This window comes from Macaca mulatta, chromosome 5 (assembly GCF_049350105.2).
Source record: "Macaca mulatta isolate MMU2019108-1 chromosome 5, T2T-MMU8v2.0, whole genome shotgun sequence".
NCBI classification, from domain to species: domain Eukaryota; kingdom Metazoa; phylum Chordata; class Mammalia; order Primates; family Cercopithecidae; genus Macaca; species Macaca mulatta.
In genome coordinates, this window is record NC_133410.1 from 58983402 (window position 1) to 59127580 (window position 144179).

General features: G+C 37.7%; 1 protein-coding gene across 2 annotated transcripts; it reads left to right on the plus strand.

Annotated features, from left to right (window-relative positions):
- The first annotated feature begins 12764 nt into the window (after window positions 1–12764).
- BTC (betacellulin) lies at window positions 12765–63166 on the plus strand. 2 transcript variants are annotated; one of them, XM_001101880.5, is made up of 6 exons: window positions 12765–13188; window positions 36906–37004; window positions 51675–51792; window positions 57512–57658; window positions 59797–59906; window positions 61257–63166. In XM_001101880.5, the coding sequence occupies exons 1-5, from the start codon at window positions 13125–13127 to the stop codon at window positions 59903–59905; spliced, it is 537 nt and encodes a 178-aa protein (XP_001101880.3). In that variant the 5' UTR covers window positions 12765–13124; the 3' UTR covers window position 59906; window positions 61257–63166. The 2 variants fall into 2 exon arrangements, with proteins under 2 accessions (XP_001101880.3, XP_077859605.1); XM_078003479.1 differs by lacking the exon at window positions 36906–37004 and having other exon boundaries at window positions 12767–13188.
- Window positions 63167–144179: the final 81013 nt, after the last annotated feature.

Below are 144179 nucleotides of genomic sequence, written 5' to 3' on the forward strand. Positions count from 1 at the left end.
ATGTAGCACATATAGCAAAGCTCTACCACATTTTACCCACGTAATCTTGGGCGAGTTTTTCGACTTCTGTTTTAGTTTTCTCAATGGTGAAATGAGGATAACAATAGTATATAATTCACAATATACGTGGTGAACATTTAAAAAAGTTAATGTACATAATGTGCTTAGAACAGTGCCTGGTACACAGTAAGTGTTCATTGTTGTTATTATTCTAGCAGAGGAATAAGGCACTCACATACTCTTAACTGAAAGAATTCCTCCCCTACCTGTTAAAGTGACATTCTATGGAATAGCTAGGTGGGCAGGAGCATCCCGTTTGTTCAGAATAAGTGTGTCTACAGTCTAGTGAAAGATGCTACAGGCAGAGGGCCCTCATATATGATGTTTTCATTTGAGTAATAACAGAACTTCCTAACATAAAGCCTAGTACAAGGTAGGTACTCAGTATATATTTGATGAGCTGGAATAGGGGAAAAGTAGAAAAGTTTCCTTCTAACAACTTTGCCATTATATAGGTTAGGAAACTATTTTTTTTCTGGCCAATAATTTGCAAGATATTTTCACAACAGTGTTACTTCTGATTTCTATCCCCCACCACCTCTCCCAGCCCAGCTTTTTTTTTTTTTGTCTTCACACTGATGCTTTCCACTAGCCTTCATAAGGTCTGCTTTCAGGACCTGAGAGTCTCATACAGCTGTAAATCTCTACAGCTTCTAACAAGACTGCTTCTTTCTAATATACTATTCCAGTGATTGCTATAATTGCTCCAAATCTTGGGATAACTTTGAGGCTATCTTGAGCATCATTATAATAATGAATAGTGAACGTTTGTTATGTAACAGGCACCATGCTACAAGCCTTTAATTTCCCATTTGAATCTTACAAGAACCCTATGAGTAGTTCTGCTATAATTTTCAATTTAGAGCTGTGAAAATTTGGGTTTGAAAAACCTAAGTAACTTGCTTAAGGTCACATAGCTGGCAAAGAACAATGCTGAGTTTTGAACCAAGGTTGTGTCCTTACTTAAGATTTAAATTTTAAGACTATACTGTCCTCCTTGTTTAACTTGTTAGCTTACTTTTCTTATGATATTAGCACATATAAAGTAGTATTTTCTATAAACTCCTCCCAATTATTTTTTTCCTCATGGAATTTATTATAATGCTTATGAATCAATTGTTGGTCACTTACATTACTCTCTAGGGGGTGCCCTGTGCATTCTTTCTTACATCATTCCAAAGGAGGAATGCTAACATGAGTCAAGGTTGTAATGGAATCCTCAGAGATCCACAGTTGGGCCATTGTGCTAAGGAGAGGAGCGAATAGGGCAATGTTCAGAGGAGCAAATAGGGAAATATTTTCTTCATAGTACTGTGTATTTGCTTGGAGAAGGCTCTGAGGCATTACAGAACCAGAATATGATCTGGGATAAATGAGGCAGACAGGATAGACTAGCTTTGCCCTATGTCTAGAGAATGTGGCTCTCTTGTCCCTGGGCTTTGTCTTCTTACCTCCTCTCAAAACCTGATAAAATCCAGAGAACAGGATCAGGATGTGACCTGGAGGAAAGGCACCAGGGGCAGGTATGCCATTTTTTAGTGTCACTCTGCTTGGCTCATTGTAGGTTCTCCAGGAAAATTTGCCAAATAGAATAATGAAATGATGAACTAATTGTTCTGACAGTTCAGGTGAACAGGAGTTTAGTGATACTCAGTGTTTTACTTCTGTGTCTATGTGTTCAAAGTACTCTTCTTTTTCTTGATAATGAATCTAGAAGCTGGGATGGGTAATAAACTTTCTATTTTTTTATAGGTTTTTCAGAAATTTTGGTTCTTAATGGAAGAAGAATCAGTCATTGAGATTATTCTTGGTAGGTTCTCTAGATTTCAGTTGTCTTGATTTAGAATATCCCAAGCACAGACGCCTCTAGTTTTGTAGAGTCCTACCCTTTTTGTTGTAGTCTGTAAAGTTGGTCTAAGATTTCCAAGAAGGTTAAATATTTTTCTATCATGATTGCAGTGGTAGGATGCCATATCACCAATGTAGACCTCCTGCACTCAGGCTCAGGTGAGCAAGCAAAACATATCATGGGCCTGGAGGATTCCATTGTCACAATGTTTGTCACCCCCTTCCAGAATGCAGAACTGGTTATTGCACGTATGTGGTTACCTATAATACCTCCCCTACAATTTTATTTGACCTGCGCAGCTTAACATCTCAAAAGAGAAACCTGGCATTGTGTTAGAAAATTCTACAGTTCTAAATCACAGGATTTGAGAGTGAGACCAAGTTATATCATGTACTCTCTATCTGTCCTTAAGCAAGTAATTTAACTTACTTTAGCCTTAGTTTTTTATCTTTAAGATGGGAGAAATAACATTTCACAGGGTTATGATGAAAATTAGATAAGAAAATACAGAAATAGACGTTTTGTATATTATTTCCACAGAGGTGCTTTGTGAAATTGTTTAGTAGAAGATATAAGCAGGCCGGGCGCGGTGGCTCAAGCCTGTAATCCCAGCACTTTGGGAGGCCGAGATGGGTGGATCACGAGGTCAGGAAATCGAGACCATCCTGGCTAACACGTTGAAACCCCGTCTCTACTCAAAAAAATACAAAAAACTAGCCGGGCGATGTGGCGGGCGCCTGTAGTACCAGCTACTCGGGAGGCTGAGGCAGGAGAATGGCGTAAACCCGGGAGGTGGAGCTTGCAGTGAGCCGAGATCCGGCCACTGCACTCCAGCCTGGGTGACAGAGCCAGACTCCGTCTCAAAAAAAAAAAAAAAAAAAAAAAGAAGATATAAGCACAATTGCAATGCTAATCAGATTTTGCCTTCACAAATATGAGGCAGAGAAGAAAGGCAGGGTTTGCTTTCTTGAGGTTCGCTTCTACCCAGGTCCTCAGACCAGTGTTATATCATCGAGATTTGTATTTCTAATGAAATTCTACAGATCTTTCTGCAAGAATAGAGGACCAGAAAGAAATACTATAATGAAGGCCAAAGTAGACTATAAACACAATGGAGGGTAAGCAAAAGTTGTCTCACTTTTCCCTCCTTTGCCTTTTGCTGTGATTTTTTTCCCCCTTCTTCCTACTCAGTACATTTGCCTATAGTAAGCAGACCCAGCTTTGAGTTTGATATCCCAGCCTGTAGTCTTTAATGATACTTTATGCAGCAGTCAGAAATTTCCTGTCATGTCTCACTAAGTGACTGCCTATCTCTTACACTAAATTAGTTCATCTACTATTTAAAGGATGTTAATGTCTTAATGAGTTAGCTCTCTTGGATAACAACTTTACATTTTTTATGAGCTTCTCTAGGAAATGTACTCAAGGGAGAAAAGAATTTTAGTGAGAATTTTAGCAAACCAAAGAAGGGGATTTAAGCATATATTTTGGGCCACAGCTTGTGTTGCTCTTGAAATAACATAACTGAGGCATCAGCCAGCAATACCAAGAGTGCCAGCCCAGACTAGAGCATGTCAAGGAGTTTATAATTTTGAGTGCCAAATGCCATACTTTGTCTAATATAAAATACTATTTTTTATGATGTATCATTACATTATGAATGCTAAGGAAACAATTTTTTAATGAAAAAATTAAACAATGACCAATACTTTCTTATTACTTGGAATTTTAATTTTATCCTAATTGAAAGAAATGTTTTAGATTAATACATAGATTATTATATATTGGTATTATGTGTGCATAAAAGGAAATAAATAGGCAAATATTAAATACCAAGTCTTACTTTTCCTAACCACTTTTAACTTTGAATTATTGCTATTTTTGTTATTTCACACAATTTTTTTTATGCTTTTAAAGGCAATGGTGATATACCATTACTTAAAAGGATGTTCCATTTTGGTCTGCAGGATTGTCTTCTAAGCCTTTGAGAGTATGCTCAAGCAATAACAACTTTATTGTAACTGCTGCCTGACAACATGGAGAGATGCATACTGATGTCAATGATGGTAAAGCATCAAAAAGTGTGCATCTTAGAATGAATAAATTCTAAGTTAGTTATGATTGTTGGGGCTAACACATTTTCAATATGTATTTTTTTCAATGCATGAAGCTAAAATGAAAAATAATTATAACACTTCACACTTGTTTACAACTTTACAGCCTCCAAAGCCTTTCCCTACACATTATCTGATTAAAATTTCAGCCTAGAACCAACACGAGCAGCAGCATCATTATCTCTGGTAGTAGATGACATTTTTAAAGCCATGTCAATGATATTATTTTGCAAATATGTTTTCACACACTTCTTTTCATTTCATTTACTAGTTGTGGCAGATTGCGGTGTCCACCAAAATCCATTCTCCCTTTTTTCCTGGTACAACTAGACTGTATTTTCCAGCTTCCCTGAAAAGTGGTGGCTGTGTGACTGCGTTCTAGTCAATGGAATGTGAACATACAAGGTATGCACTACTTTAAGGCCTGGCCCATACAATTATTCAGTACATGCTGTCTCCTCCATTTAAACAATGGAGACATTTTACTGGGAGACAAATGTGAAGATGGTATAGCTCCATCACTCTAGGTCTTTAAATGACTCTGTAGTTCCTGTTATCCCCACCCTAAGCAGATACGTAAAAAAGTAATAAACATTGTTCTTTAAACCACTGAATTCTGAAATTTATATGTAATCATATCTTAGATTACTTTTTTTAACTAAATTTTTTACAACTTTTATTTTAGGTTCAGGAGTACATATGCAGGTTTGTCATAGAGGTAAATTGCATGTCATGGGGGTTTAGAGTACAGATTATTTATCACCCAGGTAGTAAGCATAATTCCCAATATGTAGTTTTTTGATCCTCACCCTCCTCCCACCTTCCACCCTCAATTAGGCCCTGGTGTCTATTGTTCTCTTCTTTGTGTCCATGTGTACTCAATGTTTAGCTCCCACTTATAAGTGACAACATGCAGGATTTGGTTTTCTGTTTCTGTGTTAGTTTGCTTAGGTTAATGACTTCCAGCTCCATCATGTTGCTGCAAAGGACATAATCTCATTCTTTATTATGGCTGTGTGGTATTCGATGCTGTATATGTACCACATTTTCTTTATCCAGTCTACCATTGATGGGCATTTTCTTTATCCAGTCTACCATTGATGGGCATACCACTGATAGGCATTGATGTCTTTGCTATAGTGAGTAGTGCTGCAATGAACATACATGTGCATGTGTCTTTATGGTAGAATGATTTATATTCTTCTGGGTATACACCCGGTAATGGGATTGCTGGGTCGAGTGGTAGTTCTCTTTTAAGTTCTTTGAGAAACCTCCAAGCTGCTTTCCACAATGACTGAACTAATTTACATTCCCACCAGCAGAATATGTGTTCCCTTTTCTCCACAACCTTGCCAGCATCTGTTATTTTTTGACCTTTTAATAATAGCAATTATGACTGGTATAAGATGGTATCTCATTGTGGTTTTGATTTGCATTTCTCTAATTACTAGTGACATTGAGCATCTTTTTATATGCTTGTTGGCTGCTTGTAAGTCTTCTCTTGAAAAGTGTCTGTTCATGTCCTTTGCCCACTTTTTAATGGGTTGTTGGTTTTTTGCTTGTTAATTTGTTTAAGCTCCTTATAGATTCTATACATTAGACATTTGTCGAATGCATAGTTTGCAAATATTTTCTCCCATTCGGTAGATTGTCTATTTACTCTGTTGGTAGTTTCTTTTGTTGTGCAGAAGCTCTTTAGTTTAATTAGGTCCAATTTGTCAATTTGTGTTTTTGTTGTCATAAAATCTTTACCAGAGCCTATGTCCTGTCTTATCATAGATCCAGTTGCATGTTTTCCTCCAATGTAACCTGTATTCCATACACGATGCAATGAAGAGCAAAGGAAAAATAACTTGTGCTCTATTAAAATGTGCATTCAGCAGGTGGTAACAGAGATACAAGTTGTTTTGTATTATAGAGCAAATATAAAATAATTCAATTAATTCACAACAATATAAATGAATGATTGAATAAATAAATATAAGAGAAGAGAAAAATCTGCAAAAAATGCCAAATAATTTATGTTGATACTCCTCCCTCAGAAAGGTAGAGCATAACTCTCCATCAGTAAGTATGGGCTGGACTTAGTGATTTCCCTCCAGAATACGGTATGGCGAGTGGGAGGAGGTAAAGAATAACCTGCTATGGAGAAACTTGACAAAGTGAACTTGACCAGGTGGCCAAGGTTAATATCAAGAATAGTTATCATGTTGACATTATTCACCCTTCATAAAATCAGTAGAAATGATACTTTATAATTGTGGTCTCCTTCCCCCAAAACCGGAAAAACCTAACCATGAGAAAAACATCAGAAAAGACATAATTGTAGAACATACCATAACATACCTGATGACTACTCTTCAGAACTTTCAAAGCCAGCAAAAACAAAGTCTGAAAAACTGTCACAGCCAGACGGATCCTTAGGACAAATGACGACTAAAGGTAATGTAGTATCCAAGATGGGACACTGGAATAGAAAAAAAAAATTAGACAAAAACTAAGAAAATGTAAGTAAAATATGGACTTTAGTTAATAGCAATGCACTAATGTTTGTTCCTTAGTTTCAACAAATGAACCATACTAAGGTAAGCTATTAACAATAGGAGAAACTACATGCAAGATGTACAGAAACTCTCTGTAATATTTTTGAATTTTTCTTTAAATCTAAATGTTTTAAACATAAAAAGCTTTATTAAAAAGAAAAAGTGGCAGAGCTAAACCTGTCTAATTCCCAAACCCAAACTCTATGTTTTGAACTGAATGTTTGTATTCCCTCAAAATTCATACATCGAAGCCCTAACCCCCAGGGTGACTTGGGGATAGGGTTTTTAGGAGGTAATTAAAGTTAAATGAGATTATAATAATGGAGTCCTAACCTTATAGGATTGGTGACCTCATAAGAAGAGAAAGAGCGAGATCTTCCTATCTCTTTTCATGTGCACATGATGAAAAAAGGCCATGTGAGCTCACAGTGAGAAGGTGGCCATCTGCAAGCCAGGAAAAGAGCCCTCACCAGGACTGAATCACCTGATCTCATACTTCCCAGCTTCCAGAACTGTGAGAAAATAAATTTTTGTTGTTTATGCCACCCAGTCTATGGCATTTCGTTATGATAGCTTGAGCCTTACTGCCTTTAGACCTTGATTCTAGGAGTTACTTTGAAAGTTGGACCAATCACTTGACTATACAGATGTCTATTTCCTCTCATTTTAAGATGAGAATTATAATACAGCCTGCCTATCTCAGCAGCTACTTTAAATTCATATGGTTAATATATGGGAAAGTATTGTACAAATGTAGATAATTAATTCTTATTAAATTAAATAGATACTAGTTTTTCTTACCTCCCAAAAGCCTAAACATAGTACATTTAGAGAGTAATGCTGGTTTTATTTTCTATGGTTTAAACTTCTTTACATTTGTGGATCATACTCCTTTGATCTCAAAACTAACTAGTTATTAGGTGGTAATCCTGGGGACAAAATTATTAAAAGTATCTTATAGAGATTAATAGGGACAATAATAAGAACTTTCAATATACCTTAAAGACAAAGGACAGTAACTTCAGGATATTTTGTAAACATGATATTATATTTTCTGCTAAGTCATTTCTGAAGCATTTACATTAGCTGTAGCATTTTAAAAATACTGTATTTATGGACAAATGGCAGGTATATATTATAGGGCTAAAGAAATACTTCTGAAAAATTTACACTATGAGAAATATAAAAGTAATTTAAATGTATCATTAAAGGAAGACATGTAGTTATCTCTGAAAAAATCTTAAATTCCGAGGATTGTTAGATTAAAGATATAACTGAATTGTTTGGGGGAGTCATAAGGACGACTAAATTATTCTGAGGTTAATAATATGTATATTGATGTCACCTTAAAACAAAGGAAGGGTGAGAAATGAAGATGACACAAAGGTAGATTTCAGCTTTTTTTTTTAAGTCCTTTAAGATATCATTCTGCATCTATGAAAGATTTTTTGAAGAATTATTTTAAACTCAACCTCCCTCTGTTCTCCAGGTTTGCTGCTTCTCATTTCTTACTCTTTGCTGTCACCATTTCCCCTTACCAAGAAGTTGGTGGAAAGAGGGAGAATGACCACGTAAAGCCTTGTTAGTTTGCTGTAAACTCATTAAACATTCATTATTTAGCTGGGCACGGTGGCTCATGCCTGTAATCCCAGCACTTTGGGAGGCCCAGGTGGGTAGATCACCAGAGGTTGGGAGTTCGAGACCAGCATGGCAAACATGGGAAAACCGTGTATCTACTAAAAATACAAAAATTAGCTTGGCGTAGTGATGAATGTCTGCAATCCCACTTACTTGGGAGACTGAGGCAGGAGGATCACTTGAACCCGGGAGGCAGAGTTTGCAGTGAGCCAAGTTGCACCATTGCACTCCAGCCTGGGCGACAGAGTGAGACTCTGTCTCAACAACAACAACAACAACAACAACAACAAACATTCATTTTTTGACTTAGTTGTTGAACTTATTTCTTTGCATTCTGGGAAACTAGGTAACTCATTTATTTAGGCCTTCAAATCACAGTACTTTGTTTATATGCAACACGTTTTTGTATCCTGGATTACATGCTATCTTGGTCTCTAAAGAGAGTTGAAGGAGGAAGGAGAAATAAAAAGGATGGAGAATGTGGTCAGAGAGGTTTAAGGGCATATGAAGAGGCAAAATTGTACAGAAATCCATGGAATTTTAGCTCAGTGTTACTTTCCCAGCAGAGCCTTGCTCTGTGCTTTTCCTTCTCTCTACCTCAACTATTAGTAAGAGAGGGTTAGTAAGGGTGCCTGTTCCTACTGGTTCTATGTACCATGTAAAATTTTATAATGACATAACAACTATTAGTGGAACATGGTGGCTCACGCTTGTAATACTAGCATTTTGGGAGGCTGAGGAGGAAAGATTACTTGAGGCCAGGAGTTCGAGACTAGCCACATAGTGAGACACCCGTCTCTACCAATACTACTACTACTATGACTCCTACTCCTGCTACTATCAACTATAATTCACTGAACAGTTTCTAATGTATCAGATTTTTTTCCTTGAAGATATGTATTGTTGGGGATCATAAAAACTGTGTAAGTCATTACCATCACATTTTATCAATGAGGAAATTGAGGTTCAGAGAGTTAAGTAGTTTGTCATTCAGTCACTGGGTGACACAGATCCAAATTGAACAGACTGAACAGATTCCAAAACCAACTGTACATAATATTCCAGCTCTGTTGTCCCACCTAGAGGAGTGTCTACCTTGAAGGGAGTCTGGGACCAAGTAGGAAGAGATGAAGCCACTGTGGCAAGTACATTAGGAAGAGATGTCTAGGGCCACATAGGTGTTTTCTCACTTAGCCTACAACTAGGGTCAGCACAAAAGCCCAGATTTTTTTAAATCAGAAATTACTTTTTGAAGTATGTTTCAATATGGCCAAAAAAAAGGATCATCATGGTGAACTGAAACTAACAGGTATAATGTCACGGAGACAATTATTTTTGAGGTTTATCAACACATGTTAAGCTGCCATTTAAAAGAGATAGCAAGTTGACTGGGTGCGGTGGCCATTGCCTGTAATCCCAGCATTTTGCGAGGCCGAGGTGGATCACCTGAGGTCAGGAGTTTGTGACCAGTCTAGTCAATGTGGCGAAACTCCGTCTCTACTAAAAAAAACACAAAAAATTAGCCAGGTGTGGTGGCAGGTGCCTGTAATCCCCAGCTACTTGGGAGGCTGAGGCAGGAGAATCGCTTGAACCTGGAGGTGGAGGTTGTAGTGAGCCAAGATCGTGCCAATGCACTCCAACCTGGGGGAAAAGAGCGAGACTTTGTCTCAAAAAAAAAAAAAAAAAAAAAAAAGAGAGAGAGAGAGAGATACAGTCAAACACATTGAGAAATACATATAAAAATGGATCCCCTAGACTGAAGAGGAAGACACAAGAAAGTAGGCAAGAAAAACAAAACAAAACAAAACAAAACAAAACAAAAAAACCTCCCTCAGAACAACTAGATTACAAAATAAAATTACCTGAATACAACATTTGAGCAGTGATTTTTCATTGATATTTTCCTAGAGACCAATTTAGTAGTTTTAAATAAAATATTTGAAAGTTCTCTCTATATAACTGTATCACTAATAATCTACAATGCATGATGCTTATCATTACTATAAAAATTACAATTTTAAAAATGTCTTTCTTCATTTTCATTCGCCCACTCTTATTAAATTAAATAAAGTTAATGGTCATCAGGAAATCTTCCTATACTACTGAATGCCTTAAAGTCTTAATTTGGAGAATACATGTTGACCTAGAAGGAATGCATTCCAAAATTTTCCTTTCCATCACAGCGTGTGTCTTTTTATGTGTTGTGCCAGATAAGTAACTACAAGTTTAATTTGTCCTGTACAGAAGACAGGGAGGACTGTCCCAGCTGCAGGCTGTTCTGTGTGGGAAGAGAAAAGGCTGATGCTTAAAGGCCCTCCAAAGGAATCTACTTAAGCCTCATACCAGATTTGGGAGGACTGGTTATACCTGCCTAAACCCGGCACAGGAAAAACAGCACTCAAGCAATTCCTAGCTTGGGGTTACTAGGAATACAAGTTTTACCTTGTGACTCTGGTGTAACTTTGGTCTATTTTTCTCTTAGCAACAGCTCAGCTTGCAAACTAAAACATTGAGACACAACTCAGTTACATCATTGAGGCCCCAGGAAAATCGATTGTTACCTTCCACTCTTCCAAACTTAATGGTTGTATTCCGGATGCCTCATAAGCAAATGACTTGAGAGAGACAGGTGGTTGGAGGGCGGGGGGGGGGGGGGGGGGGGGAGGGGGGGAGAAAAAGAAGGAGGAGAAGGAGAGGGAAGAAGGGGAGGAAGAACAGAGAGAAAGAGAGAGAGAAAAAAAGAAACAAGCAAGCAAAAAAGACAGGAAAAGTCTCCTAACCTTGAAGAGATTGGATATCCAGTGTCAGAAAATTTGGAAGGCATAGTCTTGGGAGTACTTATTTTATTTATGGTGGTAAATAAAGCCCTCAGGGAAGGTTATTAATTTATCTGTCCTATTTAGTATATTAAATTATACTACTTCACATTCTAGTGGCCTGAAAAAGTTAATTTACCACTTGAATGGCATGAATGATGAATACTTACACCAAGTCCTGGAATTTTCCAATGCTCAACAAACATTTAGTAGTTTTTGTTTAGGTCTCACTTTTTTGTTTTTATTGGTGTCTATGAAAAAGGAAAATAAAGTTGTAACATTCTGTTGGGGCTAACAGGGCAGCTGTTGGCTAGGCTAAATGTCATCTTGGAGTAAGAAATACTTTAACTTAGGGCACTGATGCTGGGAGATGGAGAGAATATCAGAAAGGATAAAGGCAGGGTGGAAGTGTTGGGAGGGAGGGAGATGATGTCAAAATCCGTTGGCTTCCAGTGTTTCTGCTCTTTTTAGCTGGGGTGCAGTAACCTTCCATCTTACAACTTTGGGTTTCTCTAAACTTCATGTCTGCCTTCTCTACCAATGTTTTATGAGCTGTCACGTGGGACTAGAATAGGATTCTGAAAATTAAGAGCTGCTTTTTATTCCACTGGATATATCAGTTGCCTGGGGCAGTAAAATGATTTGAATTAGTTTTGAAATGAAATGTCATTCGTGGGAGAAAAATACACAACAATTTATTTAATTTAAACAACAGGATGGCGAGGAAGAAGCAGACACCCAAGCTACATTTCATATGTAAAATAAGACTTATGTGACTTTTGGATGCTATAGAAATAAAATTTCTGTACTGAGGGGCATAATTATCCACAAAAATCTTATATGAGGAACACAGATCAGTACAAAAACAGCTGTACCTTTTGGTTTTCTTGGAGGCATAATCTAACCACATAAGGTAAAATTGGATGCTGTTTGCTTTCTCTAAAAGCTGTGAGGATGTCTTTCTGTTCTAGAAAGTGCTTAGTGCAATTAAATGAAAATATACTGAATACATGAGTAAATTCATAAATAGAAATACAAATGAAATTTCTAAAGTAGGTCCTGGTGAGACCAAATTTTACAAATTATTAGAAGACAATGCACCTAGAAACTAAGACACTAGCTTGAAGACTTTTTTCATTTCTTTTCTTTTCTTTCTATGTTGTTCCTTTTTTTTTTTTTTTTTTCTTTTTTCTTTTTTTGGTTGTCATTGTTTTGAGACAGTGTCTCACCCTTGCGCCTAGGCTGGAGTGAAGTGGCTCGATCTCCGCTCATTGCAGTCTCCATCTCCCAGGCTTAAGCGATCCTCCCGCCTCAGCCTCAGGGAATAGATGGGACTGCGAGTGCACATCACCATGCCCGGCTATTAAATTTACCTTTGTATTTTTTGTAGAGACGAGGTTTCGCTATGGCTTCAAGACTTTAAAAGGCAACAATGACTCTTTTGAAATTGCCTGCATTATCAAATGCCTGAAGTCAACCACAATGAATGGTGACTATGGTTTCTCCATGACACTAGCAATCCTCTGAAATAAAGGAAGTTAGAATTCCAGAACACCTTTGGGTCTCTGACTCTTCCTCAGTGGCTTCCAGGAGTTTAGGTCAGCCTGCAGGCCCGACGGGCACCCCCGACACCCCTCCACACGGATTCTTTACATCTCCCTCCCTACCTTGTTTACGCTCTAAGGGGGAGGGAAATGAACAGTCAGTCAGGTGAGACCCAGCAGGGGGAGTGGTGAGCTGGTCCGAGGGCAGCCCGAATATGTCCCTGGGTGTGGGTGTGGGTATGGGTGTGGGGCAATTTGGGTGGGAGCAGCGTGGAGGCTCCCAGGACCAAGTCCTGCGCCTCTTTGGCGGGGTGTGTGCAGGAGGAGCGGGGATAAATAGGAGGCTCCCTCCTCCCGACGACATTCACGGAGCCGGCCGGCCGCCCGCCCTGGGTGTTTCCCTGCCCTGTAGCCAGGGTGCCAGCCTGGGAAGTAGTTTCGTTTCCTTCTGGCTCCGGGATTAGTTTCCAGGCACCCTCTCAGGCGCCCGAGGCCCGGGAAGGGGGCGAAGAAGGAGGGAGACTTGTCTAGGGACTGCCCGGCCCCGCAGAGCGGGTTTGATGGACCGGGCCGCCCCGGGCAGCGGCGCCAGCTCCCTGCCACTGCTCCTGGCCCTTGCCCTGGGTAAGTGGCCGTGCTGGGCACTGGAAACCATCAGGAAAGTCTGGGGCTGGAGTCGCGGGGAGGGTGAACCCTGAACCGAGCTGGCATCTGGACAAGAGGGCGCGCTCGGGCTGGCAGGCGCGGGTTGGAGAACTTTGAAGGCTGGGAGAGAGCGAGGTTAAAGATCTGGCAATTGGGCACCTGGGGCTGCACCTGTTGGAGGCAGTCCCTAGACGCGTGAGGAGGCCCGAGGGCGGAAGCGATTCCGAGGTCCTCGCTGCCAGTGCTGCAAGTAGGCCGCCAGCTGTTGCCTTGTGCACACAGCAGAGGGCCTGGCGGCGCCGGCGGGGTATTCACCGCGGTGAGGCGCTGTGCCCGCGAGTGAGGGCGGGGTGGGGGCGAGCAGGGAAACCCACTAAAGAAGCTCACGTGGGAGTATAGACCAAGAAGCATATCCTGCAGGAGGCAGAAGAACGGAAACTCTTTGACTGGAGGTGTGATCACCTGGCGTTAGGGAACAGTGCCAGCAGGAGGAGAAGTAGCAGGATGCCTAGAGCCCTCCAGAGGGTCTGTCCTGCCTCCTTAGGAGTCAGAACTCACAAAGCACAGCTAGAACTTCAGATGCCGCTGGAAGCAGGCCTCCCCTTCCCCTCCCCCGAGGAAAGGTAATGAGAAGGCTTCTAGGTAGGAAAAATCCCAACTCCTCAAAGTATGCTCTCTGCATCATGGTCATTTTGCGGGGCAGGGAAGGGAACTCAGTGACATTTTCTAATCTTAGCTGGGCTGTAGACATATCTGGGTTTGGAGCATTTATGTGGTAGGAGGAGAGTCTCCACAGCTGAAGTGTCACCATGATATCACTCCTACCCTCAAGCCTGGGAAGGGGACACCACAAATGAAAAAGAACGGGAATTCCTCTTATGGAGGAAAAAGAGAGGAAGCCTAAATGAAAACTTTCATTTGACTGTGTCCTTAGAGTAAGAGAGGTGGCTAAAAAGGTACAGTGAACTTGGTTGGAGGTGGATCAGACTTAGGACCAAGGTTAGAGAAAATAAACTTATTTAACAAACCCTGAAAGGGAAGGAGTCAGTAGCAATTTAGTGGTAGAGTGAATGTGTACATTCATGAAGAAGCGCAATGGGGCTGAAACTTAACCGCAGAAATCGTCCTGATGCTTTTGCCAGCATTGCTTGCATGTAGCTGACATTCTCTTCCTCCACCATGTCTAAACTGTACAACAATCAAAGTATTCCCTGAGAATCTGTCATAGTCAGCAAGGTGCTGAGGTATGTAGGAATGGAGGTGGGGAAAGGGCTCATGAGATTCCTAAAATAAAACATGATTCCTGCCCTAGAACTTACACTGAATTTGGAAATGCAAGCCCAGCAGTGTAACCTGTGGAAAAATTCATGAAATCAGAAAAGGGAGAGAGAGGTCAGCAGTGGGGCCTGAAATAGTGGGGAAAGGCTGAATGGAGGGCACCAATGCGTGCCTTGAGGCTTGGGTAGAGTTTGCAATAGTAGAGAGGAAAGAGGGAACAGAGACCAGACCATTAGTGAAGGGTTGGTGATGTGAATGAGCGTGCTTTACTGGAAAGAGCAGAATTTCTGAGAGGCAGACACATTATGAAGAACTGAAAAAGCCAGATTAGAATATTTGGAAAAGAATCAATAAGCTATTACACACACACACCATCACAGGGCTTGACTAGGGAGTGATATGATGCAAACAATGATTTAAAGGTGATAAATCTGGCAGTGAGGTGCAGTATAGGAAGGGGATGGTGCCTGGGGGCCAGAGGACCTGATTGTCTCATAGGTGTAATACGGGTATGAGCTAATTGGGGCCTAAATTAGGGTGATGTTTTAGCAGAAGTGTCATAGTAGAAACGACTATTTAAAGTCGATGGACATTCTTTCCCCTTTACTATCACACAATATTTTCTTCTCAAAACTTGTCAAAAGACAGAAATGAAAAACAAAAAGCAAAACTCTAATTTAGTGCTATTGTACGCTCAGGGTAACCTAAATGTACAACCCTCCTGTTAAATGATTGGCTTGGGAAATTGAATTTGGTCTCTAGATCCCCTTAAAGCTCTACTTCTTGCAGAATGCCAAAGGATGTAATTTGTTGGCATCACTGTTTCCATTAAGTGGTCCTATTTCTGTCACACATACTTTACTTTGAAGTCTCTTTCCTAAATTATGTCACGTGTTGTTCCATTGACTTTTTGAAAACAATGTGAGCAATAAGATGCATGAGGCACTGGTGTGTATGTGTGTGTGTATGTGTGTGTGAGAGAGAGATGGTGGAAATGCGATGAGAGTGGGCATTGAGCAGACATGAGTACTGGTTCCAGTTCTGCCATTTCATGACTCTAAGATGTCTGTAAGTTACAACTTTCTGGGCATTGTTTTTCTCATTTGTAAAATGAAGAGGTTTCATTAGATGGTGTTGCCCTTTCCATGTTACATTCTTTTCAAAAAGTAAACAAAACAACATGTGATGTAAATTAGAAATGGCTTATGTTTATTATAAATGTAGATGCTCCTTAAATACATCTGGCATTTAGTAGATGGATCTTTACAGGATAACTTCCATTCTAACATATGCAAATTGTGTACTACTTTCTTTGGGAAATTTTATAAAGACAGAAGTGGGTTTGGAGATATAAAAAGAAGGTATACCATAAGCAGATTATATGGTACAAATACATTTAATATAAATATAAATTATATGTTTATGTGTTATTGATATTCTTTATATGCATTAATTTGGTTTTATTTTCTAAAACCATTTAAAGGTGTTTTCTAAGTCAGTAGAAATCCTGAGCCATTTAATCTTACTTTCTCAAAAAATGAGATTTTCCAAAAGGGGCTCATATTTCTCTACTGTATTTTCTTTCTCTTTCTTTCTTTCTTTCTTTCTTTCTTTCTTTCTTTCTTTCTTTCTTTCTTTCTTTCTTTCTTTCTTTTTCTTTCTTTCTTTCTTTTTTATTCTTTTAGTTTTTTGAGACAGAGTCTCACTCTTTTGCTCAGGTTCGGGTACAGTGGCATGATCTCTCAGCTCACTGCAACCTCTGCCTCCAGGGCTCAAGTGGCCCCCCTGTCTCAGTCTCTCCAGTAGCTGGGACAACAGGCACTCGCCACCACACCCGGCTAATTTTTGTATTTTTTTGAAGAGATGGGATTTTGCCATGTTGGCCAGGCTGGTCTTAAACTCCTGGTCTCAAGAGATCTTAGCAGATAAATATTTGTTGCTGAATTAGGTAGGGAGAGATAGGACATTCAAGTACAGAATGTCCTATCTAAGGAGACATAGGACACTCAAGTGCAGAGATGTCACATTGCGTATAACAGGAAAAACCAATACTGGAAACCAGTTCTTTTGACTTATTTAAAAAGCATGTAAGCTCATCCTAGCTGTCTCCTACACCTTTGCTTCCCCAACTGCCTACCCACACATCTGTGCCATCCCTGGCTCTGGCTATTCTCTGGCAGATTCTTGGACTCCTGGCTCTTCCTTGCTTCCAGGAAACCCTGCTTCTCCTAGCCCAGGGCCAGGCTAGCCTGGCTGATAATGTTCAGTTGGTATTGGTCAGACCAGGTGCTTTATTTTGGACTGTGTCTGGCCTGTGTCAGTCTGGATATCCTAGTCTGATTCTATCCTTGAACATGTGGGTGACTCCTGTTATTTTTTAGTCTGCTTAGAGCACCAACACCTAGGGGATGCTCCTTTGGGCAGATGGAGAAGGGGTGACATTGCTTCATAGTCTCCCTGATAGAACCCACATGGTAATTACTGAAAATTGGTAAAAAGAGCATATCTTGAGGCAGGGTCATGTAGTGGTCAAGCCTGTAGACTTTCAACCCTGGGGCATGGCCCCCTGGTGCTGTGACTTGCTGGCTCTGAAACTTCGGGCAAGTCTCTTGAACCTACTTGGACCAGTTTCCTCACCTGTAAAACGTAATAGTAATAGGACCAATGCAATTATGTGAATTAAATGCATTACTATGTAAAGCACTTAAAATGTGCCCAAAACATAGAATAAGCATGAGTTATTATAATAGACAGTAGGAAAGCACAGGACAAATCATTAATTGTTATCAATACCTCTTAAAATTTTTTGACATTTTGATTCTGGATACTTCCTGAATGTCATCTGGTTCTACTAATTAATGGGAAGACTTTTTGTTGCCTTCATTTCTCAAATTCCTGCTCCCACTAGTTATGAAATAGGTAATAGATAAAAATCCTCAAAAACAGTTTTATTTTGACTGGTTTCATTAAAAAGGAACAAATGTAAAAAATAAAGCTGCAAAAGTAAAATGCATATCTACTCTTGAAAAAATAAATGCCTCTACAGATTCTTCTTTCCCTGCCAATTTTGATCCTAATTTTATGCAATGAAGAGCTTTACCGCACTTGCCTAGCATTGATATCAGACAAAAAAGTTAGACTGCACTAGCAGAGTAAAATAAAATATTTAGAAGGTAATTTTAATATTTTAGGAAATCTCATCAAAATCGGGTTGTCAGATTTATTTGAATTATATAAGGAATTGCCTTAATTAAAAAGAAATAAAACTGTCATTTTAGAAGAATGGATGATGATGCAATGCCAAAAGTTGTTTCCATATGTAAGAAAAATACATTAATTTAGGAAAGTTTGGACAAAATAATTTCTTCAGATGCTTAAGAACAGATAGCCGTGAATAAGTGTTGTTATTCTATAATGGTTGCCTTGTAACATTGAGAACGTTGCTTAAACTCCTTTTGTGTAATTCTCTCACCTATAGAATTTTAATAAAGGTAACTATCATTTAGAGACACAGAATTATTTTGAGGATAAAATGAGAAAATGCAGGAAAAGATTTTAGAAGAATAATTGGCAGGCAATATTCAATGTATTATTACTATTTTACCTTTGTGAATATTCAGATAACTTTTCAATTATTTCATGGGTGTTTGTCTAAAAAGAACTAGAATCGGTGTTTATTAAGCCAATTGGAGTGTTAGAGTTTGTACTTTGATCAAAGGAAACTGCCATAATAGTCAGCAGTGGAGGCAGGCAAAGGAAAATAGGGCAGGAATTTGCCCACCATGGCCACGCTTTCAAAAGTGCTTTGAATTGTTTCCTTAGAATGTAAGCTCCATGACAGCAGGGGTTGTTTACAGTTAGAGCCCAGTCACTATGTATATAGTAGGTGCTCAATAAATACTGGTTGAATGAATGAATCGCAGTGGGGATAGTCCAGGAAGTTCTTCTAGGTCAGTGGCTTCTCAGAGCATTATCACAAAGATGTTGATGTGAACTCTTCTGTTTCCTCACATACACAGTCACATCCACTCCCTCTCTCCCTGACACACACTTTCCTAGTTTTGATAATCAAAATGTAAGAAACTCGCTTTCTCCCAGCACTCTTTGTATCCTATCTTTAATGTCTTCAGATTTGCTAACGATGACTTACTTTTGATACACAGCTCCTTGCTGAGATGGCAGCTGACTGTGGTTTTGCCAAATAGGCTGACCTGGTATGCGTTTTGTTCATGAAAGGTGGTTACTGACTATCGCCATTAGCAAAACATTAACCTAACTAAATGTATAACTCTTTTGCTCATGGCACAGTACTTGGCAGGTTGATGAAAAGTACTATCATTATTTCTAAACATGTGATACTGAGGAAGACAGACCTAAAAGTTTTTACTATTTTAATTTTACTATTTTAAAGTATGTCTAATATTGTTTACAGTGTGTCTAAACTGTATTAAACATTAATGAGAAAAGCCTAAATGTAAGCTATTGTCTTTCTAGAAAGACTTACATAGGATAGAAATGTTCATTCCAAATGAAACATTGTATAATAGTTCAATCCTTAAGGAAGTTTAAATTACATAGTACGGATTAAATATGATCACAGAAAAGGAGAATTTATTACGGGCTGCAGAAATTAGGGGGAAATTCACTAATAGTGACAATCCTTTCTTGGTAGTGGTGAAGGAAAAAATGGGAGAAAAATTAAAAGGTGGACAAATTAACAAATTAATAGTTATCAGTTTTTATGTGTGTAGCAGTAAGTAGACCCAAATATCTCAAACCAAAAGTTAACTTTGTGCAGTTTTGAAGGAAATAATGTCTGGTTAAGAAAACACGATTTCCAAAATGAGGGCATTAGTCAGAATCCTGAATTCTTGATACAGTTTTATCTCTGTAGGATATCCTGGGAACTGGAGGCAGGGGATTTTATAATTTAGACAAATTCATGCTTTTTGTTACAAGTTAGACTTAAAATATTACGTGGTCTCTTATCTGGGGAATTTGTTAAAATACTCTGGAAATATTTAGACTTCCTTTTACCTTATTCCCTACAGCTTGAGGACAAGCTGGCCCCACCTTTTGTGTAAGGTCCAGATGAGTGGTTTACTGGTTTGCTGGTTTGTTTCATGTTTCTTTTTCCGTGTTCCCTAATTATGTATTGCCAGGCTTTCTTAGGTTGGAGATGGCTCATAATCAGGAGGTCCTCCAGGTTCATCTTAGGGTAACAACAGCACCTGGGAAAAAAAGACTTTATAAATGTGGGAACTAACACTGTGAAAGAATAAGTAGCTTCCCTAAAACATAGCATATGCTTAGAACTCAAATTCTGATCTTCATGACTCCGCATGTGCTTTCAACCCTACCATGTCCTGCTTTTATGCTTATTGATCTTAGGCTGTGCCAGACCCCAGCTGGTACTGGATCTGCAAAGAATTATACAAAAGTTGGTCAAGAATGCTCTCAAGTCAAATTTAAGAGGGAAGCAATTTGATTAAAATTCTTATGTTTTATATTGCTGAAGATGGCTAGCCTTTCCAGGCATATTTATATCTTAAAAAAAGAAATCTTAGTATTTCAACGGTATATCTAATTGTTATAATTTAAAGAAACAATGAAATACTTTTTTAGATGGTTGGAGGGAGATGCAATATTTAATCTTAATTCACATCAATTAAACAAGGTCAAATAACCATGAAATACTTTCATTTATTCTCTACATTTTCTTTCCTGAGGATATGTAGTATATTACTTACCTGACTCATAGACTAGAGGTATTAATTACAAAATGGGTATGGGAAGTTTAACAGTATTCGTATTCAGTTGCCTTGTTTTAAAGTGATGAGCTAGTTGCATAACAGGATGAATTACTAATATAACATTTTCCTCTTTGCAAGACTGTGGATTTATTCACTTGTTTAACTATTTAGTTTTGAAGAGTTACATAAGGAGTGCCTGACCCATAGTAGGACCTCAAAACGTATTAATTAAATGAATGAATGAATGTAAGTGGCTATTGGTAGAAGATGCCCAGTCAGTAAAATGACAACAGGTTAAGTAAAAAAAAAATTGTATTTCTTGTTGGCAAAACACTGACCCCAGATTCAGAGATGTGGTAGAAGGACAGGTTTATCTACCCCTTGTTATATGGGACTTGCTGCTAGCAGTGCTAGAGATTCTTTCACAAAAGGACTTTTCTTTTTCATGTAGCATTTCTTCTAGTTCTTATGTTTTGTATTGAGGATTCAGACTGCTACATGTTTGGTTCAGGGCAGATTTTACTGGTCAAAATGTAAACTTTAAAAATAAGTGTCTAAGTTGGGGAGGGAAGGGCAATGGACTCAGGACACTCTCCAGTGGTTTATTTAAAAATACCCTTGAATTCTGTAAGATGTCAGATGATATTTCTCTCTTGTGTGATTACAATTGTTTTTAACAGAAATGGTTTTCATGAATGGTGAATAATCAAGTTGTTGTATTCATGGGTTTATGTTTAACTTTAAACAGAAAAACAAACTTTTGGTGGCTCCTATAGAAATGGAAATAGCTTTGCTTTGGAGGCTGACTGCAGCCTGAGTTGTTAGTGTTGAGAATCTCTAACTTATTTAGTATTATATACAAAGATTTCATAACAATCAAGTGTCTGAATTTTTTAGTAGTTAAATTTAGGCACATTACACACGGATCTTTGTTCTCTACTCTTTGGAGTGAGCTGCAAAGTCCAGGCCATCCTAGAATAGGTGAGAACCACTTCCCTCTGTCTTCTAGTGCAGAAAGCCTGTAGCACCACCAGAAAATTGTCATCAGAGCTGAATTAAGCACTTTCAGGACACTTACACTTGACTTGTTCACGATCACTTTCCTACTGAAATGCCATCTGGGTTTCTGACACTCAACTGGTCTCATCTCTTAGGGTGACAGACACAGGATGTAACTACATATTCAGGTATCTCCTTGACCTTCTCTATAGAGTATCAATGTAGTTACTTACATTTTGGGGAAGTTTATAATTGCAAAAGCATTTTGCTACCCATTATCTCATTTGATCTTCACAATAAAAATAATAGCAGAACAGTTGTGTATTATGTGAGAGGCACTGTTCTAAGAGCATAATAATTCATTTCATCCACATAACATTTATCTAACACAGGAGCTAGGTTGATATCATTATTATTCCCATTTATAGAGTAGGATATGAAACACAAAGGGATTAAGCAACTTGCCCAAGGTTCTGGCTCTAGGAGAACTATGTATGTGAGGTGATAGTTTTTTCTTAGTCCTGATAAATTTACCACAGTGATATGAGATGATAACATTAGAGGAAGCTGAAAGTGGGTAAAGGGTGTGTGAGAATTCCCTGCACTTTTCAACTTTTCTGTAAGTATAAAATTGTTCCAAAATAAAAAGTTTATTCCAAAAAAAAGATACTGCAGGAAATTCCAATTACTAGCCAGTTTTTAGCTATTCACCTGCTTAGAAAATAGGACTTGACACATCAAAAAATCTAGAAAGATCTCAAGTTAACACCCTAACATTACAACTAAAAAAACTAGAGAACCAAGAGCAAACAAACCCCAAAGCTAGCAGAAGACAAAAAATACTCAAGATCAGAGCTGAGCTGAAGGAGATAGAGACATGCAAAACCCTTCAAGAAATCAATACATCCAGAAACTGTTTTTTGAAAAAATTAATAAAATAGCTAGCTAGACTAATAAAGAAGAAAAGAGAGAAGAATCAAATAAACACAATCAGAAATGATAAGGGGGATATCATCACTGACCTACAGAAATACACACAAACATCGGAGAATACTATAAACACCTCTATGAACATAAACTAGAAAATCTAAGATAAATGGATAAATTCCTGGAAACATACACCTTCCCAAGACTAACTCAGGAAGAAATTGAATCCCTGAACAGACCAATAATGAATTCTGAAACTGAAGCAGTAATAAATAGCCTACCAACCAAAAAAAGCCCAGGACCTGACAGATTCATGGCTGAATTCTACCAGAGGTACAAAGACGACTTGGTACCATTTCAACTGAAACTATTCCAAAAAATTAAAAAGGAGGGATTACTTCCTAACTCATTCTATGAAGCCAGTATCATCCTGATACCAAAATGTGGCAGAGATACAAAAACAAAAAAAGAAAACTTCAGGCCAATATCTTTGATGAACATCTATGCAAAAATCAACAAAAAACTGGCAAACCAAATCCAGCAGCACATCAAAGAGCTTATCCACGACAACCAAGTTGCCTTCAACTCTGGGTTGCAAGGTTGGTTCAACATGTGCAAATCAATAAACGTGATTCATCATATAAACAGAACTAAAGACAAAAATCACATGCTTATCTCAATAGATGCAGAAAAGGCCTTTGATAAAATTCAACATCCCTTCATGTTAAAAACTCAATAAACTACATATTGAAAGAACATACGTCAAAATAGTAAGAGCCATATATGACAAACCCACAGCCAGTATCATATTGAATGGGCAAAAGCTGCAAGCGTTCCCCTCAGAAAGCAGCACAAGATAAGGATGCCATCTCTCACCACTCCTACTCAACATAGTATTGGATATTCTGGCCAGAGAAAGAAATAAAGCATATGCAAGTAGGAAGAGAGAAAGTTGAATTATCTTTGTTTGCAGATGACAAGATCCTATATGTAGAAAACCCCATCATCTCAGACCAAAAGCTTATTAAGCTGATAAGCAAATTCAGCAGGCTCAGGTTACAAAATCAATGTGCAAAAATTCCTAGCATTCTTTTTTTTTTTTTTTTTCTGAGAGGGAATCTCACTGTGTCAACCAGGCTGGAGTGCAGTCGCACTATCTCGGCTCACTACAACCTCTACCTCCCAGGTTCAAGCAATTCTCCTGCCTCAGCCTCCAGAGTAGCTGGGATTGTAGGTGCCCACCACCATACCCAGCTAATTTTTGTATTTTAGTAGAGACAGGTTTTCATCATGTTGGCCAGGCTGGTCTTGAACTCCTGACCTCAAGTGATCCATGTGCCTTGGCCTCCCAAAGTGCAGGGATTACAGGAGTGAGCCACCACGCCAGCCTAATCCCTAGCATTCATCATATACACCAACAAGAGTGAAGCCAAGAGCCAAATCAGGAATGAACTCCCATTCACAATTGCTACACAAAGAATAAAATACCTGGAAATATAACTAACAAGGGAAGTGAAGGACCTCTTTAGGTGGAACTGCAAATCACTGCTCAAAGAAGTCAGAGAGGACACAAATGGGAAAAAATTGCATGCTCATGGACAGGAGGAATCAGTATCATGACAATGGTCATACTGCCCAATGTAATTTATAGATTAAATGCTATTCCCATTAAACTACCATTGACATTCTTCACAGAATTAGAAAAAACTATTTTAAAATTCATATGGTACCAAAAAAAAAAAAAAAAAAAAAAAAGAGAGAGAGAGAGAGAGAGCCAAATAGCCCCAAGATATTCCTAAACAAAAAGTACAAAGCTGGAGGCATCATTCTACCCAACTTCAAACTATACTGCAAGGCTACAGTAACCAAAACAGTATGGTACTGGTACAAGAACAGACACAGAGACCAATGGAAGAGAATAGGGAGCTCAGAGATAAAACTGCACAGATACAACCATCTGATCCTCAACAAACCTGACAAAAACAAGCAATGGAGAATGGATTTCTTATTTAATAAATGGTGCTGGGAGAACTGGCTAGTCATATGTAGAAAATTGAAACTGGACCCCTTCTTTACACTATATACAAAAAATAACTCAAGATGGATTAAATACTTAAATGTGAAACCCAAAACTATAAAAACCCTAGAAGAAAATCTAGGCAATACCATTCAGGACATTGGCATGGACAAAGATTTCGTGACAAAAACACCAAAAGCAATTGCAACGAAAGCAAAAATTGACAAATGGGATCTAATTAAACTAAAGAACTTCTGCACAGCAATAGAAACTATTATCAGACTGAACAGACAACCTGCAGAATGGGAGAAAAATTTTGCAATCTATGAATCTGACAAAGGTCCAATATCCAGAATCTACAAAGAACTTAAGCAAATTTACAAGAAGAAAACAAACAACTCTATTAAAAATGGGAAAAGGACATGAACAGGCCCTTCTCAAAAGACATACACGTGGCCAAGAAACACATGAAAAAAAGCTCAACATCACCGATCATTAGAGAAATGCGAATCAAAACCATGATGAGATACCATTTTCACACTAGTCAGATTGGCTATTATTAAGAAGTCAAAAAACTACAGATGTTGGTGGAGTTTCAGAGAAAAAGGAATGCTTTCACACTGTTGTTGGGAGTGTAAACTAGTTTAACCATTGTGGAAGAAAGTCTGGCTCTCCCTCAAAGACCTAGAGGCAGAACTACCATTTAACCCAGCAATCCCATTCCTGGTTATACACCCGAAGGAATATAAATTATTCTACTATAAAGATACATGCGTGCATATGTTCAGTGCAGCAGTATTCACAATAGCAAAGATATGGAATCAGCCTAAATGCCCATCAATGATAGACTGGATAAATAAAATGTGGTACATATACACCATGGAATACTATGCAGCCATAAAAAGGAATGAGATCATGTCCTTCGCATGGACATGAAAAAGTTGGAAGCCATTATCTTCAGCAAACTAATGCAGGAAAAGACCAAACACCATCGTTCCCACTTATAAGCGGGGGCTGAATGATGTGAACACAAGGACACATGGTGAGTAACAACGCACACCGGGGTCTGTTGGGAGATAGGGAGAGCATCAGGAAGAATAGATAATGGATGTTGAGCTTAATATCTAGGTGATGGGATGATGTGTGTAGCAAACCACTGTGGTACATGTTTACCTATGTAACAAACCTGCATATCCTGCACATGTACTCGTGAATCTAAAATGAAAAAAAGAAAATAGGGCTGGAAATATACCTGAATCATTTTACTGATTATAATTTCAGGGTCTAGCACAGTGCATGCATGCAATAAATCTTCAGTAAATGTTTGATCAAATATTGATTCCATGGATGTTTTGTGAGACTATGTGACATTACAAAAATGAAAATGACTTTGACTTTTTTGGTCATGTCTGTGACGGAGACAAAGTCATAAAGACGGAAAGCAGAATGGGAGCTGGGAGGAGGGGCAAGTAGGGAGTTATTATTTAATGGGTATAGAGTTTTAGTTTTACAAGATGAAAAGAATTCTGGAGCTACATGGTGGTGATGGTTGCACAGTGTGGATGTATTTAATGATAACTTAAAAAAGGTTAGGATAATAAATTTTTTGTTATATGTATTTTACCATGACAAAAAAGTGGAAAAAAAAAAGACAGAGGTAGATTATTTGTGGCACACATATTTATGGTGTGGGAGTCAGCAAAAGAGCTGGCGAAGTTGAGTAAAAAGGAGAGGATAAGTAGGAAGCCAAGAATGGGGGTGGATTTTAGATGGAAGATTTGGGAAAGTCAACCATATCAAATACTCTAATGTGGATGTGAAGGAGGATGAGGCTAAAGAAGAGGCCACTCTTGAGTGAGCTATGAGGAAATGATTGGTGCTCTTGAAAGACAAGGGACAAGAGATTATTGGTAACTGAAGCCACACACACACACACACACACACACACACACACATACACATACACGTGACTGAGAGAATAGAAATTGGGGTTGTGGATGGAAAGGAGCCAAGATTTGGCTTATAAGAATCAACTTCAAATATGCGAAAAGTCATTTCAACCAAGGGTTTCCCCTGTATAGTTCAGAGAATACAGCTTACATTAGTGAACTAAAATTCCAGGAAGGCAGCACTTACCTTCATTTGGAAGAAATTTTTTCCCAAATGGAGCTTTGAAAAAAGTGGAGCCAACTGCCTTGGGATGTGGTGAGCTTCCCCTGCCTGTACACATGTGTGGTCTGGATGGTACATAAATAGAGTTGTGTAAAGGTGATTCTTAAGGTGGGTAGGGAGTGGGCTATGACCATCAAGTTTTCTTAGGTTCTTATGAGTACAGGATGATATTACTGCACTTTGGCAATGTTTTTGAGGTTGAAAGATAAAATTTCAGAATAAGAAACTCTCAGTAGATTTCCCTGGGAAGGATAGAAGACACAGGCCACTTGGAACCTGGGAAACCAATAATGAAGAATTTTTAAAAAGACAATTGAGTTTTCCCCCCAAAATTGAATTCAGTAACTGTGTTCTCTTATGGTCCTCATCTTGGAATACAGCACCAATTCTATGCCCCAGGCTTAGTTTTTGCGTTAAAGACATTGCATATTTCAGATCTTACCATCTATTAAAATAAGAATGACAGACCGATAGCTTACTATGAAGGGGAAAAATAAAGCACAACTACAATAGGTAAATGACATTGACAAAAATTTCAAATACTGTTACATCAGGAGATAGTTATCTGTAACACTGCCATCCTGTGATGGAAGACTTCTGTGAGGAAAATCCCTGCTCATTTTTAGGTAAAAGACAATCATCATGTAATGGAGGGTCAGAAGAGTGATTGGAAGTTTGGTTGAGATATGAAATGAGACTACACACAAAATAATAAACTTCACTTCCATTTGCCTTTGCAGAAACATAACAAAGAATACACATGTCACTCTTAGTGATTTCCACACAGCAGTTGTCTTCACTATCAAATACTTAGTGAGTGGTTTTCTATACTAGTCAGATTCTTAATTGGGAATCTGTCTTTCAGGATGTGGTGGGCAGGCCTTGAGAAGCTTCAACTGGCAATATGTGTTGTGACTATTTCTTAATGAGTCTTCTTTTCATAGGCCACACAACAAAATCAATTGAATTATTTCATAGTCACACCAAACACACCAAGAAGGCCATTGTTTCTTAATACTTTTTTGTATAATTTGTCACTCCAGCTGAACAGCTTTACTCATTGTCTCCCAAAGACACCAAGCTCATTTCAATGTCATTTCCTTTGGTCCTCAGTTTTTAAGTTCTTCTGTGAAACTTTTCTTTCTGATTTCTCCAACTTAACACATTGCCACTTTTTGGAATTCCAATATAATTTATGTTCTAAATACCTGATGCCTAAAATATTCTGCCTAATCTTTGTTTCTTTATATTCCTAGTCTCTGCAAATGGTTTTATTGATAAAGATGATAACAGATTCAATGCTAAGTTGTGTTGGCTTACTTTAACTCGTTCAAAGGGTTTAAGTACTGGGGCTTTTTCAGGTTGGGTGAACATCTACTCTGAAATCTTGTGTTCTTTTCTTTACCATTATTAAAGTTTGATGACTGTTTCCTCATGGATCAGAGACCGTGTTATCACTAGATCCAGAAACCAATGCCACAGTTTCACCTCCCTTTGCACTTGGATAATCCTCCTTGAAAACAAATTGTCCTTTTTCCTTGGTTCTTTCACCTCCTCTCTTTGAATTACTGTGGAAATTCGGTGAGCCCAAAACTTTTCATTCAAATTGTCACAATGTCTAACTGCCTGGTTTGGCCTTACTATAAAGGAATGGGAATCAAAAAGTCAAATTTTGACAACTGATGATTTCTGAGAAACTAGCTTCAGGTTATTTTGGAGTTCCTATTAAATGGAGTCGTTCAATCAATTTGTCACAAATTTAATAATGGTAATAGTAAAAAAAAGTGGTGATTTACCGGCAAAGGCATTGTCATGTTGACAGTTTTCAGATACCTGAATTAGTTTGTGTATGACAGGTTGTTAAATTACTTTCCCTTCTGGGTTGTAAAAATATACGATTGTGAAGTACTTTTATGAGTTAAAAACCATATTATCAATCACTTTTAGCCTTTCCTAAACACCAAGATATTATTTCTACCAATTCAGAATAGAGTTTTACGTTGGAGGAAGAAGGAGTTCATATTTTATTTTTCTGAATTTGAATGCACATACACTATTTGTAAAGACCCTCTTCTTTTTTTTTTTCTTTGCTCCTGTCTCTGCTTCCCATGTTGGCCCTGGAAACCCCGAAGCCTGTCTTTCAGTTTTAGAGAATAGGCAGTTCTCCAGAAGATATGATTTAAGAGAACTTGGAAAATCCCTCTTTGTCCTGGAAAACTGTTTCCCAGGAGATATACTGATACCCAAAATGCTCACTGTGTTGGGACACAAATATTGTGCACTTCCTAAGAGTCTTTCAACCATCTTCATTGCCTCTTTGTCAGCTCCTCCCCATGCTAGGTTGCTCCACTTTGAAACTTGGATAAAACACCATGTCCCAGGGCATGAGTTCTGGCCTCTCAGCCACTAAGGGGTCAGAATTGAGAGAGTTAATACTCAGTGGGGTGTATTTTGTCCAGTAGGAAATTGGTGATGAAAGTGATTGGGTCTGATACATTCTTCCTTCTTTCACTTTTTTTTCCCCAGTGGACTGCTTCAAGGTGTGAGTCTTTTTCTTGAACCATTCATGTGACCTACATACTAGTGAACAATGGTTTATAGTTGGGCAAAAGAAAAGAAGAAGAAAAAGTAGAAAAGGAGTTAACAAAAAAGGAGAACACTGTCACGTTTCGCCCATTTCACAGTTTTCATCTCAGCTAACCACAAACCCAGTGTTAAACAATATTTTCACTCCCTATTTTTTTTTTCCAAACTCCACATTAGATAGGGTCTCTTTTTGGACTTGGAAATTACTCCGTGTATAGTATGCTTATTTAAAATTCTGTTTTCTTCCTAACAGTGAAGATGTAATAAGAAAGTTCCCCAAATGCTTATTGCTTTTACTCCTAGTGTTGATTTAAACTTAAAAACTTTATTTTTTACAAATTAGAGATATGATTTATAATTCACTTGATTTTTAGTTATTACTCTCTATGATCTGACTTTATCAGCTATATTTGTATTATTGAATCATTTAACCAACCAACTGAATCAGTAATCCCAACTGACATAAATGGTATGCTGAGTCACTGGCCGAACTATTCTGAAAACACAAAGAACTATGCATATAGAAGATGTCATATTTCTATTAATTAGCTGAGGCATATTAACTTCAAATTTTTTTCACAAATTAGAAAGGACATGCAGATAGACCAAGATATAGTTTTGTCTCATTAAGTACATAGGAAAAAGCATACTGTTGAATGTGTGCATATATATGTGTATTCATCTTTCATAGTGTATATCAGAAACATATTTTATACACAGTGAAATCACACTATAAGTGTAGAAATTTGTCAATATCCACTTATGAGGCTGCGAATCTGGTTTCTTACCAGGGTAATTTAAATTTTTGTTCTTTTACTTCTGGTCACTTACAGCTACTATTTTTTGAGTGCTTACCCTGTGCAAGGCATTTCCTAGGTTCAAAATTCATAATTTCTACCCTCCACCTTGTTTTAAGCACACAGCTAAATTTTTACCAGGCCATGTAAGTTAGGTATTATGGGCCTCAGTTTACAGAAGAAGACCCTGAAGCTCAGTGGTTGAGAAACTCAATCCTAATTATAAATGTGATGCTTAAAAGGTCCTAGGATTCAAAAACAGCTCCATTGGACCCTAAAGTTGCCTTTTCTCCATTACTCTGCACTGCTTCTCTTTAATATAAATAAAATTATAGTGGCGTGCTATGAAATATTCTTCTAATTTCTGTTTATGTTCATAGGTTGATATATTCTTCTTTGACTTAAAGCTAGATTTTCTAATGAGACATGGAATGTGATTCTAATATTAAATGATACGATATGACAAGGAATCATTGGATTTAGTATACATAAGTAGAAGTTTGGAGTGTATCTAGGAAGATGTCCTAAATCATGAGAATATAAATGAATGGACATTTTGTGATATTATATTTATTTTTAAAATACAAAATGCACTTGGCTCTAAAAATGGAAAATTTGGCTCAGAGATGAGGCAAATACAACATACATGACTGTTTAAGTTGGTCATATATGATCTTTTTAAATAGTTGACCCAGCTGGTGTACTACTTACCTCAGCATTAGCAGTGACTTTTGAGACAGCGTGTCATGCTCCTTGTCAGGCTGCCTCTTTTTGAATGCTCGTATTGTTTACGCTGACTTCATTCCTCATGCTGACTGATGGGGATAATACTTTTAATACATTCTGTAATATTTAACTTGAGAATCTCAAAATGCATAAAAGTAAATACAGCCATGATTCACTGAAGTAGAATTGGGATTATTTTCCTTTTGTCTTTAATTTTACGAGTGGAGTTGATGTTTTAAAACTATCCCCAGAAATAGGGACTAATTTCTAGTCACTTAGCAAATGCAGTTAACATTATTTTATTTTGTTTTTATTGCTTTAATGCACTTGAGAAATTCTTCAGGTCATGCAAAGCAGGGAGGTATGGACAATAGGTTGAATGAAAGAATCAGACAACAAAAAGACTGAAATATTTGAATGATAGGTGAAATCCGACCAAAAAAAATTTAAAAGGAAAAAGTGTAAAAACCATTTTCTTAAGGTAAAAAAAAATGCAACAAAACAGAACTACAGCAATGAAAAAAGAAAACCATAAATACATTGCTTTCCAGCATTATAAAAGATAGAGGAGCTTCATTTTATGGTAAGGAGAATAAAACCCCGGTATTAATGTGACAGGCAAAAAGGGCTGCTATGTTATGGGGAGTTCCCAGTGTGGGGTCTGAAAGCCCCCACTTTATTCTATCTTTACCAGACCATGTGGGATGGCACTTTATTTTGACTTTGCATTTAGAACAGGATGATAAGGCTTGTGAGGGGTCTTGATGATACTATAAAATATGATTGAAGGAACCAGGATGTTTAGCCTGAAGAAGTGAAATTCTTTCAGGAAGACTTGATAGCTGGCTTCAAGTATATGAGAATCTGTCAAGGAAAAGAAAGCTTAGACTTATTTTAGGTGACTCCAAGGAGCAGAATAAAATAACAGGAAGGCAAAAAACCAGCTCAATATAAAGAAACATTTAGAGCTTTAGAAGTAGGTGGTTAATTTTTTTGAATGAATGAATGATCATGATTGAAAGAATTGATGAATTGTCTCCTTGAAATGGCATATTTTGGAAGAGATTGTAATTTCTGTGCTGAAATTTTAAATACAGGCTTGATGAACTTTCCCAGAGGATGATTTCTGGGGAGTTGAGAGTTAATTGGTGGGAAATTTTAAACTTTTAGTTTTTACTAATTCTAAATTTTAACATAACCTGTGATGTTTTTGAGTGGAAATCTTACTATGTTTTCTACAGCTGAGTATCATATTTTCCTTCATTTTCTTTAAAATACAATTCATACTTTCCCTGATAAAGATGATTATTTTAATAATGTACGTTCCTTTAAACGTTCTTATTTCACTGGATTTTCAGAATTCTGCTCTTAATCAGCCTTTTCTTTTCACATTGCCTTTTTTTTTGAGAAGTCTATTCTCATGGAATTAAATTCCAGTTTATTTTCCATGATTCCCTAAAACAGAACCTGTAGCTTGGCTTTGCTCCAAAGTTCCGGATGTACACCTCATCTACTGTCTTCTAGATGAGCCACAGTCATCTCAAAGTCAGTGACCCAAACTGAATTCCTCTCTATACCCAACCTGTTTCCCTTCTGTGTACCTTGTATCTTTGTGATTGGTACCACAATCCAGACAGTTATTCAAGCAGCAGACTCTGGGGTCATCCCAGACTCCTTTTTTCCACTTCCAGTCACCAGGTCTTTCATATTTCATTTATGGCTATCCCCTATAGGCCTTTCTTCTTTTCTGCATACCCGGAGCTACAATCTTGGTTTAGGTGTGTCTGAATCACCCATGCTGATATTAAAGTAGCCTTTTCAAAATGGAAAAAATAAAAAGATGATTCTGTCGCTTCTAACTTAAAACTTTTCAGTGGTCTCAACTTAACTGCATAACAGAATCCCAACTAATCCACATGGCATTTAGGCCTCTTGTTGCCTACTTGCTTGCCAGCCTCCTCTTCTATCACAATCCCTACCCACCCACCAAACAAGCAGGAAAAGTTGTGTTGTTTCATGCCATGTCTTTTAACAAGTTATTCCTTTTGCTTACTACAAGTTCTTCCTCTTTTTTTATTTTTAAGAATGCCCTGGTTAACTATGACTTTATTTATCCTTTTCTTAAAAATTAATTATATTTTTAATAAAATGATAAATATACATTTTTTAATTTAAAAAATCAGTACTAAGAGGCTTATAACAATAAATAGCAGATCTTTGCACCACACTTTTCTGCCTCTCTACTAACCACTTTTGACTCTTTTTGATGTTTCTTCTGGTATTCAACTGTTTACTGCAAATCATTTCCTTATAATGCTACTTCTTGACTTGTCAGGTTTAGACTTTATCTGCTGACCTTATCTTCTCTCATAATTCCAGGACCGATACTCAAAACATTCAAGAACTGGCACAGCACACACTGATTAGTCACAACCAGTTATCCCATATGGTATATGTGGGCTAATTACTGGCCCTGAATTTATGAACATATTTTGTTAAATTATCAATATTGACATTATTATAACCACATAAATATTATCCACTGTTGAAACAATTAACATATTATGATTATTATCTTGTTTACACTTTTTTTGTTTTTTATAAAAGTTATTAACTGATGCTTTTAAAAATCATTTATTCCTCATTAAGAACTCATGGCAAATCTCAATTTCTCCATGAAGTCTTTGCCACTAGGCAGAGTTGATTCTCTATCCTATTACTTCTGCATTATCATTGTTGTTGTACATATTATGCTGTACCTTAAAGATTTGTGTGTCAGGCCAGGCTTGGTGGCACATGCCTGTAATCCTGGCAGTTGGGGAGGCTGAGACGGGTGTATCACTTGAGGTCAGGAGTTCAAGACCACCCTGGTCAACACAGTGAAACCCCATCTCTACTAAAAATGCAAAAATTAGCCAGGCATGGTGGCAGGCACCTATAATCCCAGCTACTCGGGAGGCTGAGGCATGAGAATCGCTTGAACCTGGGGGGTGGAGGCTGCAGTGAGCCTAGATTCCGTCGCTGCCCTCTAGCCTGGGAAATAGAATGAGGCTCTGTCTCAAAAAAAAAAAAAAAAAGAAAAGAAAAAAGCAAAAGAAAATAAAAGTGTGTGTCTATCTTCCCAGAATGTGATCTCCTTGAGGTTAATGATAATACCTGTGTCTGTTATCTTAGAGCCTTCAGTGTCTTGAGTCTTGCACCTGTGTCAAATACATAGTCTTAATAAATATTCATTGTGTTATGAATGAACAGGAGTGTCCTTTTTCTTTATAGCAGCCTTTATTGTTTAGTAGATAGTTTTGTGAGCATTTATCTGGTTTCTGAGTCTCTTTTTACAGATCACAAACTCAAATACCTGTTAGGGCCTGAGTAGTTAAAATAGATAAGTGCAGGAAGCCTCATGGGTTCTGGGGCACTTAAAGGGGTCACCTGCTTCTTAGTTTCAGCCAGTTGTTGCTAGGAAAGTATTTTAGGTCTGTCTTGCCAGATCTTCCACTCTTTCAATGGAAGAAGAAAATTCAGGTTTAATATGAACTGCCTTGATTCAATTATTAAAAGCTGTGAAGGTCAGGCAAATGCTTCTTCAGGCTCGCTTTGGTTCACACCCACCAACCTGTGACCTGTAGGTTGCTGGGGTGGGCAGGAAGAGGAGCAGTGTATGCTCTGCTTGGTTTGGGAGCTGGCTTGGCTGAGGATTCCTCCTCTCCATGCTTTGCCTCCACCTGTGAGGACAGTAACCTCCTTTTGCCAACTGACACCAGCATGTGAAATGAGGCTTAGCAGAAGGAGCCTGGGCTGTAGCCCCCAGCCTATGGGGATGTTTGAAGGCCTCAGCAGGGTTTCAAAGGAATTGGAACTCCCTCTGTGAGTGGAATTGGAGAATAATGGGTTAAATTATAAGTGATAGTGAGAAGGCGTGCAATTGGACTGCACATTGTATAGCATGTGCCAAGTCATGTGCTCTTTTTAAAAATAAACTTAAGTTTTACAATAACCCCGAGAAGGACATACTACCATCCTCAGATTACAGATGCAGAATCTCTATGAGATTTAGAGATTTTTTATTTTTATTTTTATTTTTTTAGTTCCCATCATTAGAAGAGATTAAGGCCTATTACTGCCCATGAAGAAAACCCATGGATAGGGTTTTAGAAATGAATTAAACATATTTTATTATTTTCCACTAGAAATTGCTCCTGAGATTTTTGAATATAAAGAGTTTTTTTCTTGTTCATTTATGGATTGATTCATTCAGTCTTTTAACATTTGTTGAATATTCGTTAAATTCTGTATTAGGCACCAGGATTACAAAGATGAATGATATAAAATGACTGTGCTTCAGAAGCCCTAAATGATTGTTTGTTTCTATTTGTTCCAAGTGTGAAGGAAAGGGCAGGTGCTGGGAGAAAACGTGTAAATAATCTAGAAATTTGGTAGCCAAATTACAATTTACAAAAGAAATACATGAGTCACCTCTTTTTTCTTGTTGCAACAGATAAAATGTGCTTTTAGAAAGCTTCGAAAATACAAATAAGCAAAAATTAAGAAAAGTGTTGCCTTAAAGAAATTGTGAGCAACTCTCTATTTACTCATTCACCTTTTGACTATATGGATAGATTTTTACATATGTTTGAATATCATCTTTTAATGGCTGGATAGTATTGTGTTGCATGAAGATAGTTCAATATACTTAATCTATTGTCAGTTATTTAGGTAATCTATATATATTTTTTAAGCTCATCCCATTTTGTAGCTAAATATCTTTATTTAACGTGAATTATTTCCTTAAGAAAAACCATTAGCAATGTAATTACTGAATTTAAGACTTACACATTGTGTTTTCATTTGCTTTTGTGTTTTGTGTAGTGCTAAATTGTCCTCAAGGAAAGCAATACTAATTTACCCATCACCAATGGATTTGAGTTTCCGTTTCTCTTTACTGTTACCCATGCTAGGTACAATTTCTTTCTTTAAAAAAATGTTCCAATTAGATAGGTAAAAAAGAGTCTCTCTTTTAAAAGACCCTGTTGAAAACTCTTGACCTTTGAATTTGCTAGCCACTGTTGCATTCTGGTACAGTAGTAGCACTTTCTGTTATGGTTAATTGGCTCCACAGCTTGGGGGCAACTTGAGGATTTTGCGATCTAGCACATCCTATTCACCTGTGTGTTCCTGTATGTCCATGAATGTTTGTTGAATGAAATTGAATTGGAGAACATCCATATGTTTAGAAATCATTAGACGTATACATTTCAATACAACTGGTGGACAGGCTATTTTATTCTTGTCAGTTGCATCATAATCAGTAATTTTTATTGCACATTGCTTACATACCAGCACCATGTTAAGTGCTTTTCATAGTTATCTGGCCAAAACAGCTCTTAAACTCAAGACCAGCTAATTTCTAAGCCATCTTTCTCTTTCTTGACTTTCCTCCCTCCTCTCTTCTTTCTTTTTCTATTCTTTCCTCCTATTATTATGGACATGTTTAAACATATACGAACTAGAGAGGACAACATAATGAACCTTGATATACCCACCATCAGCTTCAGCAATTATCAATATGTAGCCAACCTTACTTCATCCATGCCTTTTCATCACTTCTTTGTATCCTCCTTCTCATGTTGGATTATTTCAAAGCAAACATCAGATACATCAATTTTATCCATAATTACACACACACACACACGATATAGACCCTGTTTTTTAACCTAAACCACAATATCATTATCATACTTTAAAATATCTATAACATTTTTAAATATTATCTAGTGTCCAGTCAGTGTCAAATTTCCCTGATTATTTCATAAGTGACCTTTTCTGCTTGGTTTGTTTGAATCAGTATCTACACAAGTACTGCACATTGTATTCTGAACCATTCTAACCACAGCATGGCATTCTTCTCTACCTTGTAAAACATGTGGCCTGTCCTTCTCAGAAACAGAGATTCTTAGCTGAAGGGATCTAAAATTTTTAAAGAATTCCCATGGATCAAATATCTCCCCAGAAAGAAGCGCACTCAGTTGTTAACACCTGAGAAACGCTGGGTCTGTGTGGAATGGAGAAGGCACTTTGCTTGCCGTGGAGGTTCACCATCCACTTTCCCTGGAAATTCATCAGTATATCCACTCAGGGACTGGGAATTCAGCTGCTCTTACTTCTGCTTTTGTTATAAGGCTCTTTCACAAGCTATGGCCAAGTTTCCTCCTTAAGATCCATAGTTAGATGTAAGTGATGGTGACTTGAAAATTCATTCTTTAGCAATGAGCTGAAAATGTGCAGCATGTTGGCCTCTGTATCCCTTCTGGGAGTGAATGACTTGGAAATGGAAGCCGTAGGTTGTTATTTTCATAAATGGGTGAAATGGGTGATGACTTTGATAGACTGTTTTACAATAAGCAAATTTTCATGTCTGGTTTTGGTTGTGTTTTGAACTTGAAGGTCTAGTGATCCTCCAATGTGTGGTGGCAGATGGGAATTCCACCAGAAGTCCTGAAACTAATGGCCTTCTCTGTGGAGACCCTGATGAAAACTGTGCAGGTAATGTTTCACAAACTTTATATTCAAATCTGAGTTTTAGTTTTCTGATAATAATAGTACTCATAATACTAGGTAATTGAGTACATATTGAAGTACCAGCCACTGTGCTAAAGTGCTTTATATACAGTAATTCATCACTACTCACAAGAGCCCTCTGAGCTAGATAATATTTTTTATTTTATTTCAAGGAAAAACCTACAAAGATTAAGTAATTTGCCAAAGGTCATACAGCTGGAAAATAGCAAATCTGGAATTCAAACACGGGTCTTTCTGATTCTAGTGCCTCTAGTCAGCCACTGTATTTTGGGTCACAGATGCATGTTCCAGACTCTAGCATGTGATATCTTAGTCTGGATTCATGAAAAGCTGACATATTCTACTCAAAGTTAAATTCCTTTTTTCTTTTCTATTTCTTAGTTAAAAGAAGGGAAGAAGGCAAGGATTTTACATATTTTACCTTGGAGATGCTTGAATTAGTGTTCTGAAACTTATCAGTCTAAGGCAGGAGTTGGCCTTAGTAAAGGGTTAGGTAATAAGAGTTTTAGGCTTTGTGGGTCGTGATGTCTTTGTCACAACTACTCAACACTGCCATTGTACTGTGAAAGCAGTCATAGACACTATGCAAATGAATAGGTTGGGCTCTGTTCCAATAAAACTTTAGTTAGAGAAATAGGCTGTGGGCCAGATCTGATGCTTGGACTACACTTTGCTGACCCCTGTTCTAAGGTTACGTTTGTTCTGTATAGATTGTATGGTCTGGTCTTCTACAGGGGTTATTTCTGACTTAAAAAAACTTCTATGAACTGGGAGTATGGTGACTTGATGTAAACTTCTCCTTTCCTAGCACTCTTGGGAAGTTGTAACAGAGCCAGGAACACACTGAGCAAGTCTTCCTGATGTGAGTCATCAGTTCCAGCCCAATTTTCCCCTTTCATCCCTCACAGTAGTGGGTGGTCAGAGGGTGCTCATCGGCTGTAGAATCTAATGGTGTCTTAGGTCATGTTTGGGTCTTGTCATCCTTGTAGGCAGAAGAACAAGGCCAACTTTATGTGTTCATGTGTTTTTCTTCAGTCTGGTTTCAAATGTCTTCAATGATGGCATTTTTTCACATTTCCCTTGGGAAATCATTCCATAATTTGATGACAGACAATGTTCCAAAATCTTCCTCATCATCATCCTAAATGTGTTTTCTAGTTTTATTTTTATTGTAGTAAGAACATTTAACATGAAACCTACCCTTTTAACAAACTTAAAGTGGGCAATACAATATTGTTAACTACAGATTAGCAGATCTCTTCAAATTTATTAATTTTGCACTAACTGAAACTTTGTACCCATTGAATAGCAACTCCCCAAGCCTCCAGCAACCACCATACTACTATCTGCTTCCATAAATTTGGCTATTTTAGATGCCTCATATAAGTAGAGGCATTCATATTATATTTGTCTTTCTGTGACTGTCTTATGTCACTTAGCAAAATTTCTTTCAGGTTCATCCATGTTGTCACGATGGCACTATTTTTCTCTTTTGTAAGGCTGAATAATATTCTATGTATGTACTGTATTTTCTTTATCCATTAATCTATCAGTAGACTCTTAGGTTGCTTCCACCTTTTGACTTTTATGAAATAATGCCACAATAAACATGGGAATACAAGTATCTCATTGAGATCCTGATTTTTATTAGGTTATTTGTTTTCTTGTTATTGAGTTGTAAGAATTCTTTATGTATTTTGGATATGTGTAATCAATATGTTTTGTATAGTGCTAAATTTTCCTCAAGAAAAACAGTACTAATTTACCCATCACAATGGATTTGAGTTCCCATTTCTCTTAACTGTTATAACTTCTAACCCTGTCTCTGCACAGCCCAAACTCTGTTGTTTCTTTTTCTGTGAAGAAGCTTTTTCATTTGACATAGTCCCACTTGTTTATTTCACTTTTGTCACCTGTGCTTTTGGTGTCACATCTAAGAAATCATTGCCAAGACCAATGTCAAGAAGTGTTATCGTATGTTTCCTTGAAGGAATTGTACTGTTTCAGGTCTTAATATAAGTCTTCAGTCCATTCTGAGTTGATTTTTGTGTAATGTAACAAGCGAGTCCAATTTCATTCTTTTGCATGTGTATATCTAGTTTTCAAACATCATTTATTTAAGAGACCACCCTTTCCTCTTTGTGTATTCTTAGTACCCTTTCTGAAGATCAGTTGTTCATATATTCATGGGTTTATTGTTTGGCTGTCTACTCTGTTCTATTGGTCTTTATGTATGTCTTTATACCAGTACCATGCTGTTTTAATTATTGTAGCTTTGTAATATGCTTTAAAACCAGGAAAAATGATACCTCCAACTTTGTTCTTGCTCAAGATTGTTTTGGCTATCCAGGGTCCTTTGCAGTTTCCTTTGAAATTTAAATTTGATTTTCCATTTCTGTAAAAAAAAAAGTCATTGGTATTTTGATAGTCAATCTATAGATCACTTTGGGTAGTATGGACATTTTAACAATATTAAATCTTTTAGGCCACAAAAACAGGATGTCTTTTTATATACTTTTGTCTTTCTAAAATTCTTTAATTAATATTTTATAGTTTTCAGTGTACAAGTCTTTCATTTATTTAGTTAAGTTTATTCCTAGGTGTTTTATTCTTTTAGATGCTATCATAAGTTAGTTTATTTTTTACTTTGCTTTTTGAACAGTTTGTGATTAGTGTATACAAATACAACTGTTTTTTCATGTTTATTTTGTATCCTACAACTTTGTGAATTTGTAAATTAGTTCTTACAGTTTGTGTGTATTTGTATATGTGTGTGTATCTGTGTGTAGTCTTTAGAATTTTATATGTTTAAGATCATGTCATCTTCAAGTAGAGATAAAATTCTTTTTTTCCAATTTAGATTCCTTTTATTTTATTTTTTCCTAATTTCTCTGACTAGGACTTCCTGAACTATGTTGAATGGAAGCAGTTAGACTGGACATTCTTGTCTTGCTCCTGATCTTAGAGGAAAAGCTTTGTAATATTTTACCATTAAGTACCATGCTAGTTGGGGGTTTACATATAAGGCCTTTCTTATGTTGTGGTAATTTCCTTCTATTACTAGTTTGTTAAAAGTTATTATGAAAGGGTGTTGAATTTTGTCAAAATGAATTATGAATGAGTCTATATTCATTACGGACATTGCCCTGTAGTTTTCTTTTCTTATAATGTCTTTGTTTAACTTTGGTATCAGGGCAATCCTGGCTTCGTAAAATGTTTTTGGAAGTGTTTCTTCCTCTTCAATTTTTTGAAAGAGTTTAAGGATTGGAATTATATATTTAAATGTTTGATAGAATTCACTAGTGGAGGCATCTGGACCCGGGCCTTTATTTGTGGAGGCTTTGGATTATGACCAATTTCCTTATTAGTCATAGGTCTGTTCATATTTTCTGTTTCTTTATGATTCAATCATGGTTGGTTGTTTGATTCTAGGTATTTATCTCCTTCTTCTTGGTTATTCAATTTTCATAGTAGTCTAATATAATCCTTTTTATTTCTGTGACATCAGTTCAAAAAGCACAAAATAATAGAAAAAGCTTATAGAATAAGATATAAAGAAAATATTTTTGTAGAGCTGTACAGTGTGTTTGTGTTTTCAGCTGTTATTACAAGAGTCAAAGGAGAAATTAATAAAAAAGTTTATGCAATAAAAAGTTATAGTAAATTAAAGTTAATTATTGAAGAAAGAATTTTTTTATAATGCAAATGTATTGTAGCCTAAGAGTACAATGTTTATAAAGTCTACGGTGGTTTATGATAATGTCCTAGGCCATCATGTTCACTCACCATTTACTCACTGACTTACCTAGAGCAGCTTCTAGCCTCTCAAGCTCCTTTCATAGTAAGTGCCTTATATAGATATACTATTTGCAAACTTTTATATCATATTTTTACTGTACCTTTTCTGTGTTTAGATACAAAAATACTCACCATTATGTTATGATAGTCTACAGTATTCAGTACAGTAACATGCTATATAGGTTTGTAGCCTCAGAGCAATAAACTATACCATATAACTAAGGTGTGTATAGGCTACACCATCTAGGTTTGTGTAAGTACACTCTATGATGTTTGCTCAATGAAAAAACTGCCTAATAACGCATTTCTCCAAGCATATTCCTGTCATTAACTGATGGATAACTATATATCATCCTAGTCCTTTCTGGCCTACAAGGTTTCTGCTGAGAAATCCACTGAGTGTGATGGAGGTTCCTTTGTGCATGAAAAGTAATTTTCATCTGACTCCTCTCAAAATTGTCTGTTTATTTTGAACTTTTGACAATTTGATTGTGAGGTGTCTTGGTGTGGATTTCTTTGGGTTTATGTTTTTGAAATTTGTTGGTCTTCTGATTATGTATGTATATTTCTTTCCTTAGATTTGGTAAGTTTGGGGCATTATTTCTTTGAATAAGCTTTCTGCCCCTTTCTATTTTTCCTCTTAGACTACTATCAGATATATATTGGTCTGCCTGTAGTTATGGTGTTTCGTAAGTCCTTTAAGCTTTTTCACTTTTTAAAATTCTTTTTTAATTTTTGCTCCTATGATTGTATAATTTCCAATTATCTGTCTTGAAGTTTGCTAATCCTGTCTTTTGCTTGACACTGTCTGCTGTTGAACCCATCTATTGAATTTTCCAGCTTAGTTACTGAATTACCCAGCTTGAAAATTTATGTTTGATTAAAAAAATATTTTCTACCTCTTTCTTGAAAATTTCACTTTGTTCATGTATTGTTCTCCTGTCTTCATTGAGCATCTTTATGATAGTTATTTTAAATTCTCTGTCAAATAAATTATACATCTTCATTTCATTAGTGTTTTTTTTTTTTTTTTTTCTTTAGGATATATTTACCCGTTCCTTCATTTTTCTTAACTTGCTGTGTTGGTGTCTGTGCATTAGAGAAAACAGCTACCTCTCCTCTCTTCATGGACTGGCCTTATGAAGGAGACTCTCATTAATCAGTCTGGTTGAAGACTTGGGGGCCCTTCAAGGCTTTGTGCTAGTCCAACTCTCTTTGTTCTGAGATCTAGGAACTTTTCTTCTGATCATGCGGTGCTGTGTTAGGGGTAGGGATTATGATGAGAGACTGTCTCAGATTTTTTTACTTTCTTCAATGTGGCTACTTTTGCATTCGCTTAGAGGACAGGAGCTTCTCAACTATTTTCTGAATTTCTTACAAAAGAATTTGTCTTTATTTTGTAATGTTGACTCAGTGTGTTTGTGGAGGGTAGGATAGTTGGAGGCTTTCTATTCTGCCATCTTGATGATGTTACTCTTCTTTTTTCTTTTCTTTAAAACAGTTTTTATTTCAATAGTTTTGGAGGAATGCCCATCAATGATAGACTAGATAAAGAAAATGTGGCACATATACACCATGGAATACTATGCAGCCTTAAAATGAATGAGTTCATGTCCTTTGCAGGGACATGGATGAGGCTGGAAACCATCTTTCTTAGAAAACTAACACAGTAACAGAAAACCAAACACCACATGTTCTCACTCATAAGTGGGAATGGACACAGGGAGGGAAACATCACACATCAGGGCCTGTTGGGGGACGGGTGGCAAGGGGAGGGAGAGCATTAGGACAAATACCTAATGCATGGGGGGCTTAAAACCTAGATGACTGGTTGATAGATGTAGGAAACCACCGTGGCATGTGTATACCTATGTAACAAACCTGCACATTCTGCACATGTATCCCAGAACTTAAAGTAAAATTAAAAAAATGGTTTTGGAGGTACAGGTGGTTTTGGTTGCATGGATAAGTTCTTCAGTGGTGATTTCTAAGATTTTAGTTCACCCATCACCCAAGCAGTGTACACTATATCCACTATGCAGTCTTTTATCCCTCACCCTGCTCCCAATCTTCCCCTCTCAGTCCCCAAAGTTTATTATAGCTTTCTTGTGCCTTTGCATCTGATATTGTTTGACTGTGTCCCCACCCAAATCTCACATTGAATTGTAATAATCCCCAGGTGTCAAAGGCAGCAGAGCCAGGTGGAAATAATTGATTCATGGGGGCGATTTCCCCCATACTGTTCTCATAGTATTGAATAAGTCTCATGAGTCCTGATGTTTTTATAAATGGGAGTTCCCCTGCACAAGCTCTCTTGCCTGCTGCCGTGTAAGACATGACTTTGCTCCTCAATCACTGTCTACCATGATTGTGAGGCCTCCCCAACCGTGTGGAACTGTAAGTCAATTAAACTTCTTTCCTTTATAAGTTACCCAGTGTTGGGTATGTCTTTATTAGCAGCATGAGGACAGATTAATAGAGCATCTTCATAGCTTATCTCCCACTTATAAGTGAGAACATACACTATTTGGTTTCCCATTCCTGCATTACTTCTCTTAAAATAATGTCCTCCAGCTCCATCGAAGTTGCTACAAAAGACATTATTTTGTTCCTTTTTATGGTCAGGTAGTATTTCATGGTGTATATAAATCACATTTTCTTTATCCATTCATTGGTTGATGGGCGCTGTTTTCTAATTCTTTATGTACTACAAATGGATGTAGTTTTTATATGTCTCTCTAATACCCTTTAACAAAAAGAGGGGTCTAAGAAAATCCTTGAACAGAATAATCCCCAATCTCTCACTCTAAGCCATTTTGTTGTCTTAGGCAGCTTTCTGCTTCCAGCACCAAAATTTTCATTTTTGAAGTCTATGCCCATCAGTGCAGACCTTCCCATCACACGTCTTCCATAGTAACTCAGTGACAAGTTGCAGCCTGCATGGTCTTAGCGTGCCACAGGTCTAATCATTCACTGTGTAAAAGCCGGTTTCCCACAGTGTAGAGGCTACAGTATAAGATCTTTATTTTTAATTTTTTAAAATTTAATTACTTGTTTTTGCATTATTTGCATAGTTTTAGCTTTTAAATTTATCTCTAATTTTTTCTCTGGAGGATCACTGAGGAAGTAGTTATTTTTGTTCACCCACTCAAATCCATAATTTTCTCTGAATTAGTTGTAATTTATTTTCTGAGACATAGTCTGGGGACATGTCCAAATAATTATTTTTTGGTATATTTTCTGTTTTCTTTAAAATTTATTATGATTATTTTTAATTGACACAGTAATTATACATATTTATAGGATACAGTGGGCTATTTCAACACATGTATACAATGTGCAATGATCAAATCAGGGTAATTAGCACGTATCTATCACCTCAAGCATTTATCATTTATATGTGTTGAAAATATTCAAAATCTTCTCTTTCAGTTATTTCAAAATATGCAGTAAATTATTGTTAATTATAGTTATCCCACAGTGTTAGAGAACATTAGAACTTTATTCCTCCTATCTAACTATAATTTTGTATCCTGCAACCAATCTCTGGCTATCTCCCCATCCCCTCAGCATCCATGAAAAGCGAAATTTATTAATCTCTGATTCTTTTTTATCACTATTGCTTGTATGTTCCCTTTCCTTCCCATTCAGGAGGTTAAGCCTGCATTTATAGATCTTATAAATATTTTAGTAAAATTATTGTAAATTTTGTAAACTATTTTACAAATATTAAATATAAACGTATTATTTACAAATAAATGTAAAAGCTGAAAACTATGCAAATAAGGCAAAAATGAGTTTTTGACTTAAAAAAATTTAAAATAGAGACCATATACTGTAATCTCTACATGGGGAAACTTTCTTTTACACCATGAGTGATTAGGCCTGTGGCATGCTAAGACCATGCAGGATGCAACTTACTGACTTACAATAATTTTAAGAAAATATTATTTGTAAATTATTTTAGTAAAGTTATTGGCATAATTAAGATACAATTACAGTAGTGATTTGGTGGAAGATCACTTTGCTTAAATATCACAATAATAATATAATGTCAGAAAAATTATTTTGTATTTTCCTATATAGGATATAGAATTTTTTCTTGCAAATGGGCTTAAAAACATAGTTACACATTTTACTATTTGGGGAATATTATCTAGAGATGGAGAGAAGACAGACTTCAACATGGCTGTATGTTGAGAAATCAATGAGAAACCAGAAATACAGAGCAAAAATGCTTAATTATTTCTTTGGTTTACTCTTCTTCTCCTAGTAGTCTATTAGAAAACAGAAGACAAACAAAAAACACCTCAAGAACACAATTCTAGAGGTGTTGAAAATCAATTGATTTGATTTTGAAAATTTTAATCAAGGATGGAGCTTCTTGAAATTTTTGTGGCATTGAGTAGCGTTATTTATGTTACTACTCTCCTTTCACATTGTCAGGCTAAAATAACTGCATTACCTTAAAATATCAGGTAAAATTAATAGGTAGACTATGCTCAATATATTTGAGCTTGATCTCTCAAGTTCTAAGGTAGATGGGCCTACTCTTATATGATGGTCACAATAGCATTAATTAACTTATTTAAATCAATTTTCTTCCCCTTTCCACCGTCCTTCTCATTCTCCTTCCCTCTTTACTTTTTTGTTTCCTTCCTTCCTTCAGCCCTCCTTTCCTTCCTTTATTTGGTATACTTTATTCCTTTGGGGTATAGCATCATCATCAACAATTACACTTTTAATAAAAAGATAGCATCCATCATCTATTTATCTCCTACTATGTGCCAAGGATTGTTCTGAGTGTTTTGTGTATATAAATTCATTTAATCCTATGGAGTACCTACATTACTCCCTTTTTCAAATGAAGACACTGTGGCACAGAGAGATAAAGTAATTTGTTCAAGATCACACAGTAAACAAAGTAGCCTGACGTGAATTCAGAGACATCATCTCTCTAGAAAGTGTGTTGTTAATCACCATGCTAAACTGCTTAGAATCATGTGGGAAGATCAAAATGTGGAACGTGTGAGAAAAATGCTAAAAATAATAAGAATACCAATCATTTCCTGAAGTTAAAGTGCAAATGAGAACAGTAGGTTCTTGAAAAATAAATTAATAGAGTGCCCGAACAGATCTTCTGTACTGACTGTATCATTTTCTAACTTGGGTGATGCATTCATTCATCTTACTAATATTTATGAGTACCTACTATGCAGCAGGCTGTCGTTCAGGTGTCAGGGATGCAAAAATGAACAGTGGTCAAATATGAAGTCAGAAAGGTAACGGAGAAAGAGAGGTAATGAGTACTGTATAACAGAGCCTTCCCAAGGAGTATAAGGCCTTCAGCTTTTTCTCTGAGTGAGTTTTAATGGCATTACTCTGGTTTTTGTATGCAGATTTGATAGTCAAGTGGGCAAAGGCAGAAGGAAAGAGACTAGCTAAAGGTGTTGTCATAGAAGCGATTTCCAGCCTGAGACGCTACTGGGCTCAGACCAGGGTAGTGGAGATCACGGGATTATTCTGCGTATATTTTGAATGCAGCCAATAGGGTCTGTTGATGCATTGGATGTAGGGTAAGAGAGAAATAAGTCAAGATAATTCCAAGATTTTTAGCTGAAATAATGTAAGAATGGATATTATTTACTGAGGTAAGGAAAGACCAAGTTTCAACGGGAAAATCAAATATTCTATTTTGAAAGTGTTAAGTTGAAATGTCAGTTAGATATCCAAGTGAAGATGTTAGTTGGACAGTTGGGATTGAAGGATGATATCTAAGATGTAAACTAAATTTAGAAATTGTTATCATAAAGATGTGTTTAGGACAGGAGACTTCATGAGCTTACCCAGGAAGGAGAAGAGATGAAAGAGTATCCAGCCCTGCTGTATCTGCAAAATGTTAGACGTTGAGGGAGGCGAAGAGGAACCTGTAAAGAAGAATGAGCAAAGGATTCATCATGCACACAAGAATTCTATAGCATGCATTCTTGAAAAACAAGGGAAAGATAAGTTTTCTTCCTGTCCCTTCATCTTTATTTGCCTCTAGCCATGAATATTTTTAAACATATGCAAAGATACCCATGCTTCAACATTGATTCTTTTTTTTGCCACCAAAGGGATTAAATGAAAAAGGGCAGCTCTGGGTGAAGGCCCATTCCTATAAGCTCAGAAATGGTTGCCAGGGCCTTCTTAGTTAAAAGACATGCTATTCTGTCCATATCGCACCACTGAACTCCTATATAAGCAAATTCTAGTAGCTCAAAAAAAGTTAACGTGTACCTCTGTGAGATGTAACGTCCCCTTTCACTTTTCTGGAGGAAATGTCATTGGATGTAAGACAAATGGGAATCCTCAATTAAAATAAAATTTCAAAGTTTGTATTTCTTCAAGGACACTGTGAATTTACATTTCCCTGACCAGAGATAGCTGGCAAGACAAAAAAGAAAATTAACTTTAAATATATAAAACTTTCTTCTTCACATTTTGGCCTAAGAGGTTTGTAAAAGGAGGAAATCCCTATTGGGAAGATGCCTGGAAGCCAAGGAGTAAAATAATAAAGCCCTAGGCTCTACTTCCTATCTGTGTGGGAGTATGAATTTATAGTTGTTTTTCTTCCTTAGTCTCCTTGTTAACACCTGTGAGACATCTATTTCAAAGTTTAGCCTTTCCCTTTACATTTGTACATGCAGATTTAACTATGCATCTAACAACGGAGCTAGAGACACTATAAGGCTATAACCATTATAATAGGTATTACGAAAAAGCACTGTAATAACAGTTGTAGTATTGATTGACCTTTGAGTTGACTTCAGAATACAGTTGCTGATATTAATGTCATCTACAAAATTATTAAATACTTTTGAATGAACACTGTTAGAATAAATAAGCAAAGGCTTTATGAAAGATACACCTAATGGATCTACTCCTCAGAGTTTTAGTCACAAAGGCATCACAAAGCCTCTTTTGTCTTGAGAACTAGAATCATATAGAGACTAAGGAACTATCCTATGTTTAATCAAAATGTCATCAAATTGAGGAAAATTCCATATGGAAACTAAGTCATTTAGGTGTCTACTGCATTCCTCCACTTTGGCTTAGCCCAAGGGAATCTAGTACATCTCATCTAACTACCCATATGACCCAAGGAGGATGACTACTTCTTGTTTAATTGCTGTGTGATCTAAGAAAGATGTCCCTGCTTCCGATTCCTTTTGCAAACCTTAGAGTTAGGTTTTTACATCCACTGACCTGCAGTAATCCTAATCGTTTCTTATTTAATTGGTGTTTAGCATCTTTGGAATATAGAGTCTTATGAAGAGATCGATATATATTACTTGTGGTGCCCATCCACTTATGAGATTGTGTTGCAGCCTGACCCACTAGTGGATGTACTTTTCCAGTGAAATTCTCTGGGACAGGGGTATGTTTTGTTTTTGGAATTTGAGTTGCAAAAGCGTAATGTGGGAGGAAAAAAGATCAATTGCGTTCCACCACCTCTAGGATCAGAAGGATATTTCTGGTTGCTACCTTGCTACATTTTCAAGACTATGTCATTCACTTTACAACTGAGAAACACAACACTTAGGACATATCCCTCTTTTGTCATAGGATTAACTTTTCCTTCTTCTTGATAAATATCTCTGGAATGGAAGGGTATATTCACCCTCCTGTGCCCTATATCATCAGGTCTCATGACAGGCAGAAAACACTGGGTTCCATAGTTCAATTTTTAGATAACATGAACTTGATGAATACTGGATTATAAGGAACTGAAATTTTAGGTGGCGTTCAAAAAAAAAAAAAAAGAATGCTGATAAGCTTTCTCATTTTGACAAGGACAGGATGATCCCATCTGGGTTTGTATGTGTATGTGTGTGTGTATGTGTATTTATGTGTATGTGTGGCAGTATGTGTGATTTATTTTGCTTTCAGGTTTTAAAGTTCCATAAAGAAATCACTGGACATTTTCTGCCTGGTGGCATGGAAATGTTTGAAAATCTAAATAATGTTGGGAATATTTAAGAGCATGCTTACTTGGCAAAGGAGAGAGCTCTGTGAGCGATCAAAACAAGACCTGGCAAACATTTCCTTGGCATAGATTTGTGCTGCTTGGATGAACGAAGGCTGATCAAATCACTGCATTCAGCAGCTGCTGGTTAATTTGCTTTTTGGTATCATACTCTGCATGGTGTTTATCAAAAGCCTGGGTGCATTTAAAGGGGCACAGCAACTAGAGAAATAAGTAAAGATTAGGATATATAGCCAAATGACTTTGATATTTAAAGATAGGTATGCTTTGCAAATCTGGAAAGGTCTTTCTGGTTCATACAAGATCTGTCATTAAGTCTGCTGCCTCTTGAGTTAATCTCCTTCCCCTCCATCTCCCTAGCCCAGACTCTTATCGCATGTGTCTCTTTGCCCCCACTAAGAGCCCAGTCTATACTCTCCTATATAATATGATGACAAAATGCTCCACAGTTTAAAGTATTTTTATATATACCATTTAATTTTATCCATAGGAATCATCTTCAGCTCTCTCTTGCTTTGTGTTTCAAGTGTAAACACTTCAGCCTACTGACATCTGAGGTTTCTAACTTTCATTCACAGCCATTCTTTGCTATTCTCCTTCAGGATCCTCCCATTTCAGTGAAATGTGCCTCCCACTACCTGCACTAGACCTGCATATTCTTGACTCTGTGCCTTTGCTATTGACATTCTCCATAAATCAATTGCTTGTTCACCTCCTCTAAAAAATCTACATTTTCCATTCATTTCTCTTTGATTAGGTCAACATTCTTCACACTCATACGAGATTGCTGTTAGAATTGCCAAGATTTTAAGATTCTTGGATTAACTCGTTTGCTGAGGGGATTGCTGTCCCAGGAATTCTGCTATGAACTTCTACATATCTTTTTTTATTGCATCTCTCAACAGCCCTTCAATGTAGATGTTATCATGTCTATCTTACAGATGAGGAAACAAAGGTTCAGACAGCCTAATTAGCTTGCCCAGACTCATACAGCTAATGAAAGGCGGAGTTGAAAATTAAACACAAATTTTCTTTCTCTGAATCCAGTGTTCTTTCCACTGTTTCCAGTGTACTAAAACTATTATCTGGTTATGATGGTTGTTTTTGCCAGTTAATTGCTTATTCTTGTTTTTTGTTTGTTCTAATCTACCAATTTAAATAATAAGATAGGGTATCCTTTATGTCTTTGATGTTTTCTACTGCCTATTACAGAGCTCTGGAAATGGAAACACTCAACAAATGGAAGCTGACATCAATTTATTTGTCAAAATACACAGGTCTTTGTCTTTGATACATTTTGTAGTTATTTCTGGAAGAAATTTCAGTCCTTCTGATGAGTCTCATTGGTTGACATGTATCAAGCAAATACCTGGCATGTAGTTCAAGCAGCCAGCATAGGTGTTTATCAAGTCACCAATCAAACCAGGTTAGCCAGTTCCTCAGTGAGATTCTGCCATCCCCTGAAACTCTGCACTGTGACCTGGAATCACAGGAATTTGCAGTGTATAGATCATCCTAAGTCCTTTGAGATTCCTCTCTCTGGTGGCCTGGGGCAATTATATGTACCCTTTTCATAATATTAATTAAGATGTTTAGTAGTCATTGCTATTCATAAAATGATTATTCAGTGTCATTGGATGACAGGTGCCATACCAAACCTAGCGTGACATGCCCTTCTGACATGAATACACTATGGTCCTCCTGGCTCCACAGGCGCCTGGATCCTGCAAGCTGTTGGTTATACCATGAACATGGAAAGTTTGACCCTGGGCTGGAGCTGGCTCGTTAGTTGTTTTCTGTGGGTGTGGGCATACGTCCCTTGTAAATTAACAGACGAAACAGTTAGGCAGTATTTCTGTTCTGTTTCTCTTGATGATTGTTATTTACTGAAATTTTACATGTCAGTGATGGGGAAATGCTACATGTTACTACCCTCAGTTGAAAAATTAGGCAATCAAACCCCTAAAAGGGTAAGGCAAGGAAGTCAGTTCAGGAGTGAAATCCAGAGCATGAAGCTTTCAGTATTTTCCTTCTCCTTCAGAACAGCAGAAAGAATTCATGGGCCAAATGAGAGACACAATTGCCCACGGAGGCAGGTGTGACTTCTGCATGCATCAGGCTGAGAGTCAGTGACAGACACCTGGTGAGCGGCTGGCTCAACAAAATGCCAGAGTGTATGTGGCAGTCAAGATCGTGGACTCAGTGGCACACTCCCTGGGTTTGAGTCCCAGTTCTGCCACTTTCTATCTGTGTGATCTTGGAAGGTGACTTAACCTCCATGTGTTGTGCTTTGTACATCCGTAAATTGGAGATTAAAATGGTGCTTACCTCACAAGGCTATTATGAACATTAAATGAACAATATACAAAAAGCAAACAGACCAGCATCTAGCACCCAGGAAATACTATGGAAGTGTTTAAGTTAAACAACCACAACCAAACCCCAAAACCAACCAAACAAAAAACCTCTCTTCTCTAGCATGGCTCTGATAGCGTTCATGGAATGAAAGCCTTCTTCTTCTTATACTTGTGTTTTACCCTTTAAATGACACTAAAGTTTCTGAAAGGTAGGTTGAAGTCAATTCTTAATTAAAGTAGGTAACATTCTCACCATGATCTCCATTGTCCAATCTCCAGAGCTATTTTGGAGTCACAAAAGTCTGAATTCTATCCCAATGCAGAGAGAAAGAAAAATGAGAGATTCAAATATATTCTACAGAGAAACTGGCAGCAAGATAGGAATATGATTCTATTTACAAGCGAATATTTAAAAATAGTTGATTTATTGAACTTTTTCTCATTTTCCAGCTACCACCACACAATCAAAGCGGAAAGGCCACTTCTCTAGGTGCCCCAAGCAATACAAGCATTACTGCATCAAAGGGAGATGCCGCTTCGTGGTGACCGAGCAGACGCCCTCCTGTGTGTAAGTGGAGTGTCCTCAGCCAGCAAGCAAAAGGGTGCAGAATGGTGCCCGCCTGGGGCTTGCCAGGACTGGAAAGTGTGAGCTAACCATGCCATCTGTCCGAACACAGTTCTGCCTGGTTCTGCCCCCAGCCACTTGTTTAGGGGCCCACTCAGCAACTACTTATGGAGAAACTGACGCACACTTTCCTCCTGAAATATGAGTATGTGAGAGTTCAGCTTCACTTCCGGGCTGGGCAGTGTCCTCTGATTTCTTGCACCAGCAGAACTGATTCTTTTCAGCTCAAATAATCTCCTGGGTGGTTCAAATGGAAATGAATTATTCTGGCAAGTGTTAGGTGGTTTATAGTTAGTGTAAATACGAGGAAATTCCTGCCAAATTAAGAGCTACTTTTGTAGGTGTCAGTTAAGTGCAAGGAATTAGTCTTATTTATAAATAAGAGATTAGCGAAGCCTGTTTAGTACAGTGGGGAATTGGGAGAAGAGTTTTCTTTTCAACTCTTTGTATTTGAGCCTCGTTCAGTTTTACTCAGGCATACACAACTTTCTTTTTGCATCTTTTAAATATGTGTTTTCTTCTAAAAGGATGTCCCACTAATGTGCTTCCTGGGACCTTTCCTTAGAGAAGTGGAAGGTGATTCTCCAAGTGCAATTTTGACTTAAAGTTCATAGAACGTTTATGTTCTTCTGCATAGTTGCCCCAGTATATAAGTGTTCTTCTCATAAGTTTCTCAGAAAAATGATTCCAAATCCTAATTTTTTGGAAACTTTAAGGCTCATAAACTTTTTAAAAACTTAAATATATTTAATTTAAAAAAGAAATATGCGTGGATAATACTTGGAGACAGATAACAATTGCTAATGTAAGAAAATAAGGAAGTGTGTGTGTGTGCATGTGTGTGTGTGTGTGTGTGTGTGTGTGTGTTGAGAGGGATAGATCTAATTTTTTTAAAAATTCATTTAATTGCTCCCTGGTTTGGAAGCATATATTGAATTTTAAAAATATTAATGATCTTTAACTTAATACATTTTCGTGATTGGTTCCTATGTCTGCAGATTTATTGTTCTTTGATATTGCTGCCGTCTAAAATGAAAATCACAATGTGTAATCTACCTGCCTAGGATCAACACACAGATTGTTCCCTTCAATGTAAAGTTTACACTCGATTTCTTAGCCTTCCTAGATCACCTGATCCTGGCTTAATTTTTTAGCTATATCTCACCATATTCCTAAATGCTCTTCTAAAATTCTACATTTCATTTCATGATTTATTATATGCTCTTCTCGTAGCCTAGAAAGCTTATTCTTGCTATGGTTTAAGATGCACTGCACTCATCATCTCCTTGTGCACCCCTTCACTGACTTCCTCCTTCTCAGGCATACACCCAGGTCTGACTTAGATGGCCTTCCCCTGTGATCTAGCCACACCTCTATGAAAGCTCTTATCCACTGGAGCATAACTGGTGGTTTCTTTCAATGTGCCTTCTGTGACTGTGAGCTCCTATAGGGCAGGGCTCATGGCTTATTCATTTTTGTATTTCAGTGTCAAACACAGCCCTCAGAATTTACTAGGTGCACAAGAAATGACTGATGCATGAACAAATAGTGCCTCTATTACAGTCCATCTAATACTACACTAAATTTCCAGACCAAGGCATTAATCTGAACGGAACATCTTCTTAGTAGAGGAATAATACACAGTCAATGGGAAGCAGAAGATCATAACAGACGGGGCACAGATTTTGGAGTCAGATATACCTAAAGTAAGATTTTGTTTTCCCCAATTATAAGCAGTGTTAACAGTGGGTCAGTTACCTTTTCTGAGCCTCAGTTTTATCATCTACAAGGAGTAATAATACTGTCCTGTCAAGTGGTGAAGATAGCAAAATAATAAATGCAAAAAACACTAATTGTGGTACCCAGCACAGAGCAAGAGTTTAATAATTTTTAAAGTTCCAACTTTTTAAGAACATATTTAAGTATGCCATTAATAAAAAGTTCCACTTTTTTTTTTTTTTTTTTTTTTTTGACAGAGTCTCACACTGTCGCCCAGGCTGCAGTGCAGTGGGGTGATCTCGGCTCAGTGCAAGCTCCACCTCCCAGGTTCACGCCATTCTCCTGCCTCAGGCTCCAGACTAGCTGGGACTACAGGAGCCCGCCACCACGCCCAGCTAATTTTTTGTAATTTTAGTAGAGACGGGGTTTCATCGTGTTAGCCAGGATGGTCTCAATCTCCTGACTTCGTGATCCGCAAGTGCTGGGATTACAGGCATGAGCCACCGCGCCCGGCCCCAACTTTTTAAAAACAATTTTTTTTTTTTTTTGAGAGAGAGTCTCGCTATATTGCCCAAGCTAGACTCAAACTCCTAGGCTAATGTGCTTCTCCTGCCTCATCCTCCCAAGATAGCTATGAGATGGGTAGTAGAAAATCAACCTAGGACTGATGTTTCAGGTGATATAGCACAGATTCAGGCAAAACTCTCTTGCCATTGGTGATAACGCTGTCTTGAGAAACCAGAAATATCTCCTTTTCTTGGGATCATGGGATCCCACAAACATGGGAGTTTGTGGACTCTTGTTTTTACATGAAAAACCAAAGTGTGTTTCAAATAATGCACATCTTCTCCTAGTAATCTTCTCAGTACTTCCTTTGAAAAGGAACAATTTGTTTCCAGATACATAATTTTTATTTATACATGCAGCACAGCACATCTACTATGCAGTTAAGAGCATGAACTTGGGAGCCAGACTGCTTTTTTGAATCCCCATTACCTTATCTTCTCTGTGCATCAGTTTCTTCATCTATAAAATGGTGTTAATGATAGCACATACCTCAAAGGTGGTAATAAGGATCAGGTTAATGTTTATAGATCTTTTACAACAGTTTCTGGTGGTTATTTCAGAATAGTGATCCCAACGCCCAATTTTGCAGTACCCTTAAGGATCATGAACATCTTTTAAAATTATTTCTGATTTTAAATAGTATAAGATGCTTATTAAATAAAAACCCACTTAATCACTGTTTAATAAAAAAAAAGTTAGAATCTGCTCTCTTTGCCTCTTCTCTTACATAAGAGATACACTCACTGAAAATAAACATCAGCTGATATGTTATTGGTTTGCTGAAGAGCATAAATATCATAAGAACCACTATAACCAGCTATGTTAAGGTTTGACCTTTTAGCATGGATTCATTGGGGTACAACTTACAGGAAGTACTGCTTAATGAGGAATTCAGTTAAAGCATTGTTAAGCCACCAATCCCACAGCATATAATTAGGAAAACATTCTAGAAGAGTAGAAAGTAATTGCCGTGCATTTTATGGGCAAAGCTATTGTTTACAAATATCACATTTAGTAAATTTGTTAGAGGAATGTTTAAGCTAGTTGGGAAAGATGATATTTGTAAGATTTAATTCCAACCTTATAAAAACTCTGACAAATCTTTCTCCTATACATACAATTAAAAGTGATTCCCGGCCAGTTGGGTTGGCTCACACCTGTAATCCCAGCACTTTGGGAGGCCGACAGGGGCGGACCATGAGGTCAAGCAAACTATTGCAAGAACAGAAAACCAAACACCGCATGTTCTCACTCATAGGTGGGAACTGAACAATGAGATCACTTGGTCTCGGGAAGGGGAACATCACACACCAGGGCCTATTATGGGGAGGGGGGAGGGGGGAGGGATTGCATTGGGAGTTATACCTGATGTAAATGACGAGTTGATGGGTGCTGACGAGTTGATGGGTGCAGCACACCAACATGGCACAAGTATACATATGTAACAAACCTGCATGTTATGCACATGTACCCTAGAACTTAAAGTATGATAATAAAAAAAAAAAGAAGAAGAACTAGAAAAAAAAAAAGAGAGAGAGAGAGAGAGATTGAGACCATCCTGGCTAACATGGTGAAACTTTGTCTCTACTAAAAATACAAGAATTAGCTGGGCACAGTGGCACATGCGGTTTCATCCCAGTTACTCTGGAGGCTGAGGCAGGAGAATCGCTTGAACCCATGAGGCGGAGGTTGCAGTGAACCGAAATCATGCCACTGCACTCCAGCCTGGTGACAGAGCGAGATACCATCTCAAAAAAAAAAAAAAAAAAAAAAAGATTCTCCCCCTCCCTAGTTTTAGTCTTATGTATGACAGATTTTTGATATCTCATGCAGGAAACAATTTTCTTTCATTCATCCTTGCGTCCTTTTATAGATGCCTTTAGGTGTCTTTTCTCCTTTGCTTGCATTATGCCTCACCTTTCGACTGATGGCTGTTACTGAGCTTGTTTTTTGCTTATTTGTTTTGAAGCACTGTCTCAGCTACAATATTGGCATTAAGGGATCTCTTCACTTGAGAAATACAGGCTTTGTGAGGATTGACTGCGTTGGCTTTTGTCGAGCATAAAGTATAGAACAGCCCAGCAGTAAATCCTTTCTTAAAGGAAAATGGGGGTGCACAGAAGTTTTCTAAGGAGAAGAATTTAATCTTTTTGACATTTAAATAATTATGTATAGGACCAAGTATCACTTTGTGTTTTGACTTCATTTGAAATATTCTTTTAAGGAAAATATTTATTAATATTTTCTATTACTATTTCCCTAATATTAATAAAGGAAAATGTTTATTAATACTAAGATACTGAGGTTACAACACATAATTTTGGTTAAAATGTCCCCAAACTTTTAATGTACATTAATTCTCTGATGCAGTTCAGATAATTCTATGAGGAGTACTCAAATCACTGAGTTGTTAGCCCTGGGCGTTACTCAGACAAGCCCCAGCTTGGTCAAGTGGATACATAACTGTAATCTCAGATTTAGGACATCTGTTTATGTTAGATATATCCTAAGGCAGATTGATAGAAAGCTGAGAGAATGAGGGAAATGAAGAGAGATTGTTGATTTCTGGTCATTCCCTTGAAGAGGGCCATGGAAAAAAGGGAAGCCATTTAGAGGAGAGTGAAGAGAATGGTGAACAGATCTGCAAATGTGGTTTTAGGAATCAGATAAAAGAGCTAAAGGGAAAAGAACTATGTGTTTGCGGGGATGTAATGAAGGAGGCAGTGAATAGAAGAGTAATAGAAGGCATGACCTAATCTGTGATGCCTTCAAGCAGTAGAACTAGAATCAATGGATAGCACTTACAGTGGAGGAAGGAGGAAAGAAATTCTGTAGAAACAACATTTATAGAACATTCTCTCTATCTAACGTTTATGGAACATTGTGTTATGAACTTTCACCTGCGTTAGCACGTTTGATCATATAAAACCATACAATTTTTATATAATTTATAAGACAGCGTGAACACATCAAAACTATTTGCGTTATCCTGTGATGAAATGGGAAGTCCTGGGGATTTTTGAGTTCCTTGTCATGGAGGTATTTAAGCACTGGGAATGCTGTGGAGGAAATTTTATCTTCCTTTCCTTTTTGAATTCAGAGACTAAAATTTTAAAATACATTTTAGTTAATTGTCATCATCCTTGTGTATTTATATCAGACATATTAATAATGTCTAATGATCAAGTGGTGACAGGTTTTCAGCAAAGCAAAAAAATTGAAGTCACTAGTCGACAAAGTAGTGTACCTTTTTTTAAAAAAGGAACTGTGTTCTTTATTAATTTCAAGTAATGAAAACTGTTAATCTCTTCAGAAAAGAAGTAGAGATTCTTAAGTCTTGCATCTTTTACTTCCTTGCCCTCTTCTTGTTTTATAGCTGTGATGAAGGCTACATTGGAGCAAGGTGTGAGAGAGTTGACTTGTTTTACCTAAAAGGAGACAGAGGACAGATTCTGGTGATTTGTTTGATAGCAGTTATGGTAGTTTTTATTATTTTGGTCATCGGCGTCTGCACATGCTGTCAGTAAGTATTTTTAAACTTAATTTTAAGTAAATCTGAGAAATAGTATTGCTCATAGTTTTTCTTCTTTTCTTCCTTCCTACATTCTCTTTTGCTTTTTCTTTGATTCAAATAAATCTACTTTTTGAGCTTTGCCATTGTTGATATAGAAGTACTCATAATAAAACACATAATACATGATTTTTATCATTTACTGAATAAAATTGTTATAGTTTAAAATAAAATCTGTATAAATTTTCTAGTTAAAAAAGACAATCATTTAGTCTTAAAGCCTATATTTTATGTTTGTTAGTAGATTACATAAGACTTTTATTTTCTAAAACTGTACCATAACACAATAACATTGAAAGATAAAAACAAATTTTTTTTTTGCTTTGCCACATTAAAATAATAAACTTTATGTGCAAACCACATTACTTTGTTTTTCCTTTTGCTTTCTATTATATATCAGAACTTTGAAAATCAGGAAACATCTTGTTTTTTCTCTGAGACAGAGCGGCTTTGCACAACTTTTATTTGTATTTATTTATTTATTTTGTGACAGAGTCTCACTCTTTTGCCCAGGCTGGAGGGCAGTGGTGCGAACATAGCTCACTGCAGCCTCAAACTGCTGGGCTTAAGCGATCCTCACACCTCAGCTTCCTGAGTAGTAGGGAATACAAGTGTGTGCCACCACGCCAGGCTTTTTTTTTTTTTTTTTTTTTTTAAGAGACTGGCTCTCACTATGTTGTCCAGGCTCGTCTTGAACTCCTAGCCACAAGTGATCCTCCTGCCTCAGCCTCTTGAGTAGCAGGATTACAGGTGTGAGCCATGGTACCTGGTTCTGGGACAATTCTTAATTAAATTAGTTTCTTTTTGTAAACTTTATTTTTTATTTTTATTATTTTTTTGCAGAACAGGACTACCACCAAGTATCCTACCAAAACAACAAAAAAAGTATCTTATTAAAGTGGTATCTTTTTGTCTTAAGAAGCTTGCCCAGATTCCTAAACTCTTGGATCTACCCTTCACTGTGGACCATACATAAAGAGGGTGCTCTTTATGATTCCTTTCTTTGCAATGTGCTAGGGAAAAAAACACTACCGTAGAGGGAGTCTTTGATTATTTATTTATTTATTTATTTATTTATTTGGAGACAGAGTCTTGCTCTGTTGCCCAGGCTGGAGTGCAGTGGCTTGCTCTTGGCTCACTGCAACCTCTGCCTCCTGGGTTCAAGCAATTCTCCTACCTCAGCTTCCGGAGTAGCAATTACAGGTGTCCGCCACCACACCCAGCTAATTTATGTATTTTTAGTAGAGATGGGATTTCACCATGTACACCAGGCTGGTAACTCCTGACCTCAAGCTGATCTACCTACCTTGGCCTCCCAAAGTGCTGGGATTACAAGCATGAGCCACTGTCCCCAGCCAGAGTATTTAATTTTTGTCTCAGCTCCTCCATTATGTATCTTTGAGACTTTGGGCAAATTTCTCAACATCTTTGAACTTTTATTTTCTGTAAAACAAGAGTGTTAAACCAAATAATCTGTAAGATACTTTCTAACTATAAAATTGAAAGATATATTTTTATTTTACCTACTTAAGGTAGGAAGAAATACTATGCCAGGTTTGGGGCAGAGAATCAGTTGGGCAAAGCTGGGAAACAGCCTATTTCGTTATATCAACTTGGTGCTGTACTTTAGGAAAACAGGAATGCAGTCTGGAATATCTAACACATTTTTTAATGTATCTAGAAGCCTAGTTAATATATCCAAAGGCTACGTCACTCTTGTTTTCCTTATGCCTGTTTCCAATTTGTACTGTTTCTTGTACACCACATGTACACTATGTAATACTCATTAGTCTATTTTGTAAAATAACTTGGCCTGAAAAATTCTCTTCTGCTAACTAAACTCCATCAATGTAAGTGACATATTCTTTCTGTTTTGATAACTATTTTCTACCCACACTGCTGCCTATTATACCTATCATCTGAACCTAGAGAAGGAGATGGGTTAAGAGAGAACCCTAAATATATATTTTTAAAAGAAACCTATGCATTTTTAACAGTCTGTAAATAAGATCATAGGATCTTTTGATGGATAATTTTGTGTTCACATGAACTACTAGGCCCATACTAATTTCTAACATGTATTTTCTAAGTCCTCTTCGGAAACGTCGTAAAAGAAAGAAGAAAGAAGAAGAAATGCAAACTCTGGGTAAAGATATAACTCCTATCAATGAAGATATTGAAGAGACAAATATTTCTTAATGTAAGTGATATAAACTTGCTGATAGAAAACTATTCAGGTGACATTTAACTGGTGAGACTGGGCTTACTTGCATCTAATAAATCATTCACTAGAGTTTGCTTTTATTTAAAAACATCTAAAAATAAATTTTTTTTTTCATAGAATCTGAAACCAAATAAAATACTTTCTCGTATCTTTTTCTGCATGTTACCACAGAGATAGGCATTCTAATACTGCATGGTTGTGGGGATATTTATATAATTTTTCTTTCTAAGTTTTGGGCATAGGAAAGAGGTATTTTAATATAGACACCTCACATTGAAAGGAAATAACAATAGCAATAATAACTACATATATTGAGCATTTACCACAATGCCAAGCACTGTTATAAGCTCTTTAAATGTAACATCTGTAAGGATTGTGCAGGAATCACAAATATTCTCAGATGATCCAATAGAGAGATTTTAATGAAAGAACCATGGATCAAGGTTAAGGAAAAGTACATTGAGGCTCCCTGAGCTTGGGAATGGTTGGGAGCTGTTGCCCTTCCTATAGGAAGGGCCAAGGTAAATATTATCTTAGCATTCACAGGCATGTTGCAGGAGGGTCCCCTAGGCAGGAACTGTGGTTGTGGAGGGAATAGCCACTGTCAGATATAAACAAGGACAGAGGGAGGAAATAGGGAAAGAAGTATTCCAAAGTTTCTCTCCTTTTGCCTTCGGATCTTCAGCAGGTGCCTCCTACTAGTCAAACCCACCAGAAACCAGAGGGCAATGGAGCCCTGGTGATGGAATCTGAAGTGGTCAGTCTCCTGGAGACAGAGCAGGGCAGAGAAAGGCTCCAAGAAGGCACATGATGCATAACTAGCACAACAGAGCAGGATAGTTTGTAATAACATAAAATCCAACTCAAACTGGCATAAAGTGAAGGCAACGTATTGGCTCACATGAATGGCAGTCCAGAGGTAAGGTGGGCTTCACACTTGTCAAACCAGAGGCTCACACATAAGGAAACACATTATTTCTTTCTTTCTGCTCACTGTTCTGAGTTGGCTTTCATCCTTGGTCAGTTTCTTTTAGGTTATAAGGAAGGTCAGTAGCAATTAGACCTACAAGCTTCCTTGTTGACATCCAGTATGAGAGAGTAGTGTCTTTCCACAGCTCAGTTGTACAAAGCATCACTCCCAGACAATCCTAGCAGCTTAATGGGGTTGGTAAATGCTTGATGAAAATTATATGTGCTCCTAACTTATTCCAAAAACAACATTACTGAATTGAAAACAAAATCACTGGCTCTGGATTTTTAAATTATTATTATTATTGCATAGTCCATTTTTTTAAAGTGACGTGTTGTTATTTTCTTCATTCTCAGAGGCTATGAAGTTACCTTCAGGCTGGTGGCAAGCTGCAAAATGCCTTGCTCATTTGAAAATGGACAGAATGTGTCTCAGGAAAACAGCTAGTAGACATGAATTTTAAATAATGTATTTACTTTTTATTTGAAACTTTAGTTTGTGTTATTTTTTTAATAATAAGAACATTAATTATATGATTATTGTCTAGTAATTCGAAAAACAGCAACTGGTTACGTAGCAACAACAGAAGGGAAATTTCAATAAACTTTCATTTAAGTATTGTCACCAGGATTACTAGTCAAACAAAAAAGAAAAGTAGAAAGGAGGTTAGGTCTTAGGAATTGAATTAATAATAAAGCTACCATTTATCAAGCATTTACCATGTGCTAATAAGTTTGAAATATATTATTTCATTTAATCCTTTCAGCAATCCATGAGATAGATATTATAATCCTCGTTTCCTACATATGGAAACAGGGCCAAAGAACTCAAGTCAAATAATCTAATCCAGATTTAGACAGTTGGAGATTGTTGGAGACAGAATAGAAATCAAGGTTTATCTAAATCAAAATCTGTGCTTTTAACCATCATTTTTGTTCATCTGAATCGGTGCAACCTAACTCAATAACATAACCCAAGGTTTTATACTGCATTGTGTTTTGGTATGATTGTGAGATGTCAAGGCCATCTTCCTACAGGCACACAGACTGAGAAATCCTGGCCTAGATTGCTGTTACCATCATGCTTTCTATAGAATTGACTTTTATTACATTTCTTTGCTCCTTTATAAGTTCTCAATGACGTGACTACATTTTTACATTATTAAAGCAAACAGATTGGCCCCATAACTAAGGAAATGAATAGAGATGGAAAAGTAAATGCTTGGCATTCCTTAAGCCCTGGGTAAGTGTTTATGCTCAATAAAACATAAATAATGTTACTGAAAGAGGCTGTTTATACGGGAGTAATGGTCAGGGACAACACTGGAGAGACCAGGTAGGGACTGGTTGTGACCATATCCTCATTTGCGTTCTTCTTGATGACAGCATATATGATTGCCCTCAGGTAAATTTTGATGCAGTAAATTCATGACCATAACATCTATTACTTGAGACCATCTTGCCAAGTGCTCCTTTACTCCATGGTATATTTAATAAACACTGCTTTAAACCTGGAAAAGCACAATCTACATTTAGTCAATAGTTCGTGGAATATTTAACTTTTTACATTGATTAGGTGGTTCACTTACAAAAATCAATGGAAGATGCCCCCCAAATTGTGTGTGTCAGCCAAGCAGCTTCTTTTTTAGAATCTTTGCAAATTTTACTTTGCAATGTAGATTCCATAGTGAAGTGGAGAATTCAGACAAATGCTGAAATCATATATCACCTTCTAGCATCCGTGGTGTTTTGAGTGAAGCTGGAGATGTACTTATATGTAATACGGAAATAGCTTCCCTATCAGTAAGAGCTAAGTCAAGCAACTGATAATTTTCAAAATCTATTTTTTCTCCTGATTTAATGATCATACTTGAAACACAATTATATCCAACTGATCCATGTTGTATATGCTTTATTTTCAAAAGCTCATTCATGCCCTCTCTCTTATGTAGTCTTCTTTGATACAAAAGGAGCTTGGAATAAATATCCATTAGAGTTTTTAAAAACACAAAACAATGCTCTAAATGTTTCTTTTTTCCTGGACTGAGTTTGGCTGACCAATAAAATCTCTCAAGCCATTTTGTTTTGATCCTAAAATGTCAATGGTGGCTCTCAAAATTTGGTAGATCTGGTATCAAGAAAGAATTTCAAAGATTTTTATATCTTTTCAAAATGTGTTTTATAGTTGCTTTGCATACACTAAATAACTTTGTTATGTAAACTGTCAATATTATCATGTAATAAAATAAATTTATTTTTAAAACAAAGTAAACGTGGTTACTTGGGAATTTTTTATTTTACCATGAATTACTAATGAAAATAAATTTGAACACTATTGCTTTTAACCACCTTATGCTTTGTAAACCCTATCCATTAATGTTCTTGAAATAATCCATCCTGACCATGTGTTTTCTTTAGGAACTAAAACATTTGGGAGTGTGTTTGACATCTATGGGACTGTCTTCCCAATACCCTGGCCATATTTTTGAACTCCACCTCCAGCTGCATTTGATTGGTCTGAGGTGGGCACTTAATGAACTTGGGCCAATTAGAGTCATTCCCAGAGAAATTGGAAACTTGAACTGAAGTCAGTCTTCTTAAGGTTCTTGGGGTATAAAAATGTGCATTTTGAAGCTATTGGCAGTTACCTTTTGCTTCATGTGGAACAGAAGAACAAAGGAATCTGGTCAGCCTACAGCAAGTGAAGCTTTAAGCAAACGCTGAGTGAAAAACAGAGACAAGGCACAAATTTCCCGACAGAACGTGAGTCCTGGTTACAGGCATTCTAGAAGTTTAGCACAGTTGCTGTCTATGGGCGCCATGAGACATGTTAGTATCTTCATAATAAATTCTTCATTTGTCTTAAGCTAGTTCCGTTTGGGTTTCTGTAACCTGGAACCAAGATCCTGACCAACTCAGGTGCATCCTGAGATTGTGGACAATGGTTTCTTAAAGAGGAAATGACATCTTCTGTAAAACAAAATATCAAATTATTATTTTCAAATAGTTCCTTTTATCATATTAAACGAACATTTCCAGCAACAGCATTGTGTTTGCACCACACAGACATTCATGGGAGCGTGGAGAGGGAGCAGGGATTTCAGCAAGCATTGATTGGGCACCACTGTGTTTCAGGTACTGTTTCACCCACTGTGACAAATGCTAAGGAGGAAAGACTCTTAGAAGTTTAGAGTTTCTAAGTAGGGGAAACAGCTACTCACTGAACATTTCAATGCAATTTGTTGCTCTGAGAGAAGCTCAAGGTATTAAGGAACAGAGAGGAATGTCACTTAGCCTTGCTTAGTAAGAATCAGGGAAAGCTCCTGTAGGAAATTACACCTGAACTGATGATTGGCTCTGAGAAATAAAGGCCTCAGTCCCAAATCTTTGGTAAGCTCAAATATTTCTTTTCTTTTTATTTTTCTTTTCTCTCTCTTTCTTTCTCTCTTTCTTTCTCTTTCTTTCTTTCTTTCTTTCTTTCTTTCTTTCTTTCTTTCTTTCTTTCTTTCTTTCTCTCTCTCTCTCTCTCTCTCTCTCTCTCTCTCTCTCTCTCTCTCTCGTCTGTCTTCCTTTCTTTTTCTTTCAAGACAGAGTCTGGCTGTCACCCATGCTGGAGTGCAGTGGCACCATCATAGCCTCAACCTCCCAGGCCCGAGCAATCCTTCCACTCAGCCTCCCGAGAAGCTGGGACCACAGGCATGTACCACTATGCCTGGCTTTTTTTTTTTTTTTTTTCCTTGAGACGGGGTCTTCCTATGTTGCATAGGCTGGTCTTGAACTCCTGGGCTTATCAAATATTTCTTAAGTCTTTGTCAAATTCTACCAAGTTCCTCTGAAAGCACCAGAAGTGGAGGGACCAGGAGGTGGTGCTTCAAGGGAACAAGTGAAGAGAAAGAATCAAGGCTTCATCCCTTGTTCCAGGCTGTCCTGGGTATAGCAGGGTAGAGCATGTGGGCGTGTGAGCTGTGAGAATAGATGTTTCTGGTCCCAATAATGCTATCTGATTAAGTGATTTCCTGACGTGGCAGGGAGAGATTTTTATAGTTTCCTACAGTTTGTCATTTAGGGCTTTCCCATTTTCCACTTTATTTTATTGCCCATGGTTTAAGCAAGTCACATTGAGAGTGGAGTAAAATGTTCCAGGTAACCTTATTTAGATAAGATCTTGTTTGTGCAATATTTTGTAAATGAAGTCCAGAACGTATTTCAAAGCCCATGGCTTTAAGACCCAGCTATAGCTTTAACGAAATCTTCATTTGAGTATATTGTGGATGTACTTCGTTATGCCTAAACATATTGGGGCACTGCTATCGTTAATTAATTCACACAAAAATAATTATTAGGTTTCTACTAAATGCCAAGTACCTCAGGTGCTAGGGGGTATACCACTTGCATAAAACAATTTAAAAAACCCTCTGACCTCATGAAGCTTATCTTCTAGTGGATTTAATCTTTCATAGCATGGAATTTAAACAAAACTTATGCAAGAAGTTATCTTATACTGAGGACATTGACTCTAGACTTTAACTTAAACAAGTGTCTTAGAGCATAAAACTCAAGATGAACTCATGAAAGATCTCAGTACATCATAGGTTTGACAGGTTTTCCTTGACTGAATAATTTTCATATTTTAATAATGATTATGTAGAACAAAAAAAGTATAACTATGTTTTTGCTGTCAAATGTTTATTTTTGCTATGCTTGATTAATATTGGTGCTACATTTGGGCATCTGCTCTTCTGCAAAAGATCTTCTATGCTTCAAAGCATTTTTCTCCAAAGGAACCTGTTCCCATGTGATCATCTTTGTTAACTAAATGTTAATGCCAGAACATAATGTGCAAACAGTGTACTCTTGCCTGTTTGCTAATGTTGTCGGAGCCTAGGAATGTGTATCTTATTGGAACTTCTATAAGCTCCTATATAAGCTTCTGTATATCTAATTGGAACTTCTATAAGCTCCTTATTCTTCCCCAGGGTGTGTCAGCTATTAGCGTTTGAAGTAGTCTGAAATTTTATATGAGGAAACTGTATAAACTGTACAACTACAGAAACTGAGAAACTGTACTAGTGGTTATTTTCAAGAGCCGAATTATTGTTTTTGGAAATTTCAAAATGTGGACTTCAAGGTAGGTTTAATCAAAAATTATAGTCAGTAATTGTACTCAAATAGAAGTGTTAACAAAGCATGTTTTTAAAGAACTTTCCTTTTATATTTTATTATTTTTATTTAAGTTTAAATTACAAGAAAAAATATGCAACAGAGATACTCAAGGTTTGTTTTCTTTATTTTTTCTCACAAATTTATTAAAAACATGTCAAACGAAATTCTTCACAAACACAGAACTCTTTAGTGTTGCTTTCTCTAGCAAGTATAATTTTTCTTCCAAGATATACACAGAATAATAAAATATTCTGAAACTCTGTGAACCAAGCTAAATAATGATGTACAGTGTTTTGGGCTTTAGTAACAAGTGACAGAAAAACTTGTATCTCTGACTTGTTCTCTAATACCGTTTTTGAAATGCTACAGTATGTAAATTAATTAAAATAAACTTGTTGCTAGCACATTCTTTTTTAACACCCTAAGAACATTTCGTTTACTCAATGAACCAGAGCTAGCAATTCTAAAAAATCATTTACACAGGGTTTTGTGCTTGGTTGACTGCTGTTTTTTTTTTGTCTGTTTTACTTTTAAAGATAATCTGGTCTCAGGTATTGTATCACCATCCCTCTGCCTCCTAACTTTAACTGGACTTCAAAATATCTGAGCTCTTAGCTCAGCCAGTGCACCTGATAATTCTGTAACTGCAATAGGGATAGGAGAAATTTGCTACTGAACTATCATAATACAAAAGTTATGAACATAGGATCTTTATTCAGACAGATGTGGGCTTCAATTCTAGGTCTGCCATTTACTGTGAGACCCTGGGCAAGTTATTTAACCTTACTAATGTTTTTGTCAGCAAAGTCAAAATAAATAATAAATAAGGTGGGTTGAGAAACTTAAATGAGATAATGTCAGTAAAATGCTCAGCTCAGCACCTGGAATATTTTAAATATTCTCTAGATATGGGCTCACTGATGTTAATTATTATTACTGAGATTAATAATAATCACAGTGATAGTGATGATGATGATAATGATATTCTCTAATTACTCCTGTGGAAAACAAGAAATTATTTTCTGAAGTTGAGTCACTGCACTGATACATTGCAAAGTTTCTGTAGTTTTAAGAAATCACCATCCCTGTGGAAAAGAATGTCTTTCTATTCCTATTAGAACAAGTTATGTTTAGGTGAAGAATTCCAGCTCAGTGACTAGTCCTATGAAATTGCTTCATTTTTCTCTCTACATTCTTCCTTTCTTGCTTCCCAACTCCTTCCTTAAAAGCACCCAATGAGAAAAAATAAGGAATAATCACTCTAAGGCTATTGAAAATAACTGAAAGCCTAATAATTTTCAAAATTATGCTGAGACAGAGATATGATAGATATTTTTGAAGGTGGAGTTATACTCTGTACTACTTGTATGTTCAACATTAAGGGAGATTTTAAAAATAACTTGGGCAGGGACTGGGAATAACCTCTGCTATTTGTTACTCACAACTGACCTACACAGTAAGTATTACGATACCATCTTCTGGGTGATAAACCTTATGCTCAGGAAGCGTAAGTACCCTGCCAAGGATCATACTACTTGTAAATCATGCACATCTGCCTCTTAACTTTGGAATCTCCATCTTGAGATGAAAGTACACTGAAATTATCTATCTTCTAGATGGAAAGAAAAAGAAACTTATTGTTCTGGACCCTGCCAATCAGCTAAATAAATGATTACTGAAACTATGTATTTGACAAATCTTTAAAACATTTTAAATATTGAAAAACTGTACAAGAACAGAAGAATCTGAGAATTTTGTATCGGTCAGATGATTGTTTTTGTATGTAAAGAATTAAACCTTTCAATCAGATTTAGCAGGCTTAACAAATATGAGAAAAGAACATTCAGTACAGCATAGAGATTGAACAGTAGAGTTTGCACCCTCGCCAAGGGACGTCTTACTGAAGAGTAACACAACTTGATGGGATCAAAATATTTTTCTCAATCAACACATGATATGAAGAAGCTGACCTCTAGGAAAGTATCTGGATGTTCCTAAAGCTTTTGCAAATAGTAAAGTTTTATACAAATAGATGTAACTTAAAAAGTTTTATACAAATAGATGTAATTTTAAATATATGTCTCTTGATAATCAAAATTCACCCCATAGTGCTTGAGTCTCTTGAATTCAATGTCACTTCATTAATTTAGACCCCTCAGTCTGTAAGTTGTCACCACTAAGGCACTAACTAGGTAGGTGTTTACCTTCATGATAATTAAGATGTAGTAATCTTTAAAAACTCACGGGGGAGACATTATTGTTATAAACGTTTCCAATACATTGAAAGTTATACTTCAGCAGCAGCAGAGTCTTTTCAATTTTGGTGTGGTAATAAAATCACCTTACATGACATCTGTAACATGTTTAAAATCCAACTCATTATTTTTGTAAACTACCTTCAGGTTCTAATTTAATTATTTAAATATGACTGAACACTGGCAATGGGCACATACACAAAGGTGTTCTAAGTGCAGGGGGAGAGTTAAAGGAGATTAAGAGACAGTGCATTTTTTTTTCCAAGTGGGAGAAAGACATATACACAAATAGCTATAATAAAAGGCCAAATGGTTCATTCGTTCATCCAGTGAATATTTAGCATCTATTGTATGCATTGTGCAAAGTGCTAAAGGGAAAAAGATAAACGAGGCTTAGTTCATTCTGCCAAGTACTTTGTTCTCCATTAACGATGACAGTTTTATGTGAACAAACAATACTTGCTAGTATAGATTAGAGACTGAAGGGATTAGAGAACACTTCTCTGAAGAGGTGGTATATACCTAGACCTGAAAGAATAAATGGAATGTGATAGGCAAGTATAAGTGAGGAGACGTTCAATTCTGGGTCAGTGTGGATAAAGAACAGAGGAATGTTCAATTAATTGAGAAGTGGCGAATACTGCTGGTATAAATCAGGTGCCTAAAACAGCCCAAGAAATGTCCTGATGCAATGTTCATACAGATAATGATGAATGTAACAAGTGCTCATTTTGTTATCCAAATGAGTATCTGTTTCCACATACAGTGAATTTTGCCTATTGAACAAAATATTCTTTGGGACTTCTATGGACAGAGTAGGTGTGTATCATCAATTTCACAACATATGGAGCATACCGTGAATCATAGGCCTTATGTAAATTGATACTCAAGAATACAATTAGTTGTCAACAGTGTCACGCCAAGCCATATTGGAGCCTGAAGCAAAAAGGAAAAAATATGTTCCTCTTAAATATACACATCAAAATATTCTCCTATATTTTGAACCAACTAAAAAATGTTAGTAAGCATTCTATAATCAGAAAATATGACTATGCATAAAGCCTTTCATTGTCCACCCTGTTCGCATACTTTTGTCAACCCTCATAAACCTTGGTATCTCACAAGCTTCTGGGGACCTGATAGCCACAGGCCAGGGAACTGCAGGCTGATTTTAAGCCCCTGAGATTCACAGGGGCATATGCTTAAAATGAGGCTGTCTGGCACCTGATATGTTCGCATTTCATAATAATGCAAGATTGTAAAATAAATAACTATTGCCTGCCTTTATCTACAAGTTTGATATTTTGTTCACTGTGAATTTTTTAAAATAATTTAGATTTTGTAGAAGATATCACATTGCATATTGTTTACTTTGATTCCTGAGTTTTTTTAAACCCTGAAATTTTGGGCCAGAGCAAGTGGGTACCTCACTCTTCATACTCTGATTCCAGCCCTGGTTGTTGACAAAAAGCAGCACGGGAGAGTAAAACTAGCAGGCTGTATATGCAGTTTTCCATAAACAAACAATGACAAACAAAATATCCATTAAAATCTAAAAAAATTAACGTTTCAATGATTCCCACACTCTAGAGACTTGGATTGGATTTTAGCGTAAACTCTAGTCCTTACTAGTGATATGAGTTCTAGTAAATAACATAAATTTACCCAGCCTCTGTTCCTTAATCTGTAACTTGATATAATATCCTCCCATGGGTTGGTTGCCAGGGTTTTTATGAGCTTCATGGGCGTGTGACCTGTGCAGCCCACAGGCTCTGTATAGGGATGACACTGTAATTGAAATTCTCAATAATTTTTGAACAAGATTCCTAGAATTTTCATCTAGTACTGGATCCCCCAAATTATGTAGCTGGGCCTGGCCATGGCAGAGTGCCTGAGATACACTGTGCACTCAGGAAACCCTAGTGGGACCAGCTGTATTGTGGTTGATTTGTGGACACATGTTTATGAATATTTTCCCTGTTCTCAGCACATGAGAACCTGGAGTTTAAAGAAATCATTGCATTAGTTATGGTCCTTGCCTTCTGTACAGGGAAACCACAATGGAATGGAAGGAGAAAATGGAGACACTGGTGAGTACCCTCTCCCTTCCCTGTTTCCTGGGTTCTTTCCTAATCAAAGCTCAAATTCCTTAGGTTCTTCTGGTGTCTCACAGGCTCAGTGGCTTTAGCCATACCTGTGTCAGGATGCCTATGTGTTTTCACAGGAAGAGATGGCTTTGTCTTGGGGTCTGCTGGTTTTTTCCCTACCCACTCCCTAGGCAAACACGGAGGCCTTCGACTATACCCCTATTAAGTATCTGATCAAGCAAATCTTGCCATTAGAGGGATTTCTTCTCTTTATTAGTGAATTTTTAAGTCTATTTTTTGAAAACAAGTACCTTGGCATTATTATGTTAGGTAAGCATTCCGGCCTCCCATCCCCCTCCTCTTGAGTTATATTATAGATCATTTTATATTTAATAAAGGCCACCTTAGGAAAGCGAAAGTCAAGTCTTAATTGCATCCCACTACACGGCTTTAGACAAAGTCCATCCCAGGAGGAAAGAGGAGATGGATCTTGTCTATTGTCTCAATCTATAAAACAGATGAGAAATTAATAGGTGAGAGAGTAGGGTGAAGACTTCCATTTGTAGAGAACAGCCATTACAAACAAGAACACATGGGTTTGTAAATGTATGACACATTTGAAATGTGCTACATGGAATAGTGCTGCCAGATAAAAGAAAGACATCCAGTTAAATTTGAATTTCAGATAAAAAAAATTGCAGTGTAAGTATGTTCCAAATATTGCTGCTTATCTGGGCATCCTATATTTTTATTTGCTAAATCTGACAATCTCACGTGGAATAGTGGATTATGGGATGCAAAGGGGCATATGCTTAAAATGAGGCTGTCTGGCACCTGATATGTCATGGCAAGTTCTCTTGCACTTTATGAATGGGAAAGACAAGGTTTTGAGCAGGCTAGTGACGTGATAAGATGCCTGGTTTAGGAAAAATAATTCTGCAGGCATTATAAAGGGTAAAATGAAAAGCTGAGAGATGCAAGGCAGGGGAAATTATAGGAGCTGGAATTGAGAGGTAGAAATGGAAAGGCTGTAATATGCTCAAGATGTTTTGGTCAGAGAATCAACATGATTTTGTGATAAGTTGAATTTGGAGATGTGAGGAAGGCAAGACTCCTTGAGAAGACTGTTAGCTCCACACTGGTGACCAGCAAGTTCTTGGTGTGATTATCTGAGATATGGATTACAGGAGGAGGAGCTGACTGGGAGTGGGCGCTTGGGTGCCATAGTAAAGAAAATGACTTTGGTTTAAAAAAAATAGATTTGAGTACACTGGGGACATCTCTGTAGAGACATCCAACAAGCAATTGGCAATGTAGCCCCGACGTTCTTGAAAAAGTCTTGATAAAGAAAAAGAAAAAACTATCTTGGGCAGGGAAAGATATAATAAAGAAATCACAACTTCAAGAAGAATTACCTGAGAATAGTGGAGATGGACTAATGGGACCAGATACTGAGGTCATGAGGAGAAGCTGAGAGGATTTGCAGTGTCTGGATGTGCAGAGTAATGTGAATGTGAAAATGGTGAGATAGGGGGTAATACCTAGATATACACCAAAAGAAAAAAAGCATCAGGATTTGACATTAGGTATGGTTGGAAATAAAGCAGAAAAGAAGGAGATATAGGTGCCCTTGAAGCTGTGGGCAACGGAAACTGGGACATAGAAAAGCCGCACTCATGACAGCAAGAACAAAGTAAGATGGAGCTGACTTTACACTGAGCATCCACTGAGTTTCAGCTTGCCTATGAAATGTCAAAGTTAAGATATCTTGCTAGTATAAATTATACATTTGGGTTGAAAATATAGACTTTGAAAAGGAGTGTAACTATGTTGAGTAAATGGTGTTTTGAAGGTGTGAATATACAATAGGAACCTTAACCATCAGAGGTGCTGTGTGAATGCCTGAAAAAAATGCCAATTTTTGTGTATGTTTTGATGTAAAAAATGCAGCTCACATTCTAAATTGGTTGTGCAGGAAAAAGAAGTTCAATAAATTAATTTAGTCCATTACTAATCAGTTTTTCTCTCCTGAATGCTCATCTGCTAGTAGGGGGAAAATGAAACCAATTAAATGTCCAATCTGGTTTAAATTTAGCCTATTTGAGAAATATGAAAAGTCCCTGTCAGCAATTTCCTAACTTGCCAGGAATCCAAAGCATGGGCTCTCAGAGAATCTGCATCTCCTATTTCTTTCACTACCGTGGTACGGAGGGGATGAGGAAAGGGCCTCGTGTGGGTCTTCGGATTGTTATGGCAGGTATCCATTGTTATTCAAGGACACGGTCCTTGGCCCACCTGACTGCTGTGCAGTTCTGTCGGCCTTGAATGCTGAACTCTGAGGTAAAGATATGATTCTAGGGAGCAGTGCATCCTGCCCTTGCTGACTTGACTTCTCTCATATCTCACTGGCTCTCAGATCATCCTTCATCCAGCCTCTGTCTATCACAGCCTCTGTGGTGTTTGCTCACTTTGCCATTTGGCCTTTTGTGGCAGGGCTGGCCACATGGCAGGGTGTTTAGCTCTCAACCTAACATCCATACCACATAAGAACTGAGGCATGCAGGGTAACTATGCTTCCTTGTTGGCAATAGCTGACTGTTGTGACCAAGGGAGACTGGCACAGGGCTGTACGCTCAGTGAGGCAAAAGGAGAAGATGAAAATGTGGAATTAACTCCCTTCCCTGCCTCTTTCCAATACAGGCTCATGTGAATTTTTCTATGAATTGAAAGTCTGTAGGTTTATCAGAATCTCGAAGTGATCACTTTCTCGAAGTGATCAGTTCTCAAAGTGATCAGTTATGCATTCAAGTGTTAAGGACCTCCATAGAGATAGAGGCAGAAAAGTGCAGGTAAACCTGGAAGGAAGAAAGAGGGGATGAAAGAGAAGGAAAGGCTGGAGTTGGGAATAGAACAAACAAAGTTCAATGTAAGGACAATCAAAGCAAAAAAGGAAGGAAATGAGCAGGACAAGGTGATCTGTGGTAGCACATGACACTGAAAAAAAGTTGGAGGTTTATACCAGTCAGAAGCAATGATCAGTTCTGTAGAAAATATGAAAATATTCAGTTTTCCATCAGTCTGCAGATGGTCCCACTTGGGGTAAAGTGTGAAAGAGTCAGTTCTCAATAGGTGCCTTAAAGTGTATGAACAAGTACATGCTTACTAGACTGATATAACTTAGAGAACTCCTCCGGGAGGAGGAGAAGGATTTAGGAGTGATAGCAGCCATAGTGGGACGAAGTGGTGAAAATGATGTAAGATTTGCGTATACTAACATGTTTTGTAAGTGCTTGGCTGCAAAGCCTGTGTAGGGATAGCTGACCAGTCAAGGGAACTGGGTATGTAATTTTGGACAGCCTTGTTGTTATAGACATCTCTGATGGCCAAACGAGAACCTCTCTGCATAATCATGTCAAACAGTATGATAGATAATGGTCCTCGTAGAGTTTAGAGAAGAAGACATTGGGTAGCAAGAATTGGTCAGTGTTTTTTCAGCACTGTCTATGTATCAGGCTTCTGACCTCTTCTGATGAGATTCTACCTGGTTGATCTGCGTTATTTGCTATACACATAAATTTATCACATTCTGTTCTGCATTTCCCTGGGCACTGCAGGGCAGAAACCTGGAACCCTATTTTTCAGAATCCTTTTCCTTATATAGTTCTAGATTAGAATCTTCTAATCTGCACAGTATTTGGAAGGTGGAAGAGAAGGTGCCATTCTGCAGCTGCAGTTGTAAGCTGATGTCTGAACAGATGGCAGCCGTATGGTTTGCAGTGGTTCCCAGGTGTGTGCCTGAGAATCACATGCTTCTAGCTGTAGCTTTCCTGACCTTTGATTCCCTAGCTTTTCCAAAGGCTGCATAAGCCTCTAATGCCCTGCAGTACAACTCTTCTACGTGGAGACCTAAGGAGATTCTGTTTCCCTGATGGAATCCAGAGTGAAGCATTGGAGCAGTGTCGACCCTCAAAAATATTGACTTCCTTTTGCTTTAATAATCAGCAGTTAATAATTATTACTAATAATCTAATTATTATTATATTGTGGACACACTGATGCCAAGAAAGGCATATGCTAGTATCTTGGTTTGAATTCACCTAAAAGAAGGTTTTGAGATGAGTACTTGGAAGAAACTGTTTATTTAGGAACTAGTTCCATGATACACATGATGACATGAGGCAGGAACGGGGAAAATGAAGTGGAGAAGCCACTGAGGGTATGTTAATGAGATAATTACTTCTGTGGACAGCTGAGTTTAATCCCACTTGAGTCTACCTGAGGAACCGTTGAGATTGCCCCTAAGAAATATTGCAATAAGGCTGGTGTCAAGATGGAGTATTTATTCCCATACACCTGTTCCTCCATGGCTGAGGGTTACCTTTGGGGGTGACATTCAATCCCCTGCACCTACAGGGTCTCCTGCTCACAGGTAAAGAAATGCCCCTCTGTGTTGGAAAAGGCCCTCAGGCAGAGAGGTAGAGAAATGTGAGGTGGGGAAGGGGAGTTTCTGGGTTAGTGGCACTGACGTCCAGGCCCCTGTTGTACCATCGGCATATGGCTTCCCTACAGGTCAGCTTGCCTCTTCTACTTCTGTGCAGTGGCAGAAGAGGAAGTCAGAGTGCAGAAGGATGAGGGGGTGGAGAGAGGAGTGAGTGCAGACAAAACGCCCTAGGAGTGTGAAGGCAAGCACTGAAAATAGCAAGAATTTAGCTTAGGGGCCTCAGGCGAGCGCCACACACACTTGTGTTTATTCCCTTCCATCTTCTCTCTCTTTTTCTCTCTCCTCCTCATCTTCTTCAAAATAATTTATGTTTCAGATAATGCATACAACAGAGCTTTAACTCAGTCACTTTTAAAGACTTTAGCCTAAGATTTCCCATAACATTAAACAAGATTCCTTCTTCTAAATGGCCTCTCTCTGGACTGCTTCTTCCCCGCATCCCCACCAGGCTGAGGGAAAGCAATCACTTGCCTTCAGCAAATACACATAAAACTGCTCAGAAAATATAGGTTGCCTTGGAAACCAAACCAAAAGAGAAGAGAAAGATAAGCACAAATATTAAGGATTTTTTAGGCCTTAATGACTTATTTTTCCCAAATTCGAATTTTCTTGGCCTATGAAAAAGTGAACCACAGTCCCCTTTCAGGCATATACCAGGTGAATCCTAAAGTCACTCCTAACCTCAGGTTTCTACACATTTTAATGCTTTCTCACCAGCCCTTCTATCTCTTTTTCTCCCTTCCATGAGATTATAACAGAGCCATTGTAAATAACCCCTGGTGGCACCTGAATTGATAGGAGTGCTGTGGTGGACAGCACAAGAGTTTGGAGTTAGACAGACTTGGGTCTGACTCAGCTCTGCTGTGATATTTTTCTGTCAGCATTTGACACTGGCAACTTATTACACGGGGGCATCTTTTTTATTTATTTATTTAATTATTTTTTTTTTTTTTGAGATGGAGTCTCGCTCTGTCACCCAGGCTGGAGTGCAATGGCGTGATCTTGGCTCACTGCAACGTCCGCCTCCTGGGTTCAAGAGATTCTCCTGCCTCAGCCTCCCAAGTAGCTGGGATTACAGGTGCCTGTCACCACTCCTGGCTACTTTTTGTATTTTTAGTAGAGACTATGTTGGCCAGGCTTGTCTCGAACTCTTGACCTTAGGTGATCTGCCTGCATCGGCCTCCCAAAGTGCTGGGATTACAGGTGTGAGCCACCACATATAGCTGGGGCATCTTGACTATTTATTTTATAAGTTAAAAAGCTCTAATATTGCCTTGCAAAATGAAGAGAGCTTCGAGGTCCAAGGCATTTCTTTTTTTGTCTTTTCATCTTACTGTTTATATTCAAATCTGAGACTTATTTCTTGTTATAAGCATGATTTTCTTAGTGCTGTAAAGTATTGTAATACAAAAAATTCAGTTACGCAAAATACACATACACATAAAACCCCTTTTATTTCTCCATTTATTTCTCCATAGCTCAGGACTATCTCAGAAAGTTAGTCTTTACTGATTTGAAAAAGAACAAGGGACACTATTGCCATTGGCAATATTATTATGTCAATTATCCAAAGGTCCTTTCTTGAAGTTCCAAGATGACATTTTTTACCGAAGCTTGGGGAGGCCGCATGGAGAGAGCTTCAAATCAGAAAATGTGTGTTTGAGTTTCAAATCATGCAATTTGTCAGCTAAGTAAACTTGAGCAGGTACTTACACTTTTTGAGTCTCAATTTTCTTAAAAGTCATAGAATGATTTCCTTTTTTTTTTTTTTTTTTTTTGGAGACGGAATCTCACTCTGTTGCCCAGGCTGGAGTGCAGTGGCACGATCTCTGCTCACTGCAAGCTCTGCCTCCTGGGTTCACGCCATTCTCCTGCCTTAGCCTCCCAAGTAGCTGGGACTACAGGCCCCCACCACCACACCCGGCTAATTTTTTGTATTTTTAGTAGAGACGGGGTTTCACCATGTTAGCCAGGGTGGTCTCGATCTCCTGACCTCGTGATCCACCCACTTCAGCCTCCCAAAGTGCTAGGATTACAGGCGTGAGCCACTGCTCCCCATCCATAGAATGATTTCTAAATGCCTAATCAAACTGTTGTGAAATTTCTTTATTCCTAATAACAGCTAACATTCATGGAGCATCTACTATGTGCCAAGAACTGTTTTAATGCTTCCCATGGGAACTCATGCAAGCCTCCCAGCAATCCTATGATAGTTGAAGTACTTAAGGTTACCCTGATGTTATCTCGAGGAAGCTAAAGGACCTGGGTGGATGCCTTGCCCAGGATCACACAGCTAGTTAAGTGGCAAATGCAGAATTCAAATTCAGGAAGCCCAGCTCCAAATTGTTACCACCAACAGAAAATACTTATTAAGTGCTTACCAGGTACTATGTTAAGCATTTTATAAAAGAAGTCTAATTCATTCCACAGTATAGGTACAATGATTTCCATTCCTGCTGTGCAGATAAGGAAATAGGCTCAAAATCTGAGCTGAAGGAACTTGTCCAAGGTACTATAATTCACAAGTGGAAAATGTTTCTTGTGCTTATAATATTGTTTCTTTTGCTTATAATATCACCGCCTCCTTTGGCTAAATGCTCATTATTTTTCACGTCTCAATTTAAATTTGCTTCTTTTGTTTGTCTCCTCTGATAGTCCTACACTAGGCTAGACCTCCTTTTATATGTAGTTTTAGTAATCTGTGTATTCTCTTTGTAGTAGCCACTACAATTTGATTTAGTTGTCTTTATGTCCCTCTTTGGTAAATACCTGCCTCTCCCACAAGTACAGAGTTACATGGAGACAGGGATTGCATCTATTTCTGCTTACCAGTGTATCTCTAACATTTAGCATGTATTAGGTGTGCACCAAATATTTAATAAATTAATGCACTTTAAACTTTCTTAGATTGATGCTGATAAACACTAGAACGTAAACTGGACAAAAAGATTTCCATGCTGTATTTCTGTAAATAATAGCGATAGGAGTCTTGAGAAGAAAAATAGAAATGAGATGAACTCAAGGGAAAGTCAAGACTCTACTATGAAAAAGGATGTAATTTTAGGAAGATGAAGGTAAGTGACTCATCATTTTAAGTGGAAAAAAAATCCAAAACCCAGATTTAATTCAAAACTATGTAGGCATTCTCTCACAGCAGCCAGACACACCCTAAATAGAGACAGGTATGTCAAAAAAGAATTGTGGCGAGTCATGAAGTGGACTCAAATTAGAATAATCACAATTTACCAATGTTTTTAAAGAGAACTGCTGGGCAAAAGCACTGTAAATTTGGACAAAAATGGACAGGGATGGTTCAAACAAATTTTTGCTGGGTTCCCAAATTTTTACAAGTAGAAAGGAAGCAATCTGAGAACACTTCTCAGTTTCAAACATGTGTCATTTCTTACAGAAAATGAAGGACATCTCAGATGGTGAAAACAAAAGTGTAGGGAGTGGAACCAAGAAACCAAGGACAATGTGGGAGGAAACCACTCCCTGGGAACAGAATTGCATTCTAATCAGGGATCATTCCTTGTAATTCTATGTGGAAAATCTGACTGTATATATCCAGCTGGACTTCAGAATTACTACAAAATAGCAACTACCGTATGTATCTCCTTTCTTTTCTTTTCAAATGAGAATCTCTGTGATGATTATTTTGTCCCTGTTTCAGTATTGCATGTTAGGTATGTAAAGAGCAGATATCTTTTCTTAAGTTTGAGAGGTCTCTGGGTCAACATGCAACATGTGAGGACCCTCATCCACATATGAAGAAGATATAAATTGCAAGACATTAGATTTTGAGACTGCTGTCATGTTGGATCAGATTTTGAGGCAGTCATAGATGCTCAGTGTATTTTGCATTGTGAATAATTTAAATATTTTAAACCAGAGAGTGGACTGTGGTAAATTAAAACAAAATAGACACAATATTTAGCAGTTTCTCTCATTAAGAGGTGGAATTTACTTCTCAACTCCTTAAGTGTGGATTTAACTATGTGACTTGCTTTGACAGGTGGCACATTGGAAAATATGATGCAGGCAGAAGTTTGAAAAGTTCTTGTGCATTGGAGTCACTCTTTCTTGTTCTGGGACTTCTCCATTTGAAAAGAAGGAACTAGCTTCCTGTAAGATGAGATCCAATGTGGAGAAAGTCCCATCAATCTCAGACAACTCAGAGGATCATGAGCTAAATACAATAGTGTTGTTTTAAACCACTACATTTTGAGGTGTTTTGTTATGCAGCAAAAGCTAACTGATATTGGTTGGATTTGTACAGATAGACAGAAAATGAGAGGTTAAGGAGTTCCATTTCTATCTTCCAATAAAATAGCATTAATGGAATAACATTTGTTAAGATAATGCAAAGAGATGTATGTGCTATAGCAACTTTTTCCCCCTCCAGCTTATAAATTTAACTAACACACAGACAGCTACACAAGTCCAGAAGGTACAGAGATTTGCATCAGCCGTTAATCAAGGCCTTCCAGTTAGGATTATATTGTGAGATAATGCATTGGAAGAAAGCTGAGGCACCAAACCAACTTTCAATCACACCCATGAGATAATTTAGAGACAGAAAGTGTACTAAATGAAGCAATAAAAAGAAATTTTATTCATTCATCAAACATTTTACTAGGTGCTATATCTGGGCAAAGAGAAACAATATGTGATTCTACTAGGGTATTGTAGTTACAACTTTAAAAATTGCTTTCCAAGGCATTTGCTGTAATCTGAATCTCTAACTAAAAGGCTGAATAACTAGGAAATAACTCAAGAAAATAGACCTAAGTATTATCTTGGCAGTAATTTCACAGTAAAGTTGGTCTAATAAAAATTTCACATGGATTATGTCTTAATTGACTCTCAACCACTGTGACTCTTCGGAAGATACATGTCAGAGAATAAATGTTACACCTTGCTAATTTTAAACACACTTACAATATAATGTCTAAAACAAAGATTTTATCTGCTTGTTTTGCAAGTTGAAATAGCATTTTTAAGTTGAAATAGCATTACAGTTATTCATAAACTTTCTTTTGTTCCCTCTAATACAGATTTCTTACATTTTTGCTATGTGAAGTGCTTAGAAGACATAGGCAAAAAATAATTAAAGTATTCTTAATATTTTTGCATTTAGAGTCTGATTCATCTAAATCACTTTTTAGAATAAACATTATTTTCAGAACAGTTTTAGATTTACAGAAAAACTGTGAAAACAGTGTAGAGAATTCTCATATATCCTCACACCTAACTTCTCCTATTATTTTCTTATGTTAGTATGGTACAAATTGTTATGATTGAAAAACCAATATTGATATGTTATATCATCTAAAGTCTATGCTTTATACAGATTTCCTTAATGTTTCATTAGTGTTCTTTATCTGTCCTAGGTTCCTAACCAGAATAACACTGCATTTTGTCCTTGTGTCTCCTTAGGCTCCTCTTGGTCATGAAAATTTCTCAGGTTTTTTGTTTGTTTTTTGTTTTTGATGACCTGAGAAGTTTTGAGGAGTAGAGATAGGATATTTTTGTAGAGTGACCCTCCATTGGTATAGGTCTGATGTTTTTGTCATGATTCGATTGAGATCACAGGTTACTAGGGAGACGCATGGAGGTAAAGAGCCATTTCATATCAAGGTTACCAACATGACTTGTCATTATTGATGATAACCTTGATCATCTGCCTGTGGTAATATTTGTCAGATTTCTCCATGGTAAAGTTATTCTTATTTTCATCTTTTTCCTATGTTTGGAAGGAAGTTACTGTGTGCATCCCACACACAAGGGGTGGGGAACTGTGTTCCATCTTCTTGAGGGTGAAGTAGCTACATAAATTATTTGAAGTTATTCTCAATGGAATATTTGTCTACTTTCCTCTGTTTATTTAATAATTTATTTATATCGTTATGGATTCATGAATATTTACTTTATACTTTGGGTTATAAATACTAATTTATTCATTTCACCAAATTGTTCAGCTTTGGCCATTGAGAGTTCTTTCAGTTGATATCTGTGTCTCTTTGACATTTTAACTTGACACATTCTCTCTTTTGTTCTTTCTTTTCTTTCTCTTTCCATTTCTTTTATTCATTATGATCCAAAAATAAAAAAATCATATGTGATCTCAAATTTTGCTGTTTGAAGATAAAGTAAGTCTCTTTGGAGCCTAGGCAGAAGTTCCTATGCATCCAGGGACAGATAAGGAAACTGTTCTCGGTTTTCTCATATCTAAGTTGAGGGGACCGGTTTCGATATAATTAATAATCCTACCAGATTTAAAGGTGCCATGATTATGATTTTTGGTCACTTCCAGGCTGTTGCTAACAAATATCACAAAAATTGTGAATTCATTTATTTCATTATGGTTTTCTTTCCATTCTAGATCTTTGCCTTGGCTTTCAGGATACATTTTAGAACTGGAGAAGAGTTTCAGGCCTTTCGAATTTCTGTTGTTTTATGATCTACTGAAGGCCATTTCATAAATGAGGTGCTCAGGACAGCAAAGCTGGCCAGTACCTTTAAGCTGTAAAAGAGATGGTCTCTCACATCATGGCCACGTGCCGGAGAGCTGTGTGTATGCGTGTATGTGCATGTGCGTGCATGTGTGTGTGTAAGGAGGGATCTTTAAGTAGAAATTGAGAGCACACATTTATAAAAGATACATATATATTTATATATTGTAAAAATATAAAATATTTATAATATATTTATAAATTATATATAAGTAAATTATATGCATATATACCTAATAAATATAAATCTATAATAAATATAAATATATAATATATACTTACATATCAAGGATATATAATTTTATATATAAATCAGATCCTTTATATATCTATCTGTACACACACACACACACACACACACACACATATCACAGAAGAAGAAAATTTAAAACTAACTCATTGAAACTCCTCTTTCTCGAATGAGTCATACTGCGGCAAGTAGACAGGAATCTTTTGCATCTTTGTGAGGCTGTAACATGATTAAATCATGGAGTATCTGGCCTTTCCTTCCCTCTGGCTTGGCTTGGCATCCTCAACGTTTTTCCATCTCCTGCAATCCAAGGATGTTCCTTTCTTGCTGAGCTGGCAGTTTGGACTTCTGTGATGAAGGGTCTAGAGGACATGGAAACAAGGAGAAAAAGGAAGGGGTTAGCTAGAGGCAGTGAAGGGGTTTTCCAGGGAGATTGGGTAAGAGAAGCACAGTAGAAAGGATGTGAGAGAAGTGGCTGGAACAAAAAGGGGGTGCTAAGAAATATTATCCTGGCTCAGGTACCCCTTTCCCATAATATGAGAAATCTAATGACTTTGAAACTCCTTTTTGCTGTCGGAGTGTGTTTTGAGTGGTGATACGTTTTGGCTCTGTGTTCCCACCCAAATCTCATCTTGCAGCTCCCATAATTCCCACGAGTTGTGGGAGGGGCCTCGTGGGAGATAACTGAATCACGGGGGCGTGAGGAGGTCTTTCCTGTGCTGTTCTCCTGATAGTTAATAAGTCTCACAACATCTGATGGCTTTAAACACAGGAGTTTACCTGCACAAGCTCTCTCTTTGCCTGACGCCATCCACATAAGATGTGACTTGCTCCTCCTTGTCTTCTGCCATGATTGTGAGGCTTCTTCCCCAGCTAGGCGGAACTGTGAGTTCTCCATTAAACATCTTTCCTTTGTGAATTGCCCAGTGTTGGGTTTGTCTTTATCAGCAGCATGAAAATGGATGATACAAATGGCAATGCTGCTTGGTAACCAAAACACATAATTAGTGACTCTGTAAGTGTCACAAAAGTTTCAGCTCTTTGCAAGGAAAATCAATGGGTTTACTGGAGGAAGTCTTGAGAAGTACTTTGGAATTGATCCTGTTTTCCTTGGAAGTCAGCATTAAGGCATCATTGATATGATGTTACAAAGACCGGAACTGTATTGCAGGGGCACAGATTGGAAATCCCGTGAGGATGGGTCTTCACCTGTTCTGATCGTTGATATATTGGAGGAGCGACATACATCTTTTTGGAATGAATGAATATTGAGTAAATAGGAGAATCTGTGTATTCAGCATCTCTGATTCATACTTATTGAGGGCAGTTTCGCTAAAGAATGGTTCTCTGGACCAGTCCTAGGGAATTACATCCTAAGTTTGTTGAGAGAGAGAAGCAGCAAAATATGTGAGAAGTTTAGAGTTGAGAAAAAATGAAACTATATGAGAAAATAGGTGTTGGTGATAGAGGTGGATTATTTGCAATTCTTTTCTATAACACGTGACATTCTTAACTGGATGTAAGAGAAGAAGAAGAAACTACATGTGTTTGAGGTCATCAATCTCCTCTGTAATAACTGTCTCTCCTGCAACATGAGGACTAGGAAAAATGGTTGTTGATATAATTTATGGGGCCAGGCACCATAAAATGTAAAGATATTTTTTTCTTATAGTTACTATTAACTAGTCTTATTTTTCAATTTGTCTTATACAAACCAACAAAAAGCCACATCTTATTTCTTTCTAAAACAAAAATCTTATGTGAGTTAATCTACATAACAGATAAAAGCTGAAGGGTGTGGAACTTGGGCTGCCCTTAAGCACATGCTTACAACCCTTCAAATGCCACTGAGTACAGCATGGAAACTGCCCAGCTGGCCCACGGGTCTGATTTCCAGCGATAGGAACTGAGGGTCAGAGGCAGTTCATGATTCACTGAGAAACCCAGTTCTCTTCTGCAGTGTGTCTCAAGTCAGTGAAATTGGTTTCTGTGTTAGCAGGGTAAAAAACATTGTTACGTGATTGCTATTTCTCTGATCTCGAGAAAAATGCTTAGTCTTTTCTTTTTTCCTTTTACTTAGCTTGGCTGTTTCTCTTCTCACCCTGCCCTGCTTCCTTTAGTAATTAGTTTTGGAAAGAAATAACTCACATTGTAAAAATGATCTGGAAACTCAAATTAAAATTTTTTTCTTGCCCACATGGATTTGTGTGATTCATAGTTGCTTTAAAGCCATAGAAATGGGCTTGCACAAATTAATAACAACTTTTCATAAACAGACTTCATTGTTCCCTGCTAAAAATATTCCAGTCAGGCTTTAATTGAAAGGAAAGGTATGATAGGAATCTATCTCCATGGCAGAAATGCTTTAAAAGTAGTTTATGCTTCAGCGATAATCTATGACAGTTTTTGAAGATGTTTGGGGGTTTGTGTTTCACAACTACCTAGGCAGATGAGAGGCAAGAAATAGAAAGGACACAAAGCTATTTATGCGGATTTTGAATGATCACCCAGTTTGTATGGCTACAGCTGGGTGAGTCTTCACTTAATTATATGCAGAGGTGAAACTAATGGTGCTGTGATTATGAAACTGAAACTGGTTAGGAAGGTAAATTACCTCTCTCTGTGTGTAACTTGCCAACCTTGTGGATTAGTCTCTACCTGAATAGAAGACCACATGTAAGATCTTGATAAGAATAATAAAGACTTATAGTTATTTAGAATTAATTTTGAGTTAAAACAAGGTTCCTCGGGCCATCTCATAAGTCAAAGGGAGACCAAGAATCAAATTTGTTTCAGTTAGAAGGCTGTTGCTGCAGGCCAGGCATGGTGGCTCATGCCTGTAATTCCAGCACTTTGGGAGGCTGAGGTAGGTGGATCACTTGAGGTCAGGAGTTTGAGACCAGCCTGGCCAATATGGTGACAGAGAAAGACTCTGTCTCAAGAAAAAAATAAAAGTTGCTGTATAAATGGTAGGTTTTGTTAGAAAGTGTTAGAAAGTGTCTCAGCACTGACTTGCTCAGTTATACCATGATAGAGACCTTAATAAGCCATACTCTATGGTGCTCTTTCCTGCTCTAAGTGATAGAGTAAAGTGGGGCAGTCAGTATGTCTAAGGAACCAGGCCAGCAAACCTTAGAGCAGGTTTGGGGCTCAGTCAATACAAAGGAGGCTTCTTTGATAGCAAGTAAGCACTGAAGCAAAGTAACTGGGGTCCAAGGTTCCATATTTGAGCATAAATAGAAACTAAGTAAATTTAGGGTGTTCATCTTTATTTCTATTTTTTCGGATTTGAGAGGGGATTATTGCTTATTGTTTAAAAATTCAAGATACACAGAAAAGTATAAGACAGGGAAAAAATTGTTCAATGCCACAAGCCAGCTGTAATGTCAAACAGATTTTGACATTCTGAGATTTTGACATTCTACTTTTGAGATTTAGACATTCTACCTGTCTACTTGTTGTACTTGGGATTACCTAAATACATTTCATAACTTGGCTAGAGTTCTTGTGAAAATACTAATTAATAGTAAAGCTGGGCCAAAAAAAGTTATTCTCATCAAAAGTACATTTATTTTTTCCTCTGGCCATGTGCTTAATCTCCCTATTCTGGTATGTGGGAGGGAGGGCAATGTGTCTGTGGTTAAACAATGAAATAGCTGTTACTCCCAATTACTTAAGCTGGGAGTTAATTAATCCAACTACAGATGACACTGGGAGTGTTTCCAAGTAATTAGAGAGCATCTCAGGACCCACAGACTCAGGAACATGTTAAGACATTTATATTCCTAAGATCTTTTATTTTTAGAGGCTTTGCTTTTCACCATATCAGACATATTAAAATATAACCACACTTCCCATATTATGTATAATTTTTGGCTATTTAATTTATGAAAGAATTTTTATAAAGTTGAGAGTTGTTATGAGTTGATAGTCTTATGGTGTGAGCTTCATTATGTTATTGTTATGATAGCTGAGATGCAGACCATTCGGCATCTGTGTCAGTTTCCTATAGCTGCTGTAACAAGTTGGGTGGCTTAATACAATCGAACGTATTCTCTTGGAATTATGGAGGCCAGAAGTCCAAAATCAATTTTGGCTGGCAAGACGGCTGAATAGGAACATCTCCAGTCTGCAACTCCCAGCAAGATTAATGCAGAAGGCAGGTAATTTCTGCATTTCCAACTGAGGTACCTGGTTCATCTCACTGGAACTGGTTAGACAGTGGGTGCAGCCCACGGAGGGCGAGCCGAAGCAGGGTGGGCATCGCCTCATGCAGGAAGTGCAAGGGCTTGGGGAACTCCCTCCCCTAGTCAAGGGAAGCCTTGAGGGACTGTGCCATAAGTAACAGTGCATTCCGGCTCAGATAGTGCATTTTTCCCATGGTCTTTCAACCTGCAGACCAGGAGATGCCCTCCGGTGTCTACACCACCAGGGCACTGGGTTTCAACTACAAAACTGGGCAGCCATTTGGGCAGTCACCAAGCTAGCTTCAGGAGGTTTTTTTCATACTCCACTGGCTACTGGAATGCCAGCGAGACAGAACCTTTCACTCCCCTGGAAAGGGGGCTGAAGCCAGGAAGCCAAGTCGTCTAGCTCAGCAGATCCCACCCCCATGGAGCCCAGCAAGCTAAGATCCACTAGCTTGAAATTCTCGCTGCCAGCACAGTAGTCTGAAGTCAAACTGGGAAGCTCCAGCTTGGTGGGGGGAGGGGCATCCACCATTACTGAAACTTGAGTAGGCATTTTTCCCCTCACAGTGTAAACAAAGCCACTGAGAAGTTCGAACTGGGCGGAGCCCACCACAGTGCCACAAAGCTGCTGTAGCCACACTGTATCTCTAGACTCCTCCTCTCTGGGCAGGGCATCTCTGAAAGAAAGGCAGCAATGCCAGTCAGGGGCTTATAGATAAAACTCCCATCTCCCTGAGACAGAGCACCTGGGGGAAGGGGTGGCTGTGAGCGCAGCTTCAGTAGACTTAAATGTTTCTGCCTGCCAGTTCGCCAGAGAGCAGTGGATCTCCCAGCACAGCACTTGAGCTCTGCTAATGGACAGACTGCCTCCTCAAGTGGGTCCCTGATCCCTGTGCCTCCTGACTGGGAGACAGCTCCCAGCAGGGGTCAACAGACATGTCATACAGGAGAAGTCCGGCTGCCATCTAGTGAGTGCCCCTCTGGGATGAAGCTTCCAGAGGAAAGAACAGGCAGCAATCTTTGCTGTTCCGCAGCCTCCACTGGTGATACTCAGGCAAATGGGGTCTGGAGCAAACTCCAGCAGACTCCAGCAGACCTACAGCAGAGGGGCCTGACTATTAAAAGGAAAACTAACAAACAGAAGGGAATACCATCAACATCAACAAAAGAGATGTCTACACAGAAACCCCATCCAAAGGTCACCAACATCAAAGACCAAAGGTAGATAAATTCATGAAGATGAGGAAAAACCAGTGCAAAAAGGCTGAAAATTCCAAACACCAGAATGCCTCCTCTCCTCTAAAGGATCACAACTCCTCACCAGCAAGGGAACAAAACTGGATGGAGAATGAGTTTGATGAATTGACAGAAGTAGACTTCAGAAGGTGGGTAATAACAAACTCCTCCAAGCTAAAGGAGCATGTTCTAACCCAATGCAAGGAATTTAAGAACCTTGAAAAAAGGTTAGAGGAATTGCTAACTAGAATAAAAAAAGAACATAAATGATCTGATGGAACTTAAAAACACAGCATGAGAACCTGATGAAGCATACACAGGTATCAATAGCCAAATCGATCAAGCGGGAAGAAAGGATATCAGAGATTGAAGATCAATTTAATGAAATAGAGTGTGAAGACAAGATTAGAGAAAAATGAAAGAAAAGGAATGAAAAAAATCCTCCAAGAAATATGGGACTATGTGAAAAGACCAAACCGACGTTTTATTGGTGTACGTGAAAATGATGGAACAAATGGAACCAAGTTAGAAAACACTCTTCAGGATATTGTCCAGGAGAAATTCCTCAACATAGCAAGACAGGCCAATGTTCATATTCAGAAAATACAGAGAACACCACAAAGATACCCCTTGAGAGGAGCAACCCCAAGACACATAATCATCAAATTCACCAAGGTTGAAATAAAAAAAAAATGTTTAGGACAGACGGAGAGAAAGGTTGGGTTACTCACAAAGGGAAGCCCCTAAGATTAACAGTGGATCTCTTTACAGAGAGTATATAAGCCAGAAAAGAGTCAGGGGGCAATATTCAACATTCTTAAAGAACAGAATTTTCAACCCAGAATTTCATATCCAGCCAAACTAAGCTTCATAAGTGAAGGAGAAATAAAATCCTTCACAGACAAGCAGATGCTGAGAGATTTTGTCACCACCAGGCCTGCCTTACAAGATCTGAAGAAAGCACTAAACATGGAAAGGAACAACTGGTACCAGCCACTGCAAAAACATACCAAATTGTAAAGACCATTGACACCATGAAGAAACTGCATCAACTAACAGGCAAAATAACCAGAAAACATTATAATGACAGAATCAAATTCACACATAACAATATTAACCTTAAATGTAAATGGGCTAAATGCCCCAATTAAAACACATAGACTGGCAAATTGGATAAAGAGTCAAGAGCCATTGGTGTGCTGTATTCAGAAGACGCATCTCATGTGCAAAGACACACATAGGCTCAAAATAAAGGGATGGTGGAATATTTACCAAGCAAATGAAAAGAAAAAAAAAAAAAGAACAGGGTTGCAAACCTAGTCTCTGATTACACAGACTTTAAAACAACAAAGATCAAAAAAGACAAGGGCATTACACAATGGTAAAGGGATCAATGAAACAAGAAGAGCTAACTATTCTAAATATATATGCATCCAATACAGGAGCACGCAGATTCATAAAGCAAGTTCTTAGAGACCGACAAAGAGACTTAGACTCCCACATAATAATAGTGGGAGACTTTTAACACCCCACTGTCAATATTAGATAGATCAATGAGACAGAAAATTAACAAGGATATTCAGAATTTGAACTCAGCTCTGGACCAAGCAGACCTAATAGATATAAAAGAACTCTTCACCCCAAATTGACAGAATATACATTCTTCTTAGCAGCACATCACAGTTATTCTAAAATTGACCACATAATTGGAAGTAAAACACTCCTCAGCAAATGCAAAAGAATGGAAATCCTAACAGTCTCTCAGACCATAGTGCAATCAAATTAAAACAAGGATTAAGAAACTCACTCAAAAACACACAACTACATGGAAAATGAACAACCTGCTCCTGAAGGACTACTGGGTACATAACAAAATGAAGGCAGAAATAAATAAGTTCATTGAAACCAATGAGAACAAAGGCACAATGTACCAGAATCTCTGGGACACAGCTAAAGCAGTGTGTAGAGGGAAATTTACAGCACTAAATGCCCACATGAGAAAGGGGGAAACGATCTAAAATAGACACCCTAACATCACAATTAAAAGAACTAGAGAAGCAAGAGCAAATAAAATTCAAAAGCTAGCAGAAGACAAGAAATAACTAAGATCAGAGCAGAATTGAAGGAGATAGAGACACAAAAAAAAATGCTTCAAAAAATCAAGGAATCCAGGAGCTGTTTTTTTGAAAATGGTAACAGAATAGACCACTAGCCAGATTAATAAGAAGAAAAGAAAGAAGAATCAAATAGACAAAAATGAAAAAAGATAAAGGGGATATCACCACTGATCCCACAGAAATACAAACTACCATCAGAAAATACTATGAAAACCTCTACGCAAATAAACTAGAAAATATAGACGACATGGATAAATTCCTGGACACATACACCCTCCCAAGACTAAACCAGAAAGAAGTCAAATCCCTGAATAGACCAATAACAAGTTCTGAAATTAAGGCAGTAATTAATAGCCTACCAACCACAAAAAGCCCAGGACCATACGGAGTTACTGCCGAATTCTCCCAGAGGTACAAAGAGGAGCTGGTACAATTCCTTCTGAAACTATTCCAAACAATAGAAGCGGAGGGACTCCTCCCTAACTCATTTTATGCGGCCAGCATCATCCTGATACCAAAATGGCAGAGACACACACAAAAAACAAAATTTCAGGCTAATATTCCTGATGAATATCAATGCAAAAATCTGCAATAAAATAATGGCAAACCGAATCCAGTAGCATATCAAAAAGCTTATCCATCACCATCAAGTCAGATTCATCCCTGGGATGCAAGGCTGGTTCAACATATGCAAATCAGTAAACATAATCCATCACATAAACAGAACCAATGACAAAAACCACATGATTATCTCAATAGATGCAGAAAAGGCCTTTGACAAAATTCAATGCCCCTTCATGCAAAAAACTCTCAATAAACTAGTATTGATGGAACGTATCTCAAAATAATAAAAGCTATTTATGACAAACCCACAGCCAATATCATACTGAATGGGCAAAAGCCAGAAGCATTCCCTTTGAAAACCAGCACAAGACAAGGATGCCCTCTCTCAGCACTCCTATTCAACATAGTATTGGAAGTTCTGGCCAGGGCAATCAGGCAAGAGGAAGAAATAATAGATATTCAAATACAAAGAGAGGAAGTCAAATTGTCTCTATTTGCAGATGACATGATTGTATATTTAGAAAACTCCATCATTTCAGCCCCAAATCTTCTTAAGCTGATAAGCAACTTCAGCAAAGTCTCAGGATACAAAATCAATGTGCAAAAACCACAAGCATTCCTATACACCAATAACAGAAAAACAGAGCCAAATCATGAGAAAACTCCCATTCATAATTACTACAAAGAGAATAAAATACCTATGAATCCAGCTTACAAGGGATAGGAAGGACCTCTTCAAGGAGAATACAAACCACTGCTCAACGAAATAAGAGAGGACACAAATGGAAAAACATTTTATGCTCATGGATAGGAAGAATAAATATTGTGAAAATGGCCATACTGGCCAAAGTAATTTATAGATTCAATGCTATCCCCGTCAAGCTGCCATTGACTTTCTTCACAGAATTAGAAAAAACTAGTTTAAATTCCATGTGTAACCAAAGAAGAGCCTGCATAGCCAAGAAATCCTAAGCAAAAAGAACAAATCTGGAGGCATCACGCTACCTAGCTTCAAACTATACTACAGGGCTACAGTAACAAAAACAGCATGGTACTGGTACCAAAACAGATATATAGATGAATGGAACAGAACAGAGGCCTCAGAAATAACACCACATATCTACTACCATTCGATCTTTGACAAACTTGACAAAAACAAGCAATAGGGAAAGGATTCCCTATTTAATAAGTGGTTTTGGGAAAACTGGCTAGCCATATGCAGAAAACTGAAAATGGACCCCTTCCATATACCCTATACAAAGATTAACTCAAGAAGAATTAAAAATTTAAATGTAAGATCTAAAACCATAGAAACCCTAGAAGAAAACCTAGGCAGTAGTATTCAGGAGATAGGCAGGGGCAAAGACTTCATGAGTAAAACACCAAAGCAGTGGCAACGAAAACCAAAACTGACAAATGAATCTAATTAAACTAAAGGTCTTCTGCCCAGAAAAAGAAACTATCATTAGAGCAAACAGGTAACCTACAGAATGGGAGAACATATTTGTAATCTATCCATCTGACAAAGGGCTAATACCAGAATCTACGAGGAACTTAAACAAATTTACAAGAAAAAAAACCCTATCAAAAAGTGGGTGAAGGATATGACAGACACTTCTCAAAAGAAGACATTTATGCAGCCAATAAATATGAAAAAAAAAACTCATCATCACTGGTCATTAGAGAAATGCAAATCAAAACCACAATGAGATACCATCTCATGCCAGTTAGAATGGCGATCATTAAAAAGTTAGGAAACAACAGATGCTAGCAAAGATGGGGAGAAATAGGAACACTTTTACACTGTTGGTGGAAGTGTAAATTAGTTCAACCATTGTGGAATACAGTGTGGTGATTCCTCAAGGATCTAGAACAAGAAATACCATTTGACCCAGCAATCCCATTACTGGGTATATACCCAAAGGATTGTAAATCATTCTACTATAAAGACACATGCACACATATGTTTATTGCTGCACTATTCACAATAGCAAAGACTTGGAACCCATCCAAACGCCCGTCAGTGATAGACTGGATAAAGAAAATGTGGCACATATACACCATGGAATACTGTGCAGCCATAAAAAAGGGGAAGTTCATGTCCCTTGCAGGGACTTGGATGAAGCTGGAAACCATCATTCTCAGCAAACTAACACAAGAACAGAAAACCAAACACCACATTTTCTCACTCATAATTGGGAGTTGAACAATGAGAACACATGGACACAGGGAGGGGAACATCACACACTGGGGCCTATCAGGGGGTGGGGGGCTAGGGAAGGGATAGCATTAGGAGAAATACCTAATGTAGATGACAGGTTGATGGGTGAATAAAACCACCATGTCACATGTATACCTTTGTAAGAAACCTGCACATTCTGCACATGTATTCCAGAACTAAATGTATAATAGTAAATTTAAGGATGAGTTTGTGTCCTTTGTAGGGACATAGATGCAGCTGGAAACCATCATTCTTAGCAAACTATCACAAGAACAGAAAACCAAACACCGCATGTTCTCACTCATAGGTGGGAACTGAACAATGAGATCACTTGGACTTGGGAAGGGGAACATCACACACCGGGGCCTATCATGGGGAGGGGGGAGGGGGGAGGGATTGCATTGGGAGTTATACCTGATGTAAATGACGAGTTGATGGGTGCAGCACACCAACATGGCACAAGTATACATATGTAACAAACCTGCACGTTATGCACATGTACCCTACAACTTAAAGTATAATATTAATAAATAAATTTAAAAAAAAAAAAGAAATCAATTTCACAGCTTAAAATCAAGGTGTTGACAGGTTTGTGCCTGCTCTGGGATCTACAGCAGAGGGTTTTCCTGGACTGTTCCAGGTTCTGGAGGCTGTTGGCATTTTCTGGTTTGTAGGTGTATCACTTCATTCATTGCCTCAATTTCCACATCACCTTCTCCTCTGTGTGATAACTTCCTCCTCTGTCTCCCTGTTCTATGGACCCTTGTGTTGGCACTTAGGGCTGACTCAGGTAATCCAAGATTATCTCCTCATCTAAACGTCCTTAACTTATTTCTGCAAAGGTTTTTTTTTTCATATAGGTAATATTTATGGATTCTGGAGGTCAGCGCTGGATATCTCATTCAGTCCACTATAGCATAATATTATGCTTTGTAGTTAAGTAAACTTTTATCAGTTTTGATTTAGTAAGATTTTTATTTGCATATGCCAGTACCAATACATTTTTTCAGGTCTCAAACTTTCCTATGAGCCGTTCAGAAGCTTTTATCCTGGGCACCTTGCTCATAATGTATAAACAGCTATGACAGAGACTTTCTCCCTACTTAAAGCAAATTTGACTGAAAGAAATCGCATCACCTATAGCTAGAGCAGGTGTTTTCTTGAAGAAACAAACAAACAAACAAAAAACTTTTATTTTAACTTCAGGGTACAAGTGTAGGTATGTCACACAGGTAAACTGGTGTCATGGAGGTTTGTTGTACAGATTATTTCATCACTCAAGTATGAATCCTAGTACTTAGGTGATGAATTACTTAGTTATTTTTCCTGATCTTCTTTTTTCTGCAACCCTCCATCCTCTGAAAGTCCCCAGGGTGTTTTGTTCCTCTCTATGTGTTCATGTATTCTCATCATTTAGCTCCCACTTATAAGTGAGAACATGTGTTACTTGGTTTTCTATTTCGGTTTTAGTTTTCTAAGAATAATGGCCTCCAGCTCCATCCATGTCCCTTCAAAGGATATGGTCACATTTTTTTTTATGGCCTTATAGTATTCCATGATGTATATGTACCACATTTTCTTTTTCCAGTCTATCCTTGATGGGAATTTAGGTTGATTCCATGTCTTTGGTGTTTTTCTAAGAGGTATTTTGCAGAGGGAATTGCTAGGAGGCATTGACAAAGGAGGAGACTTCTGTCTACAGAGTCCTTGGATTTCATATTTCTGTGGCAACAAATAAGAGAATTACAGAGAGAGTGAAATACTTAATGCTACCTACAGCTCAGAAAGAGAAGCATTAAACTTTAAACCTCAAACTTCAAGCAAATTGTTGCATTTGCCAGCTCTCAGGAGCTTACTGTGCTGCTAGGCACTATACAAAGCCCTTTTACATACCAGTTCTACTGCTCAGACAATTTCTTCAAATGAAGTATAATCTCTTCTTACAGACGAAGAAGCAAGGTACAGAGAGGCTAAATAATTTGTTCAAAGTCACCCAGCAAGTGGATGGCAGAGGCAGGAGTTGAACCCAGGTCTGTCTTGCTATAAAGCCCTACTTATCTTGTGTGCACTATGCTGTATCATTTCAAAAAAATGCATAAAGCACATGACAAAGAAATTAAAACTGTAGCCTAAATCACAAAAAGATTATAATCGGAATAGAGACTTAACCTCTGGCACTCCAATTTAGTTTTCACTCATTCCCTGAGATAGGGAAACAATAGTCGATACCATTACTTGAATTACAGATGTGTGTGGTTATTTACATTTGATAGACTATATATAATTGATTTCATTATATAAGTGTTGATCTTTGCAACTAAACTTTTTCTGTAATCTTTAGTCTTTGAGGGTCTTGAATTAGAACTTTCTCAGATAGCATTCATATCCAAACTTAATGTATTCACTTAATATTAACAGTCATTATCACTGTGCCCGTAGTGGATGAGCTAGGAAAACCTTTATCTCATATTGAAGAATTTCCCAAATGTTGGGGTCTTGTATAATAACTATACTTTTCTCTGTACTATTTACTATAGTATTATTTACTTGATATTCTTTTATTTCCTGTGTTTTAAATTCCTACTTATTTAAAAGGCAACTATATCACTATTGTAATTAGAATATCAGCATCTCTATAAGCAGAAGGTAAACAACAAATATTAATGCAATGAAAAGGAAACAATATTTTTAAATTCTGGGCAGACAATATTAACTGCCCACGGAAAAGGTTTTGGACTTGCCTTGTTATTGTTTGAAAGGGAGATGAGCAAGTCTTTGAGAGCTGGTAAATGCACAATGGCATCAACCCCAAACTTCCTCCTTGACAAAATCTGAGGATTTAATGAAATTCTCATTCAATTCTAGCAAAAGGAGTAATGTTCTCACTAGATAATCAATATACCTACGTGTGTGTTGCGAAGCACATGAACACATCTTGCTATCACCCATGACTGTCCTCCAACTTTTGGTAACAGGCTTGAAATTAAGATTCAGCATTACGTGCTTCTTTGCCATCTGAAACTGGGAGAGTTTTTAATGGCCTAATCACAAGCTCCCCCCTCCTCCATTCTACTCCTGTGGATAAAGTCCTCCAGCCAAACAACACTCCTTATCAGAGGAACCAGGCACAGTGTCTGCTTATCCCTCAATAGCAGGCTTTAGTTCCCTGCCTGCAAGATTATTAAAATAAGACAAGCACATGATTCCGCAGGAATCAAGGGTCACCTCACCCTCTTGGTTCTACAAAGCCTGCCTCCCACAACCCTGCTTGTTCACTCTGTTCCCAAATGCTACTCTCCCCCACTTCCCTGAGTGGAGTGCGGTGTTCTCCCACAGTTTGTGCATCTATGTGACTGATAAACTGCTGGGATATAATCTGCCCAGTGCTGGGTGGTGTGTGTTCTGCCATCCCTATAAGTCCAGGGTGGGAATGCCTCCCTCACCAATGGAGTGAAGAAGAGACAATCAAAACATACTCCAATTTGGGAAATATTGCCATCCTATAGAATGGGACCCAAGCACATCATCTTTCTATTGATAGGAGCGCACTCCTTCCTTAAATGAGCACCAGATCATCACTGGAATAGACAGACTACAAGTGCCATTTGGGTAGTAAGTTCTTGAGATGAGGGAATCTTTTATCTCCTCAAGAGTCTTCATTTAACCTTATGAAGAGAAACAGTGCACTTGGTTTGGCACGTCTTTGGTAGATTTTTATCTACAAGATCTGATGTGAGGACTTTTTATGCAAATTATCTTTTCTTATTGCCCTGCCAAAGTAGTTTTAACTCCTGTGAGCACAACACTTAGCATTAAAAACTCTTATTTTCCAAAGATGACTGACAAAATGCTAAAAGTTGTGCTGTATGCAGTTAAGAGGATAGATTCTGGATGCTCAGGAATCAGGCTGCCTGGGTTCAAATACAAACCACTTATTTGCTGTGTGAGTTTGGGCAAATTTCTGAACCTCTCTGAGCCTGTTTTCCTACTAACAGTAGCTTTGTCATGGGATTTCAGTGAATATTAAATGAGTTACATAGAAAGAGCTTAGAATAGTACCTGGTACATAATAAATGTTCAAGAAATGCTAGCTATTATTACTAAAGAAGCAGCACCACAGTACACCTTTAACACCTGTTAAGTAAGAACCAGAGGCAGTAAGAGCCTGAGAACAAAGAAACTTGACATGCATATATTGATGGGAGTATGGGCATAGGGTACCATCCAAAGCTGCTGGGACACTGCAAGGGAGGTTTATAGAAGATGGAAGGCTCTGGGTGCCTGGGAAAGGAGGAAGAAATATGAAATAGGCAAAAAAGAGGGGTGTAAATAAGCTTCACTGCCCTTATCATTTTCATGGAGGCTGGCTTGTCATTCCACATACTGGGCATTCAAGAAATGATGTTGGTTACAGATTTATGAGATTGACAGAATTTTATGCTGTCTTCCTTCTCTGGTGCATTCTTGCATCCTCCCTTGCTTTGTAGTTACTTCTATGCATATCATTTTCTACTAGTTTTCAACCTCCTTAAGGGCAAGAAGTATATCTTCTCATTTTTTTCCCACTGAGAGTAGCACAGTACCTAGCACAAAGAACGGAGACAATCAAATATATGTTCAATTAATTGCTGTGGGTGCTAGTATGGATACTAATGGAATTGTCATCAACAAACTGAAAACACCATTGTTTAAACAAAATAGAAGTTTATTAATATTTTTCTGTCATGTAACAGTTCAAAAGTAGGTGGCTTTGTTTCATGATGTCATTCAAAGAACCTGGATCCTTTATCTCGTGGCTTTATCACTCCCTAGGGATTTGCCTTCATCTTGGGGTGGTCAGTGTTGTTCAGTCCAAGGAGTGAGGGAAAGAGCAGCGTAGGGGATGCAGTTTCCTTTGGGGAATAGCTTCTGCTCACACACCGTTGGCCAACACTCAACCACAGAACCACACAAACTCACTTAGCTGGGAGAAGTGGACTGGAGAAGAGCAGCCATTCACTCCACGAATACTCAGATATGAAGAAAGAAGGGGAGAACAATGTTGTGAAATGATTAGAAGTCTCAGCACACTTTGCTAATTCTGGAATATTCACCCAACACTTACTTTGTGTGCCTTAAGTGCTTCTTAAGAAGAGAGATTAGATGGGAAGGGAGAGGATGAGAATCTTGACTCTAGCACCCTCCTGACATAAGGAGGCTTTGTGTGCCTCAGCCTCTGAACCAGGACCTCTGTGACTGACACCCATCTTTCTAGGAAGTCACAGATCCTCAGATGATTTTTGGTCTGAGGCCAAATGGCATGTGCCATCCATACCTTGAAAGCATTTTTTTCCCCACGAAAAAAAAATGTAAAGGGAAGGGGGAGCTGGAATTACATGTTAAGCATGGTGTGATCCTTCAAGAAATAAATGTGCATATTTTTGTTTCTGATGCAGTCCTACCAAATATAGAAACCATTTCAGAATTCTCTGAGAGCAATCCTAGATTGGAATGTAAATGTAGAAATCATTTTTAGCACCAATAGACAGACACATAAATGTGAACAGTCTTTCTAATTCAGGAGTTTTCCATTTTCAAGTCATGAAAACTTTGCAATTAAAAAATTTTGAAGCATGAATCAAATGACTAAACTTTACTGATGTGAATGTACAAAGTAAATGACAATAAAACTAAGAGTCCATGTTTGTGAACAATCCATGACTGTAGGATAGTCAGTTGGAGGTTTTAGAGTTGGAATAACTTTTCTCTTCTTTCTTTCTTTTTACCTGATTCATGCAATTCAATTATAAGGCAGTCTGCTTGTACATGGTCACAAGGACTTTCTGTGCTCATTTTTTAGCTTCTTAATTATACTTGAGGATAATTGCCCTAATATAGTACATAAATGGGAGTGGAATTGTTGAGTTAGGGGAATAGAAAATAACTGATTTCAGAAAGAATATTCTTATGAAATGTAATCACATAAAAATTTGAATAATATTACACACATACACACACGCATACTCACATTATCTTTAAAAAATATTACTTAAAGGCCGGGCGCGGTGGCTCAAGCCTGTAATCCCAGCACTTTGGGAGGCCAAGACGGGCGGATCACGAGGTCAGGAGATCGAGACCATCCTGGCTAACACGGTGAAACCCCGTCTCTACTAAAAAAATACAAAAAACTAGCCGGGCGAGGTGACGGGCGCCTGTAGTCCCAGCTACTTGGGAGGCTGAGGCAGGAGAATGGCGTAAACCCGGGAGGCGGAGCTTGCAGTGAGCTGAGATCCGGCCACTGTACTCCAGCCCCGGCGACAGAGCGAGACTCCGTCTCAAAAAAAAAAAAAAAAAAAAAAAAAAAAAAAAAAAAAATTACTTAAAAGTCTAGGGTTATTCTTTAGCTGAATCTCTTTGAGCTTGTGGTTAGAATAATTGGGGTACTGTTATTCACCCTGATATGATTTCTCCATGTATGTACCCAAACAACCAGCAGTTGAAGGGATAATGCTGTGTTCACAGACTCTGCAGCTTGGGATCACAGGACACTGACAGAAAGCTGCATTTCTGTAAAGCAATCTTTCCTTCTGAAGGCATCTTTCCGCTCTGATGGGTCACTCTCGGGCAGCTGCTTGTGCAGGTCTTAGCATAGCTGCCTGCTGTTACTGAAGTGTCAGCTCTTCTTAAAGAAGCTCACTGTGACTATTTTTCTTAAAGTCACTCTTTACCTTACCCCAGGCACTTGGTGATATCACCATTAGATTGTCCTCTCTGTCTCTGCTTCCATTAGATTGTGAACTTGATGGCAGGAACCATATCTGTAGGGCATAGCTATGTCTCCTGTGCCTAGAACAGTGCTTGGCACTGATTGAGTACAGGATAATTGTCGGTTGAATAAACAAATGATCCTTGATTGTGATTTATACTTCATCCTGGTGACTTTTACTTTACTATATCTTCACAATAAAAAGTGTGATTATTGTAAATAGTACCTTTATTACTTAGGAGATGCAGCTGCTGGAGGAGAGGCCCAGAGCACTTAGGCATTATTCCCAAGGCACACAGGATGTGGGGAGCTGGAATCACAGGTCAAGTCCTTCCTAGTCTAGGACTCCTTCTCTTTCAGCTCCCTCAAGTTGCCGCCCAGTCTGATGTGAATTCAGTGATGTAAGGTATGTGAAAATACCTTGGAGAATATAATGGATTATGGAGGAGATATCTTTACTATATTTTTGAGTATACAAAATTCCCACCATTGAAAATAGTTATTTAATGGCAAAGTGGTTTCACCCTCTAAGTAGAAATAGAGATGCTGTCAGGGTACTTATTAGAAAAAAACTATACTGAGACAATGCCTTTCTGTAGCAGTGTAGCTTAGCGTGGCCATTGATAAATTGGTTCACACTTGTGTGAGCTTGCAACTGATATTCCTAGTGATCTGAAACAAGTGTGGAGAAGGTGATGAGTAGAATTTAGTGTAGTGTTTTGCTTAGTCATTGATTTAGATGCATTTTTATATTTTTGAAATCATCACAAATTTACAGAAAAGTTGCAAGAAAAATACATAGACCTTTTTTCTTGAAGTTTTTGAAAGAAAGTTTCCAAGTGGATATCCCATCATTTCCAAATACATTAGTATGTATTTCCCACAAAAATGACATGTCCTACATAACCACAATACAACAATTAAAATAAGAATATTAATAGTTGTACATTATTTCCATTGAGTTTTAGATCTAATTTAAGTGTCTAATATCCCTATAGCAAAATAATTTTATAATTGAGTTTGTATTTCATTTTAAATTTTCTCTAGAAACCTCGAAAAGAACCATTGTCTAAATAAATTACAAATAATTGATTTTTTTGGTGGCAAATTAGTTTTGGCCACATTACAATTATATATGGTCACTTAGATGTAGAAGAAATAAAATTCTGATGGCTTTAATATTCCTTAATTTATTCCTTAATATATTTTAACATTTTGACAGAACTGAAGGCACCCATACTCAACGTGAGCTTGTCTGCCACTCATGTGAGGACTGTCTTCAGAGTATTCTTTATGCAACAGTTTCTATCATCTCCTCAGGACAGTTCTGCTGGTGCCACAGACTAGTCTGAGCTGAGGGTTTCTTACTTTCTCAGGAACAAACAGAGAACCTCAGCCCCCACCCCCATTCCCTCCCATGTCCATCTCCCTAGCTGGTCATGTGCTCTGTCAGCAGGTTTTTAAGCAAACAGTAGGTTTTTGTTTTTGTTTTTGTTTTGAGACAGAGTCTCACTCTGTCACCAGGCTGGAGTGAAGTGCTGCGATCTTGGCTCACTGAAACCTCTGACTCCCTGGTTCAAGCGATTCCCCTGCCCCAACCTCCCAAGTAGCTGGGACTACAGGTGCACACCACCATACCCAGCTAATTTTTGTATTTTTAGTAGAGACAGAGTTTCACCATATTGGCCAGGATGGTCTCGGTCTCTTCACCTCGTGATCCACGAAGCAACCTTAGAATAGTCATGCTATCTAAGGCAGATAAATTACTGGAATGTAGTTCTATTACATAATACAGCATGCAATAACTTAACACATGTTTCCATTCATTCCTCCCAAGTAAGCAGAATTCTACTGAGAAAACAGTATTGTGTTTTCTGTTTCTAATTACAAGAATGACATTAGTAGTTATATTTTATTTAGATAGTATGGAAAAGCAAAATAAGTAAATAGATAAAAATGTTCTCAAGACATAATCTTAGTAAACATAAATACATACTATAACCTGGTTTTTTTTACTTAGGAAAAAGTCATTAATTATGTCCTATATTATTGACACGTCATACATCAGAATTTCCCAAAGTTTGTTCTAGTGCATTGAACTTGATAATGGAATAAGTGAGGGAAATGCAGTATCCTGTACTTCCTTAAATAAAGTAAGCTGTTTAATTTGCTTTAACTTGGTGTTTCCCAAACTACTGTCCATAGGACTGACTTTTGATCAAAATCTTTTAACACACTTTGATAAATACTCTTATTTCTAAAACATGTACTTTAATGACTTTGGAGCATGTAATCCGAGTTGATGGGTGCTGATGAGTTGATGGGTGCAGCACACCAACATGGCACATGTATACATATGTAACAAACCTGCACATTATGCACATGTACCCTAGAACTTAGAGTATAATAATAATAAAAAAAAGAATTAATTCAGATCCAAATGGCAGAACATTCAATCACAGTAGTTCCACCAGATAGTTTATTTTTCTCATATCATAAGAAGTGAGGCTGTGGAGCAGCCTGTGGAGCAGCCTCACTTGTGGTTTCATAGGAGCTCTTTCCATCTTGTTCCACCATTTTTAAATTTCTACTTCACTGTTGTAAAATACCTGCTACACCTCCATGTATTAATTACCTCGTCTAAGCAAGAAGAAAAAGGAAGGGGTCAGGAAGACTGATGGAAAGGCCAAAGGGAATGGCAGCCTTTGACCAGACTGTCCCTTAAAAATCAATCATATTTCTCAGAAATCTCACCAGTAACTTCTACCTATGCCTCACGGGCCAGCTCTGGGCCACTTGATTACCCTGAGCTACAAGCATGTCTGGGAAGGTGAGTGCTTTAGCTTTCCAGCCTCTGCAATTGAGGAGGTCAAGATATGGGTATAGGGAAGAGCCTTTGGATAGACAAACCACCACGTTTGCCTCTACCCATTCCCTTGACTACTCAACATTCCCACGCCCTTGTTCCTCATCATTGCTGGTCTCTCCCCTTTCCAGTGAAGAGCACACCAAAGTTTTATTCAGTTACCACATCCAGCTTGAAATTCAGGACTGCTGTGTGATATGCTGTCCTATTTGTCAAGTCTAAGTGTAGATTATGTTCTAGTGACCCATAAGTCATAAGTCAAAAGATAAATTATCTGTCTTCAATGTGTACAACATACAATGAGAGAGAAAGAATTTTCATATAGGAAAAAAACTGTGATAATGGCAAACAAAAAGCAGTTTCTATCTGTAAAAAATAGTAAATCTTGTTTGTTAAGAATTGTAGGGACAGGCCGGGCCCAGTGATTCATGCCTGTAATCCCAGCACTTTGGGAGGCCCAGGTGGGTGGATCACCTGAGGTCAGGAGTTCAAGACCAGCCTGATCAACACAGCAAAACCCTGTCTCTACTAAAAACATAAAAATTAGCTGGCCATGGTGGCGGGCACCTGTAATCCCAGCTACTTGGGAGGCTGAGGCAGGAGAATCACTTGAACCTGGGATATGGAGGTTGCAGTGAGCTGAGATCACACCATTGCACTCCAGCCTGGGCAATAAGAGCAAAACTCCATTAAAAAAAAAAAAAAAAAAAAAAGAATTGTAGGGACCATCGGACTTAGAAGGGACTATACTTCTTGGTTAACCAAACTGGCAGTTCCTAGTTCTGCCACAGCGAGGTTCCTCATTGTTCATTGTCCTCCATGAACACAGGGAAGATGACTTTCTGGGAAGCTACACATCTTTTTCAGGTCCTTCCCAGTGGTACAAGTTTAAGGAACCCTAATCCTGTTTTATGGATTAAGTACTCACAAGGTTACCATTAGCCAGGGCTGGGATTCCTCTGTAACCACAGTTTCTTTAAAAATTTAGCTTTCTTGTCTATTTTCTCTGGATTAATTCCATGTGTGAAAAATCATAGCCAAAGAACTCGCATGTGGTGGCAGGCCCCTAAGCCCATCCTCCTTTCCTTTAGATAAAGTCATTATTACCTTAAGGCAAGGAGGAAAACAGTCTCTATTGGGGCACCTCATGTCTCTCATTTGGAAATAATCTTCTTGCCCAAACTCACACTTCTGTCTTTGCCTCCAGATATACCCCATATCCTGGCCATGCCCTGGCTAAAATATCCCCCCTACTTTTTCTACAAATCTTGCTCTTCTCTTTTATGTACATGCACAGGTCCGGTTTTAACAATAGAAAATGCAACCTGAAATCAGCAGGCTAAGAAGAAGAAAATGGTTTAAGTTTTCTCCCACTACTCCCCTCCAACATTCTGTTTCTTATCTCCCTTCCATACCTTAGATGACATTTTAGGCAGAGCCCCACATACCTATTGGCTTCAGTTCTTAAATAGCAGTCATTTTTGTTGACTCTAAATTTCACCAAAGGCATTAAAAAGTGCAGTACAGTTAATATTTCAATGCCACCTGCAATTAAAAATGTTCCTCCTCCCCAGTAATTTCTGTCCTGACTTTTGGCCTGGAGGCTGCTATGGGAAGAGGGACCATGTCTGTTTTTCATTCTTCCTTCACTCATACACTTTCCTGCTGCCGGCTTCAGGAACCAGGAAGTTGAAGTTTAGGGAAGAGAAAGGAAAGATTAAAGGAGAGGTATAGAGTTGTATCTGCCTGGAGCTGTGGTGATAGGATAGTTGGTGTCTTCTGTTGCCTTTGAGGAAGGCAGTGCACAAACACTTGGCCTATTGTGAACTCCACAGATGTACCCTCTGAAACCCTAGTGCACCTCACTCATTCTACAAGTGACATGTTTGAATGAGATCTACTTCAACAGCTTATGCTTAACTACTTTCTGTGCTATCACTTAACTGACAGGAAGAAGTTCATGCATCTTCCACCACTAAATGGTGGGAATATAACTTGCCCAACTGTTGGCCACTTTCTTTTTGCTCTGCTCTTCTCTACCACTGCAGCACTTCCTCTGCCTTTCGCGTTCTCCATGTGGGAGACAGACATCAGTCTCTATGTTCTTGTAATTCTTACATTCATGGGGATCTATGTGATTTTTTTCCTCTTTAGCTCTCTCAGCATTTTTTCTCCTCTCTAGTGAAAGCGCCTAGACTTGCATTTCTGTGGTTTGGTAAATAGGAGTGAGGTGCTCATCTCTTCTTCCATCTCTAACAGAGGTCATGGGGATTCTCTAACAGGGGTCCTTGTAAGGGAAGTCTTCCCTTACAAGGCTGAGGGAGAGGAAAGAAGACCGCCACTCACATCTCCCTGATGCTCCCTCTATGAATTCCCTTCTTGCAGCCCCCATGTTGAATGTCAATTTTCCTCTCATAGAGCCTAGAAAGAGTGATGATCACAATACTGGGATGACTTTTTTCCTAATATATTGCATGGAAATTTTAAAGAGTGATCTCTTCAAAGACTGTAGGTCCTTATCACTAATGTCCTTAACTGCAGGGGTTTAGCCAAAAAATGCCAAGACCCCTGGGAAAGTCCCTTTTAACACCCGATACATTTTACTGAGTGTTTTCTATATACCAGGCATTGCACTCAGGCATTGTATAGATTCTTTCATTCTCATAACTCTATGGAGTGGATATTAATATTCCATTATACAGATGAGAATATTGAGGTTTAGTTGAAGTGCTTATTCAGAGTTCCACAGCTGACAAGTGTCTGAGCTGAAATTCAAAGCTCAGCAGTCTGATCCCAGATCCAAGACCATTAAAACTTAGCTATCTTGTTTCCCTTTCTGTGTAAGCCCTCTGGATCCAACAGGCATTCCGTATTAGATGAAGTGATAATTCTCTTGTTGTAATCTCTCTAAGGAAATCCAGGGAAATCATTAGATTAGGGGTTGGACTATTTTTGTAAAGGAAGTTGAATTGGAACACGCCCACACCAATCTGTTTATGTAGTCTATGGCTGTTTTCATGCTATAGCTGCAGGGTTGGGTAGTGCGACAGAGGCAGTATGGCCTGCAAGCTGAAAATACTGCCTATCTGGCTCTTTACAGGACAGGTCTGAAGCCTGTTCTAAATAATTAAGGAAGTTAACTCCAGCTCTGCAATTTACATAGTCTGTTATGCCACTTCAGGTTGTGTCCCTGTTAGCTATCTGTTTGCTCCCTGGGGTCTTTGTGAATATTAGCTGTGCAAATCTAAAATCTCCTCATTTGGGTTGTGCAAATCTAAAATCTCTCAGACTTCTAACAGACTTTTTAAGCTGAGAGTTGATTATGTGTTAAGTTGTACCATATGAAGTTGCCAATATCTGACTACCTTTGATCTACAAAAATGGTAATTTCATATGTTTTAACCAAAATATTATGTAGTTTTCAAATGAAACAGACATGGGGTTTGAATTCTGTGCTCTTCACTTATCAGAGATATGATTTTGGGAGACTTCTTTAACTTCCCCAAATCGCTGTCTCCTTACCTATACAATGAAGAATAGTAACTTCTCTCTTCTCAGAATTGGTATGAGAATGGCGAGTATTATATAAAATATTTAGCTGGAAATAAAAGTTCTTAATAACCTATAACTGAGTTTTTATTGCTGTTTATTATCATTATCAAGAAGGTATAGATCAGGGAACCCCTTTCATAAGATGTTATGAGGTCTGGCCTTGCTGGGGGCAATTTACCTGCCTCTGTGTATACAGATTTCCCTAGGATTCTCCTTACCATATTTCCTCATAGACAGATCCCATATATGGAAATAGTTAGCTCCAGTCTAGGAGATCTGTATTCTCAGAGAAATCTAAAATTGATATGCTTTGGCTGGGATGGTAGTAGTGAGTACATGTAAATGAGACGGGTGACCTCTACCATCTGAAGCAAAATACAGGATATTGAGAAATAGTTTTAGAATTGACTAATTAGGTCAGGATATCTCACCTCAAACTGATGTCTTTTCTATTTCTCGTCTAGTGGGATGAGCCTCTTTTCTATAAACTCTCCTTCCTCTTCAACTAAAGACTGGAACACGCATTTATTGTCACTCAATTTATTTGCACTCAGGAGCAGAAAAACTGTTAAACTGCCAATAACAGCTACTGATACATCCTGGCTCCTTCAATCTAAGGCAGTTCTATTCTATATTAAATATAAAATTGATCTGTCTTGTTTGGAGTGGTGGTGATGGGAACACATGAAGAAGGATTGTGGTCTTCTAAAATGGAGAGGAGAAGCCAGAGCTTAGAATTCTTATGCTAAGTACAATGGAAATAAAGCATGTTCATTAAAAAGCTATAGGCTTTAAAATGTTGGGAGAAAACATTATTTTATTTAGCAAAATACATTCTAACATCTTCAAGTTGTGAAAATTGATGTTCTCATAAGAAAAACACTACAAATTGAAGTGTTGAGGGGGCTGGCAGCGATGAAAGGAAGGAAGATAGTGAAAGAGAAATAGAGAAATGAACAAGGAGCTAATAAAGCTAATGAAGTCTAGGCTTTGGGGCACCTCATTTGCATGAGCCCCTCCTAAGGCCCTGTATCTAATATTATATTTATAATTTTGTACTTGTCTTTTAGAAGGCCCCAGAATACTACAAGTATCAGGCCCTTAGGAAACAGTGAAACATGAAAGAAGAGAAAGAGCAGGAGGAGGAGTTGTTTCTCGTTGTGGGAATGCAGGAGAAAATATTAAGAACCAGGAGAATTAATGTGGATTTTAGGCTGATTGCCTTGCTGCACTGAGATATAATTTCCTTCTGTAGGCACACGTTTGGTGACTCTTTTAGGAAGTTTAAGAAGCAGGGAAATGTCCACTGTGAATGGACACAGGGAGGGAAAGGGCCAGGGTGAACAAGACCTGGGATGCCAGAGGTGGAGGTCAAAAATTTGGCAGGAGATGCATGGAAAAAACCACCGTCATCTCCCTTTGCCCTCCAATCTTTGGAGACACTGGACTTTCCATTATACATAATAAGGAGATATTTTTTCCTTTATTTACATGTTAAAAAAGACAATTGTCACAGGGTGAAGTGCTTGGCAGCCATGGGCATCCCTGACACTTGGGATACGTCTTTAAATACAATGTAGGAGTATTCACTAATGCTCACATTTGGTTTAATCACAGTAGTCCTGGGAAGTGGGTAATGGTTAAATAAACTGAGCCATGATGGGTTGAGAACATTCTTGGTGCTTATCTATTAGATCAGGAAGGTAAGTAGCCTGGAGTATATGGGAATTAACAAAGCAAGACATAAGCTGGATATAAAAGGTGAGGACAATTCATCAAGAATTTCCTATCAGGCAGAAATAAAGGGCCCTGGATTTTTCTGCAAAAGAAACCAATGTTTAAAAGGAAGCTTTACCTGACACCTCCTGTCCAAATTCTGCCCCCTGCAGAGTGAATTACACCTTCTGCTCTTAGGTTACACTGGGGATAAATGTCTGTTACTGGACTCATTTGTTAGTATTATCATCTCTTGTTTATGTTAAGTCCTCCCCTTCGGAGCAAGAAAGAACAACACAGATAGTTACTGAAGGAGTGCACTGCATGTTGTAAACACTGAAAAACATCTTCAGGCTGGATGACTAGCCATTAGCGTGCTGCGTCTCTGGAGTCTCTTAGGTACTCCAATTCTTAGGAAGCTCCTGCTATCTCTCACCATGTGTATTTTGTGAGTGCCCAAAAAAGTAATTGTTTCACGTGGTGAATGGTAAGATCTGGATGTAAAATGCTTCCAAAATTGCTCACAAATTTTCTCCTATTGTTGATGGAGAGGTACTCCAGAGACTCCTTTCAAATACTCGTATTTCTTAAGCATTAGTAGATTAATACCTAAAAACTCATTTTATAATAATTCTTGGTGAAATCTTTTCTCTGTGGAAAATCTTTGTCCAGAATCAATTTCCAAGTTTCTTCTTCCTCCTCTTGGCTCTCTGAGGTTCTGCCTTCTCTGGTCAGACATTTCCCTGGAAGGGATGCAGATTTGCTGGCATTCCTCTGAGGACAGAGATGGATGAAGTGTGTGGGTTTGTTGATGTTCATTTGGTATTTTTAGCTCATGATTAATAAAAGTAGAAAGAGCGGCAGGGTTTGCTTTTATTACACATGAAGTTCCCATCTCTCCCGTCAAAGTCCTTTTCTTCAGGAGAATCCATTTTAATTGGCTGCTACAGCAGCTGCTCCTGGCCCCATGGCTGGGTTTGCTGCCTGAATCCTGGCATCTGGTGCAGTGGGCCTCACTGTTGCCAGGAGCCTTCCTAGTCCTTAAAAGGTTTCGTGTGTAGTCTATTGTAAGACTCAGCCTTAAAGACTAAAATTATAAGTAATTTAGTTAAATGTGTTTCTAAAGGATGTGGATTTTTGTCCATCTTAGGAAGTCCCTGCCACAGGACTTTTGAGGATCAGAGTGTGGTATAGAAGGAACACTAGCTTCCAGCTGCCAGATCCATCCCCACCCTCATCCAAATAATAAATGGCTGCAATATTGTTTTAAAGTTTCCTTACTTAAAGAAAAAAAATGAATATGCAGTCATCCCTTCGTATCTGTGGGTTCTGCATGGATTCAACCAACCATGGATGGAAATATTGACAAATATAGATGGTTGAGTTTGTACTAAACATGTACAGAATTTTTCTTGCCATCATTCCCTAAATAATATGCTGTAACAACTCTTTATGTGACATTTACATTGTTGTAGTTATTATAGGTAATCTAGAGATTATTTAAAGTATGTGAGAGGATGTGTGTAGGTTATACACAAATACTACACTATTTTACATAAAGGACTTGAACATCTGTAGATTTTGGTATCCTATGGTATCCTGCAGCAAATCCCCAATAAATACCAATGAACAAATGATATGTATCTCTACTCTATGTCTAAATAAAGAAGAAGGTGTATGTGTTCATGAGACTGTGCTTGTGTATGTATGGACACACATGTAGCATAGATGTAGCATATATATGTATATGTCCAGTTCCACTTGGGTACTTATGCTGGGCTTTCATTCCTTTTATTTTCTTTTTTTTTTAAATTATATTTTAAGTTCTAGGGTACATGTGCACAACGTGCAGTTTTGTTACATATGTATACATGTGCCATGTGGGTGTGTTGCACCCATTAACTCATCATTTACATTAGGTATTTCTCCTAATGCTATCCCTCCCCACTTCACTCTCCCCACAATAGGCCCCAGTGTGTGATGTTCCCCTTCCTGTGTTCAAGTGATTTCATTGTTCAGTTCCCACCTATGAGTGAGAACATGTGGTGTTTGGTTTTCTGTTCTTGCGATAGTTTGCTCAGAACGATGGTTTCCAGCTTGGGCTTTCATTCTAACACTCCTACTATTTATTTAGGTATCAAGGGCCCCAACCTTTGATTTGCTTCATGTTTCATGTGCTGTTGAAAACAGGATGATGGTATCCATAGAGGGTAGTTTGGATAAACTTCAATGAAGTCTTGGGTTCTGCTGGATGATGCACAGGCGTCATGTAGGCAACTGACCAGGGCAGGCTCATACCACAGGGCAAGGAGTAAACAGGTTTCGTTCTTCCCTGAAGAACCAGAAGCCTGCAGGTGCTTGGTCTCCACAGATCTCATGTCCTGAGCTGCCAGCAGGGAGGCTTCCTGGTGCTGCCTCTGCTCCTCTCCAAATGATTCCCTTACATCTCCCCCACAACCCAGGCATCTCTCCTGTCCTTGCTAAGGCGACAGGGCTTCAGGGTTAAGAGGACAGAGAGGGCAAGGTGGATTGGTTCTTTTCCTATTCTTTTTTCCATTCTTTTGTCATAGCATAATCTCTGAGTTTCCTAAAGACCTTCCCTTTTGATTATCAAAAGACTTTTAGCATAAACCTACACATTCCTCCCTTCTTCCATACACAGACTCTTTCTTCTTATTATTTTTGCTCCAATGTGCAATTTTAGGCACTGTGAACACCTTCAGCAAAGAAGTGGAAAGGTCACACACATAGAAGTGAGAAAAGAAAAAGCAAAAGCACAAGAGTTCATAAATCAGGCTAGGTGGTAAATACATTTAAATATGTGTGCAGTGTTGATGTGAAAATCCAGGGATTATTTCATAAAATGAACTTCAAAAGGAATTCACTTTTAAAAAATTTGCTGATTTCCATTTGTGGCCATACAGAAGACTGGAGACTCTGAACAACTCTCTTGCTGAAAACAATACTGGAATCATATAAAAAATAATCTTTTAAAATATATCACAGAGCTAAAAAGCAAGTAAGAAATACAGAATATGAGGCCTGGTCTTAAGATGTTTCTGTTGAGAGGATTTGCATTTACTTGAATTGACTAATAGAACATAAGCTCCATAGGGGCAGAAATTTTGTCTGTTTTTTCACTTCTCTATCCTTTTTACCTAGAGCAGATAGTAGGCAATAGTAGGCATGTAAGTAGGCAATCAAAATTATTACTAAATCTATTAGAAAAAAATCCCCAGAAGGTGCAACTTTTCAGTGTTGCAGTAAAAGATTATAGACACCCCAGGAGGAAGGCTGGAATGATCCATGTGGTGATGGATTAGAGTTGGAGGGGTTGGTATGAACTTTTGTTTGGATTCATATTGATCCAGGTGGATACATATAGAAATATTTGTAGGTATGTGAATATACATGGGTTAATATACACACATATATTACCTTGATGTCTGCATGGAGAGGGCCTTGAAGCAACACCATCACAGTAACAATGAGCATACTCAGGATCCAGATTTTGGTTTCTTCATTCTTCAGTAAAATGAACCAGGGATCCTTGGAGAAATGGCTGATACTAGGACTGGAGCAGAAAATACAAATATACAAGATGAGTCTGGAGCATCTTGTAATGCCAAGAAACTAAAAAAGTGCTAAAAAAAAAAAAAAAAAAAAAAAAAAAAAAAAAAAAAACCTCACACAGACAAGTTTATGTCAAAAGGATGTAAGAGGCAACTGAAAGAGTTCCCCATGATCAAATCTGGATAATTTGAGCAACAAAATAAAGTAGTATTGGCTTATAACTCAGAGTACAAAATACATATCCGTGAGTCCAGGCTCATACAAATAAACAATTGAATGAATAAATAAATGAGAGAAATGAGATAAAAATCCCACGGAGAGAAGTTCCAAATAAATTATGTAGATAATTTACCCTCAAGCAGGTGGAGCATGACTCCCTATCCATTAAGAAGGAGCTGCATAAAGTGACTTCCTTTCAAAGAGCACAGCACAGGAAGCAGAGTGAGAAGTGACTTTGCGGTGGAGAAACCTGCGAAACATTGCCTCAGTCAGGTAACCAAGGTGAATATCAACCTTCCTAAGTCATGATGATAGCATATACTTTAGATGTGATGTCATTACAGTGGCATTTTACCTGTGTGCGCTTCCTCCCTAAAACACATAACTCTAGTCTAATAGTGAAAAAACATCAGACAAGCCCCAACTGAGGGATGTTTTATAGAATTCCTGACCGGTACTCCTCAAAATTGTCAAAGTTGCCAAAAGGAAAAGACTGACAAACTGTCACAGTCAAGAGGAGCCTAATGACATAAGATGACAAAATGTAATGTATCTGGTATGCGACCTTAGAACAGAAAAGGACATTAGATGAAAACTAAGGAAATATGCCAGCCTGGTCAACATAGCAAGCCCTCATATTTACAGCTGAAATAAATTAGCTGGGCATGGTGGCATGTGCCTGCAGTCCCAGCCACTTGGGAGGCCAAGGCAGGAGGATCACTTGAGGCCAGGAGGTTGAGGCTGCAGTGAGCTGTGATTGTGCCACTGCACTCCAGCCTGGGCAACAGAGGGGAGACTCCATCTCTAAAACAAACAAGCAAACAAAACGAAAAAAATCTGAATAAACTATGGACTCCAGTAAAGTGTAAGGCACGAATATTCACTGCTTAGTTGCAACAAATGTACAATAATAATGTATGATGTTAACAATAGGGGAAAGTGAGTGTGAGATATATGGGAACTCTATTATCTTTGCAACTTTTCCTTAAATCAAAAACTATTTCAAAATAAACCATTTATTCAAAAAAGAAACTGAAATGGTTACATTTAAATTATAGTGCCTACGTATACAAGTTTGTTGATATCAGTCTTTTAAAAAATAAAGAAGGGATTACTATCAAATTCAGAATAGTGGTAGTTTTGAAGGGAGAGAAATGTCTGTGATTGCGATGTGGCACTTAATTCTCCCAATAGCTTTAAGATGTGGGAACTAATATTTTCTCCATTTTTAAAAGGAAGAAATGGAGGTTGGAGAGGTTATGTTACTTTCCTAAGACCACTTAACTAGTATGTGGCGAAGTTAGGTTTAGATGCAGATGGCTTGACTTTGAAACCTAGTCTTTTAGCCCCTGGCCTGACCAATTGAAAGCTGTCTACGTAGGCAGTAAAAATTTAAACATAAAACTAAGATATACTTTCTTCTCTATTTTTCCTTAACTAAAAATTAAGTTCAGGAAATTATTTGCTAATTAGTTACAGAAGCTTTTATTGCTTTTGTTTTTAAAGCAGTGATGTGAACTGAATTTACCTTAGAAGGCTAGAAACAAAAACTAATAACAAATGGAAATACAGACAACTGGGAAGAAAGATGATGGTGAAAACCCTCAACAATTTAAAATGACTTTGCTTTATTTAGGGTCTCTGTTCAGAGAATCAAAGGCATGGCATTTGGAAATTTTGTTTCTGGAAAGAGAAAGTTGGCATACTTTTTCCTATTTCTCCGCATAAGTACATCTTAAAAAGTACGTTATAGATAAAACAAACACAAGAAGATGAAACATGGACAAAAAGCAACACACTGGCTATAGATTTTGGGACCTAAGGAATTACATGGTGGTGAATTGCCTGGCTTCTATTTTTGCTTCATGTATCCCAGACTCAGAGCTGAAGAAGCTGGTAACTGAGAAGAACCAGTGGGTGCAGACAGAACACAGACACAAACAAAAAACCATCAAGCACCTGCTCTTCCTAACCAAAGGAGCAGAAAAGGGGCAGCCTAGCAAGAAGACATGATACTTTTAGGTAGTAGCCACTCTACTTCAGCCCAACCCTGCCGATGCCAGCAAGAGAACCTGGACTTATAACCTCACCAGTCTTCATGCTGGTGTCAGAGAAGACCAAGAGGGAAATCAGGACTTCTTTCCCTGCCAAGTGGTGATGAGGTCCCACCCCTGCAATATCAGTGGAAACCACATACTTGTGGTTGTACGTGGATCTTGTACAGTTATGTCTTGATATCCACAGAGAATTGGTTCTAGGACCCTTTGCAAATACCAAAATTCACAGTCTAAAGACATTTATATAAAATGGCAGGACATATGCATATAACCTATGCACATCCTCTGATATGTTTCAAATCATCTCTACGTTACTGTTTTTTTTTGTTTTGTTTTGTTTTTGTTTTTGTTTTTGTTTTTTTTTTGAGACCGAGCCTTGCTCTATTGTCCAGGCTGGAGTGCTGTGGTGCGATCTCAGCTCACTGCAACCTCTGCCTCCTGGGTCCAAGTGATTCTCAGCCTCAGCCTCCTGAGTAGCTGGGATTACAGGCATGCGCCACCATGCCTGGTTAATTTTGTACTTTTAGTAGAGACAGGGTTTTATCATGTTGACCAGGCTGGTCTCAAACTCTTGACCTCAGGTGATCTGTCTGCCTTGGCCTCCAAAAAATGTTGGGATTACAGGTGTGAGGCACCGCGCCCAGCCCTCTACATTACTTACAGTGCCAAATACAATGTAAATGTTGTATAAATAGTTGTTATACTGTATTGTTTTTATTTGCATTATTTTTACTGTTTTATTTTTCAATTTTTGTTCTGTTTTTGAGTATTTTTGATCTGGGTTGGTTGATTCTGTGAATTCACCATCTGTTTGAATTCATAGAACTTCACAGAATTCACCATCTGTTTGAATTCATTGCACTTCCACACTTACTTAGCAGGGATGAGGTACTCTCCATGATAAGGCATTGCCAGAGAAGACCTAGTGGGAGTGACGATTTTCATGATTGCCCGGTAGTAATGGGGCCACTATCCCACTGTGGTATTAATAGGGACCATGTGAGGCAAAAGCAATAAGGAAGATCTACTTCTCCCAGCCATGGAGCCATTGGCCTAGTAGGGGGCCTGGAATTCTCACCCTCACTCAGTAGTAATGAAGACCCTTGGCTGCCAATAGAGGCCAAGTGGGGAACCTGAACATCTGGCTCCTCCCCTGACAGGTACAAAGCTGTGTCCCTCTTACTCTGCTGGATAGTATCAAAGAAATCCAGATAAAATAGAAGGTTTAAATAACATCCAGATTCTTACAATATAATACCCAAAATGGCCAAGTATTAAGCATTCATAATGGCAAGAACCAGGAAAATCTCAAACAAAGTAAAAAAAAATACAATCAATACTAAAATGACAGGCATGTTAGAATTATCTGACAAGTACTGTAAAGCAGCAGTCATAAACATTCTCCAAGAAACATTAAGAACATGTAAGAAGTAAGCAAAAACTAGATAGTAAAGAAACTAAAACCACCAGCAAAGAAACAGAAGACATAAAGAAAAACCAAATAGAAATTTTAGAACTATAAGATATGTAACTAAAATAAAATAAAATAAAATAAAAAACCTCAATGCATAAGCTCAGTACCAGAATGGATGGGGCAGAAGGAAGAATTAGTGAACCAGAAGATAGAATGATAGAATTACCCAATCTGAGCAGTGAGAAAATAGATGAAAACAAAAAACCCAAAACAGAACAACAACAAAAATATCAGAACCAGCCAGGTGTGGTGACTCATGCTTGTAATCCCAACACTTTGGGAGGTAGAGGCGGGTAGATAACCTGAGATCAGGAGTTCAAGACCAGCCTGGCCAGCATAGCAGAATCCCATCTCTGCTAAAAAATACAAATATTAGCTGGGCATGGTGTCGTTTGCCTATGATCCCAGCTACTTGGGAGGCTAAGGCAGGGAGAATTGCTTGAACCCTGGAGGTGGAGGTTGCAGTGAGCCGAGATTGCGCCACTGAACTCCAGCCTGGGAGACAGAGTTAGACTCTATCTCAGGAAAAAAAAAAAAAAAAAAAAATCAGAGCCAAAGCCTCCTACTTGGGACCTGGGAGAGTATGAAACAAGATCCAATATTCGTGAATTCAGATTCCTGGGAGGAGAGGAGAAAAAAGATAAGCCTGAAAAAGTATTTGAAGAAATAATGCTAAAAATTCGCCAAGCTGGAAAAAGACAAGTCTACGGATTTAAGAAGCTGAGTAAACCCCAAACTGGATAAACCCAAAGAAGTCCACATTAAGAAACATCACAGTCAGATTTCTGAAAACTAAAGACAAAGCAGTTTTTGTCTTGAAAGCAGTGAGAGAAATGGCACCATACCCATAAGAGAGAAACAATTTGAACAACAAGCAGTTTGTTCATCAGAAATCCTGGAGACCAGAAAGAAGTGGCACAAAAACATTCAAATACTGAAAATCAACCCAGAATTCCATATCTATTGAAAATATCTTTCATAGGAATAAAGAAGACATCAAAACATTCTTAAGTAATGAAAACTAAGGATGTTTTGCCAGTAAATCTACCTGAAAAGGGTGGCTAAAGAAGGGACTCTAAACAGAAAGTAAATTATAAAAGAAGAGTCTATTTTGGCATATGTTACATGGGAATTGAAAAAAATATGTATTCCACTGTTGTCGGGTGAATGTTCTACACATGTCTATTAGATCCTGTTGTTTGATGGCATTGTTGAATTTTTATATTCTTAATAGTTTTCTGTCTAGTTGTTCCATTAATATGGACACAAAATTAAAAGTATACTACAATTTAATAATCACTCAAAAGGATGCAATAGTTCTGTGTAAATTTGGTAAAGATGTTCACAGAACTTGTATACTGGAAATTACAAAATGCTAATAAAATAAGTCAGAGAAGATGTAAATCAATGGAGAAACAACAGATTCATGGATTGGAAGACTCAGTCAGTAAAGGTGTCAATTCTCCCAAAACTGATGTACAGGTTTAGTGCAACTTCCATCGAAATCTCACAAGATTTGGATTTACATATATGTGTGTGTGTGTATACAATTACTCTAAAATTTATGTAGAAGAGGAGGAATAAAAGAAGTCATTCTACTTTATTTAAATATGTATTACAAAGCTACAGTATCAAAACTGTGGAGTATTGGCAAGGAAAACACAAAAAGATCAACAGAGCAAAATAGAAAACAGAAAAATCCCACACAGTATGTCCAACTTTTTCCTTCTTTTTATTATAGTAAAACATACGTAACACAAAATTTACCTCTTACTCATTTTTAAGTGCACATTTCAGTGGCGTAATGTGTAACCATTGCCACCATCCAGCCACAGACCTCTTATTCTGCAAAACTGAAACTCTGTACCCGTTTAACAGTAACGCCATGCTTTACCCTACCCCCAGCCCCTGGCAACCACAATTCTATTTTATGTCTCTATCAATTTGACTACTCTGGGTACCTCATATAAGTAGAATCATACAGTATTTGTCCTTTTGTGACTGGAATATTTTACTTAGCATAATGTTCTCAAGGTTCATCCATGTCATAGCATGTGTCAGAATTTTATTCATTTTTAAGGCTGAATAATATTCTACTGTAAATACCAGGTTAAGTTTATCCATTTATGTATTAATGGATATTTTTTCCCACCTTTTGACTATTGCAAATAATGTTGTTTTGAATATGCATTATTAACTGTTTGAGTTCTTGAGTTCTTGCTTTAAGGTCCTTCAGATGTATGCCCAGAAGTGGAATATAATAAATCATATGGCAATTCTATTTTTTATTTTTTGAGGAGCTGCCATACTGCTTTCCAAAGCAGCTATTTTACCTTATCACCAACAGTACACGAGAGTTCCAATTCTTCCACATCCTCTCCAACACTCATTTTTGTTTTCTTTTCTTTTAAAAGACATCTAACCATTCTAATAGGTGTAAAGTAGTATATCATTATAGCATTGCTTTGCATTTTCCTAATGATTATTGATGCTGAGCTTTTTATGCATTCCCTGGCCATTTTTGTATCTTCTTTGGAGAAATGTCTTACAAATCCTTGCCCATTTTAAAAATTTGAGTTGTTTGCTTTTTGTTGCTGAATTTTAGGAGCCCTTTATATATTCTGCATATTAACCCCTTATCAGATATGTGATTTGCAAATGTTTTTGACTATTTCATGAGTTTCCTTTTTATTCTGCTGGTGTGTCGTTGTCCAACATATTTTTGACAAAGATGCAAAAGCAATTCAATGGAGAAAGAATAGCCCTTTCAACAAATGGTGCTGGAGTTATTCCACATTTATAGAGAAAAAAAAAGAAAAGTGAATCTCAACCTGTCTCACACCTTATACAAAAAATAACTAAAAATGTATCACAGTCATAAACGTAATACATAAAAATAAAACTTTTAGAAAAAAACAAGAGAAAATTTTTCAGATCTAGGCCCAGGCAAAGAGTTGTTGGACTTGATACCAAAAGCATAGTCTGTCAAAGGAGAACCTGACATAGTGGATTTCATCAAACTGTAAAACTTAGTTTTGTTAAAGACCCTGTTAAGAGGATGAAAGACAAACTACAGAATAGTGCAACATACTTGCACACCATATATCTGACAAAGGATTAGTATCCAAGCAACTTTCAAAACTCAACAGTTAAAGAAAAACAACAAACAATTGAATTTGAAAATTAACCAAAGACATAAAGAGACATTTTACTGAAGGGTATATATGGATGACAAATAATCACATGTTCAAGTGAGGTAGAGCTAGAGGGCTGAATAAAACACTCCAGTGATCATCCCCTTCACAGGAACACCAAACTGAACAACTATCCACACAAAAAAGCACCTTCATAAGAACCAGAAATCAGGTAAGGCATCATAGTACCTGGTTTTAACATCATATTAAAGAAAGAGGCACTGAAGAGGGCAAGAAAGACAGTCTTGAATCACCTACAGCATCTTTCCCCCACCTCCTGGCAGCAGTTGCAAGACACACAGAGAGAATATGGTGCTTGCTGGAGGGAAGGCACAGTGATATTGGGACTTTGCATTGGAACTCAGTGTTGCCCTGTCACAGTGGAAAACAGCACATGTCAGAATTCAATTGGTAACCATAGGGGCATATTTAGACCAGTCCTAGCCAGAGGCAAATTGTCCATCCCAGTTGTCAGAACTTGAGTTATGGCAAGTCTCACCATCATGGACTAAAGTGCTCTGGAGTTCTTAATAAACTAGAAAGTCAGTCTAGGTCACAAAGACTGCAATTCTTGGCAAGTTCTGGTGCTGTGCTAGGCTCAGAATCAGTGAACTTGGAGTGAGCATCAGATACAAGCCTGAATGGCCATGTAGTCCTTGTGTCACCCCTCCCTCAACCCCAGGCAATATAGCCTGCAGCTCCAGAAGAGGCTTCCTCCCTCTCCTTGAGGAGAGGAGGGGTGAGAATAGAAGGACTCTGTTTTGCAACTTGAATACCAGCTCAGCCACAGTATAATAGGGCACCAGGAAGAGTCCTGAGGCTCCAATTCCATGACCTACCTCCCAGAAAACATTTCTGGACACACTCTGGACCAGAAGGGAACCTGCTGCCTTGACAGAAAGGATCCAGTCCTGGTAGGATTCATGGTCTGCTGACTCACGAGCCCTTCAGCTCTGAATAATCAGCAGTGGTAGTCAGGCAGTACTTGCCAGGGGCCTTCGATAAGACTCAGAACTGTGCTGACTTCAGGTGTGACCCAGCACATTCCCAGTTGTGGTGGCTGCAGTGAGAGAGTCCTGCTTGAGGAAAGGGGAGGGAAGAGTGGAAAGGGCCTGGCCTAGTGGCTTGGTTGCCAGGTCAGCCACAGTAAAATAGTGCACCAAGTAGATTCCTGACTCCACGCCTTGGCTCCCAGAAGGCTTCTCTAGACCTCACTTGGAGCCAGAGGCAACTCACTGCCCTGAAGAGAAGGGCACAAACCTGATTAGATTCACTACCTGCTGATTGTAGAACCCTTGGGGTTTGGGTGAATATAGGCAGTGTTAGGCAGTTGTCACTGCAGGCCTTGGGTGAGACTCAGTGATGTGCTGCCTTCGAGACTGACACCGTACAGTTCCAGTGGCGATAGCCACAGGGCAGCTTGTGTTAAGCCTCTTCCTTCAGCTCCAGGCAGCTAAGCAGAGAGAGAGATAGAGAGGGAGCGAGCGAGCGAGCACTTGTTTGGGGGAAAGTAAGGAAAGAGGAAAAGTGTCTATGCCTGGTAATCCAGGGAATCCTTCAGGATCATATCCAAAACTGCAAAAGCAGTTTGACTAAAAGTCTGCAAGAGCCACTGCATTACTGGGCTTGGGGTGCACCCTAATGCATATATATCTGCAGTGACCAAAGACTTAGGTTATAACACCTAAGTCCCTTCAAATACTTGGAAAGCCTTCGCAGGAAAAATTAGTACAAACAAGCTCAGACTGTGAAGACTACAATAAATACTTGACTCTATGAACATCCAGACATTAATGGACGGCCACAGGCATCAAGACCATCCAGGAAAACATGACCTCACCAAATGAATTAAGATGCTCACTAGATACTAATCCTGGAGAGGCAGAGATATGTGACCTTTCAGACAGAGAATTCAAAATAGTTATTTGAGGAAGCTCAATGAAATTAAATATAACACAGAGAAGGAATTCAGCATTCTATAATATAAATTTAACAAAGAGATAGAAATAATTTAAAAGAATCAAGCAGAAATACTGGAGCTGAAAAATGCAATTGACATACTAAATAATGGATCAGAATCTTTTAATAGCAGAATTGATAAGAAGAAGAAAGAATTAGTCAGTTTGAAGACAGGCTACTTGAAAATTCAGACTCAGAGGAGACAAAACAAAAGCCTACATGATCTAGAAAATAGCCTCAAAAGGGCAAATTGTAGTGTACTGGCCTTGAAAGAGGATCTTAAACAAGAGATCGGAGTAGAAAGTTTATTCAAAGAGATAATGACAGAGAACTTCTCAAACCTAGAGAAAGATATCAATATTCAAGCACAAGAGGGTTATAGAACATCAAGCAGATTTAATACAAATAAGACTACCTCAAGGCATTTAATAATAAAACTCGCAAAGGTCAAGATAAAGAAATGATTCTAAAAGCAACAAGAGAACATTAAAAAATTAACATACAAGGGAGCTCTAATATGTCTGGCAGCAGACTTCTCCACTGAAATCTTATAGGCCAGGAGAGAGTTACATGCCATATTTAAAGTGTTGAGGCAAAAATGTTTGCACTAGAATAGTGTATCCAATGAAAATATCCTTCAAATTTGAAGGAGAAATAAAGACTTTCCCAGACAAATAAAAGCTGATGGATTTTATTAACACCAGACCTGTCCTATGAGAAATGCCAACGAGTGTTCTTCAGTCTGAAAGAAAGGGTATTAATGAGCAATAAGAACTCATCTGGAGGTACAAAACTCAGTGGTAATATTAAACACACAGAAAAACACTAAGTTATATTACTAATTACTAAACATTACTAATATTACAACATTATGATTGTGATGTATAAACAATTCTTATCTTTAGTAGAAAGACTAAATTGAACTGATCAGAAATAATAACTACAACTTTTCAAGACACAGACAGACATAACAAGATATAAGTAGAAACAACAAAAAGTTAAAAAGCTAGGGAATGAAGCTAAATTTTAGAGCTTTTTAGTTGTCTCTTTGCTTATTAGTTTGTTTATACAATCAGTATTGTCATTAGTTTAAAATACTAGGTTATAAAATATTATTTGCAAGCCTAATGGTAGCCACAAATTAAAAATCATGCAACGGATACACAAAATGTAAAAAGCAAAAAATTGGAACATACTACCAGAGATTCCAAAATCACCTTCACTAAAAGAAATTCAGGAAGAAAGAAAAGAAACAAAACAACCAGAAAACAAATAACAAGATGGCAGGAGTAAGTCTTTTCTTATTAATAATGACATGGAAAATAAATTGACTAAAGTTTCCAAAGAAAGACATAGAGTAGCTGAATAGATTTAATAAAGAAAGACCCAACTATTGATTGCTTACAAGAAAGACACTTCAACTGTAAAGGCAGACACAGATTAAAAAGAAAGGGAAGGAAAAAGATATTTCATGCAAATGGAAACCAAAAAGAGCAAAAGTAGCTATACTTATATCAGACAAAATAGGTTTCAAAACAAAAAAACAAAAACTATAAAGAAACAAAGAAGGTCATTATATAATGATAAAGGAATCAATTCAGAAAGAGAATATAACAATTGTAAATATATATGCACCCAACACTGGAGCACCCAGATATATAAAGCAAATATTATTAGAGCTAAAGAGAGAGATAAACCCCCATACAATAATAGCTGGAGACCCCAAAACCTCACTTTCAGCATTGGACAGATCATCCAGACAGAAAACCAACAAAGAAATATCACGCTTAGTCTGCACTGTAGACCAAATGGACTTAACACATATTTACAGAACATTTCATTCAACAGCTGCAAAATACACTTTCTTTTCCCCAACACACGGGGAAGCAAGTCTTAAAGCATTCAGAAAATTAAAATCATATTAAGTATCTTCTCTGACAAGAATAAAATAAACCTAGAAATTAATAACAAGAGAAACTTTGGAAACTATAAAAACGTATCAAAATTAAACAATAGGCTCTTGAATGACCAGTGGATCAATGAAGGAATTAAGAAGGAGATTGAAAAATTTATTGAAACAAACGTTAATGGAAACAAAGCATTACAAAATCTGTGGGATACAGTGAAAGCAGTACTAACAGGAAAGTCTATAGCAATAACTGCCTGCATTAAAAAAGTAGAAAAACTTCAAATAAACAACATAACAATGCATCTTAAAGAACTAGAAAAGCAAGAGCAAAATAAGCCCAAACTTAGTAGAATAAAATAAATAACAATGATCAGAGCAGAAATACATGAAATAAAAATGAAGAAAAATACCAAATCTTACCAAAACAAAAGGTTGGTTTTTTTGAAAAGATAAACAAAATTGACAAACCTTTAGCCAAACTAAGAAAAAAAGACAGAAGACCCAAATACATAAAATCAGAGGTGAAAAAGGAGATATTACAACCAATACCACCGAAATTCAAAGGGTCATTAGTGGCTACTATGAGAAACCATATGCCAATAAGTTGTAAAACCTAGAGGAAATCAGTAAATTTTCAGAAACATATAACCTTCCAAGATTGAACCATGAAGAAATTCAAAACCTGAACAGATCAATAACAAGTAATGAGATTGAAGCTGTAATAAAATGTCTCCCAGCAAAGAAAAGCCCAAGACCTGATGCCTTCACTGCTGAATTTTTCCCAACATTTAAACAAGAATTAATACCAATCCTACCAAAACTGTTCTGGAAAATAGAGGAGGAGAGAATTCTTCCAAACTCACTCTATGGAGCCAATATTACCCTGTTACCAAAACTCGACAAAGAAACATCAAAGAAAGAAAACTCCATGCCAATATCCCTGATGAACATTGATGCAAAAATCCTCAAAGTAATATTGGCAAGCTGAATCCAACTACACATTAAAAAAAATTCATCAGGACCAACTGGGATTTATCCCTGGGATGCAAGGATGGTTCAACATGTTATCAGTGCAAATCACTTGCAAATCAATCGATGTGATACATCATATCAACATAAAGTACAAAAACCATATGACCATTTCAACAGAAATCAATTAGAACTGAAAAAGAAATGAAGAAGCAATCTCATTTATAATAGCTACAGATAAAATAAAGTACCTAGGAATTAACCCAAGAAATGCTAGACCTCTACAGTGAAAACTATAAAACGCTGATGCACCAAATTGAAGGGGACACGGAAAAAAAAAAAGAAAATATGTTCCATGTTCATGGACTGGAGGAATCAATAGCGTTAAAAAGTCCATATTATCCAAAGGAATATACAGATTTAATGCAATCCCTAACAAAATATGAATGACATTCTTCACAGAAATAGGAAAAAACCATTCTAAAATTTATATGGAACCACAAAAGACCCAAAATAGCCAAGACTATTCTAAGCAAAAACAATAAAACTGGAGAAATCTCATTACTTGACTTCAAATGTACTACAAACGTTTAGTATCCAAAACCATATGGTACTGGCATAGAAACAGAAACATAGACTGATGGAACAGAATAGAGAACCCAGAAACAAATCCACATCTATAGTGAACTCATTTTTGACAAAGATGCCAGGAACATATATTGGGGAAAAGAGTCTGTTCAATAAATGGTGCTGGGAAAACTGGATATCCATATGCAGAAGAGTGAAACTAGTCCCTCATCTTTTACCATATATAAAAATCAAATCAAAATGGATCAAAGGCTAAATATAGGACCTCAAACTATGAAACTACTATAAGAAAACATCTGAGAAACTCCCCAGGACATTGGATTTGGCAAAGATTTTTTGAGTAATGCCCCACTAGCACAGGTATTCAAAGCAAAAATGGACAAATGGAATCTCAACCAGTTAAAAAGTTCTGCACAGCAAAGAAAAGAATCAACAAAGTGAAGAGACAACCCACAGAAAGAAATAAAATATTTGCAAGCTATCCATCTGACAAGGGATTAATAACCAGAATATATAAGGAACTCAAACAACTCTACAGAAAAAAACTAATAATCCAATTAAAAATGGTCAAATTATCTGAATAGACATTTCTCTGAAGAAGACATAATAATGGCAAACTTGTATATGAAGGGGTGTTTAACATAATTGATCATCAGAGAAATGCAAATCAAAACTACAATAAGATATCATCTCACCCAAGTTAAAATGGCTTTTATCCAAATGCCAGGCAATAACAAGTGCTGACGAGGATGCAGAGAAAAGGGAGCCCTTGAGCACTGTGGGTGGGAACGTAAATTAGTACAACCACTATGGAGAACAGTTTGAATGTTTCTCAAAAAATTAAAAATAGAGCTACCATATGAACCAGAAATCTGATTCCTTGGTTTATACCCAAAAGAAAGGAAATCAGTATGTTGAAGAAGTAGTTGCATTCCCATGTTTGTTGCAGCTTTGTTCACAATAGCCAAGATTTGGCCACAACCTAGGTGTCCATCAACACATGAGTGGATAAAATACTATTCAGCCGTAAAAAAGAATGAGATCCTGTCATTTGCAACAACACGGGTGGAAATGGAGGCCATTATGTTCAATGAAATAAGTGAGGCACAGAAAAATAAACATTGCATGTTCTCACTTCTCTGTGGGTGCTAAAAATTATAACAGTTGAACTCATAGAGATAGAAAGTAGAAGGATGATTACCAGAGGTTGGAAAGGGTAGACACTTGTTGGAGAACAGGGGGAAGCATAGGGGAGAAATGGGGATGGTTAATGGGTACAAAACAATAGTAAGAAAGAATAAATAAGGCCCATGATTTGCTAGCACAACAGGGTGATTATAGTAAGACATAATTTAATAGTACATTTTAAAATAACTAAAAGAGCATAATTGGATTTTTGGTAACACAAAGAAAGAATAAACGTTTGACATGGTATATACCTCATACATCTATTAACACATTGCATGCCTGCATCAAAAGATTTCATGTACCTCATAAATATACTTGCTTACCATGTACCCACAAAATTTAAAAAATAGAATCAAATACTTTTTAAAAGATGTTCCACACCATTACCCATCAACAAATTGTAAATTTAACCCACAATGAAACGTTTCTAGCCACCATCATAAGGCCTAAAATAAAATATAGTGACAGCACCAAATGATGGCATGGATGCGTAGGAATTAGTTCACTCACACGTTGCTGGTGGGAAGGTAAAATGCTAAAACCACCCTGGAAAACAGTTCTCAAAAAGGTAAACATGTACTATACAACCCAGCGATTGTGCCCCTAAGCATTTATCCTAGAAAAATGAGAACTTGTATTCACCAAAAACCTGCACAGAGATGCTTATAGCAGCTTTATTTTTAATAGGTCAAAACTGGAAACAAACCAGATGCTCTTTATTGGGCAAACGATTAAACAAAAAATGGTACATTTATACCATGGAATACTATACAGCAATAAAAAGGAACAAACTGATGTGCACAACAACCTGGATGATTTTCCAGAGAATCATGCTGAGTGAAGAAAAGGCAATCCCCAAGGGTTACACACTGTATGGTTTCAGTTATATAATAACATTCTTGAAATGACAAAATTATAGAAATGTAGAAAAGGCTAGTTAATGCCCAAGATTAAACAGTGGTTGCGGATAGGAGAGTGGTGGGGGTGAAAAAAATATAAGGGAAAAAATGAGGGGCCCTTGTGGTGATGGAAAATTTATGTTTCTTTACCACATCAATCTCAATAACTTGGTTTTGATATTATACTATACTTTTTCAAGATATTACAGTTGGTAGCAACTGGGTAAAGGGTACAGAGGATCTCTGTATTATTTCTTATAACTACATGTTAATTTATAATTATGTCAAAATAAAAAGCTTAATTAAAAAATAGACAAATCCCTTAATGAAAATGGAGGATAACTTACTTTTTAATGTCTTATAGTGTCATCATCATTATTTCTTATGGATTTGCCTAAATCTTCATCTAGGGGTGGGGAAGACTATCCCCGTGAATAAAGCTTAAGGGACAGTAGAGGCAAGAGATAGGGACAATGTCATCAGCAAGAGATAAATTGCAAATATATGTAATGGCTTTGGAATTGAAATGTTACGTTCATATTAATTTCAGACAAAATCTTTTGGTGAAAATTACTTGAAGTATAGAGATTTAAATAAAGTCATTTAGAATACTCATATCACTAACGTTTAAGCCCATGATGAATAAGTGAGACCCATACAGCCTCTAGGAAGTAAAATGTAGATGGGAAATGGTCCAAAGCTGGACAATCATGGTCTAAAGTTCTGCAGGTCTTAGACTTTACCACAAGAGGGTGCAATGATTTCAGCTATTACATGGGCAGAAGCGAACAGGTACAGAAACAAGAATAGGGAGATACGTGGAAGTGATACTGTTTTATAAACCACCTTTTTAAACCGTATGCTTTCTCTGGTGGATATATTTGTGGTTAGTTTTTTTGATGACTGTAAATCAGTTTTTGAAAATTGTTAATTACTGAGCAAATCAAGGAAGGTGAAGCAAGATGGAAGCTATGCAAGAAGAAAACGGTTCTGATTGGGACTCAGTCTCTGAAGAGTCAGACAGGAGATCTCTCTCTTACTTCTGTGGCATTGCTTCTCCTACAGCAGGTTACACGTATGCAGGGACTTGAAAGCATCAATACGAATAGGTATCAAATAACCATTTGGATGTGAAATTGACTTCCCCTGCTTTATATATAGATTTACAAAGAAAATGATCCCAAAGAGAACCTAGCGAAAAGCCTTTGGCCACTTTGGTTAGAACAGGGTAATAAAAAGAGTTAGAGATGAGAGGGGATGTTGGTGAGGGATATAGCTAGGATATTGGCAAAGATAATTCTTTCTAGAACATATGGACCAACTGTGAATTCCCATCCTCTTTCCCTAGCCCCACTCATGTAAACCCTGGTCTAGTAATTGATTCCAGGAGGCTACTCAGAGAACTCTGCAGTGGATTCCTCCATAGAGGACTGGTGCCCAACTGATGCCTAGAAAGCTAAGAGACTCTGGACAGAGTTTGACTCCCTCCCACCCACCAGGAAGTTCAGAGGGAGAAAGAGGTTAGCTGCTGGATACTCAAGAGCTAAATAAGGAGTTGAGAGTGCCCAGCCCACCTAGAGAAGCATTTGCCTTGGTCAACGGAAGTGGAGGAAATTTTCTGAAGAACACATGCAAACTCTCCTTATGCAAGAGAGAGCTTAGCTTCCTGCCAGACCTAGAGAGTCTATAGCCTCCAGTCATGTGAGGACCTCTTCATTTCCTTACAGCTCCTCCTCTTTCCTCTGCTTTGTCCTTGGTGCTGAGCAAAAAAGTAGCCAGAAGCAGATCTGAGCTAAGAAATTTCAAGCTGAGTTCAGAATTTTGATCATTGCATGGATTTGAACATTTTATTTTTTAAGTAGAGATGGTTTGTATGACTAAAATTTGTCTGAAATACTATCTAAGAGTAACCAGAAAAGTTATGAACTTGCCTGAATCTTCATTTAGGGGCAGGGAAATAGCCCTATGAATACAGTTCAAGGGAAAGCAGAGGCAAATATTAAGATGTGTTTTTTATCGTAGAGTTACATTGACATAATCTGAGGTTTAGCTAATTCATAAACATTGATTTGGTGCTCAGCTTGGACTATGTATTGTTTACCTGGCAGGTTGAGAGAGTGTTTCTGGAAAATAAGCTTTGTCTCTTCTGAGTTTTTGATCTATCTGGTCAATTGGCCAATAACATGAAGTGAAGTTTTAAAAACACCCACAGAACTGAACTACCCTCAGCAGCAATAGAAATAAGAGGCACGATGATCTATACATAAAAGTCCAAAAAACATCTCAACCTGTACATGTCTCAGCAGAATTCCTGATTTCCTTCCATTCCTACTAAACCTGTTATTCCTTTGGGCTTCCTCATCTCAGCATATGGCACCCACTTCATTTGGCTTCTCTGGTAAATCCCTAACAATTCTTCTTTATCCTCTCCTTTCCTACACCCTCCATTCAAGTAGGCTGAGAAGAGTCAATTATCTCAGCCTTCAAAATGCATCACACATCTGGCTGCTTTCCAGCACTCAGCTCTCCATCCTGGCCCATTCCTTGATCTCTAAGATGGACTCTTGCAATAGCCTCCTAGCAGGCCTCTGTACTCCTTCTCTTGCCCCTTTACAATCCAATCCGCTAACATGTAGGTTGATCTTAAAAGAGTTAATTCCTACTCCAACACCTGTAATATTCATGTAGTATCTAAATCTCTACAGTGGTCTCCAACACTTTCCATGATCTGACACTTTCCAGAATCACTTACATTATGTTCTCATTCTATCCTTCATGACTCTGTGATCACACCAAGATCATTCACATCTCACGGCCTTCGTTCTTACTTCCCCTTGTTACATCTTTCACGGTGTGCTCCTTAAATCACTCAAAACAAGATTTAGTTTTCTGTTCAAATCTCATATCCTCAGATAAATCTTTTGTTACTAGCAATTCTAAAAAATGCACTTGCACTCTTTCTCAGTCATTAGCCATATTTTTATATTGTTTTATTTTTCTTCTTAGTAGTTACTTGACATTTTATTATTTATGTTGATTTATTGTCTGTCTATGCCATATGAACAGGGACTACAATTGTTTTGTTCCTTGAACACCTGGAACATTCCTCATACTTAATAAGCATTCAACCATTTTTTTGTAATTAAATAATTAAGAAATTAATGTTTGAGGAAGTAAATATGTAGGATAATAAAAAGAGCATTAGATTTGGGGGTGTACATTTTAGGCTTTTTTTATTTTTCATTCTTTAATTGTGTAGATTTGAAAAGAATAACTTTAACTTTCTGTTCCTTTCTTTCTTCTCTTTAAGGAAGGATAATCTTTAAGGTAGCCAGAAATTTTATGATGTCTAAAACACAGAGCCATCTCTGATATAGGATATTACTTTTGTTTCTTTGCATTTTATATGCAAATATTATAAATCAATGAATTTTCATGCCTTCCTTGGATATAGTTAGATATCTGTCAGACTTCTTTCCTTTCCCTCTTTCGTCATTAAAGTTTTGTGGGCCATCTTTATGTGACAAGCACTGTGCCAGATACTTGTGAGGCAGATGATTCTGACATTTTTTTCTGCTTGCAAGAAGCTCATAATCTGAAAAGGATGACAGAAGTCTAAGCATATTCATTAGAATGTAATTTGAAAAGTACAAAACCAGAAATGTGTTCAATATACAAGGTTGAGTCACTTTGTCCAGGAGCTCCAAGTAAAATAATGAAGGGAGATTGTGTGATGCATCTTTTTTGAGTGTTGTACTGCTAGGAGGAAGAGAGGGAATGGTGGTGGATGTGAAGGGTGGTGTCCAGAAAGATAAATGCGTAACAACCACTCCACCGGACCACTGATCTGGAAATCCTTGGCAATAGCTATCATTGTGGTTCTGGTAAAATGTTGGATACAAGACCCAGATATAGTGAATTGAGGAGTGACTGGGAAGGGCGGCAGAGGAGACTTGTTGCATTAGCTTCTCTTCTGAAAAGTTTTAGAAAGAGAGGAGAGAACTGGATAAGGAAAAGGGGCCATGGAAGAAACATTAAAGATGGAACAATCATGGGTGGTGTTGGGAAACAAGCCAATAGAGCCAGAGGAAGAGCTGGAATTAGTTACAGCCGTGGAACTGTGTGAGAGCTTTTGTTTCTTGGTAGGAGGTTGCAGAAGATCTGCAGAGATCTGGAGCGCCGAAAGGTGAGGAGAGCCCACTTTCTTCTGAGACATAGTAGGAAGGGGGAAGAAAAGAATCAGACTCAGGGCATTTTTAGGACACAGTGAGGAGGTGAAATTCTCAATGGCCTGCTTTTTTTTAGTGCAGTAAATGTTAAGGTCATGTGCTGAGCTGAAGGGAGTGAAGGTTTGGTCAGGAGATTTGAGGCAGTTAAACATTGGAATAGCCTCTAAACGTGAATGTTACCCCTGTAATCCATTGGCTCAGTAATGCCTGGCTGATGAAGAGATAGTGTTTCTTTTGACAATTATACTTTCAACCTAATGGGGTAGTTATTTTTGATGAGTCCTGTCTTGATCATGGGCTGTTAGTAAGCACTATATTTTGCGTGGGCTTACTCTTATTTCCAAGGCTAATTATTGTTAATACTGTTTTGCTGTTTTAATTTCCTAATAAGAAAGCACAATAAACAATGATGCTTAGAACAGAAGGCTCAGCATATAGCGCCCCAATCAAGATGTCATGGATGCACATTAGTCAGCTGGAGCGTTTTAACTGTCAGCCAAGCAAGTGAACATAATCATCTTAAAACATATGGGCATATGCATGCATTCATTCAGTACACACTTGTTTATCATCTACTCTGTGCCAGGTCCTCGGAAGCCAATGAGGATTCAGCAATAGAAAACCCAGTCCTCATCTATAAGGAGTAAATACTTTTGTAGATGTAGATTTGGGATTTATCCATTACATCTGCTGGATTTCCAGTATTAGGCTTAAATACTACAGGTGTTAATGTAACCGATGTGGAATATTTTAACTTAATTTAATTCAGGTTTCTGTAATATCTTTGGTGGTGCTACTCACTTACAAATCACTGAGACTATATTTTGTTACTAAACTGCATTTTGTGCCCCAGAAGCATATAAATAATGTGAAAAAAATAGCCTCTGGTACACCACTTTGTTTTTTACCCTCTGCCCTCACCCTTCAAATTTCCATTTTATGTGGGAACCTGCCCTTTATTTTAGTCACCCGCTGTATAGATATCCTTGAGCGCTCTGCCAATAGGAAATAAACGATGGCTGCTTTCCAAACTCCTGCCTTCAGCCTCTGGGGGGCATCGTTGCCCTTTTTTACCCATCCATGTGTGTAAACAGGCTACTTAGGTGGAATAGAAGGTAATTCATATGCAATAGCAAAAGAAACCTTGTAAGAAATTTCAACTTTGTTACAATTATCTTGATCTGAGATAACATATCTGCCCGTTTCTTCTCTATTTTTACCATTGAAATAGTTATTTCATATCACACTATTTATCTTTCAGCCATTGAGAGTAATCTCCAAAGGACAATGCCAATTTTCCTTTCTCTCCTTCCCTTCTCACCACCTCTTTCTTTTTTCATTTCTTCCTTTCTTCATATATTCATTCGTTTCAGAAGTATTTACTGAGCACACATTCTGTGGTAGGTTCTGTGTTAGATTTTAAGGATATAAAGTGAACTAAGAAACTCTTTGCCCTCGGGGACCTTAAAGTCTAGACAGAGACAGACAATACATGTAATGATTGCACTACCGAGACTTAAGGCTGTGATAGTGGTAGACACAGGACACTGTGGGAGAACATAAGAGAGGACTTATATAACAGTGTGAGAGTCAGGTAAGGCTGCCTTTAAATTGATTTGTTGAGGATGAGCAGGAGTTAGAGGAAGCTGGGTAGAAGGAAGGGAAAAATCTTGACTATCAATTTATAGTTTTTAGTTGAGATCCTTGATATGGAGGAATTTAATCAGAGGATTACAATAAAGTTATTGTAGCATCTTCTGAAAAGGCCCAAGGAAGAATCTATTTCTTTTCTGTACTTCTCCTTGAAACTCTGACTTCCTTTCCCATCTATCAATTCAGATTTGAGTTGGGAGATATTGGAGCACTATGCACCATATTTACTTCTCAGGTTATATGGAATGAAAGGTATGAGATTTAATTCTGTCCACTCTGCTGTAGCTCATTGTTTCTAATACTGTAGGTTCTTTTTATAAGGATGAATATAAGGACTGGATGGAAGTATGATCCATCACCCTCCCAACTGATGAGCAGGAGTGTGGATTCCTTCATTTCATTTAACTTTCCGATGTCGGCAGAACTTCGTTCTTACCTCCACGAAGTAGCTCCTCAACTCAGCCTACACATCAGAACTTTTCAAGGATGTTTGGAAAAGCATCGTCACCGCTATTCTTCCCCAGGAAATCCTGACTTGGGAAATCTGAGATGGGACCTAGACATTTCTGCTTAAAAAAAAAAAAAAATCCCTTAGTAATTTTGATATCAAGATGGTGTTGAGAATCAATGTTTTTGACTATACTACAGTAATATCTTGTGGTGGAAATGTTTTACCATTTGAGGTCACATGAATTTGATTGCAAATTGTAGTTTTGTCACATAGTCACTGTGTGACATTGGCCAAGTTACCAAACCTCTCTGAGCTTCAGAGTTCTAATCTGTGAAGAGGCAGCAATAATATCTAGCTCATGGGCTTGGTGAACTCAGTAAAGGCTAGAACACTTCTGTAGGAAACACAGGGGATTTATTGTGTATGAGGTTTGTAATAAAAGTGGAATTGTAGGAACCATCCTTTGTTAACTAGATTAGTGAAACAACTATTAATAAAACACCAATAAACATTTACAATTCTTTTCTCCTCCTGAAGATGAGGTGAATCTGAAAATAATTGAAGTCACAGGGGTATTTGACAGCCAGCACTGTATTGTTGGTCCATGAATTTTTTTGTTTGAAATAGAGACTTTCTGAGCATCTCTTTTATGCAAGGCCTATTTATCTTTTTCTCTTAAATATGTATAAGTTTTATCCCTTCTGATACTGTCGTAGATTAGTCTCTCACCTGCTTTCACTATTCTGAGACTCCTAACTGATCACACTGGCTTTAATCTCATTCATCTCCGGTACATAAAATCACACAGCTTCCCTATTTAAATTCCATCTCCTCCAGGATCACATCCAAGCTCCTTAGCTTGGAAAGCAAAGCTCTTAAGAGCTACTTATTTCTTTATCTTATCTTATATCATCTTCCTCTTGAGCAAGGATTCTAATGAAACTTTAATGGTTCTGAACAAAATCTCTTGTGTTGGTACATTTTAAGCAGGGCACTCCCTTGGTCTAGAAAACCTTTCTTCCCTTTGCTCCCCTTTTTCATGAGAGACAAAATTTTACCCTGTATTATTGAGTGCTTGGTTTGAGTGGATCACTTGGAGGACATTTGTGTGTTTCTCAGATCCCCCTGTGTGATGTGTGTTGTTACTTTCGTGTTACAGTAAGGGAAACTTACAGTATAGAACATCCTATAAAACCTTAGACTTTCTGGGCTTCAGTTTCCCTATCCTCTCTGAGACCTTTGTCCATTCTTTGTTATCACTACTTTGTTGGTATGAAAAGAGAGGGGAGGGAAGGAAGGAAAGGAAGAAAAGAGCCAGGGAGGGGGAAAGTTAAGAAACGATCAATTTGAATGTGAAAGCAGGAACTGGGATTTCATCTCTTTATTGTCTTTGAATCCTCCTCAGGCAGTGCAGTGCTCGGTTTGTAGTAGTTACAATATATAACTCAAATAAATACATAACATAAATGTATGACTGTTTCGTTACTAGGTGCTAAGTTTTATGAAAATATTTATTCCTCCATATCAAGGACTATGACTGGCATTTAAGTAATTTCAAATTCAGTTCAAGTACCCTCTCTGACATCTGTGAAAAAAAAGTACACTGAATTTTCATTTAGTCTGTACAACTGCTCTAATAATCCTACTTTTTGTCATTAGAACAATGTACCTCACCCAGTCGCCGCAATAACCCTTATCATCCCCACTCACTTCTACCTACATCCTCAATGAGGGCAAACTAAGCGTGCAAAAAACAAAAACACAACTTTGAATTTTAAAAAAAATCTGTTAGCAGGACTTGTCCGATGAGATAGTGTTTTTGTTTTTATGAAAGGGGCTGTCATTTACAGAAAACACACCCTGTTCCCAAAGCCTGTCCCCTGTTAAATGCTGTCATGTACTAAGAGTTAATTACGGGTCTTTTCAAACAAACCTGGGGACCTCTGCTTCTTTGAAGATGATTTTGTGTTTAGAAATCCATAGAAATCTTGCATGATATGGAACTATGTATTATAGATCATAAAACTCCGTGATTTGCTAAACAAACATTTCTTGGTTAATAAAACTCAGCAAGTGTTTCAACAAAAAGGGTGCAGCGCTATATCACAGAGGGTTTGCAGTTCACACGTCTCAGTTTTGCAGTGATAAAGCAGTCATTAAAACATGAACGCTCCTTAAAAATTACAGCTGCCAGACCAGATTAGGTTTATCTAAAGACTGATTAAATATAAGAGTATTTACCTCATATTCTAGGGCAATCCTTGGAACACAGCTATAAAAATAAAAGAGAGAGGTCAGAGAAATGGGGGCACAGACTTTGAGCGTGGCAGTTCTTGAATGTTGCCTTGAACATCTTCAGCAGAAAGCAGGGCGCCTGTTGAAAGATTTTAAAAAGCCCTTTATAGTCAAGGAGGCATTGGATTAAAATTCCAATCCTTCCATTTCTCAGGTAGATCTTTTATTGAAATAAGAAATCACATACGATCTCAAAATTTACTTCTTACTGGCCAGAATTTCTTACTAACAATTTCTGATCTTTCAAGAACCGCTTTTTAATGAAGAGTAGTGACAAAGAAAAGTAGACATTGGAATTCGAGGAAAAAAGTTACTTGTAATTATGTAAACAACTCAAGACCTAGTTGGGTCATGAGTGAAAGAGATAACTTCTCTGTACTCACTTTTATGCCAAACATTTGTTTTATTTTCCATTCAATTTCTATTTAATTTATATGCATATATCTCTTGCTATTTCATTAAATATATATATATAATATACTAATATATAATAAATACTTATATATACATATATATATAATATACTTAGTGTACAAAGAGCTCTTCAAGATCTAAGAAAAAACTTACCGTTCTTAGTTTTTCTAAGAACTCAATGTAGAAATGGTTAAAATGTTCCAAAGAGAATGTGTGAAAAAATATTCCACCTCAGTAACAATTGAGTTTCATTTAAAAGAACAGTCAGATACCAATTAGCAAAGATTATAAAAAGAATTATCACTCCATGTGGCTGACGGTAGAGTAAAACAAGCAGTCTCAGACACAGGTGACACGAGATAGATTAAACAGAGTAAATTAAAAGACACTTTTCAACAACACTTTGGCAGCTCTTATGCAGAGTTTCTAAGATATTATGTGCTTAGAAACAGTAATTCCACTTTTGATCATCTATTTTAAGGGAATGATTAAAAAAAACTCTTTGGTGCACAAAGATGCTTATTGTAGCATAACTTAGTCTCAAACTTAAAAAACCGTATTTAACAGTAGGGGAACAATTGCGAAAATGTGGATGCATCATTTAAAATAATATTGACAAAGATTTCGTTGTTGGGGAAATGTTAATAATACAATGTTATTTATTGCATATCAACTAAGTAACAGGTACTCCTGCTGCTCCTCTTTCTAATATTACTAATAGAATCCAAAATGTATCTAGCACTTGCTGTATGTGAAGCACTCTTTTTTTTTTTTTTTTGAGACGGAGTCTCGCTCTGTCGCCCAGGCTGGAGTGCAGTGGCCGGATCTCAGCTCACTGCAAGCTCAAGCTCCGCCTCCCGGGTTCACGCCATTCTCCTGCCTCCGCCTCCCGAGTAGCCCGGACCACAGGCGCCCGCCACCACGCCCAGCTAGTTTTTTGTATTTTTTAGTGGAAACGGGGTTTCACCGTGTTAGCCAGGATGGCCTCGATCTCCTGACCTCATGATCTGCCAGTCTCGGCCTCCCAAGGCACTCTTCTAAGCAGTTTCCATCTATTAATTTATTTAATTCTTACACAATCTGGGAAGTGAGGTGCTACTATTATTCCCACTTTACAGATGAAGAGAGTAAGACACACAGACATTAAATGTGTGTATGTATATATATCCATATATATACATGTATATATACACACACCACATTTTGTCATTTTGTTCACTCATCAGCTAATGGACATTTGTGTTGTTTTCACTTTCTTTCTATTATAAGTAATGGTGCTCTGAATATTTATGTGTAAGTTTTAGTGTGGACATATGTTTTTCTTTGTCTTGGATCTATAGCAGAGTTAGATTTTGAACCCAACACTCATGTTTACATTCTGTGCTTTTAACTATGATGCTATGCATAAAAGGAGAGAAATACCTCCAATAAGTAACAGCTGCTAATTCTAGATGATAGTATTAAGAATGACTTTTTTCCATTATATACATTTTTAATAGAAGTTTTCCATGATAAATACCTACTTTTACAATTAAGTAAAACCATATATTCGTAAATCTCATAAACTTCCTCTGTAAGGCTTTCCAACCTGTTTTTTTGCCCTTTTCACTGTCTGAACCCAATCCTAAAAGTTACTAGAAGCCATAATATTTATGCAATCCAAAGACTTTCAGTTGATGAATGCAAGCAAACCTAGGAGTGAACATAAAACTAGAATATAACAAGATGGCTTAACATGATAAGAACAAATGAAGTAGACTCACAAGAGTGAAGCTGAATAGACACTGGTGTGGGAAGTATTTGGGAAATGAGAGTAATAAAAGAACAGAATTTGTTGGAATCTGACAAGTCCCTTGCATATAGTACATAGCATGAAGAGGAAATGTGTCTTTTTCTTTCCTTACCGTAATATCCTAGGGCCTAACAGAGTGCCTGGCCCATCATGGATGCTAAAATATATTTTTCCCATGAATGAATAAATGAGTGCCCTGGTGACCTGGAGGCTAATCCCTAATGCCAACACTACCCAGCTGGCTAAGCCTGGGTTTCCTGATTCCAAACTGCCTCTCTGTCCTTTCGTCAGGGTTGAGCTCCTGGTTTCTGAACTGCCCACCTGGTCCTGACCCACTGCCTTGTCTGACCTACCTGTGCTCTGTGACTCAGGCTGACTGCTCATGAGCTCTGAATCGTAGCTCCATTTGGGGACAGGCCAGCCCTTGCCTGGGTTCCTGTTCTGACTCTCTGCACTGCTCACTCAGCTCTGGCTCGGCTCACTCAGGGTGGTTTCCACCCTGTCTCCATTATCGCCAGCCATGCCTGATTGCAGAGAAGGATTCTCCTGGGCTGGTTCAACTGCTTCCCATGAATGCCCCCTACTTGTGTCTCCTAGTCCCCAGATTACCATGGAATTCGGGATTTGGTGAAGAAAGAGGCTCTAGGACCTTGACCCCTGCAAAGTCCTTCTCTTTTATGTTTATAAAAGCAGTAACAACTTGGCATTTGGTTTAGGTTTGTTTGAAGTAAAAATTCTGCTGGAAAAAAAAAGGTTAAAATAATCACTGTTCTACATTTTTCCTTAGAAATAGACAGTGTCACCTGTAACTCCATACCTGTGCTCTCACTTGATCTATAGGCTTTTATTTTACCATCTAAATAAACATTTCTACTTAAATACCTCATTATCCTAAGCTCAACAGCAACAAAAATGAAGTTATCATCCTTCTCACTCCATTTTTCTTTCCACCTCCACTAATTGAAGCCACTATTTACATAGCTACTCAAGCATTTCCAACTCACCCTTGCCTTCTATGTTCTTAACTTTAGCCAATTAGTATTCTCAAGGGATTATTTTTTTTTTCATTTTTTCTTTTGAAATGCCTTTGGCATCAGTCCCTGTTTTTTATTTCACATCTAAGATCCTGCCACTCATTCACATTTAAATAGAAATGTGTCACTATTGACCCCAGTGGCTGTGGATTTTTTTCATTCTCTAGTTTTCTTTCATAAGATTACTAGACTAACCATTGAATGTTGTTCTCCAATTCAATACTCCTCAATTTAACTATCACCACTATTTAATGTTACAGCCTTTTTATCGTCCCAAAAAGAAACCCATATCCATTCTAAGAATTTTGTCCTTAAAGTATCCAACTAAATGCATGGCTTCTATTTTTCAAATTTCTCTATTATCCCATTGCAGCCTACCAATTCATAGCAATTAGATTCTACTTCTCAAATGTCTCCTTGGCTATAGACAGACCCTTGGACACATATATACACCATGACGGCACCTGCCTCTGAAGCTTTCCTCTGACCTTTTTCTTTGTCTAGAATCTACTCTCCAGTTTCTCTCTCCAATTCAAATTCCACTCATTCTATAAAATCTTCTTTTTCAAAGAAAACATATCTTACGAAGTCATCAGTATTCTAGCACTGATAATCTATAGAGCAAATATTGCAGTTTCTAACTGTATTAATAATTGCTCTTTTATTAACTATTCACTCTTTATGTCAATTGACCTTCTTACCCAAGAAAAATGTAATCTCCTTTTACCATAAAACAATGCCATTCAATTCCCTATTATTTAGCATATGTGCATAAGAATACCTACTGCTTGAATGATTCTGGATGAGGAAAGATTTAACTTGACAAAGAGAATTCACAAAACACTTCATAGGAGCTTTGTTATTTCCTTTGTAGGTAACATCTGATCTACAGATGTTAACACATTAGGATGATCGGACTATTTTTGTATGCTACGTTTAATAGTATTTGAATGAGATGTTTAACTTTTAACTTTATATCTTTATAATTATTTGGTATTATTATAGAATGCTTTAATTGTATTCTTGATGTGTCAGTTGCTAATCTTTTAAATCAAGCATACCACCTTCAGATAAAGATAGCTGCCAACTGCTTCTCCTGCGATTGTGATCTTGTAGGTCATGGCAGAAAACTCTGCAACTTGAGTTTAGACATTTTAAAATAGGCATCCTTGAGCATATCCAAAGCTAATGTTTTCCTCATTCCAGGTATTTCCCCTTCCATCTCCTAGGAATATCTCCTTCCCTTTTCTTAATGTCTGTCTTTTTTCCAATTTACTTCTACATCATCATTAACAGTTCCCTTCTCTAGTGAACTACCTGGAAACTATGAGCTGTGAATCCTATGTGTTCCCTCAGTCCTCTGTGCATGCCCCACATCGTAGCACTTACAAGGTATTGTCTGTTAACTGAATCCTCACTAGACTGTAAATCAAGGAGAGCAAGGTTAAGCCTATATGGAATGAATATGAGCTATATAACAATGGATCTTTGCAATATAAGATAAGTGACTGGTTAAACAATCACATTCACCAGTTGTTTTTCATAATAAAATTCCAAACTTTATGGAACTTTCCTACAATATATATGATTTTCCAATTATATATTAATTTTTAAATCATATGTTATAGAAAAAACTCCATAAAGTGTGGATTTAATTATTTCTCTCTATAACTGTCAGTTCATTGGAAACTTTGTCACTGTTCTTGCACTCTGCATCATTGTGGCAATACGATTTTGTACTCTTTTATTTAATTTATTTTAGGGACATATGACTTTATATTAATACAGTCAACATAAAATCTTTGGTTCATTCTTAAATCACTTAAGTGCCCATTCTTGACAGTATTTTAAGACTACTTATATTTCCAAGGAGATAGATTTGTTTCTTTTTATTTGGATTCCATACACAGCAACAATTATGAACTTTATACCTTGTGATTGTTCCTGGCAGAACCTTTAGTAAATAGTTATGCAGGTATCTTGAGAGACCTGGTAAATATGTAGAATCTGGTCATTGGGTCCCTGATAAGGATAATTACTATTAAGTTGGGTTGCCTTCACTGAAGGGCAGACTTCTTTTTAAAAGTGCTTTCCAAATCAAGTCATCATTTGTCTAGAGGGAGGTTGTCTTCTGGAATAAATGGAGTAATCAGTTTTTAGACTTTGTATGTAAGTAAATCCCTTTAGGGTGGAGGGACAGTGGTACAAACTCTTACTCAGATTTTGTCATAGCAGTCATCGCACCTGGAGAGCCAATTCACATGAGAACTCAAGGTTAGGCTGACATTTCTGGGAAGTTAGGATAGGGTGGGGTCAGTGGAAATTAAACAGCTTGTTATATATTAATTTATTTTCTTTACACAAAAACTATGTATGGAAGAATGAGTCACACTCTAGACCCCAAAGTGGCACTCATGGGTCAGTCGAACAGAGTTTCCTGCAAGATTTCATGATGGGCTGTGCCCCTAGACCACTAGTATGTGAAAAGTAATGGCCTCCATTTCAACTGAGTGAGTCAAACAAAGAAGGAATCTTGCAGTAACTGACATTTGACACAATTCCCTCCCTTCCAGGACTTGTGTTTCATCACATCTATCTCTTACTTGTCTTATCCTGTAACAGTTGAAAATTCCATCTTGTTTCGCTAGCAATTTGTGTCACAGTCAACTTCCACTTTTTGGGTCAAAGATGACTTTGAGGAAAGAGACTGTGGCAACCTGAAAAGATGGTGATGACTCTGAGTAGATAAACGAGGTCTCCAATTGTCACAAGTCAGCAAATATTTGCTGAGACCCAGAGGCTGTAACAGTAGTCTACAATTAATGACATTGTTCTGCTGCTTTGCAGCTCTGTCAATTAACTGAGACAGAAAATGTGATTATGTTACCAATAGAACCATGGCCTCCAGAGCAGCCCTTTAAAGACTTAGAAGCCTGTAGGCAAAATGGGTCCTGAAAGAACAATCATCTATTAGTCATGGTATTAAAGTCAGTACTCCAGGCATTTACTCATTTGCAGCTTTTTCTATTTTACAAGTTTAAGTATCTCAGAAGATTTCACTTACTCCACAAACCCTTGTATTTAAAAAAAAAAAAAAAAAAAAAGGAAAGAGAAAGCTCATTTCAAGTTTCAAGTAAAACTTTCCAATTTGGCAGAGGTACTAAATTAATTTTCATTAATTACTCAGCATGACAGTTATTCACACAGTACCTAGCTTTGGGGTAATTGTAGTGAGCACGTCTGAGCTTGTAGGTCAGGGTTTCAGAGGTGTGGGTTCAAGTCTTAGCTCTGCATCTGCATAACCTGGAAAAGGTCACTAACCCATCTAGGCCTCCATGGTTTTTGTAGTGTACATTTTCAAAGAGTTTTTAATATGTCTGACCCTGTTCTGAGTACTTTATGTTTAATCTCCATAACAACACTATCAGGTAAGTATTGTCTTTATCTTCATTCTAAGGATGGGGAAAGTGAGGCACAGAGAAGTGGAAAACTGTCTAATGGAATGGAGTAAGGAGAAGGCAAAGTAGGATTCCATTCCAAGCAAGCTGCTATAAGAGCCGGTGCTACCGACCACAGTGAGCAATCGCTCTTCATAAGATCCCATGCCACAAACACTAGAGAAAAAATTCCCTGGGAATAGTCTGACTGTTTCTTCGTAAGTTTAGTATCCAATCAGGCCTTGAATCAGTAGAAACTTGGATATATCTACTTCAAATAATAAAGGTAAGGTAGGCTTTTTGGAAACTTTTCTTGGGAGCTAAAAAGTTAACTAACATTATTACAGATTTATAAACAAGGTTTTATTTGACATGGGTCCCCAAGAGGTTCATAAATATCTTCCAAATTATCGTGGAGACTTACTGGTTAAATTTCTCACCTGTGGCTTTGGCCAGTGCTGAACTAGTGTTTTTTGCTGAGTATAGTCAGTGATTTTTATACTCTTATCTGATCTACTGGGTTATAACCTGGGGCCCGTCTTTTATCACATTATTCTGAAAATCCTAAATTACCTAAAAATAGAAAAGAAATCAATTTGCCTATGCTCTGCTGAAAATTAGGTTCTGGCTGAACTTTTAAAAAATATATTTTTCTTATCCATAACCAAACTGTGCTCTTGGAGTTTAAATTAATTATTCTAAGACCGTACATTGTTCAATGGCCAACCATGGAGTTGAAAAGCCTGATTTCATTTAGTTTATCTATTACCAATGATTCAGAATGTTAAACTTAGCCATATGATAGAATAAGCATGAAGAAAATCATGGGAAAAGTATATTTTCAATAGGGGATTTGAGAAGAGAATCAGATCTCTCTCTTTTTATCTTTCTATCTCTCTTTGTGTGTGGATATCTGTGTGTTGCGTGAAAGTTAAGAAAGGTGACCTTTCAAAAGTCAAGAGTAGTCATCAAAAATCTGTTTAATTACTAATATCTTCAAAAGTTTCTAGGGTAAAATATGATCTTTTTTATCCTTTGACTACCTCTTGTGAAATGCATTTGGGATATTGACCTCACCTTTCACCTCACTCCTGTCTCTCATTCTCTTATGACTCATATAACAACTCCACCCCTTCTTTTCCAAAAATGTGTGGCAGTTGTGACGGAAGTACTTCTGAGTCAGTCAGAAGTAGGGCAGAATGCCAAATGGCTGATTCACCCCCAGAACTTGGAGGAGGAGACAATTAGGGAATTAACTTCAGTTGTGGGGGTAATGGTTTATACAGTGGCTTGTGCAAGCTCACTTACTACCTGTGACATGACAGGAAATTCACCTCAATTTTTTAATTCAAACACCTACACTACTCTTGTCTTAACCTGTTGGGTATGGGTACTACCATGAAAAAAATCCTTTCTTTTCTTTTTCTTTTTTTTTCTGAGATGGAGTCTCACTCTGTTGCTCAGGCTGGAGTGCAGTGGCATGATCTCAACTCGCTACAACCTCTGCCTCCTGGTTCAAGTGAGTCTCCTGCCTCAGTCTCCCCAGTAGCTGGGATTACAGGCACAGGCTACCATGCCCAACTAATTTTTTGTATTTTTAGTAGAAATGGGGTTTCACCATATTGGCTAGGCTGGTCTCGAATCCTGACCTCAAGTGATCAGACCGCCTTAGCCTCCCAAAGCGCTGGGATTACAGGTGTGAGCCACCACGCCCAGCCTACAATCTTTTCTTTCTTTCTTTTTGAGACCAAATCTTGCTCTGTCTCCCAGGCTGGAGTGCAGTGGCGTGGTCTTGGCTCACCACAACCTCTGCCTCCCAGGTTAAAGTGATTCTCCTGCCTCAGCCTCCCGAGTAGCTGGGATTACAGGCATGTGCCACCATGCCCGGCTAATTTTTTTGATATTTTTAGTAGAGACGGGGTTTCTCCATGTTGGTCAGGCTGGTCTCGAACTCTCCACCTTGGTGATCCGCCCACCTCAGCATCCCAAAGTGCTGGGATTCCAGACGTGAGCCACCGTGCCCTGCCAGACAATCCTTTCTAAGACTTTCTTTATAAGTTTTAGAGTAGGAAAAAATGTCAGCAACTTAGGATCACTGCTATTTCATTTTTCTTGAAATGGGTCCAATAGGGTAGCCAAATTCCTTGGGTGAGAGTTCTATAGAAGACTCACAAAATGAGGATCAAGTACAACCAGGTATGTACTATTACATGTTATAATTGCCTTGTACATTTGGGCTGAGAAGCACTCCATTGTGAAACTTGAAATACCCAAGAAGTAAAAAATAAAGACAACAAAAAAAAAACTGTTATAACAACCTCTTAAATAATACATTATTGCACCTATTTGTCTTATATTTGACCTAAAATTGAGTCTAAAATTTGATAAGGTGTTTTTAAATTTCACTTGAAAGAAGTAACAAACGTTCGAAATATATGGGGGCAAATCAAGCATAGTTTAATCTTTAACTCATTCAGATATCATACCAGTAAGTGATTCTGGACTTTATTTCCCATAGTGAAGATGCAGAGATCTGTGTTCCATTTCATTGTAAGGCTGACAAAATCATCTCTCGCTACCATATATGTCTCCTTTTTGTCTAGGCTTCATTTTTAGACAAGCATTAAAATTCATCTGTGTATCTCTCACCTTTTCCATATGAAAGTTAGTTAGGAAGTTACAAAGGAGGGATTCTATTATTTGGGTTGAGAATGGAAATAGGCTTTGAATGCTACGTGGCAATCTTTCAAATGTTATGCAGTAGAGCTTCAGCAACGTATCACATTCAAATGGTCATTGTGGGAAGTTTGAGAAAAGGAACCAAGAGTAGCAGCCCTCTCCCATTGTTTGGTATGACAGAAGGAGTCTGGTAAACACAGAATTGAAAATAACTGAGATGGAAACAATGTTCAGAGTCAAAGCTTACAGATCAATATTTGGAAGACGAGAGTCAATGACCGGAAAAGGAGAATGTTGTCTTTCAGTCTATGTAGAGTGCAAAAGTGGGCATTCTTTCCATTGGTCCTTTCCTCTGTGTCTACCTTGTATGATTGTCCAGTTCTTTATAGAGCATGTGACAGAGTCTTGGGAGACTCCAAATGGGTCAGTTTGTTTCTTTGCTTTTTTATTTTATGTTTCTTTGCTTTTTTGTTTTCTATTCTGTCTGAGAACCTGCTTTCTTGTCAGAAAGGCTTAATATTTTATTAGAAAGCATTGTGAATTTTCTCAGTAAAGACAGTGCATTTACTTCTTCCTTCATATCTTTGATAGAAACTAAGAAGTGCTGTGTTCTCAGTAGGTCCTAATCCTCAGTGAAAATGATACTTCATCTTTCCCATGTTGTTTCTGAATAAGGTGAAAAGGAATAGACATGAAGGCTAAATTATCATTGTCTTCCTAAGAGAGATCAGGTTAGAGTACTGGGCTTTAGATTTGTTAACCACGTGGACTTGCTAATGTTGAACTCAGATTTAGGAAGACCCACTCCAGTCACAGCAAGGAAGGTACAGGTGGGCCACAGGATGGGACTATCTAGGCAATGCTTTTTTCAAGGAGGCACAAAGCAGAATTTCTACTCTCCATGGCTAGATTCACTCTCATCAGAAATACCTGGGACCTGAGCCGGGCAGACCCAGTTATTTCTCCAAATTTACCAGATAAGTCAGTCATCTCTCTAAATATGAAATGGGTAAAGATGTTAAGAGAGATTCATGAGCATGCAGTTTGAACTCTCTTCATGGGAAGGAAATGCTAAGATTTGGGAAGAATCATCCTGCATTTGTATTTGCCTTTTGGTGAATGTAATGAATGGCCATTTTTGGCCACATCATATGTTTAGGTTGTGCATGTACGTATACTGGACGGATGCTTTATGCTGGAGATAATTTAAAGAAAATGTTAAATAATAGAAGTACTAGTTTGTTTCATTATGGGGAGTTTGGATTTGGTGGCAGGAAGTTATTCCTCTT

Excerpts from the sequence above, each read along its gene's own strand:
- BTC (XM_001101880.5), top strand. The coding sequence starts at position 13,125 with ATGGACCGGGCCGCCCCGGGCAGCGGCGCCAGCTCCCTGCCACTGCTC. Across the intron at positions 13,189-36,905 it reads GCTCCTGGCCCTTGCCCTGG|GTCTAGTGATCCTCCAATGT; the intron begins GTAAGTGGCCGT and ends TTGAACTTGAAG. Across the intron at positions 37,005-51,674 it reads CCCTGATGAAAACTGTGCAG|CTACCACCACACAATCAAAG; the intron begins GTAATGTTTCAC and ends CTCATTTTCCAG.